At 42.0% G+C, this 127,416-nt stretch overlaps 2 protein-coding genes across 6 annotated transcripts; one reads left to right on the forward strand and one right to left on the reverse strand.

The window, feature by feature from the left end:
• Nucleotides 1-25,013: 25,013 nt before the first annotated feature.
• Nucleotides 25,014-29,223, reverse strand: Dok2 (docking protein 2). 3 transcript variants are annotated; one of them, XM_076930759.1, is made up of 5 exons: nucleotides 28,998-29,223; nucleotides 27,799-28,158; nucleotides 27,485-27,572; nucleotides 26,575-26,756; nucleotides 25,014-26,027 (listed from the first exon to the last, which is right to left on the reverse strand). In XM_076930759.1, exons 1-5 carry the CDS (start codon nucleotides 29,067-29,069, stop codon nucleotides 25,431-25,433), a joined length of 1,299 nt encoding a protein of 432 aa, XP_076786874.1. In that variant the 5' UTR covers nucleotides 29,070-29,223; the 3' UTR covers nucleotides 25,014-25,430. The 3 variants fall into 3 exon arrangements, with proteins under 3 accessions (XP_076786874.1, XP_076786873.1, XP_034354368.1); XM_076930758.1 differs by having other exon boundaries at nucleotides 25,014-26,045; nucleotides 28,998-29,218; XM_034498477.2 differs by having other exon boundaries at nucleotides 25,014-26,045; nucleotides 27,799-28,080; nucleotides 28,998-29,214.
• An 8,083-nt stretch (nucleotides 29,224-37,306) lies between these two features.
• Xpo7 (exportin 7) lies at nucleotides 37,307-118,460 on the forward strand. Of its 3 annotated transcripts, none has more exons than XM_034497603.2 (28): nucleotides 37,307-37,464; nucleotides 79,570-79,716; nucleotides 81,914-82,007; nucleotides 83,067-83,233; nucleotides 84,272-84,337; nucleotides 86,504-86,608; nucleotides 88,443-88,608; nucleotides 89,646-89,719; nucleotides 91,074-91,193; nucleotides 92,360-92,506; nucleotides 94,193-94,365; nucleotides 96,962-97,155; nucleotides 97,566-97,671; nucleotides 99,650-99,785; nucleotides 100,272-100,345; nucleotides 101,479-101,559; nucleotides 102,359-102,422; nucleotides 102,753-102,861; nucleotides 103,822-103,928; nucleotides 106,361-106,449; nucleotides 106,688-106,795; nucleotides 111,037-111,119; nucleotides 111,479-111,693; nucleotides 112,053-112,191; nucleotides 113,630-113,790; nucleotides 114,368-114,466; nucleotides 115,973-116,100; nucleotides 116,911-118,460. In XM_034497603.2, exons 1-28 carry the CDS (start codon nucleotides 37,447-37,449, stop codon nucleotides 117,002-117,004), a joined length of 3,264 nt encoding a protein of 1,087 aa, XP_034353494.1. In that variant the 5' UTR covers nucleotides 37,307-37,446; the 3' UTR covers nucleotides 117,005-118,460. The 3 variants fall into 3 exon arrangements, with proteins under 3 accessions (XP_034353494.1, XP_076786871.1, XP_076786872.1); XM_076930756.1 differs by lacking the exon at nucleotides 37,307-37,464 and adding an exon at nucleotides 78,929-79,060 and having other exon boundaries at nucleotides 84,272-84,364; XM_076930757.1 differs by lacking the exon at nucleotides 37,307-37,464 and adding an exon at nucleotides 78,929-79,060.
• Nucleotides 118,461-127,416: the final 8,956 nt, after the last annotated feature.

Genomic DNA, 127,416 nt, shown 5'->3' on the forward strand with positions numbered 1-127,416 from the left:
TTGGCCTGAGAGGACTGAGCTACTGATGAATTCGCAGTAGCTGTGCTTACTTGAACAAGAGTCACCATCCAGCACAGAGAGGGAAGGCGCTCACATGCTTCCACCCCCTAGTAAGGAGCCACTGACAGTTAATGGCTTCTATGGAAGAGTCAAGTTTTCTTTAGAGGTCTAGTCCCTGGTAGGTTTCCCACGTTCCGTGTACACAGCATGTGTACATGGGTAGCACACATGGGACAGGAGGGTATTTTTTTTTAAGGATGTGAAGTTAAAAGAGAAAGTGGAGGGGTGAAGAGTGAATCTGAGAGGAGTAGGGACTTAATATAATCAAAATATATTGTATGCAGGTATGGAGTTCTCAAAGAATAAGAATACTATATTTAAAATAGGCTTAACAGCCCAACACTATTGGTGATACTCCACTATGCTTGCAGACAGGAACCCAGTATAACTGTTCCCTGAGAGGCTTCATCTAGCAGCAGGCAGAAGAAGATACAGAGACCCACAGTCAAACATCAGGCAGAGCTCAGAGAGTCTTGTGGAACAGTGGGAGACAGAAGTGAGCAAGCCAGAGGAGTCAAAGACACCACAAGAAGACTTACAGAGTCAACTAAGCTGGGATCATGGCTCACAGAGCCTGTGCCACCAACTAGGGAGCATACAGGAGGTGGACCTGGACCCCCTACACATGTGTGGCAAATGTACAGCCTGGTCTTCATGCGGGTCCCCTAACAAAAAGAGCAGGAGGTTGTCTTGGTCTCTGTTTCCTGCCATTGGGTCCCTTTCCCCCTACTTGGACTGCCTGACTGGGTCTCAGTGGGAGAGGGTGTGCCTAGTCCTGCCAGGACTATATGTCCCAGGATGGGGTAATACCCAAGGGGCGCGGCTTCACCTTCTCTGAGAAAGGTGGGCAACGAGAGGAAGGATTTGTAAGGGTGGGACTGAGAAGAAAAGAGGGAGGAAAGGCTGTGATCAGGATGTAAAGTGAATAAAAAAAATTAAATTTAAAAAATAAAATTTAAAAATATAAAATAGGCTTAAAATATCAGAAATGGAAAGAATTTTACTCATCACTAAGTTTCATGTTTTAATATAATTATTATAATTTTGAGTTCAGATAGAGGACAAAGAAAGAAAATGAATGGTGGAATGGATAGATGGATAGATGGATGGATGGGTGCATATAGGCTCATTCTGAAGGGAAATGAAGGAGTGAATCTGGGGGAGGAGGGAGATTGAGGGGACTAGGAAGAATAGGGAGGGAGCTGCAGTTGAGATGTGATGTATAAGAGAAGAGGAGAATAAATTAGAAAAGAAAAAGATCATCACTGTGCAAACATTGTTCACTGTTCTTTCACAAACCAAGGATATCATGTAATCTTAACATTACATATAATCTTAATCCATATCTATATAATCTTAATATAATCTTAATCTATAATCTAGCCCATATAATCTTAAGAGTCCACTGTCATGTATTGGATCCATCTTTGACCTGAACATCCTCGTGTAGAATGTGGCTGTACACATGTACCCATACACGTATGAACACACATACCATGTCTTGGTGGACATCTGTAAACTAAAGTGAAAGAACCAGTGTGGGACACGCTGATAAAGCCCCCAAGCCATCGATCCCTTCTGTGGAAAATGGAGACCCAGAAAGGGATGCCACCAGAGTTTTAGCAGAGTCCAGATGAGATCCATCTTTTGCTCCCTGTGGAGGCAAGGTGGCCCTAGGAACTTTCACCCTGCTCAGCTCTGGGCCAGGAAGCTCATTCTTGTGCCCCCCTGCAGAGGGAGCCGCGTGGCCAGGCTAGCTCTGCATTTGACTAAGCAGGAGGGATTTCATTTCAGTGACTCATTGATGAGTTCCTTCTCCCCAGCCAGGAACACCCACGGCTTTTCTGCTGACTTCTTCCTTCCTCTATGAGAAGACCTGACCTCAGGAGAAGACCATTTGGTCTCTTCTGTATATGAAGCTGTTAAGTTACTCCTTTGTTATCTTCTCCATAACTATTTGCCCTTTTCCTAGAGAATTAAAAATCTATGTCTGAGGCTGGAGAGATGCAGTGTTAAGAGCACTGACTGCTCTTCCAGAGGTTCTGAGTTCAGTTCCCAGCAACCACATGGTGGCTCACAGCCATCTGTAATGGGATCTGATGCCCTCTTCTGGTGAGTCTGAAGAGAGTGACAGTGTACTTGTATACATAAAATAAATAAATAATTCCTTTTTAAAAAAAAAAAAAAAAGTACAAAAAGTCTATGTCCAAAGACGGAGCAGAAACTGAGGAAATGGCCAATGATTGGCCCAACCTGAGACCCATCCCATGGGCAAGCACCAGTCCTTGACACTATTAATGATACTCTGTTATGCTTTCAGACAAGAACCTAGGCTGTCCTCTGAGAGGCTCCACCCAGGAGCTGATTGAAACAGATGCAGAGACCTACAGACAAACACTAGAAGAAGCTCAAGTGTTCTTGTGGAAGAGTTGGGGGAAAGATTGAGAGACCTGGAGGGAATAGGAACTTCATAGAAAGACCAACAGAGTCAAATAACCTTGACCCTTGGGGGCTCCCAGAGACTAAACTACCAACCAAAGAACATATAAGGGCTGGACTTAGGCCCCCTGCACAACTGTAGCAGATGTGTAGCTTGGTCTTCATGTGAGTCCCCCAACAACTGGAGCAGGGGCTTACCCTGACTCTGTTGCCTGCCTGTGGATCCTGTTCTCCTAACTGAGCCACCTTGTCTGCCTCAGTGGGAAAGGATGTGCCTGGTCCTGCAGTAACTGATGTGCCAAGGTGGATTGGTACGGGGGGGGGGGGGGGGAGGAAGGAAGGGAGAGGTCCTGTCCTCAGAAGAGAAGGGGGAAGGCTCTGTGCAAGGAGGGGCTGGAAAGAGAGGAAGCTGCAATCAGGATATAACACGAATAAATAAATTAAGTAATGGAGGAAAAAAGTCTATGTCCAACACAAGAACTTCTTTTTTAAAACAAAATATTTATTTATTTTATGTATATGAGTGCACTGTAGCTGTCTTCAGACACACCAGAAGAGGACATTACAGATGATTATGAGCCACCATGTAGTTGCTGGAAATTGAGCTCAGTACCTCAGGAACTTCTTATAGTAGCCTTTCCAGCCCCTGGCATCAGCATCCCAGTCTAGAGAGAGAGAAGAGATCACCTCTGTAGCCTCTTTGCCACCTGGGACAGACAAGGGTGGCCCTAAGGGGTGAGGTAACCCAGGTGATCATTCTAACCCAGGTGATCTCCTTCAGCTGTCTTCTTCTTTGACCTGGAGTCCTCCAGTCCTCCTGCTGATAAAGGAGAATAACAGATAAGATTATGAATCTGCTATTTTTTTAACACACTTAGCAAAATGTCTAATTCTAGATAAAGTCTGTCCCTTCAAAGCCTTCACCTTGGGGGACGTGACATTTCTTTCAACAATGATCCCATTCATTTCAGATCACTGTTTTAGGAATATTAATAATTAGCAATTACAGAATGCCTACAGATCAAAAACTATACCAGGTACTTTACCCATCATTCCTTTCTACACGCTTGAAGGAAGAAGTCTCCCCTTTTAAACAAGATAAAATAAGCCATATCTTAGTTGTATCAACCTTCATCAGAGGCCATAAGAACCTTAATCTCTCATTTTAGACATCATACTTAATTTTCAATAACTTTAGGCTGTTTCCAGAAATCAAACTTACCCTTGAAATGCAAAGAGTGACCCCATGGAGAATGGTCAGAAGGTGTGGCCTGCACAGTTGGGTTTCCAAGGAAACTTAAAAATGCTTTAACATCTTTGCAAAAAGTTTAAGGTCTCCCAAGATGTTTTTGTTTTGCTTTTTTTTCTTACTGGAAAAAATAGTTGAGTGTGTGTGAAAGGGAACACAACAGCCTGTGTGTTGAGATCAAAGGACAACTCGCAGGAGTCTGGTTTTCTCCTTCTTCTCTCCTTCTACCCAGTAGAAGGACTTGACCTCATGTCTTCAGGCTTGGCAGCAACTCTTTTTTTCTCCCTAAAGCATCTTGCCTTGCACCTCCCCCTCCAAAAAGAATTCTTGATGTGCAAGCTCACATGTTGTGTGTTGGAAGGGGAAGGCTATGTATGTGTGTGCAGATGTGTGTGCACATGCATGCGTCTGTATGTGTTCTATCAACCAAAGTCAGAATGTCTATGAGAGGGAAGAAGACAAGAAAGTGGTGTTAGCAAATTTCCTTCCTGTTCAGTGGGAGGCCTGGCCCAGTCTCTGCAGACTCCTGTCTGGTTCTCACCTTCCTTCTCACCCAACTGGCTGCAATTCTGCTGACTGAACACAGCTGGGGTAAAGAAACTAGCTCTTAAGATGGAGTGTTCATCTTGCCCGAAAGGTCCCTTTCTTGCCTCCAGCTGCTTATGTAAGACTTAACCCTTAGCGGAAGAACTTCAGGGTCAATAAACCCTCTGCCCCCCTCAGCTTATCTTATCCTTTATATAAACAAATCAGGCTTTCTTGATCTTAAGAATTTAGAGAGTCCATTGTCAAACTCCCTTCTAAGCTGACCCATGCTGCAAAATGCCTATGCTATAGCAATTCTAGGGTTGCAGGGCTATCTTGGAAAGATGCTGACAGCCAAGGCAGGTGATTTGAATTTAATCCCAGGGACACACATAGCTGCAGATTTCTTCCTGACCTCCACCATCCTTACTGTGACACATATTCCAGACACACACACACATGCACACGCACACACACACACACATGCACACGCACACACACACACACACAGACACACACACAGACACACAGACACACACACACACAGACACACATACACACACACAAACACACACAGACACACACACACACACACACACACACACACACACACACACACAGACACAGTGGTGGTTTGAATGAGAACAGTTCCCCAGAGCCTTTGGCATCAGGTGTTGGTGCTGTTTGGGAAGGTTTAGGAAGTACATCAATGGAGGTGGGCCTTAAGAGTTAAAAGTCTCAGCCCATCACTGTCTGCTTCATGCTTATAATTGAAGATATGAGCTCACAGCTTCCTACTGCTGCCATTATACCTACCGATGGCTACCAGGCCCTCCCACCACAATGGATTCTCCCTCTGGAACCATAAACCAAAATAAAGTTCTCTTTGAGTTGCTCTGATAATAGTATTTTATCACAGCAGTAACTAATACACACAACATTTTTAAAATATGGATATAAAAAATTTTAAAGAAATTCTGGAGTTACTACTGGTCGTGTGGACCCTTGTACCACTCTCCTGGAAGCCCCTTCTCTTTTCCCCTTGCCTCTCTTTCCCCTCCCCTCCCTTCTCCTCTTCTCTTCAAACTTGCAGCATATCTTCCTTTCCCTCCTCAGCCCATAATTTTTTCTGTGGCCCTGCACTCTGCCTCTCTTCCTGTCGAAACGACTCACCATCAACAGCCAATGAGCAGAAGGATTATACCTTCTGTGAAACTCACTGTCCTGCAGGTCTCGCCTTCTCTCTTGTTCTTGCTGATTGGGCAGTCCTTATCCTGCTGACCACACTGCTCTGTTGTTCTTCCTGATTGGTCAATCCTGGCCCTGATGACTTCACAACCCAGGGACTCTCCTTTGATCTACTACCTTCTCGACAAACAACGCTTTCAAAATAAGTTCACTCTGTCTCATGGCTTTTAAATACTAAGAACTGCCCATCTTCCTATATCTAGGCCAGACTCTCCTGAGTCATAGACTCTCACTTATTACTGCTCAACCACCACAGACGGTTGGAAATCACATCTTAAGTGGGATCCCTGAATCTCTCCACCAGACCAAGTCTCCCTTCAGCCTTCTCCATTGTCAATCAGGGCTGCTCCAGTCTTCCCTGCTCAAAAACCACCCTCACAGCAAATGCAACCAGCAAGCATCATTTCTCAACATCCACCCCCTCACTACAGTCACCCAGACATTCGCCAATATCATGTTGCCTGGTTTACTACAGTGGCCCCTTTATGCTTCAGTACTAAAGCCTATTCTCAATACAACAACAGAATGAGATGCTTCAAATTCAGTCAGATCCAGAGCATCTCTGTGACCCAGTTAGGGAGAAGCATCACTATAAAAAACAGACTGGATCTGATGTGGTAATGCAGTCCTGGAATCCCAGCACTCAGAAGGCAGATGCAGGCTAATTTCTGTGAGTTCCAGGACAGCCATACCCTGTCTCAAAAAAGGAAAGAAAGAAGAAAAGGAGAGGGAGAGAGAGAGAGAGAGGTAGGAGGAGGGAGGAAAAGAAAAAAGAAAGAAATGGAAAAAAGAATGCTCCAACAAAAGACAAGAGCCTCTACGATCCACAAAGTTGGGCTAAAAAGGAGAAAATACCAAGGAAAAGATGGACCACACACCAAAAAGAAGCCAAGCTGAACACTGCCCCAGTTATATAGTTTTCTGGCAGGGAAGGGAAAACAGATAACCTTTCCAGAAGTCAGCCAGACAGCCTAGAGGGAAAGAGAGTGGGTGGCAAACCCACACAAACCTCACACAGTTGTGAGTTTAAGTGCAGCAGAACTTCCTCCAGTGTACCGGTCAGCAGTGGTACAGAATCCTATCATGTCATTCTGTATGACTAACAGGACAGTGGCTAGCTGTGTCTGCCACCCCAAGGAGCTGGGGCCATGGCTCAGAGAAGCAGAAGCACAGGAATTCAACTGAGTTCACTCTACGCTCGCAGGACAGATGTCAGGCTCTGAGAACCTGCAGGGCTCCACTCTGGGCATGGGGAAAACACAGTCTGAGACCCCCACAGGGGGCTGGAGCTCTTGGGTTAGGGATCCCAGGGCCAAAGGGGCAGCTGGGGACAAACTGGTCTCAAGCCCTTGGGCTCTCAGATGCCACTGAGAGGCCACAGGAGGACTGAGTCTCTGTGGCTAGAGGTTAGACAGTGGCTCGGTAGTTGAAGGCCTTCTCCATGGTTCCCCACAGCAGGCCCCAAAGACAAAAGGTAGTCCATGGCCTTAAAATGTTTATTGTCATGGTGGAAAGTGGATGAAGCTATACCCAGTATTCTCCGGGCCAGCCTGAGGTTAAATACCTTTTGCCAGGAGGAGGGTCTGGGAAGGAATGCTTAATTGACTACACCCTCTGGCCTTTAGGTATCTAATGAATCTGGATATGTCTTGAGGCTCTTCGGCCTGTGTCACACCCTCTACCTGTGCTACCTGACCATGACCAATGGCCACAAACCTCTCTTTGGGAGGGGCTGTGGAGGGCTGAAGCTAAGTGAGAACAGCCAGGGGCCACAGGAGCGAACAAAATTACTATGTTCCTTTAGGGTCTCTGGGGTTCCAAGCAAGCTCTACTAGATACCCAGCTGCCTCTCACAGCCCACTGCCCCACAGCTAGCCACCACCTTCAGAGAGGTCTTAATCTAAGATACTGAGAAACTAAGCTATCCTGAGAGACCAAAGAACAGAAACAACCACAAACCTCTTCTGCCGGAGGCAGCCCTGAGAGCCAGTTGTAAAGAGCAGGAGGGCTAGTCACAGACCAGCCAGAAACTACAGACAGCAGGAGGCTCTGTCCAGGTAGAGTAGTGTATATCCCTGTGCTCAGTGGCTGGGAGCAGAGCTTGTTAACTGAGGCTGACATTAGAACTTGGTAGGCTTGAGCCCAAGGCCAGTGGGAGAATCAACTTGTGGAGTCAGCCATCAGCGATGCAGAGTTTAGAACCCTGGGGTGCATCTCCTGCCTTCATTGGGGAGACTAATACTTAGAACATCTTGAAAACATAAAGACATGTCCTTCACCTATACAGATCACAGTACTAGGGTTACTTTCTCTTGGAAAACAGCTTCTAAGTAAGATATTAGCCACTCCCCGGGGACAATGAGCTTAGGAATTTCCAGAGTATAAGAGAACCAACCCAGCTCACAGACTATTATACAAAGAAGTATAGATAATAAACAGTCCTGGTAGGTATCACATTTGTCCAAGACAAGCTCAATTCTATCATAAACCACAAGAAAGAATCTGCAAGTTCAACTGACCCTCCATAACCCTCTGCATGGGACTGTCAGTCTCTGAGTTTTGTGGGACACAAAGAAGCTGCTACAAGAGCTTTCCCTCTTTAATTCTTTATCCTCTCCCTCTCTTCCCACATTACACTTCCTCGTTTCTTTCCCAGCAACTGTAAAAGCCAGGAGAACATAGAACAATATCTCCCAAGGCCTGAAAGTAAGAACTTCCAGCCAAGATTGCTGCCTCCAGCAAAGCTATTATCAAAAATGGACGAATAAAAGGACATTGAGGACAAGCCCAGACTGAGGCAGACCATATCCACCAAGCCAGCACTGCAGAGGGTGCTTAAAAGAAGACAACACACTGAGGAGGAATACAGACAGGCTCAATCACAAGAGCACAAGGAAGAGTCCGGTTCAATGAGAGGAAGAGACAAACAGGTCAGCTAGAAAGGATCCCATTACATCAAACTTCTAATGAAGAAGAGTGAATACTAATCCAACCACCACAAAAACAACCCAGAAACATCACAAGGATTAGTAAACAGGAAACCAAAGCCAGGTGTATATAGTGTGTGTCCCAAATCATAAATGCAAATTAAATAAAACCATAAAAAGGGACATCTGTGGCCGGCAACTAGCAAAATGGCAGCGTTAGGCAAGTTGCCAACACACTTGCCTGACCTGTCCACGCCTATTGTTTGTCCTCTCTCACCTGGGGGCCCTGTGCTCACATTCAGCCAGGCTTCCTCTTGTCACCAAAGAAAACCACTGTGATAAACTGAAGTCTGCTGATCTTCAAGTCAGAGGACCCAGGTGACAACCACATCACTGTCACCAACACGATGAGTGATGTTGGGTAAACCCCGTGGCCTTCAACTTCCTTCCTGCAGGATTTCAGACTGTTCAGAATCCTTTCACTCAGAGTTCAGTGTCTCTGGGATGGTAGTGATTTTGTGAATTCCCTCATAGAGGAATATGTTCACTGCAAAGAGACCTGGAAAAGGGCTCAGTATATTTCCAGGCATATCCAGTAATGAAATTCAGAGTGAGTGGCACATGGGCTACTTTTCTCAGATCGATGGGATGAGACACTCCCAACACACAGTTGGCAATCCGACTATATGCAAAACCTATTTCATCCTAGATTCTAGGCCTACTACTATAAGCCTCAGACCCTACCTACAGCAGAGCTGTGCCTGTGTCCCCCTAAGTATAACAGTCCCCTCTATCAAAAGTCAAGAAGCCAGGCCAAAGGCAGCAGTTTTGATCTTTGAACAGAAAACCATAGGGATTTTTATTCACTTAGGTATCTGTACACGTGCATGTATGTATGTATGCGCACACATGCATGCTCAGAGAGAGAGAGAGAGAGAGAGAGAGAGAGAGAGAGAGAGAGAGAGGATATTAAGGGCAAGAAAGGGCCAGGAGGAAAATCAGCCTTGACAACCTAATAAATGTCAATTTCTGAGGGGGGCTGAGTGGAAGATAAATCTTTAGAACTTTAATTGGAGACATGATGCTTTTCCTTTGCCAACAGCCCCGCCTCCTGCAGATCTCTCTACAGATAGTAAGTCCCTTGCCTATCTCTAATTGATGGTAGGCCTCTGCATGCTAGGATTTGTTTCTGGGCTATCAAGATGCTGGCAGGATGGGCTGATGCCCCTCAGAGAAGAGCAGGAAAGCAGCAGGATAAAGCACCACAAAAGTAAGAATCCCAGCGGACTGACCGACCTCACAAACAGCACTCTGAGAAGAGACATGCTCCCCCCGATTGGGGATACTTACTTCAGACCAGGCAACAAGTCTTCCTGGTGTCTTAATGGCTCCTAACCAGGGCAGGATAAGAAGACATGGTATCTTAAAAAGACATCTTCTTTTATTCATTGCTGGGGGTGGACCTCAGACCCCCTTGGATGGTAAGCAAGTGCTCTACCACTGAGCCACACCCCCTGGCCCATAGATACCTCTCTTAATGAACACTGAATCATTTCAATTTTTTGCCTGTTGCAAACATCACTACAACAAAGAGCTGAAAGGAGATCCTTGGCACTTATGCAAATATATTTATAAGATATAGTCCCAAAAGCGGAATTGCTAGGTCAGAAGAGCTATGTATTTAAAACATTGATAGCTATTGCCAAATTACCCTCTGCCGAGGCTCCGCACACTTCTCTTCCTGTGAGAAAGATGAGGGTGCCCATTCCCTCACAGCATCAGTATCACCGTTACAGGAGGTTATCAACTTTCTGGCCTGTTGCCAATCTGAGAGGTGAGAAAATTGTTTGCCTCGGTGTAATTTTAACTTACATTTCCCTTATTCCAAATGAGGTGCTGAGTGAGTAGCCCTCTGCATTTAAGAGCCATTTGTGTTTGCTTACATCAGACACACTTTGCTAGCCGTTTATCTCCTTTGGTCTTCATAGCATCCCTCTGAGATGTGCAAGGCAAATATTCATAATATCTGCATTTTAAAGTGACAAAGCAAAAGCTCAAAGCATCTAAGACTCTGACTCAAAGTTACAGGTTGATGAGACAGATCCAAAACACCTTAGAGGGTTCCCCTTCCCCTGGGCCAATAGTTTTATTTTTTTCAGGGTACGTCTTTTGGATCAACACACACACACACACACACACACATACACACACACGACATCAGGATATGTTAGAAAAGCAAGCAAGGGACCAAGAGTCAGGCTTCTGGTGTGGTGAGTTACTGACTTTGTTTCTGAGCAAGTCCCTTGACTCTCTAGGCAGACCTTCCATATCTGTAAAACCAAGACTTGAACTAAATCACCAAAGCCCCTTCTAGGAAATGTTTATAGTGGGCAGAACTCCATGAATTTTTTATTATTATTCCTTTTCAAGTAGAGGAAGTAAACATCCTAAGATGAGAACTTTCAAATCATAACCATCTGTGTGAACCTAGTTTAATCAAAGGTGGGGAGTGAATAAGCAGAGGGAGGGGGAAGGAGCTTCAGGAAGAGTTGGGAAGGAAGCATATCATTACAGTGATGTGCTGGAGTCAGACAGACCTGAGAGTCCATTGCAGAGTTTGCAGCTGATTGGTGTTCAGCTGAGGGCTTAGAGTTGGCCATGGAGGGAATCAGGCCACAGTGGAAATATTTACAGCACGGCACTGAGCAAGTGCTGCAAATGATAACATCCCATCTCACTTGCCCAGAGCTGCTCCTTCACCATATTCAGCTCTGCCTAAAGGAGAGCAAAAACATATGGAACAGAGGCACTGAGGCATTGACAAGCAGGGTGGAGGGTAAGAGAAGGAGACATTCTCCCAGACATTGTCATGCTTAGACAAGAGCTACTGACCACAGTCCTAGTTAAGACATCAAAGGTTGCCTCTATGAGGAAGAGCGTGGACCCTAGTGCAAACTGCAGAGTTCCTATCTGCACTCCCCACATACTAGCTGTGTGACCTTGAGTAAGTTAAGGCTACACCTAAGGTTCTCCATCTGAAAAATGGGGAAGTAATGACCAGTGTAGCTCTCTTGGTAGGGAGTGGAGATGAGAAAGTTAGTACTTCATACTTGTTAGAACAGATCAGAATGGTAGCTACAGCTACGATGAGCTGAGGTTCCCAGGCATGAGGGTTCTTGTCCACCAGTAACCAAGGGGTCTTGGGCAGTTATCTTCTCCCCTCCATACCTGGTTCTATTTCTATAACCAAGGGGTTGGAGTCAAAAGACTTCTTCTTCAGTGTCAAGGTCCTTTGATCCATCATAAGGGTTGTGCTCACAATGAACTCCATTCTCATTAAAATGTCCTCCCCAGACTACCCCTGTCTTTCCCACAGTAGACCACAATGTCCTCTTCCCCTTCTTTCTCTGCAGGGGCCTCCCCTGTGGCTTGGCGTTCTTCCTTTCCCCACCGCACTCAAAGAACATTCTAGAATGACCAAGCATGGGTATCTCAGCTATTTTTTTTTTCTTCCTCTAGCTTAGGGATGTTGCTTTGATCCCTAGGTACCCCAGAGCTGCACCCTCCATCAGCCCCTAGCAGTCTCACACCACACTGTGAGGAGCTGTCAACTTCCCCGGCTAAACTCTTTGGGCAACTCTGTGTGGTTTTCTTCTGTGCCCCTTCACCTAGCTAGAGAAGGTCCTCAACAGAAGAGTGGAGTATGGAGAAAGTCTTAGCACTGTGTGTAAACAGCCTGAACCTACTCTGCCTGTCCTCACACCAGAACACATCTCAGCCTGGTGATTCTCCCAGAGCTGCAAACGTTAGTGTGAAAAAAGAGAGCAATGCCCCAGATTTAGACCTGGAAAGGACACTCCAACCTGTCGGGCTGACTGCAGGCTATACAATGTGCTTGAATTTCCCAGATTTTGTGAGCTGTCACCTATGCTAGGGTGGGCCCTGGTGATACAGTTGTCTTTGAGTCATTTCTGCTCCTGTGAGTAGCCCCTCGTTATACACCTTGTAAGTAACCCCAATAAAACCCATTGGTTCACCAAGTTTGACTTTGGTGGTATCCATAATTTGTCTGTCATGGGCTCCCCCTGTGGGGTGAATAGACATGTGTGTTGCATCTCTCCAGGAAATGTTTTGTCACACAACAGGGAACAAGCCATGTAAGGTGAGCTAGTACTTCATTCACTGGTGCCGCAGCTAATCTGAGTTATTACATTGATTGGATTGAGAACCACGTGCATTGGCAGAGCACATACCCACGAACGCGTCTGTGGTGGTGTTTCCAAAGATGGCCAGGTCGCCAGGGTCCTGACCTAATGAATGGCTTCATCTGTCTCTTGACAGATTCGTAAGATGCAGCAGTGTTGGAAACAGTGAAAAGTGGACAGGGTGCGGCTGGAGAAGGTGGACACTGGGTTGTGTCCTTGAGGCTATATCTTGGCCTGGCCCCTCTCGTATTCCCTTTCTCTGTCTCCTGGTCACCAGAAGGTAAACAATCTCTGCTGCCATTATGTTCTGTCTCAGCATAGGGCCAAAAACACGGAGCCAAGTGGCCGTGGACTGAATGAACCCTCTGTAAGTGTGAGCCAAAACAAATCTTCCTTCCTTTCACCTGTTGTATTTCAGTCACAGCTAGCAAAAGCAATTAATACATCCAGGAACTGGCTGCACTGGAGCTTGCCAGCTACTCTGTCACCCTACCTGCCCAGGAAACACCCCATCTATGGCTTCTCTTCCGCTGGGCCCTGAAAGCTCTCTGATTCTTGGAAGGCTGAGTGAAGGAGAATGCAAGCAGGAAGAGGCTTCAGGGGATGTGTGCCTCTAGGATGGAGTAAGGATCTCCTTCAGGACCATGTTCTGGGGGGTCTTCTGGCCTTCCCCTCATCCTGGCACTTGTGGTCACAGGCTGGTCCTAATCAAGCCCCGCCAGAAAGTCAGCCTCTCCCCCACAATCCCCTCCCCACCCCTGCTGCATTTTTATCCTTGTTACTTGCTGACCTCCATTCATCTCTAGTTATGCTTGTTTTTTGTCCTTCTTCCTCATGTAGGCTCCACGGGGGCAGAGGTGTTTTGTGTCTTTGTTCAGCCTTCATTCCAGCAGAACCAAGATTACCATTTGGCATTCTGGTAGTGTTTGATCAAGATTTGTTGAGTGAATTTAAAAAAAAAAAAATTCTCAGTGCCCTCAACTCAAATACAGGCACACACATGCACACATGTAAACTATTAAGATCAGATTTCTGGGTGCCACCTAATTCCTACTAAAGTGATCATAATTAGGGTGTCGGCTGATAATGAACTCCAGGCATGACCACTTTATGGGGAGCATTTGCCTTTTATAAGGTAGGCTTTTAGGAATAGTAAAATATTTTATGAGCCCATGGAGGGTAGCCATCATGGACGAATTATATGGCAGAGGTATTTAGTGCCTTGAAGAAGGTCTGCAAATAGGAGTCAGACCCCCAAATCACACAGCATCTAGCCTCAGGCCCTTGCTGGAGCCCTTAGCTCTTCAACTCCTAGGGAAGCCACATCTTGATTCTAACTCCTGATGTCCCCAGCATGGTCCCCTTCCCCAGACTGCCTCTTCCATATGAAAACTCATTTTGTCTTTGTTCCAAAGCTGCTGTACTTACAAATAGATCCTGTATGTGGTATACTAGGATGCATGGCTCTCTAAAGCAGGTCTCCTAGCCAGACCGGGAGCAACATGTTCCTGTTCCTAAAGCTCCTGATATTGCAGTGAGAAGTCATCAGGCCAGGGACCTCAAGTGCCAGGAGCACCAACACACTTCCCCTGAGCAGCAGACCCCACAGCAAGGGCCACGGTGATGGCAAGTGAAGTGAAAGACCTTAGCAGGAGTGACCAACCTTTAACACTGACATGACACTGTCACCTACAAAGTTCATGCTGTAGAACTGCCCAATCAAGTGACAATAACCACAACAACAACAACAAAAAAAAAAAGACCAGAAAAATCTCCCAGTGTTTTGGAATAAGTTTATGGCTTCGTATGTCCGGTCGTCTTCACAGCTACTCTCTGACACATCTGACCTGCCTACCAGTAAAAGGAGCCAGTGAGTTTATCCTGGCAGAACAGGGCCATCGGGATAAGTGTCTCCCACTCCTTACCCTCATCAGCTCTGATCTTGGCCAAGGCACTGTCTTCAGAGGATCCAGACAGGAGCACCTCTAAAAAATAGAGGGAGGCGCTGCAGGTTGTCCCTCCTTAGTTTGATGGATGTGGAACTCCAACCTGATGAGCAAATGCTACCCTAACTTGGGGACAATGTAAAGGGGACAGAATTTAGATACATACACACACACACACACACACACACACACACACACGCACACACACATGCACATGGACACACATCGCCTGGAGAAGGAACTAGTGAGGGAGCAGCTAGGGAATAGCCCTACCTCTAGCAGAGACCTAAGGGTATTCACAGATCCCAGCAATGGCATGTCTATAGACATTCAGAAGGCATCTGCTTGCAGACACTACAGTGCGAGAACCATTTGTCATCCTGCCCAGTGTGAACAAAACACTTCCTAACTACCAGGACACAGAATCATAGCTAGACAATATAGTGTGAGGACTCCCTCACTGTCTTGCCCACTGTGAGCAGAACATCCCTTAAGCTACCAGAATACTGGATCATAGCTACCCACACCTTCAGATCGGGAGCAAATAGTCTCATTTCTTGTGGGATCTATGGGAAGGGCTTCTGGGATTTCCTAGAATCGGAGAAAGGGCTGCAGATAGCACCCCTTCTGTAGGGGCAGGGCAGTAGATGCCAGGCCCCAAATCCAGGTGCTCACTATTTAGCCTTTAAGTGCAACCCCACTGTGCAGACAGTCTCCATTGATCTGTCAGAGACTTTACCAACTGACCTGTTCTCCAATCAGTTCTTCTTCCAGCTCTCATCCCTCCTCCTCAGACCACCATCCATCTCCCTGCCTGAACCAACAGGAAAGGGCAAGTTCTTAAAGGAGTCAGAGCCTAGCTCTCCGACACCTGTCAGCTGCCAGAGGTGGCAAAGCCCCCTCTGTCCTAGGGCTCTGTCATGGTTTGGCTATTCCTGAAGCTTCTGGATGAGCCCTGGAGAGAGCCAGTAGAGCCAAGAGCAGGTGAATTATCCAGGAATGGTGGTGCATGCCTATCACCACAGACAGAGGGTTGTACCTTTAAGGCTGGCTTGGAGGAAGAAACAAAACCAGTGAACGTAGGTTGTTTGTGCTTTCTGTGAGTCCATCCTGTGTGCTCTCTGTTGTTCTTCATGATGATTCATGGAGGCTCGGAAAACCCTGAGATTTGAGAACATTGGCATCTGATTGGCATCAGGGAATGACTTGATAGTGAATAAAGGGACACAATTTCCACTTGCCTTATTTAACCCCATCCGGGTTTGTGGACCCTACTACTCATAGCTGAGAGATAAAAACACAAGGGCTGAGGTCCTCTCAGCCCACCCTCATCCCCTAGGGATGACCTCTTGGTGTGGACCCAGAGTCCCCTTACCCCTTTCTCACAACCCCTCTCAGCCATTATTTCTAGCACATAGCCATTCCTTTGTGGTTCCTTCTGGTTCATAAAAACACTCTCTATCAGGTACCCCATAGCCACCACACTTGGGTAGGACCCAGAACATGCAGCAAACAACCAAAGAATGGGACACCCACCTAATACATGTGAGACTCGATATCTATACCAAGAAATACTCCAAATGGCATAACTCTAAATGCCTAGATTCCTGAAGTAAAAAAAAAAAAAAATAACACGCCGCATAAACAGCCAAGCCAAAATGCCTCCTCCAGAAGCCAGCAACACTTTCTGAAAAGAAGCAACTTGGCTGAAACTCAAGACAAACACTTCAAATAGCAATTAGGATTGTGTTCATGACCTTAAAAGGGATAGGAATAAATGCCCTAATGAGACCATGACCACTATATATGTGTGTGTGTGTGTGTGTGTGTGTGTGTGTGTGTGTGTGTGTGTGTGTGTATTTGAATGAATAACAAAAACAATTCAAACTATTTTTTTTTTTTTTTTTGGTTTTTCAAGACAGGGTTTCTCCATGTAGCCCTGGCTGTCCTGGAACTCACTCTGTAGCCCAAGCTGGCCTCGAACTCAGAAATCTGCCTGCCTCTGCCTCCCAAGTGCTGGGATTAAAGGCGTGCGCCACCACTGCGCTCTCTCGCTCTCTCTCTCTCTCTCTCTCTCTCTCTCTCTCTCTCTCTTTCTCTCTCTCTCTTTCTCCTGCCTGTCTGTCTGTCCGTCTGTCCATCTATCTGTCTTTGATACAGGCCCATTCTTCATGAGTCCACATTGTCCTCTACTGGGCCCACCCCAACTCACCTCCCACACATCCTCTGCCTTCTCTCCACCAAGTCTTTACCACCCACCTGGACTCAGTGATCAAGTTAGTTGGAAACAGCCTGGTTGTTATGCCCTGTTTCAAACTGCCTGCAAAGCAGAGCTCCTTGGGGACTCCAGCACAAGGTAACCAGGGGGAGTTATTACCAGGGAAAACAGAAAGGGACAGTGTCCACAGGCCCACCTAGCTTGCCTTTGGTGCAGATCAGTGAGGTGACCAGCAGGAAATGAACAACCTGGGTCTCAGCTTCCTTAATTAACACAACCCTCACACACACCCTTGGGCATTTGCTCTGGGACTTGCAGAGTAATGTTTCGAAGGGAAGAAATCCTTTCTCAGAGAGACCTGTCCTTTTAGGAAAATAGAATAGGGGAGCAGGAGTCCCCATCTTTGTGGTGCCCCTCCTATCCATGTAGAAAGTCACAAACTAACTTCCTGTGGATGTCCAAGGCCTGCATATTAGGGACTCTGTCCTCTGCATCCAGCATGGATTCTCATAAAAGATCAACATGGCTGAGAGAGATGGGGAAATCCACGAGGCCTCTGTTTCCTTAAGTGGGAAGTGAGGCTCTAGGCCAGAGAGTTGCTAAGGCTCCTTCAGGCTCAGGTATCCTGACCCTTGCACTCTCAGCCCCAGGAGCCTCCAGAGAGCGCTAACAGCAGGCATGGAATGAGGAAAAGAGAGGGGTCTGGGAAAAGACATGAGCGTCTGAGGAGGAACACAGCCGTGCCTGCAGTTCTATCTGTGCCTCCTATAACTTTATAGGAAGCTGCTGCTTTTTTAAAAGCAGTCAAACCCTAGCTCCAGAGACAGGACATGGCCATCCTCACCTCCATCGCCTCCTGGCAGCTTTCAGGCCTCATTGTCTGAGGCATTGGACATTGTAAACATTTCACAGAGGGTATTTTAAAAGGCTAGGAGAGAACATGCCAGCCCTGGGTTCTATCCCCAGACACACACACACACACACACACACACACACACACACACACACACACACGGAGGTTCACTAGGCAAGATAAGCATAGGTTCCTGGCGGGCAGGAATGAGGGATGAGAAGTTTCTAGACAGATCATCCTCCAGAGCACCATCAGTGTATATTATTGAAATATTGAAAAGCACCTGTGTTTCTCCACCTCAAGAAAAAGCTGCGTTGTATTTGTCCTTTCAGCCAGGGTCAAGCACACACGTAACAATCCTAGCTACTTAGGAAGTTCAGGAGGAAGAGGGTGATTTTTGAAGCCAACCTGAGCTACATGGCAAGATCTAAGGCGGTGACTAGAGCAAAAGAAAGGAGCTGGGGGGGGGGGGGGAGACAAAAAGAGAAAAGAGAAAGAGGGCATGAGGCAAGAAAGAATTAAGGGAGGGAGAAAGAGAAACTATTGTGTTAAGTCTTTTCTGGGCACCTTATTTTATTTTTAGTTATTCAGTCATTCATTCATTTAGAGACACGTTGTCACTATGTAGCCCAGGCTAGCCTCAAACTAACAACCCTGACTCAGCCTCCCATGTGTTGAGATTGTGGGCCAGCTTATCAAACTTGGCTTCCAAGCAGGCTCTAGGCTTTATGCCCACTCCTCCTCAACTTCTTCCTTCATTTCCCCCAATTCCTCTTTCTGGCTTCAGGGCAGTGGTCCCAGGATCTGCACACCAGTTGGCAAGTGGCACTAGCTGAGCCACCTGGTGCCTATTCCCAGACAGTGGCCCCAATGTGCTCACTGCCTGGTGTAAGTGGGTGCTGCCAGCATGAAAGGGGTGCTTCCCTGAGGCTGCCTACTATCCAGTTTTGCTTCCAGCCAAGTTCGTCTAGCCTATGCAGCCACTTGCCAGCCTGGCGGCACCAATCCTAAACATAATAGATCATGTGAGCACCAGATTCACCCACAGGAATCTGCCATCCCCTGCTGAGTCCAGAACAGCCACATAAGAGACAGTATGACAGGATTTCCTGACCCTCCTGGAACAGAGCCAGCAGCGCATGGGCCTCCTTGAGCATTGATGGTAGCTGTGGGTGCAAGGCTTGTTTGTATAAGAGTATACAAATATTTTCACATTCGAGGAATGTCCTCTCTGCCAAGGTTAATGACTCTATGATAATCAGAGACAGCACGAGTCTGGGAGGCAAGAATGTGTCTAAATCTCAGCAACATGGTAGAATGTTGTGACCTTCAGGACAGCCCTTAAGGCTGTGAGAAAGAACGTTGAAAACATGAGTTCATAAATATATCATTTCTCAGCCATGCAAAATATAAATTGTATAAGGAGCTTCACAGATCTAAAGGAACAAGGGCAGCTGCACTATAAGCCAGCTTGTCAGAAAGATTCAAAGACAGGCAGATTCCTGAGTTTAAGGTCAGCCTGGGACTGAGGGAATTTAGGTCCAGGAGTAGTCGGAATGGTAATTCCAGGATGGGTCTGTGCTTGCTGACTCTTGCTAAGACTCAATGGGCTGGGGTCATGGGATGCAGATTCATGGTTTAATCGAAAGGAAACCTGGGCTAATGACTGAATTAATATGTAAAATAAAAAACAGCGCTTTTGGTCTCTAAGAGATAAGCTATCTAGGTAATTTCCAGAATAACAAGAGAACTGCTTGGAGAACATAGAGCAACCTAGAAAGCTGTCTCAAGCAGAACAGGCTGCCAGCTTGGACCCGCAATTTGACTTCAAGTCATTAGTTTTGCAGGTCTCAATATCTCTCTCTCTCTCTCTCTCTCTCTCTCTCTCTCTCTCTCTCTCTCTCTCCCTCCCTTTCTCTCTCTCTCTCCTTCTCTCAAGAACCCCTTTCCTTGTCCCTCTCCCTCCTAGTGTGGAAAGGAAAGGCCACTGGCAATGCCTTCCTGACCTCTCCTTGACCTCTCTTCCTTCCTTCTTTGATCTTTAGAACCATGTATCTCTGTCCCAGGCAAATCCTTCTACTCCTACAAAGCCCAAGTCTTCTCTGCAAAGACCACAGGGAAACTGCTTGCCTATGACCCAGTGACCCTATTAATAAGCTAAGAATAACTTGCCTGCTGGTTTGAGGACCCAATGAGACTGTGGTGGACACCAAAGCTCAGCATGTGCCAGGCACTGTCTTGGGAGCTGTTTTAATTTGTTCCTTTTATCTTTGCCACAAGCTTTGAAGAAGTGAAGTGTAACCCCTCTTCTTTGGCAAGTGCCAAAGACACAGCTGCCATTGAACAGAGGTAGAACTTGAATCCAGGGAGTCAAGCAGCAACCTGTGTGCCCAGCCTACAACACTAAGCTGTCCCAAGCACTCTACAAAGATGGAAGTGTTCTGAAGACTGCATATCACTGCCCTCTCCCTACCAACCCTGGCCACAGCCTGGAGATTGATGGACTCTGCTCTGTGCTGGGCAGTAGAGGACCAGAGCCAAGCAGTGATGTACAGCCTCCTGCCAGGGGGAAGCCAGCTTAGCACCTAATCAGATCAGACCCCCCTCTTCCAGGATTCCTCTACCTCCTCCTCTCAGCTCACTACCTCCCCAGCCCTGCCCTGCCTGAGGTTCTGCAGCTGCCCCAATTGATATTATAAATGGCCCTTGCTGGAGATGGGCACCTTGGCTAACTGAATCAACGCCCAGGAGGCAAGAGGCAGTAGGCTGGTTAGCATCAAGGCCGAAAAGTGGTGGCAGCAGCAACCTGAGGAGAGTCACCAGGGAGGGCTGAGTGAGCCAGATAGGGCCAAGCAATCGGGGCCTTTCCAGATGCTGAAAGTCTACGGTGGAACCTCCTAAGGGGGCCTGACATCATCCTCACTGTAAGTGTGGGGCAGGTTTACTCGGATCACAACACACACACACATACACAGAGAGGAGAGAGAGAGAGAGAGAGAGAGAGAGAGAGAGAGAGAGAGAGAGAGAGATTATACACTCTAAAGAAAGCAGGAACAAAGAGAAATGGGAGAGTCAGAAAAAAAAAGAATGAGAAGGACACAGCATTCGGCAGTCGTGAATTTGGGTACAGGCCTCCAAGCTGGGGACCTGAACTCCTATCTGCCCTGATGCCACCGCCTGACCCACAGTGCACAATGACTTCTCAGTCAACGGCAAGCTGTATATAAAGCCTGTAAGATTAAAGCAGATGAAAAAATTCCTCCTGCCCTGGTATGTTTATGGTTCCTCCTCTACCCTGGATGTTCATACACACAAATACCATTATGTTACCAATATATCCAATATTCCACATATAACAATGCTCTACATGTTTGTACCTTAGATGAAACAGGCTATGTCATATCTATAATATATACAAATTATACATATATTGTGATTATATAGAATATATATAAATTATATATTACATGCATGTATATGTATGTTACATATATACATGTATCTATGTAGTGTATATGTATATATGTAGTATAAATTATATTTACACACAGACATATATAAGCATATATACATACATACCATGTACCCTAAGTATATAGATATATATCAAGTAGGTGTAAACTTCAGTGGTGCAAGATAACCTACAGAATCAACTAACTTGGGCTCATAAGGGCCCACAGAGACTGATCCACCAACCAGGGAGTCTGCATGGGACCGACCTAGGTGCTCCAAACATATGTTACAGTTGTGTAGCATGGTCTTCAAGTGGACTCTTAACAGCAGAAGCAGAGGCTGTCTCTGCCTCCATTGCCTGCCTTTGGAACCCTTTCCTCCTGCTGGGCTGCCTTGTCTAGCCTCAATAGAAGAGGTTGTGCCTAGTCTTACTGCAACTTGATATGCCAGGGTTGGTTGATGTGAGGTCCCCTTTTCTGAAGAGAACCAGAAGAGAAGTGAATGGGGTTTGGGAGGGGAAGGACTGGGAGGAGAGGAGGGAAAGGAAACTGTGGTCAGAATGTAAAGAAATAATAAAAGAAAAGTCAGTGGTGACGATGTGTGGTGACAAATTTCTCAGAGCATGTCCATTCATTAGGCAACCTATGCCTTCAATTAAAAGATTAAGGCAGTCTAGGAGAGTCCTAGATACAACTAAACTTCTCATAGTATCAACAGCTTGCCTAGAGCCCACAGAGCCTCTCTGGGTGGGATGGTCTTTGTAAATCCTTTGTTCTGCCCCACAATGGCAAGTCTGTTTCCTTCCTTACCTATGACCTTTCCCCTGGCTGCCTAGATGGCTCAGCGGCTCTTGAAGGAGGCCTTGCCTCAATGTGTCTGTCTGAGGTGCTCCCAAGCTGCTTCTCTCTCTGATCCATCAGTGGCCACCTCTGCTGCTCCCCACTGCTAGCTCCTTTGAATTGGGGTTGGGGCTGGAGCTGGGGAACCTTCCGGAATCCCAGCTTCTGAGTGTGTGGGGGGGGGGGGGGGACACAAGTGGGAGTTGCTCTATAGTATTACTGAGTGAATGATGCTCACATCACGGTGACACAGACGCAGCTAAAGCTAGCTAAGAGGCACTCAGAGCTCGAAGAGTGTGCCACACCCACTGGCTCATTTCCTCTGAGGGCACTGAAAGCCTAGTCAGCGTTTCCCCAACAGCCCTCTAAGGACTTTCATTGCCCCTCCCAGCTTCCCCAAATGCTCTACTTCCGCAGCTACCAACCCCTCACCCCACTTTTCCCCAGTCAAGCTGTCCACCAATTCCCCCCCCCCTGAGATCACGTGATCTCAGAGTAGAGCAACCAGAAGTTCTGTCTCTTGAAAGTGAAGGGCACAAAGAGATAGGGATCGGCTCGTAATCCCATATTGTCCAAGCGCGTCCACACTTCCGGAGGAAAATCCCAAGGGTCTGAAGGGACCTGGTCTAAAATGCAAACTCCTGAAGCTGCAACCCCCCGACCCCCATACCCTTCAGGTAGAGAAATTCGTCCCTCAGGACCAAGCACCCACCGCGCCTCGCATGCTTAAGCCTTAGTTGCAGTTTCCACAGGCTGACACTGCCCCCTGCTGGGTACCTTCGGGATGAGCACGTCAAGTGCCGCGTGAGGAAATTAGTAATGTGGCTTCCTTTGCTTTGAGACACAAAGCATCTACCTGACTCCTTCCTCAATGCTCTTCCCCCACATCCTGAGGAGCCTGGGCTCCTTGGGGAATTGGACCCGCAAATTGAATGCAAACCTTTGCACAGACAAAAGGGGCAGAGAACCTCTTACCTGCTCCAGCTTACTCCACTAATAACTGACAAAAGCTACCGTAAGACAACACTTAAGAGGCCACACACCCGGGGGCCTTGAAGGCATCAATCTGTGTGTCTGTTGCTCATTGCTCTCTTAGACGCTAGAACCTCGTCTAGCGCTAGAACTTCACTGTGGCTGGACGCAATGTCGCCATCTGTTTGGTTGGTTGGTTGGTTGGTTGGGTTTTTGCTTTTTTTGTTTGTTTTTTTAGTTTTTCAAGACAGGGTTTCTTTATATAGCCTTGGCTGCCCTGGAATTCTGCTCTGTAGAACAGGCTGGTCTTGAACTTGGAGATATCCCTGCCTCTGGAGTGCTGGGATTAAAAACACCCCCTGGCTACTGTAGTCATCTTAACCCTAAGCATGTGAGGACCCAAGCTCACTACCTGAAACTTAAGTGTCTCCCTGAAAATGTCCCTTCTCCATCACCCAAGCTCCACAGGAGCTAACTCTGTGACACCTTTCGAATCCCAGGAACCCTTTCAGTGGCGTCTCTAAGCTACATCTCTCACCCCCAGGTCCAGGTTCCCAGAGCTGCTGTCCTAAGGATTTATTCCTGTAGCATTCCTTATCCAAAAGCCTCAAACCTCCCTTCCTTCCCCCACTAACTACAAGCTTCTCATAACATACTCCGAATCTGCTGCTGCATGCACTATTTCTCCACCTACAGCAGGTTTCTGTGTTGATAAGACCTCCCAATGTTCGTGCGTTCCTAAGTCAAAGTTGCATGTGACACACCTGCCCTACCAAGAGATTGGAGGCCATGGCCAATGCCCGGCACTGAAGAAAAGGAGCCTATCCATAGAGATCAGCAGGGCGGAGATCGAAGTTCAGTGCTCAAAATGTGATTTCTACCGGATGGACGCTTCCTGCTATCACTAAGTCAACATTCCAACTGAACAGTGATGGATCAGGGCTTCCCTCCACTGAGTCTCCAACTGCTTCCTGACTCCCTCTGTATGTTCCTCCCTTCCAAGATATTCATTCTCATTCTCTCTCTCTCTCTCTCTCTCTCTCTTCTTCAGACCCCTTAAGTACCATCAAACTCCTTCCCACTCTGAAAGGCCCACCTCAAACACCACCTTTTGCTATGAAGCCTTTCTTGGACAGTTACTGCTTCTGAAGCACCTGGCCTTGGGCTGCCTCTTGTGGCCCTTAACGTTCCCTTCTCAAGGACAGACATCTGTGACTTGTCTCTCTCCGCTTTACACACATAGGGGTTCAAGTCCTAGGAAAGGCTGGTCAGGGCCACACAACAGGTAAGTCTTATCTCTCATGCGTAAAAATACAATAAGTCACTCAGATCTTGGGGCTCATGAGATGGTTCAGCAAGGAAAGACTCCCCAAGATTGATGAGCTGAGTTCCATCCTGGAACCCACATGGCGGAAGGAGAGAGCCGACTCCTGCACATTGTCTCTCATCCTCCACGTGGGAACTGTAGAGCAAGCCCTGCCTGCCCATACACACAAAAGAAAGAAAGAAATGTAAAATATGATAAATGCTAATGAGTCCTCGAAATCCAGATTGTCCGTCAACCCTTCACACACATCCACTGCCATTTTTCTGTCCTTGCAAAAAGAAAAAAAAAGTAGACATTTGAAGGTTTTTCTTACTTTGAATGGACATTTCATATGTTGAAAACAAAATCTCCAGTTAAATGCTCATGGATTTAGAGGCGGGACCTTTGGGATTGGACGATGAGGGCGCTGCTCTTGTAGATGAATGAAGTCATTCGAGGACCAGTGCATGATCCAGGGAACAGCTTTGCTGTCTCTTCGTGTTTGTGGACTCCCCAGCCTGAAGATCCATGAGCTGGAAATAAAATCTTTTTTTCTTCATAAACTACCTAGCCTGTGGCATTCAGTTATAGCAACAACAACAACAAAAAAAAATAATAATAAATAAGATAAACATTTCTAGGGTCCCAGACCTTCTGGGGCCTCATGCTGAGGACCCAGCATAGACCCAGGGAAGACATTCCAGCCCGGGGAAGGAGCCTTCAGCAGGTCAGCCCCAACATTCTTCCCACCTCACAACATTCAGGACACAAAATTGTTCCAAATTGATTTAATGTCTAGAAAACTGTGGGAGCTAGAGGGACAACAGCCACTCTTGTTGCCAACCAGAAGCCAGGGTTGTCCCAGGAACAGAACATGCATAGGCAGGAGGCCTGCACAAGCAAAGGAGCCGGGGCGCCAGTGGAAATCCTTCTGTCTCTTAAGAGAAATGGCCCCAGTTCCCTTTAGACCCAAGGCAGTGGGAGGAAGTGGAAAAGTGTAGGAGGGTGGGTCCCTCCAGGGCCCTCTTCCTGCTCCAGGCTAGTGACTCATACAGTACACAAAGAAGGACACTAAGCCTGGGGCCCAGGAAGGGGCAGTAGCCAAAAGGACTCTACCAGAAGCCCCCATGTCCCCTCCACAGTTCCAAAGACCTCTCCAGGAACCCATATCCCATCTCCTGGCCATCCCCTTACTTTGGGCCTTTTTTAAGTATGACATTGTCATACTCGGTGACCTGTGGCCAGCCAGGCACAGAGGAGTCTTGCTGGAGGGAGTTGGAAACCCCATCAGTAGGGGCCTGCTCCCTCCATGTCTCCCCTGAGGGATTCTGTGATCTCTCATAGAGGGATAGGGCAGCCACACCCTCAGGCTCATCATATATATGGTCAGGTAGAGGGGCCACAGGATCCTCCTGAATGCTGTCATATAGTGGGTCAGGAAGGAGTGGAGGAGGACTCGTCAGGATGCCCCTGAAGCTCTTGCTCAGGGAGTGAGCCACTGTATCAAAGGGCACGGCATATTCCCCCTCAGGGACCCCTGGCCTTATGCCAGGCACCAGTGTGCCAGGGGATGGAGAAGGCAGAGAGTCGTGGGGCCGGGAATAGGGGCTTTCAGGTCGAGGCAGCACAGTAGGCATCACGGACCCTGTGGCTGGCATGGGTGGAGGCCCAGAAGGGGTGGCGTTCTTCTGAGCAGCAATGGCCTTTTCTAGAGCTTGGAAGATCTCATTGCCTTGTCGTGTTTCGAACTCAAAGCTGCCCTCTCCAGAGACACAGCGTCTGCCAGCCTCAAAGGAAAAAGTCACCTACAGTGAGGGGAGAGAGGTTATAGAGCTCTTCTCTCCTGGACCTCCACCCACACGTAGAAGTTCCGGCCTGGCATCAGAAACTGCTCTTCCAGTTCTTGTCCCTCTGCCCCTGCATTTTGTTAGTTGCAGTTGGTTGTTTACTTGGGGAAGGGCTCTCACTATGTAGCCCCGGCAGGGCTTTTAACTCTGGTGTCTCCTGCCTCAGCCTCCTCGGTGCTGACATTACAAGCTGTGTCCCGCCACACCTGGCAAGCAGACTCTCCTCTCCCTCCTTTCCATGCATGAACTGACTGAGGCTCAAGAAATGTCAACGGCTCTTCAGCCTTCCCCATCCCTTCTCCACGTCATCTCTCCTCACCTAGACCTCTTGGCTTTCACTCTGTGCCCTCCATGTCCTCCCACCTCTGCTGTCTCTCTGGATGGTCTTCCTCCTCCCTCCACTCTCTCTTCATTGGCTCTCTGCCCCTCCCTAGTTGTTCCTCTCAGGTCTTTGGTCTCAGACTGCTCGGTTCAGCCCTTCACTCACCTTGTCACGCCCAAAGCGTCGAAGAAACCTGTAGGGCCAGTCATACAGCTGTGTGCCTGGCTCAGGGCCACCCCACAGCTCCAGGGCACTCACCCCGGTCCGGAGAGTATAGGACCCTCGGAGCCGGCAGCGTTCACTGGCTTCTGTGGGTCGTATGGTCACCGCATATTCCTTGCAGACCCCTGGGGAGGAGAAGAAAAAGAGGCAGCCTCAGGAAATAAATAGTGAACTCCTTCCACACCAACCTATCCTTAGTAAGCATGCCAGAAATTCTCAAGAAAAACCTGTTCGTGTTACCTGTGATCCCACACAGATCTTAAAGCCTAGGCTGCTGACCCCACCTTCTCTCCTGGAAGGCATCCTTCATGCCCTCAGCAACAACACCCCAACGCTGGGCCCACATCCTTCCTGACACTGGTGCCAGAGTCAAAGCTTGGTTTTCTCTATATCATCTCTCCCCAAGTCCCTAATGTTAAGCTACAGGTGAAGCCTGACCCTAAGACCCTCCTATAGCCCATGCCCCTTCCCGTGGGTGGAGCTTAAGCATGGGAGGAGCCTAGAAAACACAAAGAAAGCAAGAACTGGGCCTCCCCTATCAACACTGCTTTTCCCCATTCACAGGACGCCCTGCACAGCCAGACACAAGGCAATTCTCTCTTCACACAATCACTTCAGGACCCACAAAGATAGAGTCAAGACCAAGACCCTCAGCCTCAGGCAGAATGGCCTGAGCCAAGGGTGACAATGCGGCAGGCTGGGTTCCAACAACCTTAAACCGCACCAAGAAGCCAGGAAGAGAAGCTGATAAGCTGGGCCCAGGGTAACCACAAGGCAGGAAGACTTGACCTTGCAGCCAGCCCATGCCTCCTCCCTCTCACACCCATAGGGTCCCTCAGCCCCAAACTCTCACCTGTGGTGGAGCTGCTATACAACTCATTCTCCTCCATGCAGGGACTGCCGTTCTTTTCCTCCAGGCCTGGCGACTCTTTCCTCTGCCCCTGAGGAGGCGGGTGCCAGGTCTTAGCACCAGAACTCACCCCACGCCTCCCTCTGACCCACACTTTCAGAGCATACCCAGACTGCTGGTTCTGGGTGCACTTCAAACTGGGTTCCCTTAAGAAAGAACTCTCCTACAAGAGTTTTGTTTCTTCTACCACCTGCCCACAGGAAGTATCTAACACTGCCCTCCCCTTGTGTGCCTATGGTCCGCTTTGTACCCCTCACCGGGAAAGCCAACAGGCAGATGGCCTGTATCCAGTCACTGCGCTCTGCCGACGGGGCTGCCAGCAAGTACAGACGCTCCTTGGTCTCCAGGATGAAGGCACTGGTGTCCCGGGGACTGCTGGCCTCACTTCCTACCTCTGCTACCCGTAAGCAGTCGCTGAGGCGAACAACCTTCCGAGTAGCCTCTCCACGCCGTGTCTTCTCCGGGCCATCCTGGAGCTCTAGTCTGGCTAGGGCACAGCCAGACTCTCCATATAACACAGCTGCGAACCGGCGCCACTTCTGAGCCCAGGTATGGCAGGTAGAGGCCAAGTGGGAACCATCAGATGGAGAGATGGTCATGGAAGGAGAGAAGAGGAACTGTGGGAGAGGTAATGGGGCTGGGGCAGTAACACAGGATGGGGAGAAAGGTAAACATCACAGACCAGCCAGAGAAGCCAAGAAGACAACAGAGACCATGGAATGACTGAGCTGACGATTGATTAGCCAGGAGACCAAAATCTACAGGCTAGGCAGGAAATGTCCTATGGATGCAGAGTCCAGGAAGATGACAGGCCCATCTGCTAGGTAGTGGGGACAAAAGTCACTGAACCTAGAGCATAACAGTGAGGAGAGGGTAGCCTAGACCAGGGACAAGTCTTCATTTCATAGACAGGCTCTGGCTCCAAAGATTCCCAACTCCTTTCCTGTTTTGTATTAATGAGTTGAACCATGAGAGACAGAGACCTAGACAGGGTGAGCTGGGGTGTGGGTAAGCACAGCTGGGTGACAGCAGGAGGCAGGGGAGCTTCTCTTTCAAAGAAGGTAGGGGAGGGAGAGGTTGGACCACCCTGGGGCCACAGCTTAGTAGCAATCAAAGGTGAGAGGAGCCTCAGCTGTCATCCCTAACTGCCCCCCAACTCCCTCCCAAGTTACCCCCAAATTCAATACTGAAAAGAGAGAGATGATGTCAGCTTCTGCTTCCTTCCCCACCCCACACTCGAGGACAAACAGCTCTCAGCAAAGAGAGCCATTTGGGGCCTGGTTGAGGAGGCAAGGCACCTTGAAAAGGCAGGCATCTTCCCCAAGTAGTGTTCTGGTCTAAACTGGTAGAGCACAGGGTCTCTGAAGGGTCAGGGACATTAAGCCACCCCTCTACCCGAGTAACGAGGCCCTCCCCTGAGCTGCTCCACCCAGTGAGAGCCCAGCCTCACTCTTACCTTGCCAAAGGTCTGCTGCTGCTGAAGATGCAGGAAGCCCTGCTTCACGGCCACCTCCTCCATCCTGACCATTGCAGCCTCAGCTCACCACGACCGTTGCCTCTGCCCTCTCTCCTCTCTCTTCTGGGCCTGTTCCCCTTCTCTCTAGTTCATTTCCTCTCTGCCTAGAGTTTTTCTACACTATTCTAGTCTGCTTGATGACGACAGGCTGATAGGCCCTGTGGTTTCTTGCTCTCTGTGTGCCTCTTTTTTTTTTTTTTTTTGAGTGCACTTCATGCTCAAGCTTCCTTCCTGCATTTCCAGTGAGTAACATGCAATTTCCAAAAAAAAAAAAAAAAAAGCCAAATTTCACACTTCTGCTGAAACTGGTGTGAAGGACTGAGCCATAAGAACAAAGAGACCCCAAAATCAAGTTTAAGAAAACCAGCAGCGAGGTTTCATGCTGAGTGTGTCAGGGCTGGAAGACAGAAAACTGAAGGTAGAGATTGTCTGAAAGGACTATAAGGCTACCAGCCCAGAACTCAAATCTCCCAAAGCTGAGCCATATACCTGGTAATGTACACATAGATAAAACACCATGTACACACACAGGTACACACACACACAGGTGCACCAGTCCCATTGTATGAAAGTATTTCCTGCCTGCCAACAGTACATACAATACACAACCCTGTGGAGAATCTAGAAATAAGAACATTCTCTCTAGAAAAAATTTACTCCCCAAGTACATCTCAGCTGTTGGCTTCCTCCCTCACAAGTGTTCCACAGACACTTGGGTTTCAAGTGGAACTTACCTTAAACCATAGGAGCTTCAGAACTCCCAATTCTCCTATACTTGCCGAGCCTGGTGTAGCCCTGGTAGAGACAGAGTGACTTGACAAGGCTCCTACTCCAGGGACAGGGCCATGGTATGAGCCACCACAAGTGTCTTTGGCTGCTGTGGGCGTGAGGCTTGTTTGTATAATATTGCACATATTTTCACATTCCTTGGAGGAAAGTCTCTCAATATTAATAACTCCATGATAATCTGAGACAAGATGAGTCCAGGAGAAGTTTTTGCTGTAGCTAATGTCACAGCAAAATGGTAAATGCTGGGACCTACAGGACAGCCCTTAAGGCTGTGAAGAACTCTAAATACATGAGTTCAAAATATGTATAATTTCTCAACTATGCAAAATATAAGGATGCAATATGAATTATGAGGGACTTCATGAATCTAAAGGAACAAAGGCAGCTACACTATGAGTCAGCTTATCAGAAAGACACAAAGGCAGGAAGATTCCTGAGTTCAAGGTCAGCCTAGGACAGAGGGAGGTTAGGCCCAGGTGTGGTCAGGGCAGTGTTCCACCTAACTAGTTTATCATCTGTTCTTAGCAAAGGCAGACAGATCTCTGAATTCTTTTGCAATATTAAGGAAAAAAACGTGTGCTTGCTGTCTCCTAAGAATCAAAGGGCTGGGATCAAGGGATGTTGATTCATAAGATAATCAAAAGAAAACCTGGAGTCAATGACTGGAGTGATATGTAAAATGAAAGACTGAGCTGGGCGGTAATGGCGCACGCCTTTAATCCCAGCACTTGGGAGGCAGAGGCAGGCGGATTTCTGAGTTCGAGGCCAGCCTGGTCTACAGAGTGAGTTCCAGGACAGCCAGGGCTACACAGAGAAACCCTGTCTCGAAAAATAAAACAAACAAACACACACACACACACAAAAAAAAAAAAAAAAAAAAAAAAAAAAAAAAAAAAAAAAAAAAAAAAAAGAAAGAAAGACTGGATCTGTGTTCTACAGAGCAATCCAGAGAATTTTTTCGGATAAAAAGAGAACTAATTGGAGAACAGACAGACATGTGCACACACAGACAGAGACACACAGACACACACACAGAGACATACACAAGGAAGCAGGACATGGGCAGAGAGATCTCTGAGAATAGCAAGCAAGCAAAATATAGACAGAGAAATTTCCAGAGAGAAAGCAGAACACTGAAGCAGACTGAAAAAGCTATATCAAGCAGAACACAGGTCATTGGCTTGGACTCACAATTTGACTTTACGTCATTCTTTCCACTGCTCCCAGAAACCTCTTCTCTCAGCTCTCAGCATGCTGAGGCTGGTCCTTACCACATGCTGTCTCACCAGCCACATTTTACTCTTTGGCAAAAGCAGGGTGGGCATAAGCACACCTGTTTGCAACTTACCTGAGATCACAGAACTGTTGGGGGTGTGGGGGTAGATTATTGATGCAATGGAGTTTTTTTATTTGTTTGTTTGTTTCATTGGTTGATTTCTGATCTTTTGAGACAGAGTCTTATGTATCATGGGCTAGTACTCTCTAATACATGTACCATCATGCCTAGCTAGTACAAGTTTTTTTTTTAATCCAGTGTGTGTGTGTGTGTGTGTGACATACAAGCATACCTGTGGAAGTCAGAGACCAACCTCAGGTATCCCTCCTCACCTTCCACCCTGTTTGAGACAGGATCTCTTAATTGCCTTCCCATAAGTCAAAGTAGCTGGCCCATGAAGAGCAGCTTCTGGAAATTCTGCATCTGCCTTCCACCATGCCTGCAATGATTGAAGATGCTACTATAATATCGACTTACATAAACTCTGGAGATCTGAACTCAAGTCCTTGGGCTTGCATCACAAGCTATTTAGCCATGGACTCCTCTTCCCAGATCTGTAATGCAACTTCTCTCAGGTCCTAATCAGAATGCAGATATCATGCAGAAAGAGATTCTCTTTGGGGGACAGCCATGTTCCACGGATAAATTCACCTTAGAGCCAGATGGCTTGAAGAAGCAGTCTAGAATAGTTGGGGAAAACTGAGGACCAGACCATATTCCTGGGAGAAATCCTATGAACAGTGTTTATAAAGCTAAGCCCAATTCTTCTCCTGAGGATCTCAGTTGCATGTTGTTTAAGCCTTCTGCTATAGATGCTGGGTGCAGACCAAAAGAGCTCGGAAAAATTAACATGAAAGCTCTGGGGTTTGGAGGTTAGTCCAGCTCATCACCCTCAACCTTGCTGCCAGGATTTTAGCAAATTGGGCCAAACACTAAAGGAGAACCATGGAGTTGGGGAAGCACTGGCTTGGGAAGTGGCTAGGAGTATGAAACGGGGCGTGGCCTCCTCTGTCTTTAGAGCATCAGAGATTCTTCACTTCTGAATCCTTATCACCTGGGAAATTTTACTTGAGCCCAGGTATGTAAAGCAGATATACAAATCAAGCATTTACTGATAACCAATCATAAACTTACTTTAAAAAAAAAAGTCTATGGTGTATTGTGGAGAGCTTTTGGGGCCACTTTGCAGGAATCTGACTTTGGCCAAGGACAAGGAAATGGGCTTCAGGCAGGAATCTGACACTGGGCCATGACAAGGAAGTAATTTCAGACAGGAATCTAAATCTTAGGCTAGAACAAGGAAGTAACTTCAGGAAGGAATCTAAATCTTAGGCTAGAACAAGGAAGTAACTTCAGGAAGGAATCTAAATCTTAGGCTAGAACAAAGAAGTAAGCTTCAGGCATGAAAATGACTTTGGGCTAGGACTGGGAAGTAGGCTCAGATATCTTGATCATCCTGATTAGAACCTTAGAAGCAGTGATCACGTGAGTAATTTTAGGACTTTGTTTATTGCCTCAGCCTCAGAACTGCCTGGGTTCATGCTACTATGTTGTCTAGTTGTCTCTTTTAATCCTCACTCCTGCGCTGGAGAACCTGTTGACTGACTGAGCTTGCCTGGTCAGTGTATGCATTACCATTTATTAATGACAAGCAGGACTGGAGAGATGGTTCAGCCATTAAACAGCTAGGCTCACAACCAAAAATATAAAAACAGAAGCAAATTCACATACTGAGAAGGGTACACTTGCTCATGTTCACACAGTAACTACATGATGGCTGAATATTTGGTAATGAAGGACATGAAAACTTCATGAATCAATCAGTCCCCACAAATCACTCATTGAAAAGGAAGGACACTGAAGTTAGGGGTGGTCTGGGGGAGCTCCTGAAAGGGAACTGGAGTCTTCCAATTCAGGCAGAGCTAAGCCACATACTTATTGAAAAGCAGTTTTCCCAAATCCCCCTCTCCCTGTCCCATCTTGCCTGCAAGAATTACAGATGCTACTACAGTATCCATTTACATAACTCTGGTTCTCAATGCTTTTCAGAGTTGAATGCTATTCTGATTTTATAATCATCAATGCTGAGAATTCATTTCACACTCACATAGTGGAGCTGGACATGGTGATCCACACCTGGAATCCTACCACTTGGGAGGTAGAGGCAGGAGGATTGGAAGTTTAAAGTCATCCTTGGCTACACAAGTAGTTGATAAGGTAAGCCTTTAATACAGAAGACCTCTCCCCTCCGAACTGCATGCATACATGCATACATACATACATACATACAAACATACATACATACATACATACATAGTATGAAGTGGCACTAGTATGTTTAGGGTCATATCGGAAACTGTTGGAAATCCTATGCGAATTCCAAGCTAAAATACCTGTAATATTGTCTTTTGTGAAACAAGTAACTCAAAGAACATTTTTTAAAATAAAATATTCTAACAATATAATCCAAGGATATACTAATTTCATAGGTGCGGAGGAAGGATTGTAGGAAAATATTGGTTTTGTTTTTCTATTATCAAGCCGTTATGTTTCTATAGCAGCAGAAAACCTGGTGTGTGCAGTAAAGATACATCAATTCGTGGCATATAATAATCTTGGATCTGAACTAAGGCATAGTCTTTTAGACATTACATGGTTTGACAGTACACACAGCAACAGTGAACATGTTGTCTGTTCACTGTTGGCTGCAATGAAGTCTCACAGTACAACCAGAGAGCACTGCCAGAATCCCCCTAGCTTCATTATACATGTGGTTTTGAATTAATTCTTGGTTTTGCGTGTCCAGAGACCTTTTACAGTAGCCATTTTTTTCTGCTCCCCCTCCCTCCATGTTCAGTTTCAAGATCCCATATGGGGCTGTGACTCAAGAGTTTAAGAACTTAGGCTCTAGAGAATCTGGTCTACCTATGTGGTCTTTGCCTCTGCCTCTTGGAGAGAGATCAATAGCCTTCAAACTCTAATATGCTGATCTTGTTAAAAAATGCAGGTTTGCACAGTAATGGAGCATGCTTTTAATCTGAGCACTTGTTAGGCAGAGGCAGGTAGATCTCTGAGTTTGAGGCTAGCCTAGTCTACAGAAAGAGTTCCAGGATAGCCAGGGCTACACAAAGAAACCCTGTCTCAAAAAAAACAAACAAAAAACAAACAAACAAACAAAAAAAAACTAAAAACAAAAAAAAAAAAACAACTAAAGTGCAGGTTCTATGATCCCAACACTCCAGAAGCAGAGACAAGAGGATTGCAGTAAGTTCAAGACCAGCTTGGTCTTCATAGTGAGTTCCAAACTCGCAAGGGTTACACAGTGAGACTGTGTCTTGAAAGCATCAAAAGCAAAACAACCCTAAAAAGGATACAGATTCTTATCGGATGGCTCTGGTGTGACAGGGCTGTGAAGTTCCCCAGCACTTGCCTCACAGTAGCATAAAAGATGTTTTTTTTTTTTTGTTTTGCTTTGTTTTTGTGTGTGTGTTTTGTTTTGTTTTTTCCTCAAACACCCTGCTTACCTTCCAACCAGGAGGGAAACTGGATACATACCACTCAGAACCACAGGGGGGCGCCCGAGTTTACCAGATTCCTTGGAAACTTTTTAAACCTGACCCCACATATTCCAGACACCCCCATCCCATTCCTGGCCTGTGGAAGCTGGAGAAATACTCTGCTCATAGCCATAGTCTGAAAGGAGCTAGAATCTACTAAGAACACACGCCTTCGCCTTCTATCAAGCTGAACTTCACCCAGCTGGAGTGGGAATCCTGCCACGGGAATCCTGCACTAACCTCAGTGCTTTCTGCTTGGCCTCTGGGGAACCACATGAACAGGAATCAAGACACTGTTCCCAGACACGACAGAGGTGCAGGGAACTAGAGGATGTCTGGATCTCCAGGCACCAGTGTAGGAAGCAAAGGAAAGACTTCCCATAGTCCATACTGAGGGACAGGTGGGGTTTGGGCTGGCTCTAGGCTTCCTTACTCAGGGACTGGGTAACTCCGAAAGATCTTTTAGGTGAAGACAGCTATCCTATGGGCAGCTCTGGGCACACTAGAGAAAGGTTTAAAATGGGCAAAGAGACATGGACATGAGAAAGATGGATTGGGCAAAGAAATGAAGATGAGGCCAGATCTGGTGCCTGCCATCCTCAGCTCCAGTGGTTCCTGACTGTACAGGGTAGACAGTGTACATCCCCAGTTTCAGTGCTAGCCCTTGCCCTTTCCCCATTATGTACAATGGTCCTCCTATATCCATGGTTTCACTAACTATACTTCAAAAATATTAAATGGAGCACTCCAGAAACAAGCAATCCTTTTTTTTAAAAAAATGCACAATGCCACATTTTCATTGTTCTATTTTATTATCTATTATTATCCATCTTACTGTGGCTACTTTGCAAACTTTATCTTAGGCATATGTGAAGAAAACTGCATATAGATTTTTCCCTGCTCTGTAGCTCAGGCAAAGTATCCTCCAAGGATGAGGGAGACATACTACACCAAGAAAAGAGAGGGTTCGGTTCCTGTCACCTTCAGACCAGGAAAGGAACTGAGTAATGGCAAAAGCTAGAAGAGCAGAGCTGAGCCAGAAGTAAGCAGAGCTTTGCGAAGGAGCAGGGGTAGAGGAGAGGTGAATCAGACCATAGGCCACAGGACTCAGTAAGAGTCCTCTCAAGGACTTTAAACACGAGTGTACATTATCTATTTTTGAGGTGAAGGCTGTGGAGGACTAACGAGGCCGACGCATCAAGATTATTCCTGAGTTTATTTTAAGAAAGTGGGTGAACTGAGTGAGGTGCCATTAGAAGGGAAAGAGAGAGGGAGAACCAAAGAAATCAGGAGATAGTGGACAGAGATTTCAGTAGTCTAGCCTACCAAAAAGCTACCTAATCAATCAGTCAAGAAGAATGCCACCGCCACTGAGACCCCAAGAATCCACAACTGTAGTGCAACACAAAGTCACTACCTCCCCTACACACACTCTTGCCTATTTATACTCATGGAATTAATGATTGGCTACTTACTGGAAGGTTGGAGAAAGAGGGAGAGGGCGAAAAGAGGACAAGAAAGTGAAAGATTAACAGGAAGAGCTTGCCAGAAACAACAGTTGAAAGCTCTGCCTTACTTCTGCCTCCTAAACCTTCTGAGTCAGTCTCTTTCACTGAGTCAATTTTGCTGGCAGAGCCCCAGTTACAAGGAAGTCTGGGTAATGTAGTTCCTACTTGTTCTACCTTTGCGAACTAGAAGACACACCAGGAGGAAGACACACTACTGAAAGCTAGCCCAATAAATCTGCAACAATAATACTGTGGACCCCCCACCCCCCAACAAGGCAGATTTAGCCCTGTTAGCAAACTTAAAATAACTAATGCTATCAAAATCTTGATTTAATCTAGGACCTTAGAGTACAAACAGGAGTGGAATCCAATAGAAAATAGGAATCGGCATTATCTAACACAGAAAATTGACGGGGACTCGGGGACTCGGCCTCGGCGTTCAGATATTGCCCTCACCTGACCCATCTGGCCCCTTGGCGGGGCTGCCTGTAGCACTAGCCAAAACAGCATTCAATTTCGAAAATTAAACGGCGGCGTGTTACATTTTTGATCATCAGTATTTGGCCGCTATATCCATGGCTGTTTAATGGAGGAGAAAAAGACATTAATAAAAAACAAGGCGGTTGCTACTGGGGTTGTTGGTGAAACCTAGATCAGAAAACAATGACCCTGTTCCAGTAGAACAGGCGAGAAAAGCACAAACGCAATCGCGGCCCAGTTAAGGACGGTGTCCCGGGAAGCCGTGAAAGGTGCAGGTATCTCAGGTGGGAGGTCTTTGGCCCTGGGGCGGGAACGTCCAGAGGCAAGTCAAGCACGTGGATAGGCAATGCCCCGGGTGCAGAGTGCAGGGTGGAGCTGTGACAGCACACGGAACGACAGGCAGCGTGGTCCACTTCCACGCAGTGCTGGCCCGCGCGCGAGTTCGAGCGCGGCCCCTTTAAAACCCATGTAAACAAAGCTTTGTTCCCCCAGCTCCCCTCCCTTGCGCTTCCACGGCCCTCCGCTTCCTCCCACCCGGCGTCTCCGGGCCGCTGACGTTGCCCGCGCCTCTACGCCGTCCCAGCCACGCTGCGCATTCTCCAACCCAGGCCGGCCGGCCGGGGCCTGCGCAGCCGAGCGGCGCTACGCCACGAGCGTAGAGCGCCGAGCCCCCAGCGCGCAGGCGCAGCGGCGACGGCGGCGGCAGCGGCGGCGGCAGCCCCGGCCGAGGTGCGCGCTGGGGGGGAGGGGGGGCCTGAGAGGAGCATGAATGGAGCAAAATGGCGGATCATGTGCAGGTGAGCGAGCGCCGGGGGAGGGGGTGGCCGCGGGAGCGGGGCCACCGAGTGCGGGGCGCACGCGGGCCCCGGGGCTCGAGCCCGCCCGGGGCCCGACAGGCCGCGTCGCCGCCGCTCGGGGCGGCCGAGACGCCGCCCGTCCCGCAGCGCGGGGCCTTTCCCGCCTCCCGGATCGGGGGCCTCCTCCATCCCCTCCCACCCGGCCCCACGCCTCACGCGAGGCGCTGGAAGGGCGGACTGGTCAGCGGGCGCGCACAGCCGCGGCCCGAGGCCTCCGCGCAGCCCTTGGGGAACCCTCCAAACCGGGAGCGAGAGGACCCCTCGCTGACTGTCCTAAGGGGCCCCCCAGGTCACACCGCCGGCCCTCCGTGATTAACAAAAAGGGAGCCTCACCACGCGAACCCCGCTCTCCTGACTCTTTCCGGTCGCCTTCCTCCTCACGCCCCCGAATCCGGGAGACCCCTTTCCCTGTCTGGCCCTCTACCTCTGCCCCGAAACGCCTTCCGCTCCCACTTTCCATTGGCACAGCCAAGAGGCCCGAGCACCCCCGTCCTCCAAAATGGGAGCTGAGGCCTTGCTCGCCTCCCCTCGTGTCCCCCTTGCCATAGCCTAGGAGTTGAGCGCCCACACCTCCAGTGAAACATGGGGTGGAGGGGGGTGTGTCTGAAACCAGAGCTGCTGGGTTGGGTGCACACAGTCCTCCGAAGGGTCTTGATCATGCTACGGAGCTGAGCGGTGGGGGATGCTTTGGGGCCAAGCCACCACTTTTTCCTTATAGAATAACACAGGCGGGGGGGGGGGGAGCTCACACCTAACCCACTAGTAGCTGGAGCTAAGTGCAAGCTGTTTCTTGCAAACTAGGTAAAGTTTTTGCTATCTGGGGCTTCTGATACTCTGATGCAGATCCATTGTCAGGAACCTTCGGATTTTGTATGTAACAAACCCCGCAGGTTTGGGGTAAGTAAAGATTAGCGAGCAGAGTCGCCTGTGTTTTGCATACTGTGTGGCATCTTTCCCTGAGTTCTAAGAGTAATCTTATTCGAAGTATGTTCAAAGAAAGTGGAATGGTGAGACTTCTAGTTGTTTCTTTAGCAGAGAAGAGACTGATTAAAGACTCACTTCGAAGGCTTGAGATTGGTGGAGTTGCAATCTGGAGTGGGAGGGATTTAATCAGGGTAGAATTATATCACAAAACTTAACCACAAATAGAAGACAAGATTCGTGTTTTGAGGCAGTGTGGTGGCCTGTTTCAGAAGGAGCAGTAAAACACGACAGTGATAATATAGTAATAGTGTCCAAGGTACAGTAGTAGCTGTTTCTACTACAAAGACATGAAGGTGTTCCTGTGTTTTTTTTTTTTTTTTTTTTTTTTTTTTTCATCTTAAAAAAGTAGGTAGTGTGGTTACTTATGGGAACAGAACCAAAGCACAGAACTGCCGTGAGACTTGCTTAAAGTAAGCCCAGGTGAACCAAAAACCAAAGTTTTTTTGAATTTCGAGTCCAGCTTCTGCTTAAGGGGTTGGGGTGTACAGTAAGTATTCCAGAACTTTCTGTTTGTGCTAGGGCTCAAACCCAGGACCTTGAGAATAGAGCTCATGGACAATGCTCTGGGGCGTGCAGGGGAAGTTATTAGTTTCAAAGCTATATGTGCATTCATGTGTATATGCGGATATAGAGGAGAGGGTAAGGGACATGGCTCCCAGCACACACATGGTTACCCACAGATATCCAGAACTCCACATCTAGGGCACCAGACACCTGACCTCTACAGGCATCAGGTACACACATGGTATGCATATGTACATGCACCCTCATATTTAGAATTTTTTTTTTTAATTTTTAAATGAGCATCCATCTATGGGTTCTATCTCCTCTAAAGAAGTGTCTGTTTGTGGAGTCCTCCAGAACAGGATTCTTTTAAAGCAGTGCTGCTATCACTGCTCGTTAGAATGTCAAAATGCATCAAGGCTGCCTTCATAGCCCTTTTGCTGCAAGAAAGGTCTCATTTTTTAGAAGGATGTTTTTCTCCCACCTACCCAAAACTAAGTAGACCAAAGTAAGACTTAATCAACTTCTAAATGAAGGGAAGCAGACTCAAGACTATAATGTGTCACTCTGAAGTAATTTGGACTGCTGGGACATGCTGGGTTTTATTTTATTAGACCAACAAGCTAAGTGTTAGTATTGGATATTTAGGTTCTTTACACTAGTATTTTAATATAAACCTTTTCCATGGAAAAGACACATTCTTCCCGGGTCAGTTAGAAACTAGTCTGCAGAACACTGAAGGATGTACCTGATCACACTATTGCACACAGTTTACTAAAGGAGTCTACAGCTGCATGCGTAGAACCACATAGAATATACCTATACTTTTGTGGAACCACCAGGGTGAGCAGTTTTTTTTTCCTCTTAGTGACAAGTAAGTGTTATGACAGATTTTCTCAGGCTTCTGAAATCTTAAGACATTATCTTTCTAAGGTATGTAGGCTTGGGGTTCTTTTGGGTATGTGTGTGAGGGGCTGGATGGAGTCCCCATCTGACCTCAAACTTCCTATGTAGACAAGTGTTGGCCTTGAACTTCTGATCCTCCTTCCTCCACCTCTGAAGTGCTGGGATTATAGGTGTGTGCCAGGTTGTGTTTTATTGAAGATTTTAAGTGCTGTGAAACTTTAGTCATGGAGAAATTATAATACTTGGTTTGTCTTTGAGCCCTGTTATTGTCATAGTCAAGAGTCTTTAGAAGAGTGGCCTTAATGTAATGATTTTCTTACTTAAAAGGTGTGATCTAACCTTGAATAGTATAGTTAACAAAGCATTACCTGGTGTGGGGGGGTGGGGGACTAAAACTATGCAGTCTTGATGGATGGATAGGTAGGTAGATAAGCAGAGAGAAAAAGAGAGAATGTTATATAAAGTTATATAAAGTGGAGGTGATGTAGCAATTCAGTGTCTTCCCATACTAGCTTGTTAATGCAACTAAATAAAGATGACTCAGAGAATGGCGATATTGCAAAGATTAAGAAGGAACTTGCTAACTTTAATAGCTAACAGGAATTTGAGACAAAAAGGAAGGAATCCAGTATAATTGTATATTAAATAGGTTGCTTAGTATGTACATGTATTAGACATACAAATTTAATAAAAGAATAATTCTGGAGTTTTGATGTGTTATTGAGCTCTACTTTATAACTATGTAACAGGAAAGACTTTGCAAAGTAATCATAGTTTGAAATTTCAGGTGCAGTAATTAAATATTGACTGCCAGTGTAACTCTAGGAAGTTATGAAGAATCAGTACAGCTGGCAGGTTAAAATTTAACAGAGTCCAAAAATTTAGCCTGATTATATAGCAAAAGTGATTGTTTCAGGTTTTTGAAATGTGCAAGGAGAGGATAGCACAGTAAGTCCATTTTGAGAACTCTACAAGAAAATAATAGTAACTTTCATATAACTTTTTCAACTAAACATATTAGTACCAAAATTCTTACTTTTGCTGTGTAAAAGATGCAGAATGAGAAAGACCCAGGAGCCTGAAGCTGAAGTACTAAATACTGTTTTGTTTTTTTTGTTTGTTTGTTTTTTGTTTTGTTTTGTTTTTTGCACAAACATCAGAGAGCAGGCTCTTGCCACACAGATGGAGACAGGGAACTCATTTCAGTGCATGGTTCCCTTCCCCAAATCCCTCTCAAATGGGAATTTACAAAATAATGTCTATAATTTATTTTATTTTTGTTATGGGCTCTCCCTGTGATGTCCTGGCTGGCCTTGAACTCCCAGGATCAAGTGATTCCCATTCAGCTTCCTAAATAGCTAGAGCTGCAGGAGTGTGCTATTCTGCAGGCATATTTGCCAGGCAAGTATGTCTATCTTAGAATCTCCTGTTTGTATTTACTTGATAACTCTGTTATTTGTTAGATTTCCTCCTATGAGAAAAGCCTTGAGAACAGTGTGTGTGTGTGTGTGTGTGTGTGTGTGTGTATGTATGTGTGTGTTACCATTAAAACACTAAGCAGTAAAACAGAGTATGGCTAGGATAAAATAGTCTCTGATTTGGATTGACATCATAGAAGCATCAAGGAAATCCCTGTCTGTATCTTACAGGGAGTAGCTTCCATAGTCACCAGCTGCATTTCTGACCGGGTTAGATTTTAGAGGCAGTATTGTACCATTGCCCTTCAAGAAGGGAGAATAGCCTATTTAAGCCAATAAGCTAACAGCTCTCTGTAGGTACAGCTACTTTGCTCCCTTCAATATGTGTAAAGAAGATAGTGTTTTGAATTTTTTTTTTTCTTATTTTAATGCCAGACATCTTATCTCACAGATTTTCTCAGGGTCAGGGACTTGGGAGTGGCTTATCTCAATGGTCCTGGTTCAGGGTCTAGTGTACAATCTGCACTGTCGGCTGGGGCTGCAGTTTCAAGGCTTGACTGAGGATGGAGAATCTGCTTTCAAATGTACCTTCTTTTTCAATTCTATTTCATTCACATGCACTGAATCTGCTCAGTTCCCTGTAGGTTCTTGGTTGGAGTGAGGGCTTTAGTTCCACACCAGCTGCTGTTAGGAGGCTTCAGTTCTTCACCACCAGCCTCACCTAGTATACCATTTTACAAAGTTTTTAAATAATGTCTACTCAGTATGAGTGACTCATCTTTGTTTCTTTTCTAAGTTACTAAAATATGGTCTACCTAAAGATAGGTAAAGAAATTTCATTATTTAGCTTGATGAAATTTCATCAAGTGACTATATTCCTTTGTAACCAGCTTCTAAATTAATATTGTTAGTACTCAGAAGCCCTCCTGATGCCCCTACTTGTACCTTGTCACACCACCACTCGCTTCCAGATAACTCCTACCCTGTCATTTAGTTACTTAGTTTTTAAGTATGCTTTCTCAGCTAAGGCTTAGTAACTTCAATTCAACTGGAAGGCCAGGGGAAACACAGTAGTTATTCAGCTTACTCATGTTTGAGAATGAATTGGAAGCTGTGTGAGTACTCTGGTGAGAGAAAAAGGAAGTGTGCCTACACAAAATTTTGCCCATAATTTAAAGTTATTCATGAGACTTACAACTATAGTTTAAGGTAGTGGTCCTCTATAGGTATAAATGACCACAACATTTTATTAACTTTACGAGTTATTTACAAATGGTTCTCTTTTGACCTTTTGGTCTTAGTGGAAGGTCATTCCTTTTTTAATCCCACAGTAGCAGAGGCTGACAACAGGGCCTTGCATATATGTAAGAGCCATACACACGTAACCCATTAACAATTAACAATATCTCTCTCCACCTCCTCTGGTTGGTTGGTTGGATGGATGGATGGATGGATGGATGGGGTTTATTTTGTTTTTGTTTGTTTGGGTTTTTTTTTTTTTTTTTTGGTTCGTTTTTGGTTTTTTGAGATAGGGTCTCTGTGTAGCCCTGGCTGTCCTGGAACTCACTCTCACTCTGTAGACTAGGCTGGCCTCAAACTCAGAAATCCACCTGCCTCTGCCTCCCAAGTGCTGGGATTAAAGGCGTGCACCACCACTGCTTGGCTTGTTTTTTTGTTTTTGAGACATGGTTTCTCTGTGTAACCCTCACTGAAACTTGCTCTATAGACCAGGCTGGCCTCAATCTCACAGATAACCCTGCCTCAGCCTCCCAAGTAGTTTGTGCAACCAAGCTGGACTATGAATTACATTTTTGAGAATGATTTATAGTGACTAACATAAACCATCTGTGTCCTGTTGTTGTGGGGACTTGGAAAGGATGCACAAATGTGGTGCTCTACCTTCAGGGTTTTCTGTGTGAATTGGAGATTTAATAAACGCCTGGGTTATAGAGTTAAGACTTCATAATGAGAGGCCATGCTTTTGTCAACATGTCTCTGAATATGGGATTGTTAATTACTCTTTCCCCACAGTACAGTACCTCTGAAGAGTGCAGTTCAGTTTTACTTATAGCCTCTTTAAAAGCAGGAAATTCTTAATAGAATGAGGATAGCATGAGGGAGCTGACTTAAGAGTTTGTGTTGCTGCAAAGAAACAGGACCAAACAGCATATTGGAGAAGAAATTGGCTTACACATGCACATCAAGGCAGGAACTCAGAGAGGGTAGGAACCTCAAGGCAGGAGCTGATGCAGAAACTTGGAGTGGTGCTGCTTACTGGCTTGCTCCTCATGGCTTGCTCACCCTGCTTTCTAATAGAACCCAGAACCACCTACCCAGTACCACCCACAGTAGGCTGGGCCTTCCTCCATCAATCACTAATTAAGAAAGTGCCCTACATGCTTGCCTATAGCCCCATTTTATGGAGGCATTTTCTTAATTAAGGGTCCCTCCTCTCTGACAACTTTAGCTTATTATGTCAAGTTGACATAAAACTGTCCAGGACAGGAGCATATATTAAAGTCATTTGGAAGGGAAAGGAATTGTTAACCACAAAAACTAGACCCTTAGTAATTCTTATATCTGCATCCTTGGCTCTTGACCACTTCACACAAATATGTACTGCTATGTATGCCCATGCTTTTACTGCCATAAAAATAATATGGATATATTTGAGAGAAAACAGAAGTAGAAATTACCTACACATTAGCACGAATTGGGCTTTTAGGTGCTTGCCATTTTATAGTGTTCTCATTTGACATTCAGCGCCATTCTATAAGATAGGTATTGTAGAGATGTTAGTAATGGAATTTTCCTTGAAATGGATTGACTAAATAAAGACCTGCTATCCCCAGAAGACTGGAGAACCATTGGAAGATTTAGATACGAGTATAATGGCTGCAACTGTCAGACTTAATGAAGTTAGGGAAAGAAGGATCTCATCATTTGACCTTCACAGGAGCTTGCAGATTTCTGATGTATTTGGGAAAATGTCACACCTCACTTCTATTGCCTGAATTTTGGGAAGGGTGAGTACTAACCCAGCATGTCTGTAACCGAAGCCCAGATTGGCAGGAACCAAACTCAAAGATTCCTTAATACATTTTGTGTGCTGTGCCATTCTGGGATGTCTGCTGCACTGTCCAAATGATAACCTCTAGCCACAAGTCACTGTTTTAGTTAAATTTAAAATTAAGTTATTTAGTCATACTATGTGTCTAATGACTGTCATAGTACATCATGCAAATACAAAATATTTCCATTATCATGGACGTGTGTGTGTGTGTTTATGTACAGGCTAGAGGTAGACATAGGATATCTTTCTCAATCATTGTCCACCTTATTTTTCAGACAAGGTCTCACTGAACCTAGAGCTCACCAAGTTGGCAATATTAGCTGGCCAGCAAGCCCCAGAATTACTCTTTTATTTGCCTCCTCCACACTGGAGTTATAGGTACCTCCCACTGCACCTGACTTTTTGTGTGGGTACTAGGGATCCAAATTCAGGTCCTCATTCTTGTGTGGCAATGTTTTATCAACTGAGCCACCTCCTCCTATCCTAGACATTCCTTCTGAACAGTGCTAATCTAGAATAAGTGTGCTTTTGGACCAAAGAATATGCAGAAGTGGAACATGAGTTCAAAAGTGGTGTGTCCATAGGCCAATAAAAATAAGCTAAAGTATCCTTTCAAGTGTGTTTGAATACAAATAGATGTATTGGGTAACTTACTTAAGATTATTTCCTACATTGTGTTCTGTCCTCTTGACCAAGTGATGACAAGAAGCAGTATACTGATAAATGAAATTTAAGAACTTAAAAAAAAATCAACTTAATGTTTCTTGCCCAAAGGACTTAGCAGAACTAAACATGGTGATAATTCTTTATGTAGGTGTAAACAAAAATATGTCACAAACATAAAGGTGTCTTAGAAGCTTTTAGAAGGTTAATGATAAAACAGCTCCTGCCATTTCTGATTTTAGATATAACTTGTCACATTGTTACCTGTCTTGATGTTTTTCAGATGTCCCTTAAATGTGCCACCTAAGTAACGGACTGGCATTGTTTAGAACAGAATCAATGTATTGGTGATTTGGTAAGGTAAAGAAATGATGGGTAAATACAGGCATTAGTGAACATTTACTAATCTGGTTTTTAAAAATTATAATCTGCATCAAGATTGCTAGGCACGTGAGGGTATAGATGAGAATAAGACATTAATAGCTAGAGATGTACACTTCTAACAGTTATGAAGTGATATCAGGGATATACATATGTACACATAGAACATGAAACACAAGTGTCAGTTTTCCTTCACTGAGCCAAGAAAGCCTTCTTCCCCTAAAGTGGTTGGGTGGTCAAGCTAGATCTAAAAGTACCTAGCAGTCTCCAAGCTGATAAGTACACACCTGCAAAGAGAGTACCGTATGCAAAGTTGCGCATTCCTGGACTATTCCAGGAGAATAGAAGTAAAAAGGAGTAAAGTGAGGAATGAGGCTGGTGGTAAGAAGAGACCAAACATGAAGAAACCTGGTAGGTTGCAGAAACTGGCAAACTCAGAGAAAACTGATACAGCATAGACAAAGTAAGAAGCGAAGCAATAGTATACACCAGAAACAAATAGAGCTTGAGATGTAGTAGCTGGGGTAGAAGATAGAGGCTAACCCAACAGGTGTGGGTTGACAAGTATAGTATATATATACATGGCTTTGTGTGTGTATGTGTATGGTGCAGGTTTTTGTACACCACAACTCAATGGCAGGTAGCTTTCTCAGGCCCTCATTCCCTTATTTCTTAAAACTATCTCAAACAATTAATAGTGATATGAATGTGGACAGAAAACAGGCTCCCGTCTGTCTCGGCTGCCGAGTGGAGTGTGTATGAGTAGAATACTGAAGCAGTGAGTAAGGTGAGTCTCAAGAATGGAGTGTGGGGTACTTACATACATTTGAACACAGATATCCCATCAGCATTTGCTTTTCAGATTTCACCTCATTGATGCTGGTCTCTGCATAATCACTGCTAATTTCTCAGCTTCAGTTGACTAGTATCAATGATCCCAGCAAAGATTTCACTATCACAGCCAGTTCTTCAGCCTCACTAACCAGAACCACACATCCTTAACTCACAATATGAAGCAGCCCCAGTAGAATCTTTAAGTAACTTTCCTACTCACCTCTGGATTGTCACAAGCCAAGCCCCATTGTCTGTATTGCTCTCAACAGTCATCTTCCAAGCTTCCACAGAACAGCTTACCAAGTGTTGAATACTCAATGACCCTTCTAGCCAAAAGTTCCAAAGTCCTCCCACAATCCTCCTCAAAACATGTGATCAGATCTGTTACAGCAGTACCCCAGTATCCTGGTAGGTACCAGTTTCTGTGTTAGTTGGGGTTATCATTGTTATGATGAACTACCATGACCAGAGCAATGTGGGGAAGAAAAGGTTTATTTGGCTTATACTTCCACATCAGTGTTCATCCATGAAGGAGATGAACAGGAACTCAAACAGAGCAAGAGCCTAGAGGCAGGAAGCTGTTGCAGAGGCCACTGAGGGTGATGCTTCCTGGCTTGCTCCTTATGCTTTACTCAGCCTGCTCTTTTATAGAACCCAGGACCACCATCCCAGGGATAACATCACCCACAATGGGCTGGGTCCTCCCTCATCAATCACTAAGAAAATGTTGTCCTACAGTTGGATCTTATTAAGGCATTTTCTCAACTGAGGCTCCCTCTCTGATGATTCTAGCTTGAGTCAAAATGACATAAAACTAATCAGGACAAGTAAATTCAGAGTCTGTTACCATTGTCAAGAGCAAAGTCTTTGTGACAGTACTAAAATTAGAATGCTTTTATGCAAGAAGAGCTCATATTCTTGGGGGTTTGCATAAACTATACAACATTGATCACTGTGACCTCTTAAAGTTTTTTGTTTGTTTTATATTGAGGCAAATGAAAGCAAATCTTGTTTTGAGTAAGTTTGTTTGTGAGATGGTCACAGTATGTAGCCCTGGTTGACTCATAACTTGCTGTGGAGACCAGGCTGGCCCCCATCTCACAGGGATCTTCCTGCTTCTCTGCTATCTAAACACTACAGCAGCTAAAGGTAATTTAACAGTAAACTGCTTTTGATTTCTTTTATGTCTATAGATGGATGGACGTTGTTAGTAGGATCCAGGGATGAACCTAGGGCTTTACACACTATAGGCAAGAAACCCATTCCCTTTTCTAAATTGACCTCATCTGCTTGTCCCTCATCAACTTGTTTTGGAAATATCCAGAAAAGACTTCTTTTTAAAACTTCTATAAGAAGATTGTTTTAAATCTTTTACATCACAATCTGTCTGGTCGTTCTTATTTGCTGACTTAATTTTCCTGAAAAGTGTTTTTCATAGTTTATATAGCAGTGTAAGTTTGAAAAATGAATTGAAAATGCTTTAGATTTCCAGAGACTAAGAAGAACCAGCAGTGTGGGGTGTGTATGCCAAGCCTCTTAAGAAGTATCTACTTGGGATTCTCTCACTTTTTTTAGAGAATAAATATGGAACTATGATTTTTTTTTTCTTCTCAGAATCAAAGTACAGTGCTCCAAGATTAAGTATTTCTGATTTCTTTTATCTTTTTTTCTTTAATGTTCTGTTTTGAATTTTCATATGCTTCTGCCTTATTGAGCCTTCTAAAAGAGTTCAGAGTGTGTTCAGGGTTTTCTCATGGGAAGAGATAAGGAGAGATGAGAAGCTTTCTTGTGGATTTTTATGTCAGTAAGAACTCTGTGTCCTTTTTTGTTCCTATATCTCTTGTCTTCTCTTTCATTCTTCCTAACTTTCAAATGTTTGTATCAGGAGTTAGGCTACATGTAACTAGGCCAGAGGAGATTCTAAGTAGTAAAATACTAGTCTCAAAATTATAGGTTGTTCATTATGTATGTGATATGAGTCTAAAGAAATAAAGGTCAGAATAAGACCATTCAAGGAAAGTTAGTTGGCTGTTAACCTGTTAGGAACTCAAGGACATGTCTCTATGGAGTACGAAAGCATTACTTTATGTTCGATATCCTGTCGTACTGTTCTGCCAATAGACACAAGTCACATTCTAGGACTTTAGAAGAGAAGTAAATTGTCTTCTTATTTTTTTTTTTATTAATGTTTTATGTGTACTGATATTTTGCCTTCATGTATGTCTCTGCACCACAATCGTGTCTTGTGCCTGCAGAAGCCAAAAGGGGGCATTGGATCCCCTAGAACTAGACATAGAGCCAGTTGTGAGTAACCATGTGGATGCTAGGAGTCAAACCCAGTCTTCTAGAAGAGCAATTAGGCCTCTTAACCATAGGACTGTCTCTCTGACTCCAGCTTTTTGCTGGATTTTATGTTAGTATTTTTACTGTTCTCTAATAATGTACTATAATTTGAAAATTCCTGTATTTTGAGGCTTCAATGCTTTATAAATCATTAGTTCACCAGGCATATGTACTTTTTTTTAACATTAGAATATTGTCCTGACCCTTGTTTTTAAACAGAGATGGCAGCTGGAGAGATGGCTCAGTCATTGAAGAGTACTAGCTACTCTTCCAAGGGATCCAGGTTCTATTCCCAGCACCCACATAGTGGCTTATAACTGTCTCACTCCAATTACAGGCAATCCCACAGCGTCTTCTGGCCTCCACGGGCACCAACTGAACATATGATATACCATTTTAACACCCACAAACATAAAGTTAAAATAAAAAATTTTAAATATAATAAGTAAGTAGACTTAATTGTGTAGAACAGTAGTTTGCTTCAAGTTGAGTATTTTATTTTTTATTACAATATGGGTATATTAAGAGAAGATTTTCAGTAAGTTAACACTTTTCTGACAATCTACTGATGTTTTTATTTACTCATAGCTGAATATTTAGACTCTTTCATTTGTGAATACAGTAATTTTACTATATGTCTGTATTTATCTGAATAATATCTGTCAGGCTAATAAAATTTGATTTATTTATTTTTATTTTATGTGTATTGAGTGCTTTCCTGCATTAATGTGTGTGTACCATATATGTGCCTAGTATCCACAGATGCCAAAAGAGGGCATTGGATCCCTGGAACTGGAGTTGTGGCTGCCATTTGGGTGCTGGGAACTGAACCTATGTCCTGCAGAAGAGCAGCCACTGCTTTTTACCCATTAAGCCATCTCTCAAATTTGTGTACCATCTAAATTTCAGTTGCAGGGGTGTTATAATAGCAAAAAGATTAAGAAAGTATATGCCAAAACAGATTATCTATGTGGTTAATTAAAAAAAAAAAATTTCAGCTTGGCTTCTTGTTAGAATTTGCTCTTTAAACAAATAGTATAAAACAAGTCATGGTGGCACACACCCTTAATCCTAGCACTCAGGAGTTAGAGGCACGTGAATCGATGAGTTCAAGACTCTAGAACAGTCGGAGCTACATAGAGAAACCTTGTCTCCAAAAACCAAACAATTAAAGTAAAATACTAAAAAAAAAAACAAAAACAAAAAAACCCGAAATAATATTAAGCCAGGTGTGGTAGCACACATCTTTAATCCCAGAGGCTGGTAGATTTCTGAGTTGCAGGCCAGCCTCGTCTACATAGTGAATTTGAACTCTAAGACAGCAGGGGATATGTAGAGAGACCCGGTCTCAAAAAGAAAAAAAAAAAAAGAAAAAAAAAACATAAACAAGAAAGAACGAACAAAAATAAGGACCTTTGCGGTAGTAAATAGTGTCCTTCAGTAAAATGCCCTTCTCCTTCATGACGGTCTCTTAGCACTGCACTCACTATGGTAGCCATTCTCAAAAGGCTTAGCACCAGGAATATTTCAGATGTGTGATGGGGGGGGGGGTGTTTGGTTTTTTTGTTTGTTTGTTTGTTTGTTTGTTTGCATTTTGGACTGTAAGCCATATATTTTGTAAAATCTTAGAGATAGGACTGAAGTTTAAGCATCAAATTTGTTCTGTATTAATTTTTGCATATAGTCTAGTTATTTTATATAGTATTTTTGGCGTACTTGCACTGTGAACCCTCACTTAAGGTCACTAATAGAATCTTCTGTTTGTGGGTTCATACCAGTCTTTAGAAAGTTTCGTACTTTGGGTTTTCAGACTAGAAATGGTCCATCTGTGTACTTAAGTTGAAGTTATATGTTAGCATATGTGTGCTCAAGGCAAATCCATGTTGTGTACACACAACTTACTATGTCATAAAAATATAACCTAATGTTTAATTCAAATTGGCTCTTAATATCTATTCTAGTATTTTACAGTAACCTAAACTTTTTTTTTTTTCCTGTTTTTTTTTTGAGACAGGATTTCTCTGTACAGCCCTGGCTGTCCTGGAACTCACTCTTACTCTTGTAGGCCAGGCTGGCCTCGGACTCAGAAATCCGCCTCTCTCTGCCTCCCAAGTGCTGGGATTAAAGGCGTGCACCACCACTGCCCAGCACCTAAACTTTTCATTAAGAAAATGTAATGTTCTTTGATTGAATCTATTCTATGTTGTCATTTGTATGAAAAAAGAAGAAATGCATGTTTTGTTGGGTTTGCTTGTATCTGATGAAAACCATGTTGAATCAAGATCTAGTCTTGCTCCCTCCAACCCCCAAGAAGTTTTTCAGATTCTGTTAGTACAGTCCTCTTAACCTTTGTATTGGATCTGTATCTCTGTCTTTGTGATGCAGGCTTCTTTTCTCAGTGTTTATTCCAGGAGAGTCACCTCCCTCCCCTGTGTGTGTGTTCCTTTACCTGTGACTTCCTTTCTCAGTGTTATTCCATGAGAGTCACCTCACACATGTGTGTGTCCCTATACTTCCCTTGTTCTTCCACCCCTACCCTTTGCTGTTTTCCAGAACAAAAACTGTAAGATTGGTATTTTACTTGTGCGTGGCCCAAGGTTTTGTCTGTCTGCTTGTTTGTGTGTGATATTGGGGATCAATTCAGCATCTTACTCATGCCAGGCAAGAGCTCTTCTGCTGAGCTTATTGAAATACCAGCTGTTGATGTTTGTGGCAGGAAAATTTGAAGCATACTAGTTTTTCATATTGTTGGACCCAATGCTTGCTTGCTTGCTTGCTTGCTTGCTTGCTTGCTTGCTTGCTTGCTTTACTTACTTAGGGGCTCTTCTCGGTGTAGCCCTGACTGATCTACTGTGTAGATCAGGACAGGTTCACATTCTCAGAAATCCTTTTGCCTCTGCCTAGGTAATACTGGGATTGAAGGTGTGTACCCCCACACCTGACTCACTCAATCTAATTTACAGAGTATTTTCATGTTTTTTTTTTTATTTCAAGATTCAAGCTTCTTCCAGATTAACAAACTATTTGGAAAGTAATTTTTTTTCCCCCAAAGCCATATAACCAGAGAGCCAGGATTAAAGTTTTAATCTCAAACTCTGGTTTAAATGACAGATGTTCCCATAGTCTCTTGTACTTGAATACTTGGTCAGTTGATGGTACTGTTGGGGAAGCTTGGAGGGTATGGCCTTCTATTACTCCTCCTTTCTGCTAAAAGCTAAAAGCACAGAGTTGTAGCTATTTGACAGTCTTTCCTTCTTTCTCATAGTTAGGACTTTAAGGAAAATTACTTATTTTTATAGTGTGGTTTAACAGACAAGCATTGGATTTGAAGGAATACCTAAATTTTAATATTGAATAGGGTACAACCTTGGTAAGGAACTTTAGCCCTTGGAGCTTTAGTTTTCTTGTATGTAAAATGGTGTTGAGGCTTTATACTGACTAAATCCACAGTACATTAAACCTGTCAGGACACCAGAGAGGAGAATGTATAGAGGATGAGATCCAGCTAACTGACCTGCCAGCTCTGTTGCTTTTCTATCTCCCTAACTCATATTAGGTAATGCTGGGAACTTTGTTTTCATTTCTTTTTGTTTATTTGTGTATCTGTGTAAGTGTATGCAACATGTGTATAGGTGCCCACAGAGGCCAGAAAAGGGCATTGAATCCCCTGAGAGCTATCGTTACAGGTGGCTGTGAGCTCCTGTCATGTGTGCTGGGATCCAACCTCAGGTCCTCTGGAAGAGCAACAAGTGCTCCTAAACACTGAGGTTTTCTTTTCAAAACAGTAATAACAACAACAAAAATGTTAAATTTCTCATAGACCTTTGTTTTATCAGGCAGTTTTACTCTTAACCACTAGTGGGTAGACTGATGATGATAGTAACAACTGCAGTCTCAGCCGCTTAGCTGCTAGGATCACAGGTATGTATCACCAGCCTCTGCTCAAGGGAGAATTCTCTTCCTGGCATTTTTTTTTTTTAATTTATTTTTAAATTGCATTTGTGGGTACTTCTAAATAATTATTATTCTGTCATGGCCACTCCATATCAATTAATGTAGCCAGTGGAAGATTCTTTGTCTTTTTGCTTCATTGAGACAGTTTGAACCATAGCATCTGTGGTCCTGCATAACATCCAGTTCACTGGTTTTCTGCCCTTTAAAGAGTACTTCTATGCAGTGCTTCCCTTATCAGTGTTATTTGCCAGGATTAAATAATACCATCAACAGTCTGCAAAGAATGATCTCCAAAGGGGCCAGAAAAGCAGCATTTCCTAAGCATTTCATAGCTCATAGGACTTAGAAATTGGGAAGCTGCATATTGTGTATACTTTAGTTTAAAACTGCTTTTACTTTTCAATTGGCAGTTCCCAAACTGAAATTTCTGTGATTCATAGAATCTTAATAACAGATGTGAAATGCCTGCTGTTCTGTAGGTAAAGTTTTCTGGAGGTGTTTTAGTTTTGTTTCCATTGGGTATAAAATAATACCTTCCTTACTAGGTGGTATGGAGGGTAAAATGCAAGTGAGAGTTGAGAGCTAAGTGGTTTACTGTGCTGCTGCTCACTGTCTAACTTAATGTTTGTTACACAAGTCATGTGCCTTAATACAGTCAAAACTTATGCTGGAGCCCACAGGATAGCTCAGTGTATAAAAGGTGCTTGCTGTCAAAACATTTATGGCAGAAGGAGAAAACTGATTCCTGTAGTTATTCTCTGAGCTTCACATGGGCACTATAGCACATAAATATTCATACATAAGTGAATAAGCATATTTTTAATATGTTAATTAAAATGTTTTAAGTTCTTATTTATTTTGTATATATGGATATTTATAATGTTTGGGTATCATGTGCATGCCAGATGCTCTTGGAGGCCACAAAAAGGCATCAGATTGCTCCCCTGGGATTGTAGTTACAGATGGTTGTGAGCCACCATGTGGGTGCTGGATATCATATCCAGGTCCTCTGGAAGAACAACCAGTGCTGTTTACCCATGAACTAACTTCACAGTCCCTTAAATGCCTTTTTAAAAAGCAAAAACAAAAGATTACTCTGTTGTAAGCCCTAGATCAGTCTTGATAGACTCAGGCTTCATCAAATCTATGTTTCAAATTGTATTATATTCTTTAATGGTAAGCATAACAAGGTCTCAAAGAAAATTTATACCTGCGTATTTTCTGTAGTTTTCAACATGTATAGAATAATGTCTATAATTTATGCAATTATTTATAGATTGTAAATTATCACTCTGAAGCATACATATTGATTACCTTAATCAACCAATTTTATTTGACTATCAGTTATTTTTTAAAACAAACTTGAAGCACAGCATGATGATCCACTTTTTATTTTACCCCAGCCTTTGGGAGGCAAGGTAGGCGGATCACTGTGAGTTCCAGGCCAGCCTGGTCTATATAGTAAGTTCCATGACAGCCAGAACGACATAGTGAGACCTGGCTCAGAACAAAACAACAACAACACAAACTATTTGATTTTTAAAGTATCTTGAACCATTGTGTTCAAGCTGAAGCATTTTGATCTCTTCTCAGAAGAGGAAACTTGTTAGTGCTCACGTATAGCAGGAAAGGCGTTTAACTAATGTTCTGCTGGCAGGCCCTACGGGAGCTGAGCCTAGTGTCCTTTTCAAACATGTCTAGGTATTTTAGATTGCAGCGATTCTCCTAGCTGTTTCCTTCTGTTCCCATCACTGCTCCTTGTCACTGCAGTGTCCCTCTGCAATAGCTGCCAGCTGGTGGCACAGATACTCTTGTTTTGTTTTGTTTTGTTTTGTTTTATGTTTGTTAGTTACTGGAAGGTAATACTAAAACCAGTAGAAGTCACTGCCTACTAAGGTTTGTCTGTAGATGATTAGGCAAAAACTGAAGTATCCTGAAGCACCAAGGAAATTGGTACCTAATTCTAGATGTCTTTCTTCCTCTTTGATGACACAATGGGAATTTACTAAGAAGATACTATGTTGAAACCAATACATAGTATTTGCCAGTAGAATGTTATATAGATAAAGGACATTACTAAGGCCTTGGAGTAATTTATAAAGGATATACAATTTTTGCACTAAATTCCCACTTTTATTAAACTGTTTTATTACTGAATGTCAGAGAAATAAGGTAAAGATAATATTTATGAGTTTCATGTCAGTTTTTCTCAAACCTTAAAATATAGACCCTTTTAGAAGGGAAAATGGTATCTCAAAGATGCAATATCAATTTACTATTTAGATTTTAATGTAATAGATATAGACAAACATATAACTGGGTATAAATTCCTTGGGGCTGCCTCTTGTTTTTAGGAGGAAAAGATTGGGTTATTTTTCTTGGGGGGGGTTCCCCCCTCTTTCCTTCTTCCTCTTGCTCTAGTCCCACTTGCTCAGGGCTCCCATTTGCTCATATGAGGGCATCAGATCTCATTTCAGATGGTTGTGAGCCACCATGTGGTTGCTGGGATTTGAATTCATGACCAGTCAGTGCTCTTCACCTCTGAGCCATCTCACCAGCCTGGGTGTTTTGGTTTTGGTTTTGGTTTTGGTTTTGGTTTTGGTTTTGGTTTTGGTTTTGGTTTTAAATCTACAAACTGATTTATAGATTTTAAACATAGCCAATTACATTAAAATTAAAAACATATACTTAACATGCTAGGTGATACTGTTTGTAATACTGATTGCAATGCTGTACATTCATTTTGTTTTTACTAAAATAAAATTCACCATTAGAAAGTATGGCTTCCAGTACAGTCACATAGATATGCAACCATCAGCACCATCTGACTACAGAACATCTTCATCATACCCAGAACAAGCAGGATGACCATAAACAACCCTGTAAATCCTGAGTTCAACATGCTGGTACCACCATGTCATGCAATGGCCCATTTTTCATTCAGAGTATTAAGAACTCTTGTTCCTAGTATAATCCCACCATTCTGTATCACATGTCTTCTACATACCTAGCCTGCCTCTGCTCCTTTTTAATTACCCTTCAGTTACAAGTATACCTGTGTGTCAGTGCCCACCAGCAAACTAGAAAGTATTCTAAAATCATGGGTTATTGTATCCTAACATTACTAAAGTGATATACCAGATGATCCAAAATATACTTGTGTTTCTTTTTTAATACTCACAAAATGAAAATCTGTTCTTTTTAAATCCCCACAGAGAACTTGCAGATAAAACTGTTCTTCAGGACCTCTGTTTAGGAAAGACCATTAGCCATAATTCTTGAGGTATCTTATGTGCTTCTTAATGAGAATGAGAAGCATGGGCATTCAAAAACCCTTACTACACTTTTCAATGTTTAGGATAATGGCCCTTCTGACTACAGATTAACTTTGTTGGGAGTAGTTTTATTTGTTTCTCATTTTGGTAACAGATTTTAGTTACATAATTCTTTTCACTGGGAACATGAAAAATAGTCTTGAAAATTTAAAGTGGATAATATAGGGAAGTGATTTTTATATTTCTTCTTATATTTTTTTTTTGCTCCACATATTGATACTTGTTATAGCTTAATAAACAGATGTGAATTTTACCTATACAATGTATCCATTGTCTTCAAGGAGTAAACATTTTTTTAAAGATTTATTTGTTTGTTTTATGTGTATGAGTACATGGTAGCTGTCTTCAGGCATACCAGGAAAAGGCATCAGATTCCATTACAGATGGTTATAAGCCACCATGTGGTTGCTGGGAATTGAACTCAGGACTTCTAGAAGAGCAATCAGTGCTCTTAAACACTGAACCATCTCTCCAGCTCAAGAGTAAATATTTTTGATACATAGTTTACATCTTTTTGAACTTTATTGTTGGTAAGATAATATTTAATTTGTTTTAGAAATACATTTTATATACCCAAATAAAGTTGATTTATTAAGTAGTCAGTATAAATTTTTGTATGCTCGATAATGGTAATATATCTGCCAATAATTATGTAAAGTGTACATGTTTTAAACAGTCTTTGACTGTATTGAAAATATTCAAGCTTGGATTTTCTTTGAGCCCTTGTTACAACATTAAAGAAGATTATACAATTTTAGAACGTAGATTGAAAAACCAAAAAGAACAAAAAAAAAAAAAAAAAAAAAAGAAAATACACTTCTAACAAATAATAACATATAAGATAAGTCTTATATTTAGATGATTTAGGTGGCCTTATTTTCTTGGTGTTCTCCATCCCCTCTGACTCTTTCACTTTTACCACCCCCTCTTTAATAGGGTTTCCTGGGCCATGAAGGGAGGGATTTGAAGGAGATATTTCATTTAGAGCTGAGTGTTCCAAGATCTTTCACTCTGTATAATGTGGTCTGTATTCCTAGCTGCTGCTGATGGCTGAGCAAGGCACTGATCTATGAATATAGTAGAATATCATTAGGAATCATTTGTTGGGGGGGAGGGTTTTAAAACCCTAGGTCTCTGAGCTATCTAATCTGATTTTTGGTCACACAAAGATGGGTTCCATCTTGTGGAATGGGCCTTAAGTCAAATCAGATATTGGTTGGTTACTCTCATAAGCTTTGTGCCATTATTGCCCTAGAATATCTTGCAGTAGGATACCATTGTAGATCAAAGGGTTTGTGGCTGTCTTGGTGTTTACATTTCCTCTCTGGGAGTGTCCAGAGTACCTTCCTGTACTAAAAACATTAGAACATGAATCGTGTGGGTATGTCTTCAGATATGGGACCTTTCTGTCAGATTGTGGAAAGCAACCTGTGTATAGTCTTGGTAGAAACCAATGTTATTTGGAGATCCCCTGGAACCTCTTTGGCCATAACTCAATTAGATGTAACCCAATCCTGGTACTGAAAACTTCATTTGGCGGCCAGAGAAGAATGCCCATTGGGACTCTGTCTCCCCCATTTTTTGGTGATTTCATTTAGATCACTTTTATACCTGTATATATTTTAGGAATCTTCTACTATATTAGATTTCCCCCCAAAAGGCCCTTAATTTTAACTGTCTTCCCCCATATTTCTTTCCTCATCCCCCTCACCACTGCTCATTTGATCCTCTTATTCCAGTTTCCCTATTCATCCATAACATTTCTCTTTCCTAAGAAGGTCTAGCTATACCCCATAGTTTCTTGCTCGATACCTAGCATCTGTGTTTCTATGAATTGTTGGTTGGTTATCTTTGAATTAGAGCTATAATACACATATAGGCAAATGTATAGCATATTTGTCTTTCTGGGTCTGAAATAACTCAATTGGAGTGATATTTTTTTTCCTAGTTTAGGTTGTTTCTAATTTGAGGCAGTCATGAATAGAGTAGCAGTGAACATGGTTGAGCCAGTGTCTCTGGTAGAATGAAGCATATTTGGGTATTAGAGACTTGGTTGTATGATGTGATTTTTTTTTTTTTAAATAGCTGTCTTATGAGAGGGTGTTTTTGCTGAAGCAGACATGTGAAAAGATGTTTTACTAAAAACAAATCCACAATGTTTTTCTGGAGACAGCCTAGAAAAAGGACATGTGATATTTTACTCGAGCAAATACTTGAGAGAACATTTGATGTTTTAGGAAGGATATAAATAAAGCCCAGCAGACAGTAGTTGATACTGAATGTGGTATTGGTACACCTTGCCATTCTTTGCTAGTCATGGTTAGGCTTTGCTGACGCTGGGTAGTAGTACACCTTACCATTCCTTACCGGTCCTCATTTGTCATGACTTCATAAAGAAAAACATACCAAAAACTTCTAATGATATTCTGGCGGCTTCTTGCCACCCCTGCTGAGTCAGGCAAATTGGCAGAGCCTTACAGTTTCTTCTAGATCAACCTGCTGTTTATCAGTGGTGTTTTCGAGTCCTGCAATTGTTGTTTCATAAATGATATTTACAAGTAGATTGGGCTTCCACTACTAATTTGTATAAACTACTGATATCATGACTACACAAATTAGATTACTCCAAAAAAATATTTCTAAACAGGTTCACATCTTCCTTTACTCTAGTAGCTTTTCCTTTTCACTCCCTCTAATAGGCGATAGACTAAAAAAGACATTAAAACATTTAAGACACCTTATTAAAAATAAATGTTAAAAAAATCTAAACCTACAGTGGATTTTTTTTTTTTTTTTGAGACCATTGATGTTGAGAAATATCAATGAGTAGTGTTTGTTGATTCTTGTTATTTCCTTTGGTGGTGGTGGTGCTGCTGCTGCTGCTGCTGTATGTTCCCTTCCTCTTCTGTTATTTGCTAGTTTGTGGTTATCTATTCCCTGTGTTTTCTTAGGTTTAGTTAACCTCTTTACATTGGAGTTTTTCTTGTAGCACAATGGTTCTCAACCTTCCTAATGCTGCAACTCTTTAATACAGTTCCTCATGTTGTAGTGACCGCCAACCATAGAATTATTCATTACTACTTCATAACTATTATGAATTATAATGTAAATATCTGATATGCAGGATATCTGAGTTTTTTTTGGTTTTTTTTTATGTGGCAAGGGGACTTTTCTGGTTGTTCTGTATGCTTCTTGTACCTTGATAGATATATCCTTTAGATTGGGGAAATTTTACATATTTTCTGTGCCTTTTGTGCATTTGACTTGGATTTATTTTCTTTCCTGTATTCGTGTGTGTGTGTGTGTGTGTGTGTGTGTGTGTGTGTTACAGTTATTCTTAAATTGGTCTTTTCATAGTGTCCCAGATTTCCTGGATTTTTTTTTTTTTTCTGTGCCAGGAGTTTTTTAGATTTAACATTTTCTTTGACAGGAGTATCCATTTTTTTTCTATCCTGTCTTCAGTGCCTAAGATTCTCTTCCATCTGGTGAGGCTTGTCTCTGTGGTTCTTATTCGGGTTCCTAAATTTTTCCATTTCCAGATTTTCCTCAGTTAGAGTTTTCCTTGTTGAGTAGGCTTCTACTTTCAGGTCTTGAACTGTTTTCATTTCTTTCTACTGTTTGTTTGTTTGTTTGTTATGTTGTTTTTATAGATTTCTTTAAAGGATTTATTCATTTCCTGTTTAAGGACCTCTATCATTCATAAAGGCTATTTCAAAGCTTGTCCATATGCTTTGAAGTAAGTGTCATGGTTTGTGCTAAAGTGCCATTAGATTATCTACCATTACTTTAGTGCCTTTTCTGTACCATTTGTGCAAATGTCAGTACAACTAAAAGATATAAAGTATTTTAGTGCCATTGTGTACAGTAGCTTGGGTGTTAGAGACATCTTGGAAGTCTCAGGAAGCTCCAGGGGTCTGTGAACTATATTTTTGAGAACTTTAAACCAGATTAAAAAATAAATAAATTTAAAAAAAAAAAAAAAAAAAGCCTGACACTGGTGGTGCACGCCTTTAATCTCAGCACTTGGGAGGCAGATGCAGGCAGATTTCTGAGTTCAAGGCCAGCCTGGTCTGCAGAGTGAGTTCCAGGACAGCCAGGACTACACAGAGAAACCCTGTCTAGGGGACGGAGACAGGGGTGAGGGGGGGGAAGTTGGTGGAGGAACAGAGGATTTTCTATATATTCGACAGCACTCTTGTTTTTATTTTTGAAGAAAATTCTGAAAATAACATGTTTCTAAGTATCCGGCATACAATATGCCTTTCCTTGGCTCATCAGAAATTAAGAACTTGATATTTTATGGCTGTTCCTTTAGAATGTCATCAGTTAAATAAAATATTTAGAATTGTAGTGTTAGAGTTGTAGAGTGATTGACACTGTGTTCCAAAATACTCTTCACATCATCTGAGAAATATATAAGCTCCTTGACTCTTTGAGCACATTTGAGCACATAACTGAGCACATTTCTCTTACAAGTGTATGTTTGCTATAATACATATGTTTGAAGAAAAGAATTTTAAGATGGAAAAACAAATTTTGATAATATAAGGGATGGGTTATATTATTAAACAGGCATAATATTCCTTATGTTGTTCCCTCCTATTTTGAGGGTAAAACGAAAACAAGAGTTCTCATTTTTCTCCCCAAGTATCACAGACATTTAAATGGCCCTTTCCCTTACAATAAAGAAGTCTGTATTTGGACCTCATGACACTTGCCAGTAATCCAAGCATTTGGGAGGCTATGACAGAATTGCTGTGAGTTCACATTCTGGGCTACATAGTAAGTTCCAAGCAGACCTACCTTGTCTCACAAAACAAAATAACCAAAAGCACCTATTTATTGGCTGCATGCATACATATATGTGTATTCCGCTTGCACATTCAAAATTATTGACTATTGTAATCAAGTAAGTTATAAACTCATACTGAAGTGACAAACACAGACCCTGTATGGGTCTGAGCTAGGTCCTCTGCATATATGTACTTTATGGTTGTATAGCTTGATATTCTTGTGGGACTCCCAACAGTGGAAGCTGGGGTTATATCTGACCCTTTTGCCATCACTTAGAACCCTTTTCCTCCTACTGGGTTGCCTTTCTAGCCTTGATGTAAGGGTTTGTGTCTAGTTTTACTGTAACTTGCATCATGTTTGGTTGATATCTTTTGGGGGCCTGCTCTGTTTTTTAGAGGGAAATGGGACTGGGTCTGGGAGAGGGTAGAACTGAGAGGAGTAGAGGGAAAGAAACTGTTTGGGATGTAATGTATAAGGAGGATAATTAAAAATTACAAGTCAAAGTTATAAACTCATTTAACAAAGAATAAGTTAACATGATTATGTTGTAAAAATATGTACTGCTGAGTACTTGAAATCAGTATGATATGAATATTCAGAACTACTTCATGAGGGTTTTTTGTTTGTTTTTGAGACAGTTTCATTACATAGCCAAGGCTGATCTTTCAGATTTCCCATCATTCTTCCTTGATGATTTAGGAATGCTTGCACCCACAACCATGTTGATGAGAGATTTAAAACAAACCAGTAATGGCAGTAGACATACTTTGTCTGGGGAAAAGCAATGTATTTGTAATATATGAAAAAAAAATCTCAGAATACCCTCTGACATTGAGCAGTTGGGTGAAACATAAAATGTAATGTCAAATGTTTGTTGATAACTAAGTGCTTCAGTCAAGTACTGTATTCCAGAAGTTCTAACCAATGAAGGAGTCATTGATGTTGAGGAAAAGGACCTCTCTTCTGGCCAAAGTCTCTGATTTGTTTGTTTGTGGGTTGTTGTTGTTGTTTGTTTTTTTTTTATGTAAAATATTTTATTGGTAATTTTAAAAAGGATATTTTAAAAATATTTATTTTATTCGGTGTGTTTTCCTGTCTATACCACATGAGTGCCTTGTGAAGGGCCACAGTGGGCATTGGATCCTCTGGAACTGCATTGCAGACTGTTAGTGATCCAAGCTTTGATTGCTGGGAAGATTCTCCAAAGAACAGCAACAACCAAGCAAACCATCTCTCCAGCTCCTAGATAAGAACTTTTCAGTATATTTATTTAATAACTTCTGGGAACTGTATATACCAAAACTATCCTATATAATCTCAGCAGGTGACACTGGAGCTCTTGACTCAGGAGACTCCACAACAGTCCACTGAGAAGTCTAACACACTGGTTATGCAGCATAAAGACAACTATTAGGGGATTGTTTTGTTTTTTATGTACAGGCTGGAAAGATCTCATTAGGCTTAAACAGTATTTCATGTCTAACAGTATAAAATTTAAACACATAAAAGCAGGATCCTACATGTAGGTGTGGAAAAACTGTGTATATGTAAAAGATCCAGTTTAACATTCTTAGAAGGGGAAAAAGGCTAAAGAGTTTCTGGCAGTTTGGCATAATATAGTACCTAAACCTACTATATGACCCAAGCAGTGGCTGTTATAAAGTCTTTTTAAGAATGATGCTGGTGCTGGTGGTGCAGGAGGGGAAGGGAGAGGAAGAAGTGGTGGTGGTGGCGGTGGTGGCGGCGGCGGCGGTGGCAGTGCTGTTGGTAGTTTTTAAGTATGCACCGTCCTTGAAACCAAGAAATGATAGAGAGGTCTGGGGAGGTGGGTCAGAGGTGTCAAGAGCACCTGCTGCTCTTACAGGGGATCCAACACCCTCTCTGGACTCCATGGGCACTTGTATTCAAATGCACACATTGACAAATAGACATATACTTTAAAATGAAATCTTTTTTAAAAAATCACAAATCATGGTGAGAAAATTTTAAATCATTTTTATATATACTAGGTTGAGCCGTATAAAATAACCATTTTTGCAGGTCAAGAGGAATGAGCATTTTGACACTTTTATATGGTTCAACCAAAAGATGAAGAATTGAGATTTTCTGGATTTGTTGTTGTTTTGTTCATCCTCAGGAAAATAAGCATTGGACCTAGAATATTCCTGAATGAGTTTATTACTTTACACACCTTTCTTTAGAAAGCATCTCGGTGCTAGTAAATGTCACATTCTAAAACTAGTGGGTACAGGATTGTTTCAGTGAAACTGTCTCCCTTTAAAAGCCAGTGAAAACTTTAGTGAATGTGGGCCCTAAATGTATATGGTCTCCTCCATGGCTAATAGTTCTCACCAGGGAACAACCCTGGTCAATAATACCAAATTAGCAAGCCAGGATCCTGAAATGGGAAACAGGCAAAATCAGAGTAATGTTGAAAGGTTTGCTGGTATCCAGGGAAAGCTCTGGAGACATTGGCGCTAGTTTGTGTTGAATCACAGCTTTCCCCCACATCTCATAAACTGATGTAGTAGTTGCAGAGACTCACACCACAAGCCAGATTCATTTAGCATCAATTTCCATAGTTGTGTTACGTAGCTTCAGGTGTAGTAGTCTCCTAGTAGACCCATCTGTTGCTCTTTGGAATTCAGTTACTGCTCCAGCCAGACAGCCTCAGCTTCTTGCCTGCAGAGGCCACTGCTGGGAGGGCCACTTTCCACTGAATAGCATGGCCCTGACAGAAACTGAGATGTGTGATGCCTCCCTATGACTGCCATTCAGTGGAAGTTGATTTTATGCATTAATTGTTCCTAAGTAGTTACAGAAAGGGCTAGCATTTAAAAATCCCCACAAAAAGCTAGCTATGTGGGGGGGAGGAGAGGTGTGTGTGTGTGTGTGTGTGTGTGTGTGTGTGTGTGTGTGAGAGAGAGAGAGAGAGAATGAATGAATGAATGAATGAATGAATAAATATATGAATGCATACCTGTGTTAAAAGCCAAGGGACTTAACTTCTCCAGTCTACCACTAAATTATGACAGCCATTCTCTAACTCACGAGTCTGGCAAGGTCATGCCCACGATAGTGACCATTGTTGACTAGTTTTGTTAAGGACTGATATCAGTTACTTACTTTTTGGTAATTTAGAAAATCTTGAATTTCTAATAGAATGGTTGCTATCTATGAGCACTTTAATTACCACGATGGTAAGATAAGTTAAAAAATACAAAATCTGTCTTGTTTTGTTTTGTTTTGTTTTGTTTTGTTTTGTGACAGTGTTAGCCTGTGTAGCCCTAGCTGTCCTAGAACTTGCTTTGTAGGCCAGGCTGGCCTCGGACTCAGAAATTGGCCTGCCTCTGCCTCTTAAATTCTGGGATTAAAGGCATGGGCAACTACAGCCCAGCAACTTGGATCATTCTTATTTGGGACATAAGTTTTGTTTGTTTGAGGTTTTAGAAATTGTATGTATGCTAGGTAGGTTTTTTGTTTGTTTGTTTGTTTGTTTGTTTTTTAAGTTTGGTTTTGCTTTGTTTTGCTACTTCACAGCCATACCCTAAAATATTTTTGTATCCAGTTGGGCTGAATGGACCTAAAATTACTTCATTTCCTCAGATGAAATGTCTTTAATCTTACTTATTTCTAGACTTTTAAGGACATTTCCAAAGAAACACTCGCCTGAAGATTTAATTAACATAGTATCATTTGTGGAAAAAATATTCATGCTCAGAAACTACAGGAGCTAATTTCTGCTTGTCTGAGGAAGAGCAGATTGTCTCCCTGTCAGATGTGTAAGGTTTGTTAGAGCAGTTCTGCTGAGATGTTTACGAAGCTCACATCTGTGCTCTGGGTACATAGCTATTGTCATTTCAGCTTCTACAACATCAAGTTAGTTTCAGATGATAGTGTACACAGAGTGTCTCCTGTCTGCCTCAGGATAAATCCTTAAGCTAACTGGTGTAAAAAACCATGTGTACCTTTTACTGATATTTTAAATAAGAATTAGTAAAAATCTTAAATTTATACAGAAAACAAAACATGTCTAAAGTGCTTTGCACATAGTTGGCATCTAACAAACTACTCTTCCTTTTAGGAAAACTTAGTGTGCTAATATCCACTGAAGAACCTTTTTTCAAGAGACAAGTAGATGTTCCTGCCTATTTAGCTAACCCCACTTGCTCACTAAAAGTTTGTACTCATTTTTTGTACCCCTCTCTGAAAACTGTCGTAACTATTCAAGACTAGCCAGCAACTCTGTACACCTTAGGGTCTTTCTGTTTTCAGTGTTTATCACCCCTCACATTACCTATAATGTGCTTCCTATGGTTAGTACATTTATCTTCCCTTGCTGATGCCAACAGCAGGAGGCCAACAATCTTTATTTTGCTCACTAATATTACCAAGCATTTAGAATGGTGTTTGGCACATAGTGGGCACTCATATCTGTCATTAAATGGATCTTATTTTGCATGTGATAGAAAAGGGGCTTTGAAGAGTAAAACTATTTCTGCTGTTATAAAAGCAGCCCAGCAGAAGTACACATAACTACTGCAAACCCTCCTCAGTGTTCTTTCATTAGCCTGCCATTCAGCCCATTTAGGTTAAATATCAATTCAGCCCTCAGCACTTGGTCTCACTTGAAGACAATAGCAGCCTTAGATATGTGATCAGTTGGTATGTTGCTGAGTTACTGCTGTTTTCAGAACATTATGTTCTTAGCCAGTAGTTTGAGAAATCCTTTTTAAAGAATATTGATGGCACTCAAACTTAAGTTTATGCTGAACAATAATTATATACATAAGTGGCTTGTATCTGATTATGAGTTATGTGGTTATGTTGATGCCAGTGCTGTCAAGACAGTGGGAATCCCTAGGCGTGATGAAGGGTTGGTGACAACTCAACCAAGTTTTAGCAGACTTTAGTAAAAGTCATCCAGTCCCACACTCATATTGTAACCTCCTAACATGCCAGATACAGTCTCCCTATCTTTTTTCTTTATAAGAATTTAGTTTAGAAAAACATGATCCCAGTTTAGGAAGTAAAATGAAGATAAATTACCCTTAGTCATTTCCTGCAACAAGTTTCAAATATCTATCTATCTATCTGTCTGTCTATCTATCTATCTATCTATCTATGCATGCATGCATGCTAAAAAATAAAGAATCTGTAATGTTCTTTCACATCTTCTGCAAGCAGATCTTAGCAATAAATTGATTTTGAGTTTGTGGGGTTTTTAGTTGAATATTTTTATTGCCTATCATAAAAGTGGTTTTTTTTTTTATTGGGGGGGGGTTGTTTGGGTGGGTGGGTGGGTTGGTTGGTTTGAGACAGGTTTCTCTGTGTAACCCTGGCTGTCCTGGAACTTGATCTGTGGACCACACTGGTTTCAAACTCAGAATCAACCTGCCTCTGTGTGTAATACCTCCTGGGTGCTGAGATTAAAGGTGTGCACACCACCACCACCTTCCCCTGCCATTGGGTTTTTCTTTTTTATTTCTACATTTGTTTATTGGGGGGAATGTAGAGGTCAGAGAACAACTTTCAGGAGTTGGTTCTTTCCGTCTACCATGTGAATCCTACAAACTGAATTTAGGTCATCAGGCTTGCTAGTACCTTTACCCACTGAGCCATCTTACCAGCCCTGTTTTTAATCTAATTTTATTGTTAAATTTGTTTTTCTGCTTGACTCTTTTTAGTTTACTGGAATTTTGAGTAAAAAGCACAGTTTTATATAACCCCCCATCTCCTGTCCTATGCCCCACAGTTTCCCTGTATTTCCCACTTCTATTCTCCATGAGGTGTGTTGTGACTGTTTGGGTTTTAACAAGGCTTATAGTAATATATATTTGTTGTTGCGGTTTTATACAGTCATTTCACTGCTTTAAACACCCCCTGTGCTCTCCTTGTTCACCCATCCAACTCTGAACTGGCAAGCACTAATTTTTTACTTTTTCTACTCTGTCTGTGGTGTTTGCCTTTCTCAGAATATTCTGTTTACAGTTGGGATCATTCAATATGTCACTTTTTCAATTTGCTTTTTTATATATTTAAGTTCTTAGTTTCTTATCTAAATTTTTTGCTATAAAGTTTGTGTACAAGTTTTGAGGCAGACATGAGTATTCAGTTTTGAGGGATATGTGTGAAAAAACTCGGTATATGTTGAGTATGATTAGCTTCATAAGAAACTGCGAAACTGCCTTCTAAAGTGGCTGTGCGGGTGTGTGCCCTCACCAGCAGTCTTTATGGTTTACATCTTTGCCAGTATCTGTATTGTCAGTGTTAGTGTGAGGGTAGCTCCCTGCTGTTTGAATTTAAGGCCTCTGATGTTGAAATTAAGTGCTTGTCACATACTTACCTGCCAGCTGTGTATTTGGTGAGGTGTCCTTATCTTCTAGAGATTTGGGGGTCGGGTTGGTTTGGTTTAGAAAGTTTTTGGTTATTTTGTTTTGTTTTCTGGTTTGGTTTGACTTGGTTTTGTTTTATTAAGACAGGGTTGAACTCTTTACCCAGGCTAGCCTCAGACTCAGAGCAGTCTACCTGCCTCAGCCTCCCCAGGGTGGTAAAGTTATAGATATAAGCTACTGTGCCGTGTGTGTGTGTGTGTGTGTGTGTGTGTGTGTGTGTGTGTGTGTTGTGTATATTGGAATCTTAATTTTTGAGGTGGGAATTTTAAAGAAATTGTTGAGTTTTAAGCTGTCTTTGGTTTTTTTGTTTTGTTTTGTTTTGTTTTTGTTTTGTTTTGTTTGTACCTGCCTGGTTTCAGGTTTTTGCAAAGATTTTTCTTCCATTTTATTGCTAGTCTTTTCATTCTTTTAAGCAAGTTAGATTACCTTTGTTAGTGCATTTTATGTTAATCCTAGAAACTGTAAGGGCTAAAAGTGTAGAGAGAAGCGGAGTGTATAGACTGGGGGTCATCCTTGGCGACATGGCTAGTCTAAAGCCTGGAATAGATAAATGTGATCACTTCTTTACTTTGTTGAATCTCATGTTTCAGCTTTTATTATTTTAATCTCAATATTTTACTATTTTAACAGGATTTTGCATAAAATAGTCTTAAGCTTGAATGTGATGCAAACATATTAGTAAAAGCATAGATTTAAAATCATCAATGTACACTACCCAGAAGCAGCCCTTTATAGTAAGTTACCTAATAATTCAAAACAAAAAGCTCTTGAAAACTAAGTCTACCAACATAAAAGTTTATGTAACATCCACACATTGACTCCTTAAATGCCTAACTAATAGGTTATTACTTTCTGAACTTTGAAAGTCAACTGTTTAACCATTCTTGCTACAAAATAAAGATCACTATTAAGTTTCTTTAAAATCTGATAATATCAAGATAGTATCACATCAGTTTAACTTGTTAGAATTGTGGACTGACACTGTTATCAGGAATGTTCAACTGTTAGGAGGATTGTTCTTTCTGTATAGAAACACAGTTTTTAGCGGAATAGTTTGTTAGTTATGTTCTTGTTGCAGTTATAAAATACTTGGGAAAAGCAACTTAAAGGAAGAAGTACTTATTTGTCTCACAGTTTAAGGAATACAGCCCATCATAGTGAGGAAAGTGTGGCGATGGAATACTCTCTGGGCTACAGTGGTAGAACATTTGGTGTCTGGTTCACATCTCTCGGCAGCTAACCGAGAAGACTTCACCCTCTAATCCTAAGTGCAGCCTCTATGGCCTTATAACATTGAGGCCATGTCTACAATGTTCCATAAACTGGTCCCAATCCAGTGCTTCCAGTTGAGGACCAAGTACATGAGATATGAGGAGCAAACTATAACAAATGCTAAAATAGCAGATAAAATGTATTTACATGTGGTTGTTTTAAACTGCAGGTTTGGGCTCCCAAATAACCAGGTGTCCGCTTACTTTCTTGGGGTGACCTGCTTACCGTACATATTCCTTTTTTTTTTTTTTTTTTCTCTTACTATTTTCATAGCAGTGTACATTGTTTTTGGTCTTTTAATGCTGTTAACATGTCAGAATCAAGTTTTATAAAAAAGCATTTGAGAGATAGCTTGGTGTTTTTATGAAGAAGAAAGTGAAGGTGACAAAAACTGGTGGGTTTTTTTCCTTATTAGAACATCATTTATAAATCAAAAGCAAAAAACAAAACAAAACACACACACACACACACACACACACACACACACAGGTCTGTGGAGATTCAAACAAAATGGGTACCAGAACTGAGAAGGTGGGGGGAGTAGACGTGGGCTCCAGCCCCTAACCAAGAACCTGTCTGCAGTTGATACTCACTAGCAATAGAAAAGTCACTCTCTAACAGAGTCTCACTGGGTCTATTTTTATTTTTGGGATATATATATATATATATATATACACACACACACACACACACACACACATACATATACATACATGAATACACCATTGCTCTTTTTAGACATACTAGAAAAGGGCATCAAATCCCATTACAGATGGTTGTGAGCCACCATGTGGTTGCTGGGAATTGAACTCAGGACCTATGGAAGAGCAGTTGGTGCTCTTAACTGCTGAGCCATCTCTCCAGCCTCTTCACAGGGTCTATTAAACCATATCTCAGGTCAGGCCCCATGCCCAGAAGTAGTTGACCAACACAAATGAACTTGAAATTATTTGTTGCCGGGCAGTGGTGGCACACACCTTTAATCCCAGCACTTGGGAGGCAGAGGCAGGTGGATTTCTGAGTTCGAGGCCAGCCTGGTCTACAGAGTGAGTTCCAGGACAGCCAGGGCTACACAGAGAAACCCTGTCTCGAAAAACAAACAAACAAAAAAATATTTGCTTTAGAGTTTTTGTCCCATTTTGCTTTGTTTGTGCTTTTGGTGGGGGAGGATTATTGATCTTTTGCTTATGTATTTTCATTTGTGGGTTTTGAGGGGGTGTTTTTGGGGGGTTGGTTGTTGGTTGGGAGAGAAAAAGAACTTAAAGTTGGGTAAGTAGAGAGTGGTGCACATTTATTTAATCCCAGAACTCAGGAGGCAGAGGCAGGCAAATCTGAGTTCAAGGCCAGCCTGGTCTACAGAGCAAATTTAAGGATTGCTGGGGCTACATAGAGAAACCCATCTCAAAAACTAAAATTAAAAACTAAGAAAAAAAAATTACAAGCCACAAATTCTATATATCTAAAGCCTCTTTTTAAAAGATTTTTAAATCCTATCTATATGTTTGTGGTTGGGTATTGTTCGCTTGAGTGCAAGTGTCCCTAGAAGCCAGAAGAGAACTTTGGAGCTGAAGTTCAGACTGTTATGAGTTGCCAGATGTGGATGGTAGAAACCAAACTTGTGTTTTCTGGAAGAGCAGCTAGTGCTCTTAACCGCTGAGCCATCTCTCCAGCCTTATATAGATCTCCCTACGGCTTTTAAGTGTAATTCTATTACACAGTGCCAAATTTAAAGCTAACATTTTTACTTTCCTGTGCTAGGGATGAAATACAGGGCACAGGGCAACCTGTTATTTTGTGTTTGGAATATTAGTCTAAAATATTCTACAGTAGAATTTTTATTTTGAAATTAAAGTTGTTTGTTTACCAGCCTGACAGCTTTCTTTCTATGAACTAAACCTTAACATGGATTAAACAGTCATGTCTGACCTTTGTTGTCTATATTGCAATGTCAGAAGGTTGGAAATCCCTACACTTAGGTGAAATGAAAGCTTAAAGTGAGAATTCAGCCCTCCTCAAATACTCTGTCTGCAGTTACAGAGGTCAGGGATGGACGTGCTAAGGTCTTCTGCAGATTGCTGCTTATCCTTAATTACTTGCTCATAATCAAGATGAAGAGCTAATAGGGAGGGCATACGATGAGGTAGGTGAGCTTGGGTGTCACAGTACAGCTCCCTGTGTGCAGTGCTTGTGTCCATGTCAGTGTATCTTCAACACTCAGTATTTGAAGGGGAAATTTGTCCAAGCTCCTGCCTGAAGAACAAGGTCTATCCACCAGCATGGTGAGGAAAGACTCATTGCGAGCCTGTTTAGAATATAGAGTGTGTGTTGTCTAGTGTACTTCCTGTTGTTTCTCTGTCTTCCATACTTATAAAGAGGCATTTAGAGCCGTGGAGTAAGGGAGAATATCTAGGTATCTGACTTTTTAAAAGCTTGCCTATACTTTTTTTGGGCCAGGCACTTCACTCTACTGTGAGCATACGTTATAAATCAAGTTTTTTTTTTCTCCTTTATCCCTGCTGGAAAGGAACTACACCATCTTAGACTATTTAAATCAGTTACTACTGACATTTCTGGACTTGAAAGTCCTCTCTTTCTTATCCTTGCTTGGTTGAGTTGACAACTTTTTTTTTCCCTCCCTAATCTTTTTATTTGCTTTAGTTGAGTTTGAGGAAGAGTAAAATTAATGTGTGCTCAATCATAATTTTAACCCAAAGACACTTTAGAACTCTTCTTAAGAATTTAGTTACTATCTAAGACGTTTTCTCCTACTGTGTGCCAGACATACTCTTGTCTTTTTCATTCAGTGTTTCTATTAGTGGTCAGTAAGACTGTGTGTGTGTGTGTGTGTGTGTGTGTGTGTGTGTGTGTGTGTGTGTATTGTTGTAGTAGTAGCAGCAGCAGTTAAAGCAACCGTTTAAAATAATTGCCCAAGAATTTGAACTACATTATAGACATTAATATATGTTATATAAATAGAATAGTAAATTCCTATTTGAACAACTATGAGGACAGAAATGCAACTGTATTATAACCTCATTTCCTGTAATTATGCTGAATATAATGACTGGGGACACTGAATTCGCCGCTTCTGGAACATTTCTCTTAGGACAAATACAGGGTTAGGTTCCTGCCAACCTTTGGACACATTTTAATCAACCAGTCAGGCTGGCTTCTGTTTAAAGACACATTATTTACTACTTATTACTGACACATTAACATTGAACCCTTGGCCAGGAGCTTTATTTGGACACATACAATTTCTTCATAAAGCACATCATAGCCTTCATAAACACAAGAGCACTAAATAGAAACCACCACTTGAGCACTGTGTATGAGGGCATTTTCAACAGTGAAATCATCAGTAAGAAGCACAAAACGACAAAAAGTGAAAACCCAAAACAGTATTAAATAAAACACAAAAAAGACTGTATACTTGTTTATGTTGTGAGAGGCTTTCTTTAGGGAAAAATATATGTTCAACAACTCTGGCCTCTCCCTGTGTATGTCTAATGGCTTTGTAAGTGAATGTAGATTTGTGGGCTGTAAATATGTTTTAACAAGTAAATGAGTTCAGAAGAACAGACTTCATGAAGAGTAAGAACCTTTGCCCTCAATTCCTCTAGCTCCATAGGAAAAAGACACTTATAATTCCTTTAGTAGAACCATTACAGATTTTTTGGACATTTATGTGCAAGCAAATATAACAGCTCCTCTAGTGATAACCAGTAGCAATTTATATGTATTACTTCATTGGTTTTTACAACCGTATGAAGTAGGTGTGACTTCTGTTTAAAAGAAGGAAAAATTAAGATGATTTCAAATACATTTTCTTTCCTTCCCTACCCTCAGCTAATACTATAATTCACTCTTCATGGAAGTCAGAGGTCAGCCTTGGGTGTCATTCTTCAAGAGCTATCCATCTTGGGTTTTTTAAGAAGGGTCTAACTGGAACCAAGGAGTTGACTATCTAAGCTGGACTGGCTGACTTGCAGTTTCTGAGATCCATTTGTCTCAGCCTCCCAGCACTGAAGTTTTAAGCATATACCACCATGCCCAGCTTTTTTAACCCCTTAACAGAAGTTCAAACTCGGATACAAGCACTTTATTGACTGAGTCCAACTCCCCCATCTGTAATTCACTCTTTTTTAGTTTTTTTGAGACAGTGTTTCTCTGTGTAGCCCTGGCTGTCCTGGAACTCACTCTGTAGACAAGGCTGGCCTCGTATAATTCACTCTTAAAGAAAAAAAAAAGTGTCCTAATTGTTGTCTTCATAAGCACTTCAACATTTGTTGTCTAATTAAAAGTAGAATGATAAGCTGAGCATGGTGACTTACACCTTCAACCTCAGCACAGGGAGGCAGAGGCAGCTGCTTGTCTTAAGTTCCAAGACAGCCTGATCTAAATAGTAAATTTCAGGATAGCCAGGACTATACAGTGAGACCCTGTCTCCAAAAAAACAGACATTCATATAATGAAATCTGCTCATTTCTACAGAAAATGAGATCCTGTAATTAACTTGCCCAGAGTCACACACCTAGAAGATCAGTATCTAAGCTACCTTCCATTTAGAATTGCTCTTCTCTACCTAAGTTTTATGTAGCCCTCTATGTTTAAAGGATTGTGTTGTCAGATTTTGGCAGCATTAATAACAGAGCTTAGCCAAAGTCTGTTGTACATTCAGAATGGATCGGGATTGTTACATCAGTCTTCCTGGAGTGAACCACTAAAGTGAGAGTTTGTAGTAGGACACAAGGAAAGAACCATGGCTTTTCCAGGGAAGTGTGGAGCCTGTCCCTTAGAAGAATTTGCTTCTTGGCAACATCTGTCTAATGACACTACAAAATAAAGAACCAATGTTTTCCAACCCTCTAACTTTTTGTGAAAAGCTGGAAAACCAGATTTTGTTCAACAGTTTTGTCAAACTTTAAAGCTACACCTTGAGGCCAAAATGAGAAATGTCTTTGTATCATTTCAGGCTGTTTGTGTGAAACCTCTATTTGCAAATACATCTAAATGCTGCAACATGTAGGCCTCTGTACTGTTTGTCACTATGACAAGGAACCTAAGCCACCTTCTAGTGACAGATTAAATGAATGCTGATGGGTTAAATATATAATCAAAAAGGACATTAAATGTTCAAGTAGTCAGCTGCTTATTTCATAAAAATAATTTGTTAGCATGTTTGGCTATATATTACCCACATTTCAAAGATCATGTGTGTTTATTATATAAGATTGATTCATATTTTGAGTTACTATGGTATTTTGCAGCCTCACATAGTGGCACACTTGCTATCCTTATCTAATGCACACAGCCCTCTGAAGAGCAGTATCATTCGCTGAAGTGTACATTTTATCTTGCGTTAAGTCAGTAGACATTACACAGCACTTGCAGCCAAAAAATGTTATTCTCTCAATACTCTTAAAAGTAGAATGTCCCCAAACACATCCAGAAATCTTGCTTTACTTATTTGCTGAACAAATAGCAGGAGGCCTAGTGGCATGAGTTGATGTAAATAGTCTCCAGTGTAGTTGCAGGATATTGATGAACATCTCTTTAGTTAACATCAGAGAAATATGGACAGAATAATTCCTGGAGAATTGAGAAGAGCTGTGTCAGCCTGTACATCAAAAAGCTGCAAAAATTATAAACAGCTTGGTAGATAAAAGTAGACATTCCTGGGTATCCTGTAGGAAGCAAAATATTTATCCATACTGCTATTAATGGGAATATGTGTTCCATTTGGGAACCACTTCCACATAAGTTTAGCTTTAATAGACACTACTGGGTTCTGATGTGTTTGAGTCAGCTCAGAATTGACTAACAGTGTGTGAATCTATTTCAACTACAGTCCAGCAGTAATCTTGGCTTTCCATTTTAGCCATTCTAAAGAATATCTTCGTGGTTTGAGCTAAATCCTGAAGATGCCAGAGATTATGAACCTTTGTTACCTCTGAAATGCATATTAGTGTCTTTTGTACACTGGTTTCATAAACATTTTTCTTAAACTTTTTTTGGGGGGGTTTCAAGACAGGATTTCTCTGTATTTCTTAAACATTTTTAAAGAATTTGCATGTGTAAACATTCAGAGAGCTGGGTAATTTTTCCTACTGTCAAGACTGAAAATAATATAGTAAATATGTAAATAAATCAAATTAACCAAGTTGACTTTGGCTCCAAAAGATTACCTTCCAATAACATTATAAATAGAAGACCTTAAGTGGATTCTCCTCTTCCTCTTCTTCCTCTTCCTCCTCCTCCTCCTCCCCTTCCTTTTTCTTTTCTTTCTCCTCTTCCTTTTCCTCCTCCTCCTCCTTCTGATTTAAACTACCAGTATTGGGGCTGGAGAGATGGCTCAGTAGTTAAGAGCACTGACTGCTCTTCCAGAGGACCCAGGTTCAATTCCCAGCACCCAGATGGCAGCTCACAGCTGTCTATAACTCCAGTTCCAGGGGACCAGACACCTTCACAAAGATATACAAGCAGGCAAAATGCACATAAACTAAAAATAAACAAATTATTAAACTACCAATATATGCCAGGTTTGGTGGTATATGTCTTTAATCTCAGTAGTTGAGAGGCAAAGACAGCCAGAGCTCTTGAGTTCTAAGCGAGCCAGGCCCACACAAAACAAAACCACCAATATTTAGGACAAAATAGAAACTAGTTACAAATACAATTTTTCATTACCTTCTGGAGTAGACTCTGTCTTTTCTGGCTTTATAAATTCTGGTTGCTATTAAAGACCATTACTTATAATTTCTAAAGGAGCTGATTTCTAAAAACAAGAAGGAAAGAATAGTTGGAACTGACTTTAAGGTAAGACATTTTTTTCCTGCTTCCAGAGTATTATAAACCTTGCCATCTATGCTGAAGAGATGCCTGCAGTTTAAGAAAGCATACTATGTGGGATGTAGGGCATGTTCCTTTGCACCCAGCACTTGAGATGCAGAGACAGGCCAGTCTCAGAGTCTAAGGATTAGCCTAGTCTACAGAGACAGGTCAGCCAGGACTATACAGAGAAACTCTGTCTTGGGGGTAAAAAAAAAAAAAAAAAGTAAAGAATCCATACTGCTGTTACAAAAGACTGGAATTTGGTTCCCAACATCCACATAGGCAGCTTATAACTGCCTATAACTCTAGCTCTAGAGAATCGAAAGCCCACTTTTGGTCTTTGTAAGCACCTGCATTCACATGCACAGATACACACAACTATAAAATAAAATATTTCTTAAATGACATAGCTATAGTAAAAACTTCAAGTTATGAGGCTGAAGAGATGGCTCAGTGGTTAAGAGAACTTAATGCCTTTCTAGAGGACCCACGTTCAATTCTCAGTACCTAAGTCATGTGACTCACAAACTCTACTTTCAGTGAATCCAACACCCTTTGGCCTCCATGGACACCCACATAAACATGATACTCATGAACTCACTTAGGTGCACATACACATACGGAAAAATAAGTCTTTTTTTTTTTTTTAATTCAAGTTATAAACAAAGTATAGTGGTTCACTCCTATAATTTCAGCACCCCAGTGACAGAAACAAGTTTGAGACCAGCCTGGTCTGCATATTGAGTTCCAGGCCAGTCAAAGCTACATAGAAATATCTCTTCTCTGTTTAAAAAAAAAAAAATCAAAAGCCAGCAGAATGCCTCAGCAAGTAGAGGCCTTGTTACCAGGCATGACCTGACAACCTGAGTTCAATAACTCCATCCCATGTTGTGGAAGGAGAGGCCTAGGCCTGCAAATTGTCTTTTTCTTTACACTCCTGCCATAGCAAGTTCACACACACACACACACACAAATTAGCCAATGTAGTTTTTTAAACAGTTCTTTAGTTACTATCTGTGATGGTTGGATACTCGTTATTAACAATAAGATTCCCTCTTCATTATTTTTTCTAAGTATACCCTTGTACATCAAATTTACCTTCTAGGTCCTCACAGTACCCCATTTTCTGGCAAATTTCAGTATCTTCTAGTATTCCTAACCCTTTTTCAATATGTAGAATGCCAGTGAGGAGGATCTAAATGGGTTGGGCATGGCCTAATTTTTTTTTACCAATTCTTTTTTTATAGTTTTAACATCCTAACTATGGAAGTTCATCCACTAAGTTAGTGAATCCTCTCTGGTTGTGGTTGAGTAATTGATTTGTTTGTTTTCCCATTGGGACTTGTGTCCCACACATTCATTTTGTAATATCATGGTGGTTTCTGTCACTTCACATGATCAGATAACAAGTCAAGGACACACTCATAAAGACACCCACTCATCTGATCTGTAGGCTATGCTCATTTCCATTTTACTACTTGTGTTTAATTAATGGGAAAGTAGTGAGCCCTTCCAAAAAAGCAAGTATCCTAATCTGTGTGTGGACATCTCCCAAGGAGATTTTTTTAAGCAGTGAGGCTAATTTGACTATTAGGTAATTTGAAAACCAATAGTATACAAACTAAGATAGATTCCATGCTAATTCCTGCTTTATGAGGTAATATGATATCCAGTGTACAAACAAAATTATTTTCCTTATTTAAAACCAACTCTTCAGCTAAATCATGATATTGTAAGGTCTATGGTCTCAACAATAGTTCTTATGTTGAAATGTGAATAATTGAACTACATTTTATATATCCAAGTTGAGTATGTTATATTGCTGGTAAAATAATACATGATAAACCAGACATTGTGACACATGCCTGTCATACTAGCTTCCATAGGCTTAAAAGTAGGAAGCTCGTGAATTCCAGGCCAGCATGAGCTATGTAGCAAGTTTGAGGTTACTCAAACTACATGGCAGAACCATGTCACAATAAAATAAATATTATAGGTGATTTTTTTATTTTATATGTATGTACATAAGAATGTGTGTTGGGTTTTAGGGTTTTGTTTTAACATCATTGTGGCTACTGGCAAAATCATTCTGGCTCTAAGCTTAGGGGTTAATGGTCTGAGTTTCTTGTAATAAAGCAATACTTTGCTAATTTGAAGATCACCTTCCAGGTTGTAAATGTGCTTTTGTTTTGGTGGCACCAGATAGAAGTTGCTCTGTGAACTATAGGCATGACAGTTTTAGAAACAGTAAGTACACTTTCATATCTGGAGGCTTGGGGGTGGGGGTGGGGGTGGGGGCATCATAAGGTCAGGCTGTGTTTTTTTGTTTTGAAACAGTCTTGTTTCCTGAGCTGAGAACACATTACCAGTCTTAACTCATGAGTGTGTTTCGTCTGCTAAAGTAGCAAATCAAAACAGCAACTAAAGCCCTACCGTGACCTGTATATAGGATTCAGTAATAAGGAATGCTTGGCCATCCTAGAACGAACAGCTTTGTTGAAATAAACATGAAGAATTGCTATGGGGGAGCTACTAGAACTGACTGATCAGACCTTAAGGAGCATCCTTATCCTGTAAGCAGCAGCAGGTCTATTTAAAAAGTGTCCAGGGTATTGGAAACCTCAGTGTACACACTGAAGCTTGGGCAGTTGATGTGATTACCTAATATCAAACTTAAAGCAAGCTTTCCTGTTTAGCTATGGTGTCTTTTTGGTGTTGTCCCTGTTGCCTGTTTTAAGGGAGTCAGTCATTTTACATGAGTAAATTGAAGTCCAATGTTAAAACAAAACCTTGTAAGGAGACTTAATCCTTTGTTCAAAAATGTAGGGATTAGCCAAGTATGGAGGAGGCGCATACCTTTAATCTCAACACTTGGGAAGCAGAGGCCGGTGGATCTCTGTAAATTCAAGGCCAGCGTGGTGTGCATAGGGAGTTTCCTGGTTACATTTTTTGTGGGATATATAGTTAGATTTCTCTTCTATTTCTGTGTTTGTAAGCCATGTAGAGTGGGTGAATCGGGTAGTTCTCACAGAACTTCAGACTTAAAATTTGGTCTCACAGCTACAGATTTCTCAGCTCTGAAGCTGAGACTACTGAAGTAGCTGGAAGTCAGGAGAAACAAGTGAGTCTCACTGTAGTCCCAAGATAGTTTGCTTATTCTTTTTTGAGAATTAAAGATGTTGTTTTAACGTTTTGAGGGTTTTCTGGAGTGACGTTGATAGTATCTATCTTTGTTGCCTTTTGCTTTATGGTGGGAATTTATTAAGCATGTTGAATAAAATAGAAATTCTTCCCTAAGGGCTTTCCTGCCTTCTGGAAGTCATGACTGAAAGTCACTGCATAAAAAGCTTTAGGCAGGCATGTAATAAATCGAAAGCAATTTCCACAGCTTGCTTCATTATCACCATTTGTATTCTTGTCAGAATGGTCACTTCTAATAACAAGATCCCTGAAACTACTGAACCCAAGCCTTGCTTACTACTGTTGAAAGTTCTTAAAGTCCAAACCATTCCTTAAAGACTAACAGATGTGTGGATTAAGTGTAGATTTAACTAGTTCTTTTTGCCTTTGCCTTGAACACATGTTGACTGGAAGTAGATTTGTTTGCATCCCTTTGGGGTTGTAACCAAAGCATACACCCATACTCTCCCCGCCTCTTTGGAACAGGTTCAAGATTTGGAGAGACGGGTTTGTTTGGGGGCGTTTCCTTTGCCTTATCTCCAAGTAAGCAGATGCTAGGGTTGAATTTATTTTGACTCTCTTGCTTTAAATGTGGAACTGAAACAAGAATTTAAACATATCAGAACCGTGTGCTGCACTTGAGACATGCGGGACTCAGGGAGAAAGGTGTGTACTCTATTTTCCAATGCTCTCTAGAAGCTTCTCAGAGGTAATCTCTTTACCCATATAGGTGGCTGCAAGCTATCAACTGTTAACCAAAAGGAAAATATTTAAGACTAGTGTTGCATTTAAATTGTGTTTTATGTGTTTATGTTAGCAGCATTTCCCCTAGTGTTGCTTTTACAATTAGCAAAAAAATAAGTTTTTAATTATTGTTGGAAATTTTTTTGGAAGAATTTAGTAGGTAATTATTTGCAAGAGAAAGTATACCATTTGTGTTTATTTTCCAAGACAGTGACTCAAAACTGAATAGTTATTTTAAGTATTCTGTCATTTTGTGTTCTGCTTCAAAAAAAGAGAGATGCATGTGGTTATTAAATAAAATCTACTCAGCTTGTGGTGAGTGGGAGTTCTTCCTTCACTGTGCATGGTTGACTTTGTCCAGGAATTTCAAGTTAGAGTACATTAGATAAGTAGTTGCCTAGATTGACATTTTTCTTACTGATCTTTTCCAGAGCCTGGCCCAACTAGAGAATCTGTGTAAACAGTTGTATGAAACAACAGATACGACCACTCGACTGCAGGCAGAGAAAGCCTTGGTTGAATTCACTAACAGCCCTGATTGCCTGAGCAAGTGCCAGCTGCTCCTCGAGAGAGGAAGTGTACGTAAGAGTTAACAAGTCCTAAAGGGTAGCAGAACTAAGGAAAATGCTCTGCTTCTAACTTTAGGGACAGACTGGGGTAGTCATTGCTCTGAGTCTCCAGGTAATCTGTATCCATTTCACTCCTGAATACTGTCACACCAGCCAAGTCATTGATGGCCTCATCACTAGGCTCTATACACATATATTTCTGTTCTGCACCAGATTCCTGGAATGCATTCTCTATTTTTATGCTTCAGTGTCACCTCCTATCTTTTATAGGGTATAAAGAGTCCTAGTTTTATAAACTTGATTGTCTCCTGTCATTTTTCTCCTCAGTTCTACTTGATGTTTACTTAACAGATCTAAGGAAACATGGCCAAGACAGTGAAAATTAAAGGAAATTAAATTGTTTTGTTTTGTTAGGTTTTTTTGAGGCAGAATCTCACATAGTACAAGGTTGTTTCAAATTTACTATGTATCTCAGGATGATCTTGAACTCCTGATGCCTTGGCCTCCCATACTAAGATTTAGTGTGATGATGTCTGGCTGGGAAGTTTAGGTTTTAGAATTAGAATCTCTTCCAACTGAGTCTGAAGAGATGGATCAGCAAACTGCACTTACAAAGGACCCAGAGTCTGGTTCTCAGCATCCATGTCAGGTAGCTTGCAAACATCTGTAACTCCCGCTTCAGTGAGGATCAGCACCTCCCTTAGACAATGAAATGGCATACATTTAAGTTCACTCCTGGTTGGTTGGTTGATTGGTTGGTTTGTTTGTTTGGGTTTTTGTTTGTTTGTTTTGATTTTTGATTTTTTTTTCCTCCCAAGATGGGGTTTCTCTGTATAACCCTGGCTATCCTGGAACTCACTTTGTAGACCAGACTGGCCTTGAACTGAGAGACTTGCCTGCTTATGCCTTCCAAGTGCTGGGATTAAAGGCATGCAACACCATGCCCAGCTTGGTCTTGTTTTTCTTAATGCCCAAACAACTTTCTAGATATGCCTACCTATATTATCTTTTTCACAGATAAAAGGAAAGAAACTAAGGTACAAATATTAGCTATAATTACTATGAGCCTGGTAGAGTTGGAAATAGAAATGGTGGTGTAGTTTTGTGTCTTGAACAATAATGTATGTATCCTTAAATAACTTGTCTATAAGTATTTAATTTTCAGAAGCCAGGGGTAGTGAGTAGCTCATGCCTGTAATCTCAGCAGTCACCATGAGTTCAAGGCCAGCCTTCATTAAAAAGTTAAACCCTATCTCTTAAAACCACCAAAGTAATAATAATTTATAATATCCTTTAGGCCAAAGGAATATAAAAAATGTAAAGGGGCTAATTTGTTAAGAATAGAATTCTAGGCCGGGCAGTGGTGGCGCACACCTTTAATCCCAGCACTTGGGAGGCAGAGGCAGGCGGATTTCTGAGTTCGAGGCCAGCCTGGTCTACCGAGTGAGTTCCAGGACAGCCAGTGCTACACAGAGAAACCCTGTCTCAAACCCTCCCTCCCCCCCCAAAAAAATTTACAGTTTATATTTTTACAGTAAGCTGCAAGTGTATGAATATAAATCACCTCTAAGCCTCTTTTGAAACTTTTTTTTCAGTTGTATTAGTCATTTTGTTTTGTTTTTGAGATAGACTCTCAATGTATATAGCATTAGCTAACCTTGAACTCACAGCTGCCCTCCTGCCTCAGTTTCCTGAGTGCTTACAGGGTTGCACCACAAACATTTTTGTTCATAGTGTTAAGAATATTTTCTGCTTGTTGGTTATATAAAAATACTAGCATGAATGAATGTCTTTAAGACTTAGTTTCATGGACAATTATCCTTGACCTGCAGTTAATTTTTTTAGTTCTGAATCTGTTCCTGTTGCATGTTTTAGTGAACTGTAAGTTCAAAATGTATTTAAAGCTCCATTGGAGAATAAAATAATATTCCATTATTAGGACATCATTTTTCTCAGAAATAGTTGATCTGAAGGTACTGCAAAACCATAATACACACTCCCCAGAGCTGTGCTAATGGACAGATACAATTTGAAGATGAACTGTGCAGCCCAGTGGGCTATTCCATCTAATGGTTCAGTTTCCCTTTTATTCTAGTGCTATACTGCAGAAATGTCACAAAATAAAACTGTATGAAATATCTCAAACAAAAGCTGTAGAGCTGATTCGCCCAGCACAGTGTTCACTGTCCTTCACTCTTTCCCACAGTCGTCCTACTCCCAGTTGCTAGCAGCTACATGCCTTACCAAGCTTGTGTCGCGAACAAACAACCCCCTACCATTGGAGCAGCGGATAGATATCCGTAAGTATAGAAGAGTGTAATTAAATGTTTCTCGGATTCAGGAGGTTTCCCCCAGAGTTTTGGGTCCAGTGCAGTTACTTCATATGATCCCTAGGCCACCCTTTTGGTTGCTAACACACTGTTGTTGTTGTTGTTGTTGTTGTTGTTGTTGTTGTTGTTGTTGTTGTTGTTGTTGTTTTCTTTTCCTACTTTCTGAGATAAGGCCTCCGTGTGCTGCTCAGGCTGGCCTCAAGCTCACGTTCTTCTTGTCTCACCTCACACCTGCTGACTGACCATGCACCACCACACCCTGCCTTTCATTTTTCTTTTTTATTGTCACTGATACCTGGGGGTGGGGAGGGGGGGATATGTTTAGGGCCTTTTTTAGTTCTGCATGAATAGCATTATTTAGCCATGTAGGAGTACAATTAGCTGCTATATTTTAGAGTTGTCATTATGGTGATATAAAATTCTAAATTCAAAAGACTATATAACTTTTTCTGAAAAGAAAATCATGATTTTTAAATATCTCCATCTTCTTTATTTATAAATGTCAGCACTCTCAGACTTGGAAAACACTTTTTAAAAAGTTCTTAACAGCACAGCAGTGGTGGCGCACGCCTTTAATCCCAGCACTTGGGAGGCAGAGGCAGGCGGATTTCTGAGTTCAAGGCCAGCCTGGTCTACAGAGTGAGTTCCAGGACAGCGAGGGCTACACAGAGAAACCCTGTCTCAAAAAAAAAAAAAAAAACAAAAAACAAAAAAACAAAAAAAGTTCTTAACAATCTTATTCTTAGTGATCTTGATAACCCTTGTGAGGTCAGCTTACCAATCCCTCAATAGCCTTAATTTGGAGGCTGAAAATTGGCTCAGTAGTGCTAAATCAGGCACAGAACCCTAGATTCAGTCCCCAGAATCATGAAAATCATCACCATCTTAAATCTAAAGCCCTATTTTTTTCAGTAGCATAAAGAAGTAAAAGAGTTAAGTCTTAGTTTGCCATTTCTGGATATTTTAATGTATTTTAAGCATTGGCCCTCTGTTTTGAGCCTCCTTAGCATATACTGTGTCATTTCACAGGGAACTATGTGCTCAACTACCTTGCCACTCGGCCAAAGTTGGCGACTTTCGTGACACAAGCGCTCATCCAGCTATATGCTAGGATCACAAAGCTGGGCTGGTTTGACTGCCAGAAGGATGACTATGTCTTCAGAAATGCAATCACAGATGTCACAAGGTTTTTACAGGTATATTATCCATATATGTGAGTGTGTGTTTACACTACGTGCCATGATAAAAATGAGGAAACCAACAGAAATAGACTGGACAGCTTATCTACTTATTAAAAATTACATAAATTGCATTATCTGAAATACTCTTCACCATCTTTTTTTAACCTATGTGATCATTCTTGCATATTAGCATAAATAAATCCTGCCTATTCTGAAGTTTCATACACACTATACCAAATAAAATGCAATAACTTACTTAACTGGTGTTCTGTAAATGAGCGTTTAGTTTGTTTCAATTGAGAGCTATCAAGTATTCAGTAATTATCACAACGCACACATCTTGTCACGCTTTGGTATTTGTCAGGTGAGCTAACCTTGAAGTTAATCTGTTAGAAGGATAAAAGTTCTGGTTTTCAAAGATATTTCCAAATTATCTTCAAAAAACTTCAGTTTTTAAGAATAGACTCTTCTTGTTCGTCAGGCAAAAATATTTAATAGCATTATTTGGATTATGAGTGAGGCAGAACAAGTTTTTATTCTTCTGAGAACTTTCTGTCCAGTGTACGTGGGTGTTTTACCTACATGTATGTCTACAGACCTGGTGCCTTCTTGATATTCCCTGGGAGTGGATTTACAAACGTTTGTGAGCCTCCATGTGGGTTCTGGGACTTGAATCCAGGTCCTCTGGGAAATTGCTGAGCTGTCTCTACAGCCCCCATCTTTACCTTTTTATTAATTGTTGTAAACAGTCTCTTTTAAAACTGTTATTTATCATTGGCCTTACAGAGATATGGTTTACAACTTCTCTTTTAATAATGTTTATGCTGTGGTACTTTGGTGAACTTCAAAATTTTATAAGGTCAAATGCAGCGGTCTGTTTGTTTTTTTAATAGAAGGTGGTTTCTGTGTTCTACAAGACAACGGGTTGAAAGTAATTGCTTACTGCCTTCTCTAGGCAGTTTTCTTGGTAACAAGGAATCTGTAATCTAGTAGTATGAGTACATTCCAAAACCAAGCCATATACCAACTTTCTCCTGTGTGTTTACTTATCAGGACAGTGTTGAATACTGCATCATTGGCGTCACGATTTTATCTCAACTCACCAATGAAATTAATCAAGTAAGTGCTACAGCCTTCCTTATTGAAGTAAGTGACACATTTTTTTCTTAGTATTGATGCTTTCTGCTGTGTGTGGGGTGATCTTTTTTGGCAGTTGTGTGCTTTTGCGGTAAGTGATTGATGCCTTCTTGAAACAAAATAGATCCATTCGGTCTTCCTCTGTAAAGGCAACCCACATCACTCTTTTTATCCTGACTTACCAGAGATTCTGATGTCTGAGATTACCAAAGTAATTTACTCTCCTATATAAGCTCTCCTGATTAGTGTCAGTGTTCCTTTTAGGGATGAGAATGGTGATCCTATGTCAAAACCGTATCAGAATGTGGGAGGATCTGCTAACGTTATTTAAAAGTCGGTCTCCAGGCTTAGGGGTTTGGTCAGTTGGTAAAGTGCTTAGAGAACATGCACCAGACCCTGGTCTTTATTAGACCCACACACTCTAGGCATAGTGGTGCACTTCTCTAAATCCCAGAAAATGGCAGGTGAGACAGAGTGATCAGGAGTTCAAGGATAGCCTGGACTAGAGATCCTATCTCAAAAACAAACAAAAAAAAAGTACATTTTTAAAATCTATTACTAAATCAAAGTCAGTCCCCATGGGAATCTTTTCATAGTGAATAAACTGTTCCCTTACCAGTCATTCTTTCAAGTAGTCACTGATGTAACCAAATATTACAGAGGAAACACCAGTGGCTGTCTTTCTCCTCTTCTTCTTCCTCCTCCTCCTCCTCCCTTTTTCTTTTTGCTTTGGCTTTATCGTTTTGTTGTTTACTTCTGTATTTAGCTAGAATTTTAAAATTATTAAACAGGCTAATATTGATATTAGTTGTAATATCTCACACTTAAGTTGCCAGCATATTAATTACATTGGCATTACTGTTGCTATTGCTAAAAATTATGCAGCTGTTTTATTAACCCCGAGAACTTGTATTTTTAACTGTAAGTCGGTACTCTTTTAATGCTCTATATTACAGTCTGTTAAGATTGGAGGTTCTGCTGTGTTATCTCTTAGATGCAGTTACCATTGTGAACAGTGGTTATCAAAGTACCAATAGCTTAGCCTTTTGAGTAATTATGATAGGCCAGCCACCATTCTAAGCTCTTTAATGAAAGTTAACTGATTTTATTCTCAACAGTCTTATGAGGTGGGTATTATGGCTTCCATTTTCTAGATGAGGAAACTGAGATACGTGATAATTTGTTTATAGTTTCACAGTGATCAATATCTTAATTTGAGCCTAGTCTTAACACCAAACTCCATGTTAATAATGGACTGTTCACCCACTGTTACACATACAGTAAAGAGATCATACTTCATCATGTAAGATATATATAACACAGTGACATGGATAATAAAATTAGAATATTTTGATCCTCTAAGTAATTCTCCATTATTTATTGGTTGGCACATTTAAATCAGAAAATATACTTCTCTTTGCCATTCCTGTTTGAACCTAGAGGTGACATTATAGAAACTTTTACTATATGTGACTCTTCAATGTAACTAAAACAAAATGAGGCACTCTTAGATGAATAGATAAATAGAAGAAATTTAAGTTTTCAGTGAGTTGTTACATTATAAGTATCATAGACAACTTTCATTCTTTTATTCCATTTGTTGAGCATCTACTGTGTGTTTAAAAATATACAACATTCTGTTCTGTAGCTTCTGGGGGGAAAGAAAACACAATGAAACAAGAGGCCCTTGAAACCATTCAAGTTCTCATTTTCATGTTGAAATAGGTTAGAGAATGAAGTGAGTTTACAGGCCGTTTCTTTATTCAAGTTCATGACTATTGATGGCTATTTTGAAATTGTTCAGTTACTTCAGCCCTGATGGGTTAACTTACCAAAGCCCAGCCTTGCTACTATGCCTAACTAAGCCATGATATGACATGACAGCAATTGCTAGCAGTGTATGCCAACAGTGTTTACAGTTTTGCTTTCTCTATACACTAGAGAAATTTGAGGTCGTGATAGCCAAGAGCAATCCCCTGACTTCACATCGTCCTATTTGATCTGATTTAATAATAAATTAAGCTATAAAAATGAATTTTATGTTTATATTGTGTTATTTGGAAATCCTCTTGGTTTATTTAAAATCTATGTGAACCCCCCCCCCCCAATTAATTTTAAAACTTGCATGGTTTATTCTTTCTTACACAGGCAGACACCACCCATCCTTTAACCAAACACAGAAAAATAGCCTCTTCTTTCCGAGACTCATCACTGTTTGATATCTTCACACTTTCCTGCAATTTACTAAAACAGGTATGGTTATAAATTAGGTCATAATTTCTAGCTTCTTTTTGAGAGTAAGAATGAATGAGATTTGTCAGAGGTCAGCACCTAACTGAGCCCTTCATCTCTCACATTATATACATCTAGAGGTAGAGAAACAGCTAGCCAGGTTGATCACTGACTTAAAGAAAGATAGAGTGGTTTCCCCATTTAAAAGCTGCTCCTCTAGGTAAAAAGCAGCAGGTGAACATTTATTCCTTGTTCCTGTCTTCAGTTTACTACAAAGTTAGAACTTTTCTGTTTGTTTTTTTATAGCCACGTAAAAAGTCTATGCAAAATGGAAGCATGTTAGCTTTATGGTGTTTAGATTCTTACGTGTTCTACACACAGGTTTAAACTACATTGTCACCATACAAAACTAGGTGACTTCTGTTCCCTGCTGAGTTAACAGCAGCAAATAAACATGCAACATCTGTACAGAGGAGTAGGTTTTAAATTTTTTAGCATCCACTTGGATTTAATAACCTGAAGGGAGAGGCAATATCCCATAAGGAAATTACCTGCTTTAAATAGAGAGCTGGTTTTTATTTTAATTTTTATTGATAGCATTGAATTAATCAAAAAAGTCAAGTACAGTACTTACCTACTATACATGAGAGCCTGGCTTAGTTCGATCCCCAGAGCCACAAAAACCCTGTCAGACAACATGCATACAACATGCCTAGGCTGTAGAATGCCCAGGCTGCAGAATGCCCAGGCTGCAGAATGCCCAGGCCATGTCTCAGAAAGACTAAGGAAGGGAGCAGGGAGAATCATACACATTTATAACAATGTCTGGTGGCTTTTTCAACATGGAGAGCTAATTAGGGCTAGCCTCTGGCTTTTGGTTCACTCTTACGTGTTTTTATTTTCAGTTTCTGATTTTCCAATATTAGCTTCAGAGACAAATTTGTATTCTTTCTGTTATCCCTATTAATGATACCCGTTTTTGGGGTTATACTCCAAATCAACCAGTGTTCCTTTGTCCAGCAAGCTGCCAGTCAAAGCTGAGGTACCAGCAAAGTCATGACATCCACTGAAAAAATGAGCTTTTGAGAAAACTAAGGATCAAATTCTCCTCCCTGATCCTATCAGGAATAATTCACCAGCAGTGACCTTCCCCTCACCCCTAATAGTTGGAAACTGCTACCACAGTTATTATGGTATAGAATCTAGCTGTAAGTCTACAGATATACTATAGGTAAGTATGTAATATCCAGAATTAACTTCGTTTTAATTCTCATTAGAAAAAAATTTTGGCCCACTGGGGGGAAAAAAAAAAAAAAACCCACCCACTGCCCCCACTGGAAAAAAAAGAAAAAAGAAAAAAAATTTGGGTAATGGTGGTTTTAACAAAGAGGAAGGAAATTAGAAAGCTTACTCTAAAACTCTGCCCGTGGTTTTATTTCAGCCACACCTAGAAATGACTAAGACGGAGCATCAGCTGCCGCATCCCATGTTGTTCATGATCCCCAGTAGCTCTTGTGACTACAGCATAGGAAGACGTGTTAAACAAAGGGTTTCTCTAAGTGTAGCATCTGCCGGGCAGTAGTGGTATATGCTGCCTTTGATCCCAGCACTTGGGAGGCAGAGGCAGGCAAACCTCTTGAGTTTGAGGCCAGCCTGGACTACAGAGTGAGTTCTAAGACAGCCAGGGCTACACAGAGTAACCCTGTCTTGAAAAGCAAAAGAAGTACACCATCTTTCTGGAGTTAAAACATTTTACTGTGCTCAAGTTATAGTCCTCGTTTTCTGGCTTAATAGCCTACTTCTGAACCTAAGAAGAGAAAATTCTTTGGAGCTCATTGTGTGACAATTTTCCCAGGCATCAGGAAAGAACCTGAACTTGAATGATGAAAGTCAGCATGGCTTGCTAATGCAGCTGCTCAAACTCACCCACAACTGTCTGAACTTTGATTTTATTGGCACATCTACTGATGAGTCCTCAGACGACCTGTGTACAGTGCAGATCCCCACCAGCTGGAGATCAGGTAACAGATCCAACCTAAGTCTAAATCTGCCTGCCCTGTGTGTCTGTCGAATAATCCAAAGAGGCCTTGTAATTCTTTATTTACTTTGAACAAAACTTAGTGTTTTCATGCCTTTCTTTACAACATGGTAAGGTTTCATGCAGCAATAAATTCATGGAGAACTTAAAATTACTGAATAACACCTCTGCCCAGACATTTCTGGGGGTTGGGTAGGTTTGTTTGTTTTTTTTTTATGTGTATGGGTGTTTTACCTACATGTATATCTGTGTACCACTTGTGTTCCTGGTACCCTCAGAGGCCAAAAGAGGATATTGGATCTGCAGGAACTGGAGTTACAGACAGTTGTGAGCCACCATGTGGATGCTAAGAACTGATCCCAGGTCCTATGGAAGAGAGAGTATCAAGTGCTTTGAACTGGTTAGCCATCTCACAAGCCACCATTTCTGTTACTTAAAAGCAATGCCAGGCAATGTTACTTACCTGTGATCCCAGCTGATAAGAGGATCCCAGGTTCAAGGCCAGAATGCGTGGCAAGACCCTGTCTTAGACAAACAAAAGAATTTCAGCTTGTGTTTTTTCCTAAGGACAAACATGTAGAAAGAGGGGTTATGGTTATCTAAAGTTCCTTGAGAGTCAAGAAGACAAACAGATTGTTTACTTTTTTATTTTTTATTTTATTATTCTTATTATTTTTGTTTGTTTATTTTGTTTTTTGAGACAGGGTTTCTCTGTGTAGCCCTGGCTGTCCTGGAACTCACTCTGTAGACCAGGCTGGCCTCGAACTTAGAAATTCGACTGCCTCTGTCTCCCAAGTGCTGGGATTAAAGGCATGTGCCATCACTGCCCAGCCTGTTTACTTTTTTTTAACTTAGAAAAAAAAGAGAAAATAATCTCTACTAGTCTATCACTTTCCAAGAAAATGATACTTTTCTGACAAATAATCAGAAGACTATGGTTCCTAATATATAATACAGGGAAAATGCCTGGAGGCTAGGCAGGCATAGTAAAGGCATGTTCTTTGTCTTTTTTTCTCCTAGCATTCTTAGATTCTTCGACTCTGCAGCTGTTTTTTGACCTGTATCATTCCATTCCTCCCTCATTCTCACCTTTGGTAAGTCAGAGCCACAGTTTGTAAAGCAAACCAGTTTCTAGAAGGTGGTGTCGGTGAGTAATTGGTGGATCTCTTTTGTTTTGCAAAATCATAGACGTAGGCCAGATGTGATGACAGGAAGATCTCTGTGTTCAAAGACAGCTCTGTCTATATGTTAAGCTTAAGGACAGCCAGGGCTGCATAGAAAAACCCTGCTTTAAAGGGAGAAATGGTTACCAAGAAGATGCTGAGGTTGTCCTGAAGCTTCTAGTAGCAGAGTCTTGTTTTTATTTCTTCTTCTTTCTGTGGTCAGGTTGTGGCTGTCAGCTCTTTGTGTCTGGAACCCTAGTGCTTGCCACAGGCTAGTGTGTGAAGATTCATTTGATACATGTCTAGCTAAACTTTGAGACCGGCCTGAGGTGTTTTTAAATCCTTCAGGGGTTCCTGTAATCCCAGCACATGAGAAATAGAGGCCACTGTATTGGAAATTCAAAGCCCTCCTTTCTCTCACAAAACAAGTTTGAGGGAAAGAAGAAAAAGTCCCTGGGGCCAAAGTCACATAGTGATAAATGATAACATGAAATACCAATGTACCTTTCTCCCAAAAAGCACTGGGAAGCTGTCAAGAACGGATGTCTGTTTTTTAAAGCAATAACTTAACTATAAATCAGAAGGTTATTCAAGTTTGAAAACCTTGTAGGTCCAGGGATTTGTGGACTTAAGTACTATTGTACGTGAAACACAATAGTACATAGGAACACAGTAAAGTAATGGATGCAAGTCACTTCAGGAAGATACTGCACAGTCAGGAGGAGTAGTCAGTAAAAACAGACTTTTTACAGTGGAGCAACTCACAGTGACCCAACAAGGCAGGTGACACGTGCCCTTTGAAAGGCTGCTGGGAGTGGAGGCCTATGTGGTAGAAGACAGCATTACAGCCAAAGCTATGGCAGTTTATAAAGACACTGCCTGTTGTAGTGCAGTGGGAGTGGGGAGAGAGCACCTTTGTCTCTGTACCCTCCAACCTCCTGGTGCTTCTGTATGTCTGAAGCCAGGCCAGAGCAAGAGCAGCAGCTGTGCTACTGCCGACATATGTCCACCTTCCTGGGAAAAGATCATACAGAAAAGACCTGAGAGCTTTATTAGAACTATAAATCACTTGGCATTTTTAAGGCTTAAGTATATACAAAGAAGGCTCAAAGAAGTGATTGGAGTAGTCAGAGATACTAAGGGAATTTTCCAAACTGAATGTAGCCTTGGGGCACTGCTGTGATGAACTTGGGTTGGATGCTTCTTTCTGTGATAAAGCTAATGAATATTACAGAGGCCATAGCTGTCAGTCTTACTGAGTATGTATGCTGTGCTTTGCTTGCAGGTATTGTCCTGCTTAGTACAGATTGCCTCAGTCCGGAGATCCCTATTTAACAATGCTGAGAGGGCCAAGTTTCTCTCTCATCTTGTTGATGGTGTTAAACGAATACTGGAAAATCCACAGGTAAGATTTCTGAGAATATATATACTGAATTAGTATATGGCTAGCTGTAGAAGTCGGAAGAAGGTTAGTTTATTAAGGGCTACAAATGGCAGAAATCCCAGGAAGCAGCTTAAGTCTGCACCTCTAAAGATAAACTGGTAATTGTGGTGAGGATTTGCTCTGGAGAGGAGCTTGGGCTGTGTAGCTCCAGAATACAATAATAGGAGGAGTCGTCATCAGATACAAGCCAGCAGAGATGGAGCCAAGAATTTGGGGGGCTAAAGAAATTTTTTCTCTCAAGAAGTTAAGAATCTAAAAGTTGGTTTTGTTTCCCAGTGTTTAACATTGATATAAGTGACCTAACATACAAGACTTTCTTTAGATTGGAAGGGAAATACTTTTTTCTAAAAATACATTCCATAATTTGATGACTTTTTTTTTTCCTTTAAATACCACTTTTCTTCTAATATTCTCTATAGTTGGAAAAGAAAAATTCTTTAAATATACTTAACTTTGTCCTTCTCTTTAAAAATTACTTTATTCATTCAACAAACTGTATTAAGACTAGCCATGTGCCAGGGTTCTATAAATGAATAAAACAAAGTTTCTGTCCTAATCACTAGTAGAGAATAATATTCATAAGAAAATACAAATATACTGATAATTTACATTTTTACAGTACTGGGTATAATTATATACTAGTATATAATAAACACCTAATAGTTGTGATACAACCTGAAACACTTGTTCTGCTTTTGTTGATTAAAAAAACTAAGGTGCTTCACTTAACAATCATTTCAACATATGTAAAAATGAAATTAATTAGCTTCCCTTTAATCTGTGAGAAGCGAACATATCTGAGATGATGCCCGTATCTGCCACTGATCGTCCTTACATTGTTAGACAAGTAGTATGATCCCTCCTTTGCCAATTGAGGCTGATGATCCCATCTCATGGGTGCATGTTTTGAGTTGATGGGAAAATAAATGTGATCAAACCTTTTAAAAGGAATGTTTTACTTGTTTCCAAGCCTTCTGTAACTATGTTGTTCTGAATCATGATTATTTGCAGCCTAGAAGCTGAAAAAAATAGACTCCTGCCCTTCCCCTTGCCATGCCAAGCATATGTTATTCTTGGAGTGTGGTGATCACATGTCCATTTTTATTTTCTTCCTATGCCATTGCCAGAGTTTATCAGACCCAAACAATTACCATGAGTTCTGCAGACTACTGGCTCGGTTAAAGAGTAACTACCAACTGGGAGAACTGGTAAAAGTGGAAAACTACCCTGATGTTATCCGGTTGATAGCCAACTTCACAGTGACCAGCCTACAGGTTTGTCTCTGATCACTGTTTCTGTTTAATTATTAAGATTTCTTCTCTTACATACTAATTTTAACCCTATGAAAACATTATTGAAGGGCTGGAGAGATATATCTCAGCGGTTAAGAGCACTGACTGAGGTCCTGAGTTTAAGTCCCAGCAACCACATGGTGGCTCACAACCATCTGTAATGGGATCCGATGCCCTCTTCTGGTGTGTCTGAAGACAACAACAGTGTGCTCACATACATAAATAAATAAGTATTTGGGGGGAAAAACATTATTGGAGTTGGAATATAGCTTGGTGGTTGAGAACTTCCTTAATATGTGTGAGGTTCTGATTTCAATCTTCAGAATCACAGGAAGAAAAAGGAATATTTTATACCTCTAACATATGCTGCAAAGTAGTTACTATTATAGACTATTTGCATTTATGAGTGTAAGGAAAGGGTTGGAGTTGTAGCTCAGTGGTGAAACACTTGTCTAATATTTGTGAGACTGCATTTGATCCCAGCACCACAAGCAACACAGTTCAGTAATTTTGGTTAGAGGAATGTATAGAAATTATAAGGACAGTATTTAAAATTGAGAAGGACTAAGGACATAACTCGGTAGTAGAGTACTTACTTACCACACTGCAAGCCCTAGGTTATATCCAGTACTAAGAGAAGTCTTTATTATCTCTCTGAAAAGCAGAAGAACAGGGACCTGGACTGAAGAATGAGAGAAAATAGAGCGCACCCCGCCCTGCTCACTCGCTTGCTCGCTGTTCATGTAGCAGCACATTGAAGGTGTCATGCTATGTGATTTATATCACACAGCATTCATCTGAGAGCTTGAGTCTCATCCCCATGGTTTCTGGATCACTAGTTTCAGAGTGGGGAGTTGCCATCTTATAATTTCTTAGACACTGACTAGCAATTTTCCTGCATTCTGATGTCTCAGAGCCACTTTCATGCATCTTTCCTTATATGGATTTATACAGCCAGCACTGAAGCACTTTTTTCTCTCATTAAATTCTTGAATGTGAAATATTAGTGTATTCATTGCTTTTTTGCTGGTGTAATGAAATACCATGACTAAAAGCAACTTACAGAAGGAAGAGTTTACTTGGTTGTGGTTCCAATCTATTATGGACTGTGCATGGTGGTACTTGTCTTTAACCCCAGCACTCAGGAGGCAGAGGCAGGTGAATCCCTATTAATCTCATCTATGTAGTGAGTTCCAGATCATCCAGAGCTAGATAATGAGACCCTGTCTCAAAAGAAACCAATAAAAAGAGTCCATTGTGGTAGAGAGAGGCAAGCAGCAAGGGACAAGCATGGTGGCAGGATCTGGAAGCTGAGAGCTCACATCTTCAGTAGCAGGAACAAAGCTAAGAGAGTAAACTTGGACAAAGCTATGAACTCTGAAAACCCTGCTCCTGTAATAGACTCCCTCCAACAAGACTGCACCTAAACCTTCCCAAACAGCACTACCAACTGATGACCAAGCATTTAAATGCCCAAGCTCATGACGGACATTTATCAAACCACCACAGTTAGTATCTTTACACAGCTAGTATCTTCACAGCTTTAAATGAGTTCGCATACACAGATGCGAGCCTCTAAAAACTTACTTTGCTATACTTTGTGTCAGATGGCCTGGGATTTTGTGTACAGAAATGAAAAACATGCCTGTGTTCTTTTGTTGATCTTAGCACTGGGAATTTGCTCCAAATAGTGTGCACTATCTCCTGAGCCTATGGCAGAGACTGGCAGCCTCTGTACCGTATGTCAAAGCCACAGAGCCTCATATGCTGGAAACATATACTCCTGAGGTCACCAAAGCCTATATCACATCCCGTTTGGAATCTGTGCACATCATTCTGAGGTAAGGAAACGTACCACCACCACATTCCCTTATCAACAGACTTGTGTCAGATTTACTAGAAACTAGGTCTCAAACGAACAAAGGGAGACATGTGTTAGCACTATGTTTGTTTGTCTTTGTCTTTCTTTCCTTCTAATACCTTATTCATGTCCTTTTGTATCAGTATCCACAACAGTATCTGTGTATACAAACTGCATGTGCTTGCCCTTCCACTGATATTCGTTAGATGTGAGGATTGTTTATAGGACATAGAAAGTAAAAGATTGTCTAAGTATGGAATTTAGTGAGACTTCCTAGAGAAATAAGTAGATAAATGAGATTACAAGGTCAAGTCATAACTCACTCTAATTTCGGAGCTTGTAAGGAGACGTAGTTCTATCAAGCTTATGATTTATTTGTCATGTTAGCATAAAAGTTCCCATCTACTTTGACTACTGACTGGACCAGAAACCCATAATTAAAGAAATGTCAGACTATGGCTGGAGAGATGGCTCAGCAGTTAAGAGCACTGGCTGCTCTTCCAGAGAACCCACGTTCAATACCCAGTACCCACGTAGCAGCTCACAACTGTCTGTAACTCCAGTTCCTGGAGATCTAACACCCTCACATAGACATAGATGCAGGCAAAACACCAATGCCCATAAAATAAAGATAATTAAATCATTTTTTAAAAAAGAAAATTGTCAGGCCTTTTAAGGCATGTTTTATTAAATCAAATCGTTTTTAGGGACTCTTCTCATATCTTTTCATTGCATTCCTTATAATATACTTGGATCCGGGTCTACAATGTTGGGGTTTGCTTGTGATATTTTATTGTTTGGCATTTTTGTTTGTGGTTTTGGGGGTTGTTTGGATTTTGACCTTTATTTGCTCAGAGTCAAGGACATTCAGTTGTCTTTAGTCTGTGGTTGGTATATGTTTCTGTGTCTGTGTATCTGTGTATCTGTGTGTTTCTTCTTCCACCATGTAGTCCCAGGGGCCAAACTCACATCATCAGACTTGACACCAAGTCCCTTTATCTGCTGAGTCATCTTTTTTTGGTTTTTTGAGACAGGGTTTCTCTGTGTAGTCCTGGCTGTCCTGGAACTCACTCTGTAGACCAGGCTGGCCTCGAACTCAGAAATCCACCTGTCTCTGCCTCCCAAGTGCTGGGATTAAAGACGTGCGCCACCACCACCCGGCCTCTGCTGAGTCATCTTACAGGCCCAAGTTTGTGGTCTGTTTATGGCTTGAGTCATTTCAAAATAGGCATTCGGAAGTTCACTGGAAAGCCTTCCAGGAAGCTTCCAGGAAGCAATGCTGGGGGCGGAGAAATGTGCAGAGATTCTAGACCCAATAAGCCAGTAGTAGTAGTTATATACACTTGGGCATGTTCCTGCGTTTCCTTTTTCTTTTTTTTTTTTTTATAAACAACAAATAGTTATAAGACTATCTTGTGATCTTACGAGAATTAATATGACTTAGCAATGTAGTAGCATGTGGAAAACATACAACTGCTGCTGCTGCTGCTGGCATTGTCATGCTACAGTAGAACAGTAGAGATCTCACCATGGGACAAAGTGTCATCAAATATCTGAAGAATAGTTGATAAGGCAAGACCTGGCACAGAGCCACAATTCAGAAACCAGAGATGAAAAGCTAAACTGCCAGTTTGGTACCAAAGTATACATGGCAAAATTGGCTATAAACCAAGCCTATTTAATAAGCTTTGTTTAAAAAAATCATACTTAGTATGATTATTCTTACAGTTATGTGTTTTCTGTATAACAAGATTGAATTTGATAAGATATAGGATTCATCTAAATTTTTGCATTGCTGGGAGAAACATACTGCCTTCCTCATGAAAGTTTTGGAATTCCCTAAACTCATTTGGTCACAATAACTTCAATTATGGGAATATGTGTTTAGTCTCCAAAGTGTACAGTAATCAGAAATATTGGCTAGGGAGGCCTAGGGTAGTTCAGCAATAGATTACTTGCCTCATGTGCACCAAGTTCAATCCCAGCACCACAAAAGCAAATAAAGGGACAGGGGGCGGGGGGGGGGGGCAGAGTTACTCTTTATGGGCCTTCAAGACGACTACGTGAGTAAAGGTACTTGCCTCTAACCCTGATTGACAACCAAGTAGGTAAAAGGAAAGAATTGATTCTTTTAGATTGTCTTCTCATCTACATGTGCACACTTTAACATGCATGTGTACATAGTAATAGTTTAAAATGTAATTTTTTAAAGAATTTTAAATAAGCTGGGTGGTAGTGGTGCACAACTCTAATCACAGCACCCAGGAGACAGATGCAAGTGGATCTCTAGTTCAAGGCTAGCCTGGGCCACACTGAGAACCCCTGTCTCGGAGGGGAAAAAATTTTTGATTAAATAAAAGTAAAAGAAGGAAAATGCAAGAGTTCAGAAGGGTTAGAAACATAAGACTGCCAGTATTCAATATTAGACAAACACAAACGTGCTGGGACAAAGACATCTGTCACAAAACTTTTTAAATATCCTTCCTTGGGTAAAATTAATGTTGCTCCTATATGACTAAGGAGAAAGAGCTGCTGTGTCAAGGAAATTAAAGAGCTGCCCTCTTTCTTGGGAGTAGGGATGGCCTGGAGGACCCCCTGGAAGATACAGGTCTGGTCCAGCAGCAGTTGGACCAGCTGTCCACCATCGGGCGCTGTGAGTATGAGAAGACGTGCGCGCTCCTCGTGCAACTGTTTGACCAGTCAGCCCAGTCCTACCAAGAACTGTTGCAGAGTGCCAGTGCCAGCCCCATGGACATTGCAGTGCAGGAGGGTGAGTGCAGTGCGCTGGGAGCACAGAGATACTGTCGGTCCCCTTTGCCTCTCGCTGCCTCCTTTGCTTACCTGCCAAAAAAAAGGATCTATTACCTGCTATCACCTCCATGTATAGAGTGAATGAATGAATGAATGAACAAATGAAGAACGAGCAAACAAGTGCCACAAAGGGCTAGGACAGAATAAGGAATATTGTATTCCTAAAGTAATTCTTGTCTGATACAGGAATGCTCATTATCTGATCACTTTCCTCTTGGTATCAACCTTACCAGAGTAAAATGGTAGCCATCTTCTATCAGAAAAGTAAGATTTAGTAGAGGATTCTCAAGATCAAGGATTCTTCTAGTAAGAAGTGTCTTTACAACAGTGGCAAGGGGACAGGCACTAAAGAGTTTTTTCCTACTCCAGGACGACTGACATGGTTAGTCTACATCATTGGAGCTGTGATTGGTGGCCGAGTTTCTTTCGCTAGCACTGATGAGCAAGATGCAATGGATGGTGAGCTTGTGTGTCGGTAAGTGTGTCCTGTGGAAGCCTTTCATTCTTCTTAACTCCCCAGTACCCATTAAGGCCCTACTGACAGGACACTTTCATCAACTCCAGAAAATCTTCAACAGCTGAATGCCCATGAGGACATGGACCTGCTGCTCTAGCTAGCTCTCTTTTGTGCATGCAGTAAGAACTCTGCCTATGAATTACCCTGAAAACATTTTAGCAGTAATTAGCAGGGAAATGTTGTATCTGGAATTAGGAAAACTGAGAGAATAACCATTGATCTGTTCAGGGGTGGTGTCTAGGAGTTAGAGAATGTGGGCTGTATTTGCAATGCTGACGCATCTGAGAGGAGACTGGCTTCTTGGTATCACCAGAAGTTAAATGGTAGCACTCCTGTAGCCTGTCACAGCCCTTTACCATACTCTTGTTGACCCACAGCATTTTGCATTATTTTCTATCTGTAGTTCTCCTTTTATTAAAAAACAAAAACCAAAACACTAAGTGGGTGTTAAAAGTTACTGAAAGTTTTCTAAGTTAAAGGGGAGAAGAAGAGGTAAGTAGATCTCTGAGTTCAAGGCCAGTCTGGTCTACAGATGGAGCTCTAGGCCACCCAAGGCTATAATGAAATCTTGTCTCAAAATAAATAAATAAAAATAAAGTCATTTTACTATAGTAATAAGCTCATTACATGCAAACACAAATACTTTTAAGGCCAGTGTGGTGGCACAGGCCTGAAATTCTAGCTACTCAGAAAAGGCTGAAAGAGAGGATTCTGTCTCAAATTTCTACAAGTAGAAAAAGGGGCTAAGGATACAGGCTGATAGGAAAGCACATGCCTAGCGTACTGAAGACTCTGGATTCAGTCTCAGAAACAAGTGAATGAGTGAACAAGAAAGGTCTTTATGAGAAAAATTAGTCAACAATTTTCAAACCTCTGTGATGTAGAAGATATCAGGAATCTCATCTTTGTATCCATCTGTGGTAATACCACACACCCTGCAGCTTCTAGAAAGCTACTGCACATTACTGTAAGAGTAGAAGAAGGGACCTGAATGTTGCTGTGTGCTTTAAAATGATTATGGAGCCCTACAGAGAGCTGCCACTGTTAAATAAACATTGTGAACTTTTCAGATGCCCTTCCTAGGGAGGACACCCAGGAACCTGTGTCTTACATAGTATTGGTTCCTAGGAACTCAATCTGTAAATCTGAGTCTTCTGAAAAATTCCCATTTGTGTCTTTCTACCCCATGTTGTTTATCAGATTATCTTTTGCCTTTTCTGTATCAAAAGTGTACATGGTATTGTCCTGCTAGCATTTCCTAAAGGCAGTGAACAAAGATGCCAGAAGAATGAAATCAGAATACCTTTCTCATACCACATATGTGTCATAATAAATGCAGTTTACACAGTGTCTTATAGGCTGTCCTCTTGGATGTTGCAACACAGTAAGTGAATCTAATTTACTCGTATGTCACAAATAGTTGCTATCTTCATTCTGTAAAATGCCAATTAATTCACCTGTAAGAATGCCATTCTTATTTATTCTACTTTGCCAACATCCTTGTTTGACAGAGAAGGGTACAGAGCAAAAGACTGAAGTCACAGGTAGTATATCTACTGTTCGTCCCTGGAAGTGGTTTCTGCCCATAATCTTTCTGCCATGTGTCTCCCTTTCAAGGCTGTGTGAGAAAGAAAGATTAAGAAGCAGTGGGCTAGTCCAATCCCACTCATCTGCATAGATGAATTTGAGTGCAGAAGATTGTTCCATCCACAATCTCATGGAAGTTCCAGAAAAAGATGATTACCTTTATATTCGTGTTTACCACTGTTAATAAGCAGTAGAAACTTGGTTTCCTCACTAACATTTAGTGCCTGCAGAAAAGACAATTCCCAAAGTGAGGGATAAAGACATGTTTGATGATTTTGAGCTAGCTTACATCATTTACAGTGCCCAAGATATCCTGCTGTTGAGAGAATCATTGCTCCTCCTCTTCCAGGGTGCTCCAGCTTATGAACCTGACAGATTCCCGCTTGGCTCAGGCTGGTAATGAGAAGCTCGAATTGGCCATGCTGAGTTTTTTTGAGCAGTTTCGTAAGATCTACATTGGGGACCAGGTGCAGAAATCCTCAAAGGTAACAGACTCACAGCTCCGTTTCTCACTTCTCATATGTGCAGTTGCTGATGGAGGGGAACAGTTCACAGTTACAATAAGGGTCCAGATTTCCAGTACTGGATAGTCCAAATGTTTTCAGAATAATCAATACATTGGGCCTATTCTCTAGTGCTCCATGTGCTTAACAAATGGCCAGTTGGAACATCTGTTGTATTCCTCGATATTGGCAGTTCTTTGTCTCTATACATGAGCTGCTGTAGAGAACAGCCGGTGGTTTTGGCAGTGTTTGCAGAATCTCAGGATTGAAGGGGACCAATAAGAGAATACAGCTAGTCCATCTAGAATATCAGCATTGAAGCTAGCCTGTCCCTTGCGGACATGCTTCCCAGGACTGTCCCGACATCTTACACCCTGAGTGTGGACATACTTTAGAGAGCGCAGGTTTATGATGGATGGTTCTGATCTCTGTCATCTGATTATTCTCTCTTACTTTGCACGACACCAGCTGTACCGCCGACTCTCAGAAGTTCTGGGGTTGAACGATGAAACGATGGTGCTGAGTGTCTTCATAGGAAAAGTGTAAGTGTTGTGACTCACCGTCAGCAAGAGGCCCTGCTGTCCTGTTGCAGCTGAGCTGTGACCCAGGCACTGCGCTGCCACTGCCTTACTATTCCAGCCTTGATCGTTTGCGTCAGAGAATTGTGCATTTGAGTGTGTGACACGCTGTGCTTAGATATGGCCCGGCCCCAGAGCATTCCAGGCTTGTGTAGAGTTTTGTCGAATCTTCTCTTTAGCCTCTGGAATCACAGTTTAAATCATGTCACGGCACTAACAAAATGGAGCTGCTCCCTGGTGATTGGTGTTTGTCCTTTCACTCTCTACCATTGAGCTGTCTGGGATGCCCAGAGTAGACCTTTGTTTTCTGGTGCTGATTTCCATTAGGAATGCCTGCTCCATGCCCATGGGGAAAGCCTTACTCACATGGGCTTACTGTTTTCAGGAAACATCATTTCCTTCAGGAGTCTTGAGTCTCCAAAATTTGTTCCTGCTATTTGAATGTCTTCAAAGTCAGTGCTCCTAATTGGCCCTTTTTCTGTTTTTGTTGTTTTTAAGTTATGTCCCTTGGTTATATTTTCCTCTTTAGGAGCTCAATTTATCAAAGTACACACTAGGAGTCAAATATTAATAACCCAGGGCTGTGTGCAAAGTAACATTTTGCTTCCTTGCAACTGTCCCAGCCTAAACACTGATATCCATGAGCTGGTTAATAATTTAAAATGGAAAAAGCAAAGGGGGTCTAAAGGACTCTGCCAGCCAAGAACCCAGAAGCAAGGGCTACTAGAGTTCTGCAGCTGACAGTGGATGGTGCAGGTGCAGAGTTGCATACGTCTGCATGTTATCACTGCCGCAGAAATCTCTTACCCTTGCTGCAGAAATCAGCCCTGGAGTGCCCCAGAATTCCAAGGGCCTGGGTATGGGCCAGTGTAGCTTTGGAACCAAGTAGTGAAGATTATCTGAAGGATAATTTTTCTAGTCAACCAAATGTAAGTACAGAGATTTTATACCCTTTTTTTTTTTTCCTGTGGTCGTGATGTCTGTGAATTGGTGATGCAGATGTGTGGTGACTTGATTGATGAATTTCTTCTTTCTCCCTCAAGGAAATCAAACACATCAAAAGTCTCTCTTGCTTCTTTTTTCTTTTTGTCCTTCAGCATCACCAACTTGAAGTACTGGGGTCGCTGTGAGCCAATCACCTCCAAGACACTGCAGCTTCTCAATGACCTCTCCATTGGATATCCTTTAAACTAGACTCTGAGGGACTCAGAAACTTGCATAGTTTCCTGCTTGTACTCAGGTGTCTTCTGTTTTCCTGGCACCAAAGGCAATACCTACACAGAATCTAGAATAATTCCAAATCTCTAAAAGTGAGGCACCACACAGTATAATAGTTGACTACAGATTTATCCCTGACTGGTCCAAAGATTTATAAATAATATTAGGGACCCAGAATATAGCTCGATGGTATGTTCTCTAACTAAGCTTTTAGCATCCATAGTGAGGGAGAAAAGCCTCATGGCTCTTCAGTGTAAGCATCCTGACACTAGGCTTTCCCACAGAAGTAGTGGCTTGCTATCCTTGATTTGAACAACATCTGCTGTAAAGTTTGCTCCTCAGTCAGGAGCCAGCAAGTACAGGAACCATTGTACAATTTCTTAAGCAACTTTTTCTTGCTTCTTCCAAAGACTTTATATAGCTAGTACCTTTCAGAGTAAGAGAGGAGTCCATTTACAATGCACAGTGGATACTCAGGCAGGGCTTTAAGGCATAAAGTCCCTCTTAAAAATCTCTGCCAGAAGGAGCTACTGTAGGATAATCAGATTCTAAGGGGAAATTGCTGTGGTACTGATTTTCTTAAAAGTAGCAGTTTGGTATGGGTATTCTCTTATTAATTAAATACTAACAAACACTTCCTATTTGGCAGTACTGTGCTCGTGTGGCTTAGAAAATAAGATTTCTAGGAAAAGCATATTTATTCTGGAACATTTCTTAGTTTGTGCCACACTTTCCTTGACTGTGACCCTTTGTCTTTACATACAGTAGTGTAAGGAAGCTAGTGAAGCTTAGCGCTGTACAGTTCATGCTGAACAATCACACGGTGAGTGATCTTGGCCTCTCTCCCTGTCTGTTCTCCACCCACATACACTTCCTCAGCACTGCAAAGCCCTGTTTCAGTGAGGCCCTGGGTCCTGCATCTCTGCCAGATTACACTCCCATCACAGAGCTGCTTTTGGGGTCAGGATGCCTGAGCTGTATTAAAGTCACCTTCTGCTGTATAGACTTGGGATAAACCAGTAATAACAGCCACAATAACTTTAAAAAGTAAAGCATCTTTGTATCCTTAATGTATGGCCATGGGGCTAGCGTGCAAGGGCTCAGTGATTCTGAAATGACTGACTTTTAACTTGTTTTTCTTTTTTTTTAATAGAGCGAGCACTTTTCATTTTTGGGTATTAACAATCAGTCCAACCTGACAGACATGCGGTGTCGGACTACCTTCTACACAGCACTTGGGCGTCTCCTCATGGTGGATTTAGGTACTGCAATAAACCCTAGAGGCTCAACAAGTAATCTGGCCCTGTATTAAGTTTTTATCTGAGGACAGAGAGTAGAAATGGGGCAAGTCTTCTCGGTTGTTTCAACAGTGACCAAAACATCTGAAATAACCCCTTCTTTTCACAATGAACACATTAAACTGCCATGCTTCCGCTACTGGAACAGAGTAACAGTTTGCAACCAAGTTTTCATCCTGATATGCCATATCTTTAAGATTCTCTTTAAGCTGAATACAGTCATGTGAAGCTATTATTCTGTTGTTTGGGAGACTGAGGCAGGAAGGCTGTGGTTTTCAGACCAACCAGATTATTTCTTGTCTAAAATAATATTTTTAGATAAATAAAATTTTCTTTGACTGCATTCTCTATAAAATAAGAGAATTATTGAGATTCTTATTGGCCAGAACCACCTCCACCCCACACTAATGAGCAACCCACCTGACCCAGTTGACAAAGGTTTAATTATGTAGGTCCAGTGCATATGAACAGGGAAGGTTAGTCACCTAAGTAGCACTGGTGGTTCAACTAATCATTGTTGCTCAGTGGTGGTTGTCATTGTGGTTTTGAGTTGTTTTTAATTTAATCCTACTAAAATGAAAGGACACCTCCTAGGTTTATGAAAGACTAAGAAAAGTGCATGTGAGTAAAGTTTCCAGAATCATCTCACCTAGTTCTAACACAATAAATAGTCTTGGTCCTTTCTCAACTGATATGTCTCACTGAGTACAAAATAAACCAACAGCAAGTAGTGCCTTGTGCATATGCATGTCTCAGCTAACGTTTGACTTGAATTACTACTAACACCCACTGGGATAGTTAAGGGAGCCTTTGGGTTAGTTACCTTGGGACTGCCTCCTCTTTTACCCAACTTATTTCTCAAGCATTCACAGCTTGGAGTTTTTGGCATCAGAGTCACACTTCGGGTTGCTGTTTCCCTTGCAGGAGAGGATGAAGATCAGTACGAACAGTTCATGCTTCCTCTAACAGCAGCATTTGAGGCTGTGGCCCAGATGTTCAGCACAAACAGCTTCAATGAACAAGAGGCAAAGGTGAGTCCTCCACCAGTCTCTGGTAAATCAAGGATTGGGTAGCCACCAAAAGGGTGCCGCTTATCTACAAACTATCCCCTGGTTGACATCTGAGTCTCTTGTGCTCTTGGGATTTTAAATTGAAACCTTCTTTTCATATTAAAGTGGATTTTAATCATGTCTGGAGATTGTTATGTACATTTTTAGATGTTTCAACATGTAACATGAAGTAACAGTTTTTTATTGTCTTTTGAATCACTGCTGTATTTTGATTTGTGTCTCATTTTAATTTCTAATGCTGTTTACTAGTGATTTCACTGTTTTTCATTAGTTTTTGCAGAAAAACAAAAAGAACTTTTTTACTTTTTTTTTTGTGTTTTTCTACCTTTGTTTTCAAGTTTGCCTGACTCTGCCTCCAGATCATAGGATCTAGGATCAAAGGTGTATGCCACTACTACCCAGCTTTTTAAAATAGTCATCTTATTAATCAGGATGCCCAAGTAGAAATTCTGTTGAGAAACAAACTATTGGATTTAATAGCTCCAGAGAGAAAAGAGAGAAACAGAGTATGTGGTATGTTGGATGTGGTTGTGCGGTATGTGCTGCAGAGTGTATGTGGAAGCAGGAGACAGCTGTGTGGATGGAGTCAGTTCTCTTCTACCTTTACACAGTTCAGGATCAAATTCAGGTCACCAACTTGCAAAGAAAGTACATTGAGCCATCTTCCAAGCACCAGATCTGGCATCTTGATAGAAGCTACATGCCCTACTCTGAGAAGCAATATGACCATGGGAAAGTTACTAGGCCTCTGCTGTAAATAGAGACTGTAATGTATAAACAGCTCTGAGGTTTGACACATCAGTCTTACTTCCAGGTAGCCAGGGTACAAGGGAAGTTACTGTGTACACTCCCCTTCTCTTCTTGGTACAGTCTATGTACACTTACGGTCCTTTAGGATAAAGAACTCGGGACGTAAGCCTCATCTGCCTTCATGCGAGCTTTTTCCCCTTGCCTTTGGTACAACTGAGTTATTTTGCTTTCCTGATCTTTATATATTTCTTTAATGTCTTAAAATTTACATGTTCAAGAGTCCTTTTGTTGCATACATGAGGCCGTGGGTTCAAGCTCCAACATGGGGAACAAAATAGCTTAACTTCATTTTGCAACAGTGAGCTGTAAACCATACTATTTTTCTGAGTATAGAGTGTATATCCCTTACCTGAAATGCTTGGGCCAGAAATGTTTGAGATTTCAGGGTTTTTTTTTTTAATAGATTTTGGCATACTTACATATATATAATAATGACATATTTTGACAATGGGACTCAAGTCTAAATACAAAATCCAGTTGTGTTTCACATGTACTTTATGCAGTTGGCCTGAAGGTAATGTTGTGCTTTTATTATTGTTCATGAGGACTTTCTTGTTCGTTTGCAGTACAGGGGTCTTAGGGATCAGAGCACTGACCTGCCTCCTAGCTCTGTGTAATTCTGTGTAAGAACAGTTTCATAACATAGAATTTACTGGCATACTATAAATTAGTTTGAGATTTCAACACTGTAGGATGTGGAATCAGGTAAAGTGCTTTTCTCACACATGTGAGGCCCTCAGGATTGCCCCTGCCCCGCTTACCTAAAAAACATTTTGGGCTAAAGAGCACTGACTGCTCTTCCAGAGGTTCTGAGTTTAATTCCCAGCAACCACATGGTGACTCATAACCATTTGTAATGGACACCCTCTTCTGGTGTGTCTGAAAACAGCTACAGTATACAGTATTTTATGTACAGTCTACATAAAATAAATAAGCCCAGAACAAAGAATAATTTCAGACAGGAATCTAAATCTTAGGCGTGAACAAAGAAGTTGGCTTCAGGCATGAAAATGACTTTGGGCTAGGACTGGGAAGTAGGCTCAGATATTTTGGTCATCCTGATAAGCCCTTAGAAACAGTGATCACGGGACTTTGTTTATTGCCATGCTTGTTCTTTGACTATTTGTGTTTATTGTCTTGCTTGTTCCTTGACTATTTGCATCTATTGTATCACTAGTTCCTCAAAATAGAACTGACCTTAATACTTTCATGTAATTCAAATTGTATTAAAGCAAATAAATAAATAAATCTTTAAAAATGTTTTATATTATAGAGGATTTTGGATTTCAGATTTTGTTACAAGAAATCTTCAGCCTGCATATTAAGTTTCCAAAACTTAATTTTTCAGGTGAAAAGATTCCATTCTAGCATTAAGAAATAGAATTAGAATATTGGGGGAAGGGTTTTTTGGGGGTTTTTTGGGTTTTTTTTTGTTTGTTTGTTTGTTTTGTTTGTTTTTTGTTTTTTTTGTTTTGTTTTGTTTTGTTTTTTTGAGCTGTGAAAGAGTTTGTTTGCAATTGCCTGGAATTCCTGTCAGAGGATTATAATTGAGGTGTTTCTTCTCTTTCTATATCCTGCTACAGAGAACTCTTGTCGGCCTAGTGAGAGACCTAAGAGGAATAGCTTTTGCCTTCAATGCCAAGACCAGTTTCATGATGCTCTTCGAATGGATGTATCCTAACTCAGACTGGAAACATATTGCACAGACCATAATTGGAATGTGGTTATGTGATAGGAGTGAGAAGGAGAAGGGGAAGGAAGGTTTGTGGCTCAAGAATTCCCCATGACAGGAAACTAAGCACGATAGGAAAATGAGGATCTATAGTATGGGTTTGTGCTTGATAAGCACTGAAAAATAAAAATCTGTGACGTCTGGATTCAGAACTTCTTCCTTAGCGCCTCCTTCATAGATACCCCTCCTACATGCCCATCCTCCAGCGGGCAATTGAGCTCTGGTACCATGACCCAGCCTGTACCACACCTGTGCTCAAGCTGATGGCGGAGTTAGTTCATAACAGGTAAGCACAATGCTGGGTGCTCTGCTACTTGAGAACCCCTAAGGTAACTCATTTTCTTGTGCTGTGGGCGCATTGCTATCAAATTTGCAAATCTCTAAAAGTGTATTTGATCTTGATGTTTAAAAAATATTTTCAGCCATTGCTATCTGCAGGAAATAAATTACCAAGAGGGCTCAGGATATCCTGTTTTATTTGTTTGTTGTAGAAAGGGAAGCAGGGTTTTGAGACAGGGTCTCAGTTGCTCAACTTGAGCCTGAAACTGCTGATCTTCATCCCTCCTCCTGGGTTCTAGGATTACAGGAGTGTACCAACACACCTGATTTTTGCAGTGTTTAGGATCAAGCCAGGGTTTCCTGCATGCCAGAAAACACCTAACTAACCGAGGTAGATCCCCAACCCAAGATGGCTATTCTTTTTTCCCCCCACTACTCCTAGGATATCAATTCTTAAGACATAATCTTGGGGGCTGGAGAGCTGGCTCAGTGGTTAAGAGCACTGACTGCTTTTCCAGAGAACCTGAGTTTAATTCCCAGCAACATGGTGGCTCACAGCCATCTACAATGGAGTTTGATGCCCGTCTTCTGGTGTGTCTGAAGAGAGCAATGGTGTACTCATATACATTAAATAAATAAATAAGTAAATAAATCTTTAAAGAAAAAAAGGAATCTTGGCAGCCCAGACTCAAGGGGGTGGGGGGTGTTGTTGCCTGGTTTGATTCTGTTGGTTAGTTTGGCTTTTAGCCTTGGCTGTTCTAAAACTCACTCTGTAGACCAGGATGTCCTCCAACTAATGGAGATTCACCTGCCTCTGCCTTCCAAGTGCTGGGATTAAAGGTGTGTGTTACCACTCGACCAAACAAACACACCCAAGCCAAGCATGGTGCTTGTTTTCTTCCGATGCCCAAACATATACAAGTTGGCACTTGGGGATGGTGCTTGCCATTTTGTATTTCGGAGTAAGGATTTACAAGAAAGATACACTGTTTTAAAGTGCCTGTAGTTTGTTTGCATGAGAATTTATTATCTTTTTAATTATGAGTGCAGGTGCCTGCTGAGGTAAAAAGCATTGGCTCCCTCTAAACCTGTGATGTAATTAATTACATGTGGTTGTGAGCTCCATGACACAGGTGCTGGCAACCAAATGTGGGTCCTCAAAGACAAAGTTTGTCTGTGTAGCCTTAGCTGTCCTGGAACTCGATCTGTAGACCTGCCTCTGCCTTCAAGTGCTGGGATTAAAGGCTTATGCCAATACTACCCAGCTTAAATCTTTTCTTAATAAAGATTTATGGCCGATGGCTCACATGGGAAACTAAGTCAGGATTGTTTCGGGGTAACCCAGTCTACAAAGTGAGATCATGTCTCAAAACAACAGAAAAAGGCGAAGGGTTAAGTGCTTGCTGTACAAGTGGAGGATCTGAGTTTGTGTTCCCAACACCCATATAAAAGTTAAGTATGGCTATACAGACTCATAGTCCATACACTGAAAGAAGAGAGCTAGGCAAATTCTTACAGTGTGCTGGCCAACCAGTACAGGAGACACCGTCTCAAATTATAGTGGGGAAGCCAGACATAGTGACAGTACATAATGAGTAAGGCAAGTGGATCTCTTGAGTTTGAGGCCAACCAAGGCTACATAGTGAGACCCTGTCTCAGAAAAGAGTTGGAGAAGAGTGTAAGAAGACTCTAGCCTTTGGTCTCCAGACACATAGGCAAGCACACATGTATGTATACACATGCATACACCCCCCTTTCTTTCCCCCACCTCTCTCTCTCTCTCTCTCTCTCTCTCTCTCTCTCTCTCTCTCTCTCTCTCTCTCTCTCTCACACACACACACACACAGTTGTTTATTAGCCTAACTATAGCTAGACTAAAAAAGATTGACCTTTTTTAAGGTAATAAAAGTTTTCAATACATCAAATTTTAGATTTGTTTTGCTTTTTAAGATAAAAAGAAACAAACAGTGCCTCGGCTTTGCCATTGTGGGTGTGGTCGTCAGTTCTCATGGCACTTTTTTTTCTTTTCTAGATTTTTCTGAGACAGGCTTTCTTTGTTTAACCCTGACTGTCCTGGAACTCACTCCGTAGACCAGGCTGGCCTCAATCTGCCTGCCTCTGCCCTTGAGTGCTGGAATTAAATAGCGTGTGTCATCACCACTTTGCTTTTAAAGGAAAGATCTAAGCAGCAACCATGGCCTCTTGAATTAAATTTCACTCAGGGCCTGCCCCCACCTTGTTTGTTTGTTTGGGTTTTAGTTTTTCAAGAGAGAGTTTCTTTATGTATCCCTGGTTGTCCTGGAATACTTTGTAGTCCAGGCAGGCCTTGAACAAGAATTTTTAAAACTATTATAGTGGTGAAGTGTGTAATACTCAGAGGGGCCATAACTTACCATGAGGCCTATTCAAGAGCTATTAATTTATACAATAAGTATCTGAGAGCACCCAGTCTTTGTCAAGCAACTTCTTAGCTGTTATGGACAGTCTCTGCCCTCAGTTGATGTAACCTAGTAAGAAAAACACTAAAAATGAGTGAGCACATGTTGAACAAGTGGGTTATTGTAAGTTGGAGGTCAGGTTGGGCTTTAATGAGTACCAGGCCAGCCTGGAGTGCAGCATTAGACCCCATGCTCCCAAAAGTAAGATGTACAAAAAGAATTTTAGCAGTGATTAAATATTGTTTTTTAAAAGGTAATAAAATTGAAAGGAGTTGGAGGGAGGGTCAAGGAAAACCTCTCAGAGAAATTGGTATTTAGGCTAAGATCTGAATGACAGATTCTGGTGGAACTCCAGGTAAAAACCGTAAGCAGGACATACTGTTTTAACATCCTGTGATAGGCTCAACCTGCTGGGACTTAAGGCAGAACATTGCCTCCATGGCTGGATCCTAGTGAGCAAGCACAGCTCACAGAGGAAATGAAGGTTGTAGGCAGAGGTGCCAGTGCTCAGTCTTGGCACAGAAGTACCAAGTAGTGGTAAAGAACATTTCTCCTCACTATAGTAGGAATGCACCAAGATTTCATGCAACTTTGTCCATGATGTGGTTATATCATTTAAGGTTATTCTAGCTGTATGAAACCAGAGTGGAAACAGAAAGCACATAGGAAGTGAGTGGCTCTAGGGCTTATTTTAGAAGTACATCTTGAGTGTCAACAGGGTGTCATGAAGGACCTCTGGATCATGAAGGCCTTAATGATCCAGACGACATTTGCTCCAGTATTAGGTAGCAAACACATATTCTGGCTTTAAGAACAGCCAGGAACCAAAACTACGATTATTAACATCTATCCTTCCCTGTCTGGTATTTGAGTGTTAGAGCATTCCAGATCTCTTTGTATTCTTACAAAGTGGTAACAGTAAGCCAGGCAATTGGTGGTGGTGGATAACATTAATCCCAGCACTCAGGAGGCAGAGACAGGCCCGGTCTACAGAGCAAGTTCTAGGGTTAGACAGAGAAACCCTATCTCAAAAAGCAAGCAAGCAAACAAACAAAAACCAATGGTTTTGCTGATCATAGTGACACATTGCTTTTAATACCTACTAAAGAAGTAAAGACAGGCAAATCTCTGTGAGTCAAGACCAGCCTGGGCTACTGAGTGAGTTCCAAACGGGGAGGGAGGGAATAGGTAACAGTGCTCACCACTGCTTCTCTTGCCACCAAGACTGTGAGTATATGCAAACGAAGACTTATGAGTTAGTACCAGTAAATGACTGGTAGAAGCTATACCATAAATAAAACTGAGAATTTTAAAACCTTAGTTTTATCTACTGTCCTGTTGATTTGTTCGGTTTGATTTGGTTGTATTTTAATGTTTTCATTGTTTGAGGAGCAGAACTTGAATCTAAATTGTTGGGCCTTAAAGAAATTCTGTGTTGAAGAGGAGGGGGGAAAAAAAAGAAGCAACATCAGCCAGGTCATAGTGGCACAGGGCTTTAATTACAGAACTCAGGAGGCAGAAGCAAGCAGATCTCTGTGAGTTTGAGGCCAACTTGGTCTACAGAGTGAGTTCCAGGACAGCCAGGGCTACATAGAGAAACCCTATTGGGGGGGGAGGGGGGGTTAAATAAATAAATAAATAAATGAGGGGAGCAACATTGTTGAATAAAAAGTATGGTTCTTTCCTCAGTGGAGTAAGCAGTTTGTATCAGTAGTGCTGGATCACCCATGAAGCACCAGTGAGGACCTATGGGATCCTGATCTCCTAAGAAATACCTTTGACCTTTTATCTTTCTGTATTTTCTGCTCAGATCTCAGCGACTCCAATTTGATGTTTCATCTCCCAATGGCATCTTACTTTTCCGAGAAACCAGCAAGATGATAACAATGTATGGTAGGTGCTTTAGAAAGCTCTGCCCCTGGAAGTGAATCCAGTAGTGTGTGGTCTCAAGTAAGATGGACAATAGCCAGGACAGAATTTCCATGGGGTCTTATGTTTCTTGTTTATAAATATTAGATGCCAGATGGCACCAAAGACCTGCTGAAATGTATTTTGTATATGTCTTTGGAATAGGGGCATTAGGGTGACTTTAAAACTATGAATGCCTTTAATTTCAATACTTGGAACTCACAGGGGCAGGCAGACCTCTGTAAGTTTAAAGCCAGGCAGAACTACATAGTAAGACCCTATTTAAAAAAAAAAAAAAAAGTACTATGAACATAGTTGTAGACATAGTTTACATGTTTTTGCAGGCAATCGTATCCTGACACTAGGAGAGGTGCCAAAGGATCAGGTGTATGCTTTGAAGCTCAAGGGTATCTCCATCTGCTTCTCCATGCTGAAGGCTGCCCTCAGTGGGAGTTATGTCAATTTTGGGGTCTTCCGTCTCTATGGAGATGATGCCTTGGAAAATGCCCTACAGACCTTCATCAAACTGCTCCTCTCTATTCCTCACAGTGACCTCCTGGTAAGCCCTAAGCCCCATTGGCAGCTTCACGCTCAGATTGTGTTCATTCTTTTTTCTGCCTGTGACTGTGATTTAATGTTTTTCCTAAGGAACTACAACTCACGCCTTTAATCCCAATACTTAGAAGGAAGAGGAAGGCAGATCTCTGAGTTCAAGAACAGCCTGGTCAACACAAAGTCCAGGCCAGCCAGGGCTATATAGAAAGATCGTGTCTCAAACAAACAAGAAACTACAACCTCATTTCTTTCTGCTATAACTAAGTCTTTTGTTTTCTCAACTGAAAGAACTATTTTGCTAATGACCTCCTTCCCAGGTAAAGTACCAAATGATTCGACTGATTTTCTTTTTTCTCTTCCCAGGATTACCCCAAGCTCAGCCAGTCTTATTATTCACTACTGGAAGTCCTGACCCAGGACCATATGAACTTTATTGCAAGCCTGGAACCTCATGTCATCATGTACATCCTCTCTTCTATTTCCGAAGGACTTACCGCACTTGGTAAGCACTGAGGCTGTGTGGTCTGTGCCATAATTACACCTTACATAGAATAATAGGGGCGATTACAGAGGGATAAATAAGCTCTGGGTTATGAGAAGTCATATCAAAGTGTACATGTAAAACTTGGATAGGAAGTCATGAGGGTTGCAGGAACAGCACGCACTAGCATTTATAGGCAAGAGGAAACCAGGAAATCTAGCTGTCTTGTGCAGGATTATAGAGGGATAAAATCAAGCTGAAATATGCAGGCAGTAATACAAATCAGGCACAGTCCCCATAGGCACAGTAGGTTGATACTCTCCTGAGCATACTAGAAGCTATGGGAGTATATACCTTCCTAGACTATATTGTCTTGTCAACCACTTCGATATTTAGGCTGAAAAGTCCTGATAGAAAGGACTGTAAGGGGTAATATTTAGAAAACTTTGCCCAGACTGGCTTATTCCCAGGAAGTCGCTATTTCCCCACAACTCCATCTCTAGACTGCAGCTCCAGCTATCTAGAAACACCGGCCCTGGCACCTGCGAGACTCCAGCGTGGTGGCTAGCTCTACCAATCCACCACACTGTCCACTGAGCCCAGACCATTCCCGCTCTGTCCGCAGTACCCAGTAGAATGAAGACTCTTAATGCTTAAAGATTATCCGATGGATTTAATGTATTTAAAAATGCTCAATCAACAAGATGCCCACACAATTAGAATTGTTACCCAATTAAATAACCTAGATATTATAACTACCTTAGACTGTTAGAGACAGACATACATCTGCAGCCATCTCTCCTTCTTTTCTCTCCTCTCCTCCCAACTCCACACTCCGCCTACCTTTCATACAGCCCAATCACTGAGCCTTATTGCAAATGTAGCAGGAAAATATCTCTCTACAAAGGAATTATCAACTGAATTATCCACACCTCACTGCCATTTTCATGGCACATCCACACTTTCCTCTAGGACAAAGCCATATCAAGGGCAGTCTAGCCCCAAGGTATCAGACCTTGACTTGGGAGGCACGTTGCCAAGTTCCTCAGGACAATTAGAAATGATTTATGTGTTCAAGTATTCTTCACTTAGCCTAGTAGCCTTTCCTAGTCAGCATGTACTACAGTGTCCCTTGGTGAAAAGCACACATAAGCTATGGTTTTCCCAAGATGCTTTAGAGATAGAGGCCAGTACATTGCCCTTTCTAACCAAGGTAGGTGTTCTCAAGCTGTATAGAATTGTCTTTGTTTTAATGAAACAAAATACATTAAACCAATTAATTTAATATTTATATTATATATTAAACTCCAGTTTAAAATTGGGCCTTGTGTATACTCCATGGTGACCTTGGCTGAGGTCCCAGGTTAACTGAGTACCCTTATGGGATTGCAGCCAATATTAATCTATTCACCCAAATCAACAGCAGCTCAGCATTCCTAATGTCTACGTCTTTTTCCAGATACCATGGTGTGCACAGGCTGCTGTTCCTGCCTGGACCATATTGTGACGTATCTCTTCAAACAGCTGTCACGGAGCACCAAGAAAAGGACAACACCCCTGACCCGGGAGAGTGACTGCTTTCTGCATATCATGCAGCAGCATCCAGCCATGATCCAGCAGGTCAGGAGTCTGCGGGCTCATTGATGGCAGTGTGTTCCACCATGCATGAGCGTCTTCAAAAGAGGAAAGGCCCAAGTGACTCACATCTCACTGTGCTCATATCTCTAAAATGGCACTGGATTTTTAATTTTCTATATCTAAAAAACATCTGAAATGAGCTGATTGTCACCAAGCCCACATCTTCATCCTATCTCAGGAGCACTCTTTCTTCCATGAAAACTGCATTCCTCTATCACTGCTGGGAAGTGGAGTATTGAGTTAACTGTGTCTAGCCTTCTTAGGACTGGCTTGTGCCCTTTTTTGCAAAGTAGGAAGAAGAGTGCAGCGCAGAGCTGGGGATGTGGCAGCACTTGCTGGGATACACAAAGACCCTGGGTTCACTCCTCAGTCCTGACAAAAACATAAACAGGGAAAGACTACCTATAAATAAAATTTTACCATAAAAATTTTCCTTAAAACTAAAGACCAAAATGGAGCTTCACAATTTTCCTGGTTTAGCTTACACAGAAAAGGCCTGTTGGGAGCCGGTCCTCTCATGTTAGGTAGCCAAAGCAGATCACCACCTTCTTGTTTGTAGATGCTGTCCACGGTGCTGAACATCATCATCTTTGAAGACTGTAGGAATCAGTGGTCTATGTCTCGACCCCTGCTTGGCTTAATACTACTTAATGAAAAGGTAAGCAAAAACCAGCAAGAGGCTTTGGAGCTCAGGTACTTAAAACCAACCCTGACAACCTGAATTTAAGCTTTTTTTTTTTTTTTTTTAATTAAAATCTTTTTTTTCTATTTTTTTATGTCTGGGTGTTTTGTCTGCATGTGTGTATGTGAACCACATGTGTGCCTGGTAAAGAAAGCCAGAAGAAGACATGTATTCTCCTGGAACTGGAATTATAGGTGGTTGTGAGCTTCCATGTGGGTGCTGGGAACTAAATGGAGGTCCTCTAGAAAAACAGACGGTGCTCTTGAATGCAGAACCATCCTTCAAGCTGCCACTCCTCCTCAAGAGTGAGTGTGTGTATGTTGATAGGTGTGGTGGTATATACCTTTAATGCCAGCACTCAGGAGGCAGAAGCAGGATGATCTCTTTGAAGTCAAGGCCAGCCTGGTCTATATAGCAAGTTCTAGGACAGCCAGGTAGTGAGACTCTTGCTTAGAAAGAAAAGGGTTCTGAAGAGATTGCTCAGTGATTAAGCCTGTTATTCTTCCAGAGGGACCAAAGTTCAATTCCCAGCTCCCACATCAGACAGCACTCAACCATCTATAACTCCATTTCCAAGGAATCTAACACTTCTCTGTCATTTGAGGGCACTTAGACTCAAACACAGAAAAACGATAGAAATAAAATCTCTGAAAACAAAAAGGAAAGGTAGGCAAGTCAAAGGCTTATAAAGTAATAAGTATTCACAGGGCTATGATTTCCAGGCACTGGGAAACTCCTACTACCACTTTGCAAGCAGGTACGGGGAAGGCATTGACTAAGTATGTCCTGTTCCTACTTTCTGTTAAAGTACGCTGTCTGTACGGTCAGGTTTGGTGGCCCATGCAGACAGTCCCAGCATTTGAGAGGTGAAGGCAGGAAGATCAAAAGATTAAGATCATCCACAGCGAGCTAGTCTAAGTTACATGAGACTCTGTTGAAAATAAGAACAGGGAAGAAAAGAAGGAAAAAAACCAACAACAACACAACTAGTTAATGAAAAGATGGAAGAGCACTTTTCATTAAGCAGTGAGATAAATCCTTTGAAAGGGAACCATGTTCCTAGATTCCACAGCGCCTAAGACCCAAGCTCTAGATCTAGCTCTCTCACAGAGCCCTGAGATTGCCCTGAAAGGGCACCTGATGCCAAGTCTAGTAGCAAGTGCTTACAGCTCCAACACTTGGGAAGTGGAGGAAGGCAGGCAGACCCACAAGTTCAGAATCATAAGTTCCAAGACATCCTAAGCCATTTGAGACACCCTACCTAAAAAATAGTATGGTGACCATTCCATGGTCCACAGGGAAAGGAGATGCAGTCATCTGGAGCAAGCTACCTTACAAATTAAAAGTTTCTATTTTTAATATGAAGACATCATCCTTTAAGTGATTGAATTTTTAAAATACAAATTGAATTGTGGTAGATACTGCCTTTGGAGAGCATTCATCTGCCTTCTTTCACTTTCTGTCTTGTTCTGTGACCCACAGTATTTTTCTGACCTAAGAAACAGCATCGTCAATAGCCAACCACCAGAGAAACAGCAGGCCATGCATCTGTGTTTTGAAAATTTGATGGAAGGCATTGAGCGGAATCTTCTGACGAAAAACAGAGACAGGTAAATGTCTAGGTCTTGCAAGAAGTGCTGTTAGTTTTCAAACCATTAAAACAAGTGCAGTTCCATAAGCATCTCTGTTCACAGATGTGATTGCTTAAAGCAGTGCTGTCTAGTAGAAAGGCAAGCTACGTGTATAATTTAGATTTCTCCATGACAAGTTTCAGTGGTAACCCGAAATATCTATAGTTATTTTGGTATGTGATGTCTTAAATTGAGAATATAAGCTTTATTATTGAGAGCGTAAGCTAAATCTTTAGAAGCATTTCTATGCTAAGTTTTTGTCAGAAACACCTAATCTGAATTATAGTTCATAAACTTAGAGTTGATGCAGGATTCTGTACTCTGGTTGTGCCAGACATCAAAGTTTTCTAAGAACTAAATTAACTATCTGGTTTATCTAACTTATATAATTTAAGTGAAAGTGTTTTAATATAAAAGTGATTAGATTGTGAATGGAGACCTGAATGTAAATATTGAACTCCCCTCTCCCTCTCACTGGCCATAGGCGAGTGCTCCCTAGCCATTTGTGATGAGCAGCTTCCATATTGGACAACACAGCTCTGAGAACTGTAACAACCTCATGTCACTTCTGTCTTTACTTCCTAAGGTTAATTCCTATCTCTTGTCAAGCAGTTAATATGTCTGTGTTGCTGCCGCAAGCCCAAGGTGGCCCTCCCTAATAGTCCTGAGAGAGAGGTTAGCTGATGAGACACAATTTGCTGTGTTCTGCTTCCCAGTAACTATTTCTGTGCTTAGGAAAAGACCTTTCCTTTCTACCTCCTCCCCAACCCACGTGCATCCTTTCTGCAGGTTCACCCAGAACCTGTCAGCATTCCGTCGAGAAGTCAACGACTCAATGAAGAATTCCACTTACGGAGTGAATAGCAATGACATGATGAGCTGACGACTCTTGGACTCTACCTTGCAGAGCAGCGTCCCTTTGGTCTGGTCCAGAGGGTGAACAGTTGCAAGGGAGAGAGTCTGGCTGATCCCGGCTCCTTCCTCCAGGGGTATGGGGGAAATGGCAAAGGTCAACTAGCTGTTTCCCCAGGAAGTACGGGGTGTGCGTGCACTCACTGAGGGGCAGGGCGCTGCTGGTTCCTGGGGGACTGGGTGGGAAGGGTGGTGGGAGGAGACAGAGGCACAAGCATCTGAGACTCCGGCCCACTCCTGGGGTCACCCATGCAGGGAGAACCCAGTGTCCTGCCACAACCTGCCTTGTATAAACATGTACATTTTTTCATAACATTTTGAACAAGGTTTATATTGACTCAAGTTTAAAAACAAAAAGTGTGATTGAAAAATTTTTACAGAGTCTAGTGCACCAATGCTGATGTGAGGGGTTATGTATGGTGAGTGAAGAAAATGTGTATTGTGGTGGCCTGAAGCTTTATTGGACAAGGATGTGTGAAAGTGCAGAGATATATTTAGTGACACAGTGTAGAGAGGCAAAAAAGGAAAAACTCCAAATGTATATTTTTTCTTAATGCCCTTTCCCACCCCACCCCCAATGATGCGTTCCTGATGCTGTGTTAACCCTTGTTATTAGGAACTCTGAGCCATGCGGGAGCAACATCCTCCCATCCATGGGCGCTGCCCTGGGTCCCCCAGCCTCCTGCAGTGACAGATAACTTGAGCTAAAAGTTTCTGGTGTTCTTATCTCCATCTTTTCTCCCATTTTACTTACCCTCATCCTCAAAAAGATGCCTCTTGCTGTTAAAAGTTGGATTTATGTATTAGGATTCTTGGTCTCTGTAGGAGACAACAGAGAATTGAGCCATTTGCTCTCTTGTTGAGCAATTTGCATGAGTCCACCAGAGGCCTAATATGTGTGGCCATAACTTTTGTCTTCCCCGGCCCTTGAGGCAGTGTGTATGGATGTGTGTGTGGATATTTATGTATGTACCCTGCACTCATGAATGTATGAACTGGAGGAAGTTACTACAGGGGAGGGGTTCTTAATAACAAGGTCTACCTAGCATGAAGTATTTAACATTCTCCCTTGAAAAATATACATTTTTATAAAATAAAAACCATAATAAATGTTTTGAATATTAAAAAAGAAAAGTGAGCCTACAGAGGAACATTGGACGGAGAAAGCTGTTTGCCTTGTATTTCCCACAACTGCTGCTAGTTGTACACATCTCTAGTTCAGCGCTTACCCATGGGACATTATCAATTAGGTTTTATTTTTATTTTCCTCAACCCTCACAAACAAGCCTATTAGTTTTCCTTCTCCTCTGGCGACTGTGTGGTGAATCTTTTCTTGCGTGATCAGGTTGCGGATAGACTTGTAAGGGTGTTTGCTGCATACAGTGTAAGCATTGTGACCGCCAATAAACTTCGATGGTTTCTACTGACTTGGTTTCAGCAGTCAAGTGTAGTGTGTTCAGGGATGTGTCTCACTGTAAACACATGAAGATATTTTAAACAAACACACTTTTTTTTTTTTTAAGCCAGTAGGTGCAGAGGTCCCTCCACCTTGTAAAATTAACTCAGACTATGTCTGACTCAACTCCTATGACTGGTTCAGCTGACATACTTTTTTGGTTTGGTTTTTCGAGACAGGGTTTCTCTGTGTATCTCTGGCTGTCCTGGAACTCACTCTGTAGACCAGGCTGGCCTCGAACTCAGAAATCCTCCTGCCTCTGCCTCCCAAGTGCTGGGATTAAAGGCATGAGCCACCATTGCTCGGCACAGCTGACATACTTAAAGCATAATGTTCTCCAGAGTTGTCAAAATGAAGACTATCTACTTCTTTCCAGATAATAAAGTGACAACCTACGTATAAGCAGTAGCTGAAGAAAATCCCATTGTGTTAGTCCTCACATCTGCCTCTCTGATACAAGTTGGGCTTCATTTATTAGACTAGACAAGGTCAGTGGCAAATGTTTTCCCCTGGGATACTACAGAACGCACAGCCAGATTAAGCAAATAATGAGGACTAGTTTCCGTGATTGATGGCTCTGTACTGCACAGTGCTTTCATTATGAGGGGTCCCATGGCTAAGACCATTGAAAAAGCATGAACCTATGTATAGGGCAGGTGTGGGTATCTTACCTGCAAGGGCCCAAGAGCCAGTCCTGAATACTCTAGGAGTCCTAGAAAAAACATCCTGGCACATGCTCAGGAGAACCCGGGGTACTGATTCTAAAGTAAGTAAGATAAAGGGGCTCGGAAGCTTTCTTACAAGTACTAGAAAAATCTTGAGGTAACAGTTGGTCAACAAAATCCCAGTGTCCTTCCTTCTCCCCTACAAAGTAATTCCAGAGGCAAGAAACTCACAGGGAGGGTGGCAGCTTTGTGCAGTCACAGCAAAGTGCTTGCGCTTGCCCTGCCCTGGCCCGAGCTGTGTAAATTCAAGATACACCTCGGCTACACAGCAAGGTCACTCTGGACTACATGATACCCTGCCCCCAAACACACATTGCTAATTTCATAAAATTTAACCTAATATGAAATCCAGGATTTTTTTTTTAACTTTGTAATTACTTTGTAATTTTTTATAATTTTTTTTATAGTCTGGTTGTTATCCCCTCCCATTCTGCCCTCCCACAGTTCCTCATCCCACCCCCCACACCCGTCTTAAAAGATGTATGTCCCTACACCTCACTAGGCCTCCCCCCCATTCCCCGGGGCCTCAAGTCTTGAAGGTTAGGTGCTTCTTCTGTCACGGAGACCAGACCAGGCAGTCCTCTGCTGTATATGTGTCAGGACCTTGGACCAGCTAGTGTATGCTGACTGGTTGGTGGCTCGGTGTCTGAGAGATCTCAGGGGTCCAGGTTTGTTAAGACTACTGGTCTTCCTATGGGGTCTTCAGACCATTGGTTGTGTAAGTATCTGCTTCTGTCTCAGTCAGCTGCTGGTAGAGCCTCCCAGAGAGCAGCTATGCTAGACTCCTGTCATGCATGTTCCTTTTGTGTCTGAGTTACGTCACTCAGAATGATATTTTCTAGTTCCATCCATTTGCCTGTAAAACTCATGATATCCTCGTTCTTGATAGCTGAATAGTATTCCATTGTGTAAATGAACCACATTTTCTGTATCAGTTTTTCTGTTGTGGGACATCTGGGTTGTTTCCAGCTTCTGGCTACCACAAATAAGGCCACTATGAACATAGTGGAGCACATGCCCTTGTAGCATGGTGGGGCATCTTTTGGTATATGCCTAAGAGTGGCATAGCTGGGTCTTCAGGTAGATCTATTTCTAATTTTCTGAGGAACCTCCAGATTGATTTCCAGAGTGGTTGTACCAACTTGCAATCCTGACAGCAATGGAGAAGTTTCTCTTTCTTTGCATTCTTGCCAACATGTGCTGTCACCTGAGTTTTTGATCTTAGCCATCTGATTGGTATAAGGTGGTATCTCGGGGTCATTTTGATTTGCATTTCCCTTACCACTAAGGACTTTGAGCATTTCTTTAAGTGCTTCTTGGCCATTCGAGATTCCTCTGTTGTGAATTCTGTTTAGTTCTGTATCCCATTTTTTTTTGGTGGGGGGGGGTTGTTCGGTTTTTTGGAGGATAGCTTCTTGAGTTCTTTATATATTTTGCTGGAAATCCAATTATCTTTAACTTCCTATTTTCTCAGATATCATGGAAAGTGTATATTGTGGTTATCTATGCTGTTCACTGTTGTTGGGGAATGGATTGCTGAGGATTAAAATCAGGGTTTGTACATGCGGAACAAGCACTCTTCCACTGGCTACAACCTGCCTGTTCGCCTTTAAAGTCAGTGCTTACTACTAATGGGTTCTGTGCAGAAGAGTTGAACTAAATGTTTTGATTCCATGGGTTCCTGTTCTGTAGCTATCAGAAAGGCCCTGGCCCACAGATGGCATATGTGTCATGAATGAACAGATGACAAAGGTACAGAGAACCATGAACTGCTAAGAAAGGAAAGTCATTTTCAAATTTGATTCTACCTTTCACTCCGATGGTCTCAGCCCCATTGTCCAGTAGCAGGCTCCTTTAATGGACATCGTTTCTCAAGTATACCAAAGTGGCTGACCAGCCAGCATTTAAAGTCTGGAAAACACTCAAGAGTCATGGACTTCAAAGATAGCTGAAAGGAAGACCCTCCCTGGACAGGACCCCGCACCTAGCTAATAGAGGTGTCTCTGTAGTTGGGGACACATTTTAGTTCCTTTAGATTTGTTTTCCCAAGTGTAGTAAGGCTTTACAGGTTAACCCAACTGTTCTTCCTCTCCATTTCTGCTTTGCTGTTTGACACATTAGTAGATACCACAGAGGTTTGTAGATCTTGTCAGTTCTGGTTTGGGCAGAACTAGCTGGGTTGCTGTTTTGGCTAAGTTAATTCATGTTCTTGGGCCATGGCTATTTTGGAAAATGCCCATGTGCTTAGAAGAAATTCAGTACAGGTTACTGGAACATTACTCTCCCAGGACAGTATAATTAAAGCGGTATACACCACATTTATATTTTGTGTATGTGTGTGTTGTTTTGGAGTCAGGGCTTCTCTCTAGCAGCCTTGGCTGTCCTGGAACTCACTCTGTAGACCAGGCTGGCCTCAAACTCGGAGATCCTCCTGCCTCCACCTCCCAAAGTGCTGGGATTAAAGGCGTGCGCAACCACTACTTGGCTCATTTATACTTTTAATTGAAGATTTGATAAAAGCATTCAGCACACAGAAACAGTAGCCAAACCCATCTCATCGCTGGGTTGCAAAGGAGTTCAGCCTGAGCAGAAGGAAATCACCTAACTCTACTAAACCACAAATTAGCCAGTCACACACATCTGGATCGAGGTCTGGAGAACAAGCCCACAATATAAAAGTCAAAAGCTGGATGCAGTGGCTCAGGCCTGTGATAACAGCACTTAAAAGGCTGGTGGAGAAACACCACAAGTCTGTCCTACAAACTGAAATCCAGTCTTCGGACAAAAGGAAGGTGATGCTAGCGGAGCCAGGCCAAGAGCACTTGCTGCTCTGGGAGAAGATCCAAGTTAGCTCCTAGCACCTACAACAGGCAGCTCACAACTGCCTGTGACTCTAATTCCATAGAATCCAACAACCTCTCTGGCCCTACATTCAAGTGCACATATATATACTTAATTTTTGTAGAGAAGTTTTTTGAATGAATAGTGGTCATAGTCTTAGGAAAAGGCTCTGAGGAGTTATACATGGTGGTGCACATCTGTAATCCCAGAAGTAAGGAAGCAAAAGAATCAAACCAAGGATAATATGGCTGCCCTCTCCCCCAACAACGCCCCCAAAGTCTCAAAAGAGCCACTTACACAGTCTTAATATGTATTCCCACAAGTAGCAAAAAATGTGGAGACTATAGCCCAAAGTCAGAAAATGCAAGCCTCTCCCCTGCCCTCAAGAGTAGTTGGTATTAAAACATCCGAGAGTGGAAATGAAAACAATTTTAAGAATGCAGCCGGCCATTTCTCCATCTGATTAGCCACCTCTTAAATCCAGTCTGGGACACATATTACAAAAAAAGGTCGCGTTACAAACTTTATTGACAAGCTATAAGCACCGCAGCAGAACTCTTCCACTTAGCTAGACAGTTGCAATTTCGGTCTCAGCAGCCACACCCTTCCCTTTTACGTCTGTAGAACCCGCTCTTGTCAGTGTATGAACTATACTCTGTGCTCATCTGCAAACCCAAATCTTCCCTCCTTGCTGTCCCCATGTGTAGTTTTAGGACCTGCTCGTTTGAAGTGATCCTAACCTTGTCCCTTATCTATCCCAGCAACCAAAATATGCTCCTTTCAAGTCAGCACCAAAGGTCATGTCCTGATGAGTGACTTGTGGCCGCAGATGAGTTTGCAGAAGACAAGCAGAGGGTGGGAAAAGGTACTGGAGTGAGTGAAGTCCCTCCAGAGATGCCAGTAAGGCCCGCCGCAGCGATTGGAATCAAAGCCGGCGGCTGCGCTACCCCGGAAGTGATCCCGTGCGTCCCTTGCGTCAGAAGGAGACACCGCCCCTTAGGGTTGCATCTGGGCTGCGCCGAATCCCCAGACCCTAACCCGCCCTTGTTGCACGCACGCGCAGTAAGGACTCATGCGCCCGGTGGTTTCCGGCTGTAACTGAGGGGTTAACCTACTCAAGGTATATCTCCTCTGGGTCTTGCGCTTGCAGGAATCTGAGTTTATTTGCATCGCGTCCTCACACCAAAATCTACAGCGGTTGTCGTAGAGTCCCTGTCCCAAGGTTTGAGTGCTGAACGCGTGGAGGAAGTCTCAGACGCAAAGGGGAGCTCTGCAGTGGACAGCTCGCGGGAAGCCCTGATCAGACTAAGAAGTCTTGACAAAAAGGCATGAAACGCCTTGTGAGGAATAACAGAAATAATATGACAAGAAGGCTAGTGCAGCCCTCTTTGTGTCAGAGTAAAGAACGGGCCTGCAAGAGTTTGGGCTTTAATCCTAAAAACCGGTTTCTAAACCTCCAAAGGCTCCAAAGCCTGACGGATGGGACATGTGTGAACCAAGGGTAGAGCTGTGAGAAGGAAGTTGAGGAATGTTGAGAGGTGGACTCAAAACAACTTTGTGATCAGCTGAATTTAAATGATTCTCCTATGATTCCCTAGTTTCAAAATGATTGACACCTGACTGGGAAAGAGAAAGCATTGGGCAAGACTAGGGTGTGGGTTGTAAAGACTGGCAGTGCACTGGGTGAACGTGGGAGAAGACCCTACCCCTAGAGATATCAAACATTTCTGCAAAATGAATGCCAGTCACACAGAAACTCAGAAGAGGAAGTCATCATTTTACTAAGCCTCAAATAGATAACCAAATACATTAAAGGAATAAAATAACATTTCATGAGCTGGAGACATGATTCATCAGTTAAAAGCACTGGTTGCTCTTGTAGAGGACCCACGTTCCATCCTCAGTGCTCCCGTGTTGGCTCACAATGGCCTGTCACTCCAGTTCCAGGAAATTCAACACCCTCTCTGGCCTTCTCAAGCCAAAGACTCGAACATTGGACACAGACTTACAAAGCGCCCATATACATAAAAATAGTTTTTAATTTAAAGCTTCTAGACTATTATCTCTTAGGAATTTAGATGCACTCTTAACCAAAATCTATGTATATAAAAAGGAATGATACAACAGGAGTAAGTGGCTGAGTCTAGAATGCAATGTTGATTTAATTTTCAAAAGAATAAGGCTATAGTGATGGTTCAGCAGTTAAGAACACTTGCTGCTCTTCCAGAGAGCACTGGGTTCAATTCCCAGCATCCACATGGTTGCTCACAACAATCTGTAACCCCAATTCCAGGGGATCTAACTACCTCTTCTGGCCTCTGGGTACTAGGCACTGACGTGCTCAGACATACCATGCAGACAAAACACCTATACACACAATTTTCTTAAATACCATTCTATAAAAAGCATAACTGTAACACTACATGAACTGAGGAAAAATTAGAGGTTATCTCGGTAGATATAGAAAAAATATATAATGAAAATTTAAACTCATTAAATTTCAATACACACACACACATATACACCATGCTGGAGATGTCTCTGTCGACAGAGTGCTTGCTTAGCACACAGGAAGCTCTTGGTTCAGTCCCTAGCACAACATCAAGCCCAACACAAAAAAATTAGAAGTTCAAGGTCAACTTGGGTTTTTTTGGTTGGTTTTGGGTTTTGGTTTTTTAAGACAGGCTTTCTCTGTGTCACCCTGGATGTCCTGGAACTTGCTCTGGAGACCAAGCTGGCCTCAAACTCACTGAGATCTGCCTGTTTGTGCATCCCAAATGCCGGGATTAAAGGCATGCACCAACAATAACAACTTGGACTATATGAGACCTTATCTCAAAAATAACTCAGCAAAACTTTTTGTGAGTGCTGGTATTGGAGAAAACAAACTCAGGGCCTATTCTCGGTGCCCAGTATAATCCCAACAACATACTTGATGGTTAAAATGGACTCGTTCCCATTTAAAGAGAGCAAAAGGGTATCAGTGGTAGCACAGACCTGCAGTCCTATCACTTGGAAGACTAAGGCAGGAGGGCTCAAAGTTCAAGGCCAGTTTGGGTTCTATATCAGAAGACTGTTTTGGGCAGAAAAGAGAGGGAGAAGCGGGGGAGGCAGTCAGGCCAGGCTTGATAGTACAACACACCTTTAAACCCAGCACTCAGGGAGCAGAGGGAGGTGGATCTCTTTGACTTCAAAGCCATCCTGAGCTACATAGTGAGATACTCCTTCAAAAAGAGAGTGGATGTTTTACCAAAATGTCCTAGCCACGTGAATGCAACTCAAAAAGAAAAAGCACATGGATCTCAAAGGAAAAGGAATCTTGTGTTTATTCTCAGATGTCATGATTTAGAGAAAAAAAAAAAAGCCAATGGAACTACTAAGTTGAATTAAGCAAAACCACAGAATGCAATATTTATTATTATCAATATATTAAAGTAAATTGTTTGCAAGGGTTTTTTTTTTTTTTCTTTTTTGGTTTTTCGAGACAGGGTTTCTCTGTATAACCCTGGCTGTCCTGGAACTCACTCTGTAGACCAGGCTGGCCTCGAACTCAGAAATCCGCCTGCCTCTGCCTCCCAAGTGCCAAAATTAAAGGCGTACGCCACCACCGCCCGGCGTATTTGCAAGGTTTTAATTGTCAAGTTCTACAATGAGTTTCATCATGGCACTTCATATTAATGTGCAGTAGTTTGTCCTTTGTTCCTCTTCTCCATGTCACCTCCACATCAACAAATAAATGTAAATGTGTTTAACATGCCCAAGACCCTAGATTTGCCTAGATTTATTCTATACCACTGGGGAGGGGGTGATAAAGATTATTTGTATGTACTAAAAACAATTATATTAAGTTTTAAAATATATACTATTTTTATGGCAAGTATTTTATGAAATACAGGAGTCATTTTCCATCTGTGCTGAAATCTATAGAATACCACCAAGGAAATCTAGACTATAATCTGTTCATGATCTAAAAACACTGTGATATCGATTATCTTCATAGTGCGGGGGGGGGGGTGTTGTTTTTTGGGGGAGTTTTTTTGGTGGTGGTTTTGTTGTCGTTATAGAGACAGAACATACATGCTAAGCAAGCACTTCATCATGAAATTACATCTGCAGCCAGCCCCTGACGTTGGTCTGTATATTCAATAAAATCTGAAATTTTTCAAGTAAGAACTTTAAATTTTTAGTAGTGCATATTCATTGTACAGAGAGATGGGTTGCATAGAGACTTTTTTTTTTTTTTTTTTTTTTTTTTTTTTTTTTTTTTTTTTTGAGTCAGGTTCTCACCATGTAGCTCTGGCGGTCCTGGACTTTTCCAATGTAGATCAGGCCTGCCTCTGCCTCCGAGTGCTGTGATTAAAGGTGTGGTTACTTCACTGGGCTCCATAAAAACATTTTTGTTTACGGACTTTCTCCAATAGAAGTTTGAAAAGGAGACAGACAGTGGTGGCACACACCTGTGATCCCAGCACTCAGCCTTAAAATATTTGTTTAAAATAAAAAGATCAGCTTGGGCATTCATGCCATCTGATCCCAAGATCTACTATCAAACCAGGGTACCTCTAGCTTGAGGGCAGACATGCAAACCAATGAAACAGAAGCAGCCCAAAGAGAGACTGACAGATACAATTGATAGACAACAAAGATGCTTAGGTCAGCATACAGGAAAGGATAGTCTTTTCCAGGATTGGTGTCAGAGGATATTCATTTGGAGAAAGCAGGAGGGGAGAGATTGGAAGTGAACCTTTTCTACTACATAAATAAAAATGGACTCAAAATAATGTAGTAGCATATGCCTGGAGTCCCAGATACTCAGGAGGCAGAGACAAATGTTCACAAGTTTAATGCCAACCTTTGCAATATGTGACGCTGTTGCAGAATTCATAACCCCTGGGGAAAGACCACAGATTCAATCTGGATTGTAGTTAGTTAAATTTATTGAAGCTGCTAGCAGGACAACAATCTCTGAACCAAACGAAATTGCTATGTGGAGGGAGTGAGGGAAGGATGTTAAAAGGCAAAAGTCACCAGACGTTGAATATCTGCACAAGCAAGCCAAGAGCTGTTCTGTCTGCCAAGATTAGGTACCCAAGGCAACTTCAAAATACTCCGTGAATGTCTGCATAAGCAAGTTACAGAAGCCAAAAAGGCATCCTATCATAACAAGTAGATGGCACAGCTGTACATTTTTGCGTAAGGATGAATACGTCTGGGTTACTGGGAAGTTATCTTCCAGGGATTGGAGTCAAAGACAAATGGCTAGCGGGTGTCAGGACAGATGCCTGGCATAAAAGGAAATTTCTTTAGCCATCACAGCACCATCCTAGAAAAGCTAACTCAAAATAGATTATGCATCTAAGA

This window comes from Arvicanthis niloticus, chromosome 3 (assembly GCF_011762505.2).
Source record: "Arvicanthis niloticus isolate mArvNil1 chromosome 3, mArvNil1.pat.X, whole genome shotgun sequence".
Taxonomy (NCBI): Eukaryota; Metazoa; Chordata; class Mammalia; order Rodentia; family Muridae; genus Arvicanthis; species Arvicanthis niloticus.

Excerpts from the sequence above, each read along its gene's own strand:
- Dok2 (XM_076930758.1), bottom strand. The coding sequence starts at position 29,069 with ATGGTCAGGATGGAGGAGGTGGCCGTGAAGCAGGGCTTCCTGCATCTT. Across the intron at positions 28,159-28,997 it reads AGCAGCAGACCTTTGGCAAG|TTCCTCTTCTCTCCTTCCAT; the intron begins GTAAGAGTGAGG and ends CCTCTCCCACAG. Across the intron at positions 27,573-27,798 it reads TCTGCCTGTTGGCTTTCCCG|GGGCAGAGGAAAGAGTCGCC; the intron begins GTGAGGGGTACA and ends CCGCCTCCTCAG.
- Xpo7 (XM_076930756.1), top strand. The coding sequence starts at position 79,040 with ATGCGGGACTCAGGGAGAAAG. Across the intron at positions 97,156-97,565 it reads GGACATTGCAGTGCAGGAGG|GACGACTGACATGGTTAGTC; the intron begins GTGAGTGCAGTG and ends TTCCTACTCCAG. Across the intron at positions 97,672-99,649 it reads GATGGTGAGCTTGTGTGTCG|GGTGCTCCAGCTTATGAACC; the intron begins GTAAGTGTGTCC and ends CTCCTCTTCCAG.